General features: G+C 31.9%; 13 protein-coding genes and 1 long non-coding RNA gene across 24 annotated transcripts; 11 read left to right on the forward strand and 3 right to left on the reverse strand.

Annotated features, from left to right (window-relative positions):
* The first annotated feature begins 1,479 nt into the window (after window positions 1-1,479).
* LOC115724525 (DNA-dependent metalloprotease WSS1) lies at window positions 1,480-4,783 on the forward strand. Its single transcript, XM_030653822.2, has 6 exons — window positions 1,480-1,712; window positions 2,341-2,406; window positions 2,528-2,734; window positions 2,846-3,041; window positions 3,574-4,122; window positions 4,326-4,783. Exons 3-6 carry the CDS (start codon window positions 2,580-2,582, stop codon window positions 4,515-4,517), a joined length of 1,092 nt encoding a protein of 363 aa, XP_030509682.2. The 5' UTR covers window positions 1,480-1,712; window positions 2,341-2,406; window positions 2,528-2,579; the 3' UTR covers window positions 4,518-4,783.
* Window positions 4,784-9,550: 4,767 nt separating this feature from the next.
* On the forward strand, window positions 9,551-14,040 carry LOC115725022 (uncharacterized). The gene is made up of 6 exons (XM_030654422.2): window positions 9,551-10,745; window positions 11,360-11,448; window positions 11,537-11,659; window positions 11,944-12,690; window positions 12,786-12,999; window positions 13,088-14,040. Exons 1-6 carry the CDS (start codon window positions 10,445-10,447, stop codon window positions 13,606-13,608), a joined length of 1,995 nt encoding a protein of 664 aa, XP_030510282.2. The 5' UTR covers window positions 9,551-10,444; the 3' UTR covers window positions 13,609-14,040.
* On the reverse strand, window positions 14,000-16,355 carry LOC115725023 (pectinesterase QRT1). The gene is made up of 5 exons (XM_030654423.2): window positions 15,619-16,355; window positions 15,343-15,538; window positions 14,825-15,028; window positions 14,503-14,738; window positions 14,000-14,300 (listed from the first exon to the last, which is right to left on the reverse strand). The coding sequence occupies exons 1-5, from the start codon at window positions 15,927-15,929 to the stop codon at window positions 14,153-14,155; spliced, it is 1,095 nt and encodes a 364-aa protein (XP_030510283.2). The 5' UTR covers window positions 15,930-16,355; the 3' UTR covers window positions 14,000-14,152.
* A 2,702-nt stretch (window positions 16,356-19,057) lies between these two features.
* On the forward strand, window positions 19,058-21,239 carry LOC115695667 (small ribosomal subunit protein uS10c). Of its 2 annotated transcripts, none has more exons than XM_030622725.2 (4): window positions 19,058-19,397; window positions 19,864-19,923; window positions 20,470-20,805; window positions 20,916-21,239. In XM_030622725.2, the coding sequence occupies exons 1-3, from the start codon at window positions 19,167-19,169 to the stop codon at window positions 20,779-20,781; spliced, it is 603 nt and encodes a 200-aa protein (XP_030478585.2). In that variant the 5' UTR covers window positions 19,058-19,166; the 3' UTR covers window positions 20,782-20,805; window positions 20,916-21,239. The 2 variants fall into 2 exon arrangements, with proteins under 2 accessions (XP_030478585.2, XP_030478586.2); XM_030622726.2 differs by having other exon boundaries at window positions 19,066-19,397; window positions 20,922-21,239.
* A 2,645-nt stretch (window positions 21,240-23,884) lies between these two features.
* Window positions 23,885-28,013, forward strand: LOC133038686 (uncharacterized). The gene is made up of 3 exons (XM_061116829.1): window positions 23,885-24,512; window positions 24,618-24,687; window positions 25,579-28,013. The coding sequence occupies exon 3, from the start codon at window positions 26,802-26,804 to the stop codon at window positions 27,687-27,689; it is 888 nt and encodes a 295-aa protein (XP_060972812.1). The 5' UTR covers window positions 23,885-24,512; window positions 24,618-24,687; window positions 25,579-26,801; the 3' UTR covers window positions 27,690-28,013.
* Window positions 28,014-29,894: 1,881 nt separating this feature from the next.
* LOC133038687 (uncharacterized) lies at window positions 29,895-31,989 on the forward strand. Its single transcript, XR_009688178.1, has 3 exons — window positions 29,895-30,515; window positions 30,619-30,688; window positions 31,581-31,989. It is a non-coding gene; the product is annotated as an uncharacterized LOC133038687 (long non-coding RNA).
* A 16,959-nt stretch (window positions 31,990-48,948) lies between these two features.
* Window positions 48,949-50,648, forward strand: LOC115725485 (serine acetyltransferase 1, chloroplastic). Its single transcript, XM_030655024.2, has one exon. It carries the CDS (start codon window positions 49,094-49,096, stop codon window positions 50,303-50,305), a length of 1,212 nt encoding a protein of 403 aa, XP_030510884.2. The 5' UTR covers window positions 48,949-49,093; the 3' UTR covers window positions 50,306-50,648.
* A 12,351-nt stretch (window positions 50,649-62,999) lies between these two features.
* LOC115725432 (uncharacterized) lies at window positions 63,000-68,148 on the forward strand. Of its 6 annotated transcripts, none has more exons than XM_030654945.2 (13): window positions 63,091-63,332; window positions 63,830-63,882; window positions 63,990-64,093; window positions 64,379-64,516; window positions 64,823-65,011; window positions 65,181-65,258; window positions 65,639-66,111; window positions 66,196-66,306; window positions 66,390-66,877; window positions 66,993-67,161; window positions 67,331-67,570; window positions 67,651-67,785; window positions 67,875-68,148. In XM_030654945.2, the coding sequence occupies exons 3-13, from the start codon at window positions 64,000-64,002 to the stop codon at window positions 67,995-67,997; spliced, it is 2,238 nt and encodes a 745-aa protein (XP_030510805.2). In that variant the 5' UTR covers window positions 63,091-63,332; window positions 63,830-63,882; window positions 63,990-63,999; the 3' UTR covers window positions 67,998-68,148. The 6 variants fall into 6 exon arrangements, with proteins under 6 accessions (XP_030510806.2, XP_030510805.2, XP_060972813.1 ...); XM_030654944.2 differs by having other exon boundaries at window positions 63,122-63,332; window positions 64,808-65,011; XM_030654946.2 differs by lacking the exon at window positions 64,823-65,011 and having other exon boundaries at window positions 63,000-63,332.
* A 5,011-nt stretch (window positions 68,149-73,159) lies between these two features.
* Window positions 73,160-75,430, forward strand: LOC115724508 (cytochrome P450 71D11). Its single transcript, XM_030653803.2, has 2 exons — window positions 73,160-74,188; window positions 74,699-75,430. The coding sequence occupies exons 1-2, from the start codon at window positions 73,181-73,183 to the stop codon at window positions 75,308-75,310; spliced, it is 1,620 nt and encodes a 539-aa protein (XP_030509663.2). The 5' UTR covers window positions 73,160-73,180; the 3' UTR covers window positions 75,311-75,430.
* A 181-nt stretch (window positions 75,431-75,611) lies between these two features.
* On the reverse strand, window positions 75,612-79,579 carry LOC115695829 (protein STRICTOSIDINE SYNTHASE-LIKE 7-like). 3 transcript variants are annotated; one of them, XM_061116834.1, is made up of 5 exons: window positions 79,152-79,579; window positions 77,150-77,255; window positions 76,972-77,020; window positions 75,968-76,207; window positions 75,619-75,844 (listed from the first exon to the last, which is right to left on the reverse strand). In XM_061116834.1, the coding sequence occupies exons 1-5, from the start codon at window positions 79,545-79,547 to the stop codon at window positions 75,808-75,810; spliced, it is 828 nt and encodes a 275-aa protein (XP_060972817.1). In that variant the 5' UTR covers window positions 79,548-79,579; the 3' UTR covers window positions 75,619-75,807. The 3 variants fall into 3 exon arrangements, with proteins under 3 accessions (XP_030478777.2, XP_060972817.1, XP_060972816.1); XM_061116833.1 differs by having other exon boundaries at window positions 76,972-77,050; XM_030622917.2 differs by having other exon boundaries at window positions 75,612-75,844; window positions 76,972-77,255.
* An 11,343-nt stretch (window positions 79,580-90,922) lies between these two features.
* Window positions 90,923-93,882, forward strand: LOC115724767 (cytochrome P450 71D10). The gene is made up of 2 exons (XM_030654110.2): window positions 90,923-92,393; window positions 93,123-93,882. Exons 1-2 carry the CDS (start codon window positions 91,425-91,427, stop codon window positions 93,753-93,755), a joined length of 1,602 nt encoding a protein of 533 aa, XP_030509970.2. The 5' UTR covers window positions 90,923-91,424; the 3' UTR covers window positions 93,756-93,882.
* An 11,479-nt stretch (window positions 93,883-105,361) lies between these two features.
* On the forward strand, window positions 105,362-107,745 carry LOC115718723 (cytochrome P450 71D11). The gene is made up of 2 exons (XM_030647545.2): window positions 105,362-106,381; window positions 107,106-107,745. Exons 1-2 carry the CDS (start codon window positions 105,479-105,481, stop codon window positions 107,724-107,726), a joined length of 1,524 nt encoding a protein of 507 aa, XP_030503405.2. The 5' UTR covers window positions 105,362-105,478; the 3' UTR covers window positions 107,727-107,745.
* Window positions 107,746-120,803: 13,058 nt separating this feature from the next.
* On the reverse strand, window positions 120,804-129,879 carry LOC115719749 (beta-amyrin synthase-like). 3 transcript variants are annotated; one of them, XM_061116835.1, is made up of 16 exons: window positions 129,592-129,877; window positions 129,316-129,501; window positions 129,130-129,219; window positions 128,679-128,876; window positions 126,906-126,990; window positions 126,638-126,804; window positions 126,324-126,515; window positions 125,824-125,937; window positions 125,561-125,680; window positions 124,093-124,215; window positions 123,856-123,954; window positions 123,632-123,688; window positions 122,942-123,132; window positions 122,129-122,306; window positions 121,772-122,050; window positions 120,804-121,546 (listed from the first exon to the last, which is right to left on the reverse strand). In XM_061116835.1, exons 1-15 carry the CDS (start codon window positions 129,799-129,801, stop codon window positions 121,778-121,780), a joined length of 2,283 nt encoding a protein of 760 aa, XP_060972818.1. In that variant the 5' UTR covers window positions 129,802-129,877; the 3' UTR covers window positions 120,804-121,546; window positions 121,772-121,777. The 3 variants fall into 3 exon arrangements, 2 of the variants coding, with proteins under 2 accessions (XP_060972818.1, XP_030504787.2); XM_030648927.2 differs by lacking the exon at window positions 120,804-121,546 and having other exon boundaries at window positions 121,554-122,050; XR_009688179.1 differs by lacking the exons at window positions 120,804-121,546; window positions 122,942-123,132 and having other exon boundaries at window positions 121,912-122,050; window positions 129,592-129,879.
* A 10,196-nt stretch (window positions 129,880-140,075) lies between these two features.
* Window positions 140,076-142,425, forward strand: LOC115725752 (cytochrome P450 71D11-like). Its single transcript, XM_030655355.2, has 2 exons — window positions 140,076-141,129; window positions 141,658-142,425. The coding sequence occupies exons 1-2, from the start codon at window positions 140,194-140,196 to the stop codon at window positions 142,264-142,266; spliced, it is 1,545 nt and encodes a 514-aa protein (XP_030511215.2). The 5' UTR covers window positions 140,076-140,193; the 3' UTR covers window positions 142,267-142,425.
* The last annotated feature ends 1,754 nt before the right edge of the window (window positions 142,426-144,179 follow it).

The following is a 144,179-nucleotide window of genomic DNA, read 5'->3' on the forward strand; positions in this document are numbered from 1 at the left end:
TGTTCCACGAACCCCTCATTTATAATTTAGAAGTCCATACATACTCTGGAAGAGTTATAGAAAATATATGGTCAAAGATTGTATATTGGGATATTTTAAAAGTGATAACAATAATCTTATGAGATTTATTATCACCAAAAGAATTATGGATCATAAGTGCATGAGGGGGAGACATATTCATGTTGCACTCTTTTTTCTTTAGTTCAGGTTTTGTCTCACTGGGTTTTCCTGGCAAGGTTTTTAACGATGCAACTTGCAAATAGTTATGAATATATATATAATAATTTTCTCTTTGGATGTGAACATTAACATCTGTTGATTAATGCAGACACATAAGCCAAGGGACACCAGTAACATTCTCTACTAATTGGAAAATAGTGTGAACTTGGATAATAAATGCTCAGCATCTACACTCACTGGACATACTCAAATGGTAAAGTCTTCACTCTTTTCGAATCCTTAAAACCATAATTTTCTATTCTTGTATTAGTACTTGTGAATATAATATAATGACTTTGGTTCCTTATTAATACATCATCCTTAATGGGATCATCATTTGTTGGCTTTGGCTTTCTTATAATTTCTTAACATTTGGAAGGTTTTTCTTTTATTATTGTGGTAGAGTTTTCAGAGATGTTGATGGATGTTTCAAATGATGAGATGCTGATATTACATAATAACCGACGCCATAGGGGTCCTTGGCGTCGGTTGCTTTTAACCCTTTAGCGTCACCTGGAACAGCGTCGGTTGTTTTTAACCCTTTAGCGTCACCTGGAACAGCGTCGGTAGCGAAATTTGCCAGTACCGACGCTGAAAGCCCTTAAAAACCGCCTCTAGAGTCCAATTTTGTAGTTGTGAGGGATGCATTAATGCCTTTTCTACCTGTTCCAGCATCTAGAATAATTTTTTAGTCCAATTCTTTTTTTCATATTCATGTAAGTTATAGTTATTTAAGATATTTAATAAAATTTTAAGAAAATCAGAATAATTTAAAATATAGAAAGTAATGTTTCAACTATCTATTTAAGTATAAATAAAATAATTATGTGTGCAACACACTATTTGAACCTTATTTTCAACTTATTAATTTTTTTTTTTTGAATTTCTTAAAATTTTGAGAAAAAATTAACTAAAAAATCATTGGTAATAAAAGGGGTTGCTTAGAATTTTTCAAAAAGTAAATATAAATAGAAAATTTTATAATGTACCTACTTAAAAAAGATACATCGATACATATCTATCCGTTTTAGTATCTGAAATAATTTTTTACTAGAATTTGTTCTCATGGTTATATAAATTGTAGTTATTTAAGACATTCTATAAAATTTTAAGAAATTTAAAAAACTTTAACATACCGAGAATTATATTTAAATAGTATGTTACACACGTGACTATTTTATTATCCTATATTATAAATTATTTTAAATTTCTCCAAATTTTATAAAATATCCTAAACACAGCTATAAATAGCTTTCTAAGGACAAACAAATAAATGGTGATTCCCTTTTGAAAGCACCCAATATAAATAATGAATATTTAGAATGAAATTTGAAAACCAAGCAGCGTCCCTCTTTCCTCTTCTTCCTCGGCCAATTCATCGGCCCCTAGTATACGACGACGACGAGGGTTTCATCATCTTCTCTACATCACAACCGGAATCCTCACTCCCCGGCGACGCTCACCGTCTCCGCCTTCTTCTCCGCCACCGTCTGGTATGCAGTAACCCTTCCCCTTTCATATACATTCAAGTTAAATCGCATATTATAATACTAATATAAATATATATATATGTGTGTGTGTTTTGTCTTTTGATTTTTGTTGGTGATTTTTCAAACTAGTTTGAAGCATATTTTGTTAATTAATTAATTAAATTGCAGGAGTGATGATAGTACTAATACCAGTTTGGGTTGCATTGCATTGTAGAATCTATGTTAAATTTGACACCTTTATATATATTTTTAAACTTGCTTGGGAAGTGTTTGATGAAATGTCTCTCTCTCTTTTCATTTAGTTTTGTTTTGCATTTATAGAGTTTGTTGACTAAAGAAAGAAATAACCCAATTAAATAACTAAGGAGACTTAGAAACAAAATTGCTGTTTTGGTCTGCTTTTGATAAGCAAAGGATTGCTTTGTAGCCATGGACCTTTGTTTCTTGTATGCTACCTACTTGGCCTTCAAATCTCTTGATAGGAATTTTTCATAGTTTTGATGTATGCTCTTGTTGTATTGTATGTATATCTATTAAATGTGTATATATAGAAATGGGGATATTTGGGTGGAATCATCAACTATTTTATTTTGTTTATGTGAGTATGATATCATTATAATTTGAATTTCAGATTAACACCACAACGCCATTCATTAGCGGCTGAAACTCTTTCTATTCTCTAATTTCGGATCTTAAGGTACCTAACTCTGTTTGTTTGCTATGAGATTATTGCTGTTCATTTAGAAACTCTTTTTCTAGCTTTTTGTGTAAATTTGTGTTAAAATCTGAAACTCTCTTTTTGATTTATGATTTTGTAGATAATTCTCCAAACTATTGTTATCTCATAATTTTCTTTCGGTACTCGGAGCAATGAATGTGGGTGACCTTCACAAGGTTTGGGAAATCAAAGCCTTGAAAAAGCCAGGGGAGGAAGAAGCCAGGAAGATTCTTGAGAATGTGGCCAAACAGGTCCAACCCATTATGCGTAACCACAAATGGCGTGTCAAACTTCTTACTGAGTTTTGGTATAGTTTTATATATTAATCTGATTTGTAGGTTTGCAGAAAGTCCCATTCTTTTAATAACAAATTGCTTTCCTTGGTTTTTTATATATGGTATGAAATTATGAATGGCAGCCCCAAAAATCCGTCTCTTCTCGGATTGAATGTAGGAGGAGGTATTCAAGTAAAGTTGAGGCTTCGAAGGCCAAATAGAGACTGGGATTTCTTCCCCTTTGATCAAATTCTTGATACCATGCTTCATGAGCTTTGCCACAATGCTCATGGCCCTCATAATGCTAGCTTCTACAAGCTTTGGGATGAACTTAGAAAGGTATTTATTTGTAGACATATGTATTTAAAGCTTTCGTTATCTTTAGTGCGACTTTTAAATTTCTTGTCCTGTGTACCCTCCTTTTTTTTGGAAAAAAAAATTGTTTTATATATATATATAATGTATATGCACATCTAATGTTAGAATTTTTCTTTACAAGTGTATGCAATGTGTTTGAGATATTGCCCTTCTTTTTGGCTAGAAAGATATTGTCTTTTAAGGTTGATTAGCATGGCTCTCGAAACCCTGGATTATCGTTATGAACTTCTGGTGTTATCATTTTGTGTGTGTTCTCCATTCTGGATTATCAATATAATTTTTGCAGTGTAGGGAAAGGGGGATCTTTCTGTGCTAGTCTAACCGATATGTTTGTCTTTCAAGCATGGTTATGATTAGATTACCTTAAGCCCTGTTTACCAGTTTTCCAGTGGGGAATTCAGTAAACCAAGTTTAGGTGGGGGATTTCATATGCCCAATAATTGTATGTGTTTCATTTTCTTTTATGTTATTGATGAATTTGACGATTTTACAGGAATGCGAGGACCTCATGTCCAAGGGAATATCTGGCACAGGTCAAGGGTTTGATCTTCCTGGGAGGCGGTTAGGTGGGTTTACCCGCCAACCACCTCTTTCTTCACTTCGTTCAAGTGCACTTTCTGCTGCAGAAAAGAGAAACCGAATGAATTCTCTTCTACCATCTGGACCAAAGCGTCTTGGTGGAGATAGCACAATTATGGTTGCACTTAGTCCAATACAAGCTGCTGCTATGGCTGCAGAAAGGAGATTTCAAGACGAAATATGGTGTGGATCTGCGTCTTGTGATGCTTCCGAGTCTGGAGAAGGTAGCTCTGATAATCCAGCAGGAATCTCAAAGGTTGATAGCACTAATAGTGCTTATGCCTCAGACTCAATCTCTCGAAAAAGGAGTCGCGAATCCAATAACTTTCCCTCAGCTCAACCTCCTAATTTTATAGATTTATCTGATGCTTCACCATCCGAATCCATACGTGATCTCAATTCAGACAATAACAGACAAGAAACTACTATGTGGGGGTGTGAAACATGCACTTTGCTGAATCCAGTAAGTTTTTACTTATCTATTATGTAATCTCTTAGTTGGAATATGTTTCATAGTTTCACTTTATGCTTTGGTCCACAATTATCTGGTCCCATGTATTATTCCATACCTTTTTTCTTACTTATTATTCTCCATTGTTGCCACCTAATACAGCTCTAATAACATTCTCTTTGGATGTGAACATTAACATCTGTTGATTAATGCAGCCATTGGCTCCAATATGCGAGATATGCGGGACACCGAAGCCAAGGGACACGAGTAACAAACACAAACTCTGGTCCTGTAAATTCTGTACTTTGGAAAATAGTGTGAAATTGGATAAATGCTCAGCATGTAGTCAGTGGAGATACTCAAATGGTCCACCTGTGGCAACCCTACCGCCTAACCTCGGCACCTAAAATGGTAAAGTCCCCACTCTTTTCGGTTCCTTAAAACTGTAATTTTCCAAGTTGGCAAAGAATCTTCTTTTTACTATCTGGGAGTTGCATTCTCCTGTATCATTCTTATACTACTTGTGAATATAATGTAAATAAATATTGATTGATGAAACTCACAGCCAAGTAAAGAAAATTTGTATGGATTCTTCCACATCATCTTCTCTGCAATTTTCAACTGTTAACTGAAATATCAGATATGCTTTTTTTGGTTTTGGGTTAAGATATAATTAACAGACCCCAATGAATCTCTTTTCTCTGCTATGATTCTTTTGTTTAATCACCTGAGAGAGGTAACTCAAATAGTTTTGAGTCCTTCTTGGGTACTCATATGGTAATTTTGTTTATACATGAAAATTAAGTTGTAATGTTAATGTTATTTATATTGTTTTTGAGCTTTAAAAAATTGAATTTGTAATTGGTTGGTAATGTCAAAGTAAATTGTCAAATAGCAAAAAAAATTGGAATAGTTTATTCTAACTAAACCCCCTTTAATCTTTGTTATGGTTTCTCTTTCTTATCTTATCTTATAATTATTGATTAAATTTTGGGTTATTGATGGATAATAAAATGAGTTTGCTTCCATAGTACACCCAATTTAATTTTGTGTCTGTTGATGGCATAGCAACAATCACTAAATGGGGTCATCATCACAAATACCCACCACATTTATAATTATTTATATAATATGATTTGTCCCATATATATACAAATTCATTTTGATAATAATAATAATAATCAAAACCTCTAAACATAAGATATAAAAGGATTTATCATATTAATTATTTTATTTGGCCATAGCAAAGCTTGCAAGCAATTGTATCAAATCAACCAAGTATATAATAGCTCACGTGCGGATATATTAGTCTATGAAATACTCTATATACAATGTTTGTATGATAAATAAGTCAAATGGCTATGCAATTATTATTATCATTAATTTTTTAAAAATATATTATAATACTATTTATTTAGGGGAGTGGATTTTGTTCTGCCAAAAAAAAGATCTCGTTCACTTTATAAAAATTAAATCATTATTACTAAAAAGTTATTTAAAATTTTTGTTCCTTAAGGTCGAATTATGATTTATGTATTATTGTACTCCTGAACTTGTTAGTCCATTAAAAATAATTTATGAACTATTCATAATATTGTTAATTAATTATTTTGTCAAGTTTTATCATACATGACAAATAAAATGATGACATGATTGCTTAGCTAGTTACCACGTTAATGTCATGTCAACGGTGATTAATTTAAAACATATATTTAATTTAGTTTTATGTAATTTTTTTAATTATTAATTTATTTTTAGTTTAATGATTTTTTAAAAAAGCTTAATTTTTTATTTTTTTTAAATGTTAAATTATACACATGGTGCTGATGTGATAATTGACTATATGGTCATGTCATAATTTAATTTATCACGTGTGACAAAACTTGACAAAATAACCAATTTACAACATGGACTATTTTTAAAAGCTAAAAAGTTCAAGAGATATAAGAATGCAAATGTCATAGTTCAAGGCAAAAATTCTAAAATAGTTAAAAAAAAAAAAAAAAAAAAAAAGACAAAAAAAGACAAAAATCCTAAATAACATTTTCTTTTTAATATATTATCATACTATTTACTTAGGATAATGAATTTTGTTTTGCCAAAGAAAAGATCCCGTTCACTTTGTAATAATTGAATCATTAGTTAAACTTATTGAATTATTGTTGATTATTGGAATGATAAGTATATTGAATTAAACCTAAAATACATTAAGCTTTAAAGTAGTGTTATCAAGTATTAAGTGTCTAATATTATTACGAAGTGATACCTTATAATAATACCTTAATAAGTAATTTTTTTATAATAATTATTAAACTAAAATATATATAACCCGATATTAATAATATGACACGTGGTAGTGGTGTTAGGTATAATCAGTGTTATTTTCTAAATTTTAATCTAAAAATACAAAAATAATAATAACAATAAATAACAAAATGTATCCCCTTATAATATTCTCTACTAACTTGGTCCCCAATAAGCATGGAAATCACTCTCTAGTGTATTAGCAATAGTGCACCAAAGTTATAGGACCTAAAAAACAAGAATAAATTTGTCATCTAAAGTCAATGTTTTGATATTAGTTTTCTTCTTCTTATTTTAGTAGCCAAAATACTAAATATTTGAGTATTTTATAAGTATAAATATGTGTCACTATCATTACTCAAATACTACTAATAATAATAAAATCTTATAGCTAAGCATTTGCAATTAAAAATATACTGAAATGAATAGTGAAAATTGAGTCACAAATTCACAATAATTATTAAAGAAAAAAAATTAAAGTGGGTGTGGACAACTTGATCATAAAGTCATTTTTTTTTATTAATAATTAAAAAAAATAAGTATATCAAATGACTTATTTATTTAAAGTAAGAAAGACTAAGAAGAGAAGATTAAATTACACTAATTGATATTTTGATATTTGAGCAATGAGCATTGACTTTAATGGTGAAGAAGAGAATCTTTAACAATAAAGATTACACTTTTGTTGACTGTTTGGTAAAATGCTTTGATTTTCTTTACTGGTTTTTTTTTTTTTTTTTTGGGTAAAATGCTTTGATTTTTTCTTTACTAGTTATTATATGACTCATCTCATAAATTTTGGTAAAAAAAGAAAAATGAATGAAGAGCATTTTACCTATCTTTTTCAATTATTTTCTGAAGTTGTTCTATTTTCAATTCATCTAATCCACATACACAAAAAGAAATATTCCATTGGGCCAAAAAAAATCACACAAAAAAAAAAGAACAAAAAAAGTGTGGGCCCTTTACTTCATTTTCTATCTAGATTAGAAATTGTTGTAAATTATCATGTTGCTATTTTTTGTAGAGCTTTGTTATTGAGCGTTAGTGGTGCTTAGCACCTTTTATAGGTGGTGTCTCACGATTAGTTATCGATATTGCTTAAAAGTTATTTTCTTAAATTATATTGGACCCGATACTTAATTACACCAATAGCGGTATTACACCGAGGAGGGTGCTAGGCACCTATGGTACCTTTTAGCAATTCTCTCTTTTTTTATATAAGAAATGCTAAAAGATATTATTGGTGTCTAACACTCTCTTCGGTGTCATTAATATAATTAAGTATCAGATCCCATATAACTTGAGAAAATAACTTTTAAGAAATATCACTAATAACCAATCGTAGAGCGTCACCTATAAAAAGTTCTGGACACTACTGGTACCCAATAACAATATTTTTTTATATTATTATTTTAAAATATGATCCCCTTTATTGCCAATTGGCTTGGTTGCAATTGTTTATTAAAATAAAAAATACAAGCAAACAATAAAAAACAACAAGTTTATGAAAATATTTTTTTTTTCTTTCTTTCATTATAAGCAATTTATAAATATGCAATATTTGATTTTTTTTACTCTCCAATGGACATTGTACATTGATTATAACAAAGTTTGTAGTAAAATATATATTTTATTTTATTTTTTTATTTAAAATTAAGATGATTTGCATTAATTTTAAAGAGATATTATACTAGTTCAACGCATCCTAACAAATTATCTCAATAAAATATTTGATTCATTTATCATGACATAATTTGATGTTTTATTTTACATTTTTTTTTAGATTTATTTTAATTTATTAATACTTAAATTACTGCCTTTCAAAAAAAAACAAATAGTATTAGTTTAGATAAAACTTTTTTTTATTAGATTTTTTCCCCACTGAATTAAGATAAAAAAATCAACAACAAATGCAATTTATTGTTTTTTTCTCTCACTTTTATTGAGATAAAAATGTTATTACAATTTATTATATTTTTGTTATGTTGAAAACTTGGGTTTTTTTTTTTTTAATTTCTTTTAATCATCAAGTTTTTGTTTTTTTTTTCTTTCCAAAGGTACAATTTTATTTTAAAAAATAGTGATCTTTTCCTTAAAAAAGAAATCAATTGTGTATGACACAAAGCTATAGATTTGTTTTCCTAAGATATTACAATAGATTTTTTTTTTTAATTAAACAAAAAATAATTTAGTATTCATGTTTTTTTCTCACTAAAATCCAAATTGGAAAACTCCAAACATAAAGTTAATATTCATGTAGATGGAAAATAAATAATCCAAATTAATGAATTCAAAAAGACACACTATATTCACAACTTAAATAATTTATATTTGCATATCAATATTAAAAAAAAGATCAACTAAAAATAATTTGTAAAACTCATTAATAATTTTTCTTATTATTTTTTTTTTACATTCTTTAGTACAAGTTACAATGTTGTTTAATCTTACTTTCATCTTTTTTAACTCTAATAATATTTCATATGAATATTTTTGATCTCAATATCTAAAATGCATTATTTGAATATATTTTATTTAGGGAAATTTTTAAAAATATTTTTTTATATTTTATTTACAATTTTATAATCTAAAATTTTTATTTACAAAAATATACTTTTAAAGTTTTAAAATTATAAAAATACACATTACTCAGCAAAAAGTAAGAATACAACTAAAAACAATCAAAAAATAATCTCACGACAGCTATAAATCAACTATAAATAAACTATAAAACAACCAGAAAAATACTCATAATAGCTATAATACAACAATAAAACAACATAAAAAACGATTTATTATTTTTATTGAAAAGATTTTTTTGTAAATAAAAATTTTCAAAAGAGTAAAAATAAAAATTTGTCAGTGTTGAAGTATTTTTGTATCTATTTTATAAACTTTTTTTTATTTATATCTACATTTTTTCTATAATTTAATATAATCAAATATATTTATATTGTTTTGAATTACATTATCACATATTAAACTTTCCCTTCAAAAAAATATAAAGTAAAAGTGGTAAATTTCAAAACAAGAAAAAAAAAGATGGACCCAAGCCCATTTCATATGTTTGACAAAAGATTAAATTAATAATAATTAATTAAAAGAAATGATAGTGATTAGTGATTAATAATAATATTAAGAAGAAAAAAAAAAGTTTTAACCTTTATTGTTGTTTGTTCAACTATTCTTCTGTTCATCCCTTTCCCACCACACCACCATTGTCAGCTCCAAAGCTCTGCAACTCATTCTAATCTCACTTTCCATGTTCCATGGCCATTTCAAGTTTTCATCTTTCACCTTCTCTAACCTCAAATTCTCCATCTTTTTTATCTCTCTTTCTTTACTCTCCTTTGTACCCACCAAAGTAAATACAATGCATTCTCCTCTCTTCTTCTCTTCCAACCCTCTGAAGCTTTCTTTCTCTCTAATCTGTTGAAAACTGAGATGCCCATTTGGTTCTTTTGGCTGATACTGTAGAAAACAACCGGCCAAGACCATTTCTTTTTTGGTTCTTTTGGGACAATCAAGGAAAGTTTTTATTTTTAGTTCTCTTGGCTTGATGGGTTTCTGATCTGTCTTCTCTCCTTCAAAGCACAGCTCTTTATAGGCTCTTTTGATTCTTTGTTGGGTTTTGAAGTTCATCTGCTGAGAGAGTTAATTGGTTCTGAAGCTGTGCTTTGATTAAATGGTAAAAGTCTTTTGATTTTTTTTTCTAAAAACAATTTCATAGTTGGGATTTTGTTCTTGGGTTGGTGGGCATCTTTAGCTATAAAGCTTGGGCTTTCTGATCTGCCCTTATATGCCCAAACCATAAAACTTTTTTTTATGATTCTTTAGCTATAAAGTTTGAAAAAATATTAGGGGGATGATGTTCCATTATAGAAAGATTGTTGCTTTTTTGTTCTGAATTTTACCTTGGTTTTTTCTCTTTTGGACCCTTTGCCATCTTTATTGGGGGCAAGACTTAGCTATGTAATTAGAATATCAAGTTGGGGTTTTGTTATTTTTTTGTTAAATCCTTGTCAAAATGTCTGGAAATGGTCCATGTTTTGTGGAATGGAAAGAACAATTTGTTTCACAAGAGAGGGGAAATAGAGTTGTTCATTATTTCTTAAAAGATTCTAATGGAGAATCCACTCTAGCTGTTGTGGGCACTGAAAGGAGTGTTAGACACATGTTTTATGTGATTGCTGAGGAGTTTTTGGAAGTTTATGGTAAGGAAAGTAGTTCCATTCATGCTGGTTTTAAATGGAGATCAAGAAGAGAGGTTGTTGATTGGCTCACTTCTATGCTCTCCAAACAACATAATCTTCATGGAGATAGATCTGGTATGTTCTCTTAAACCCCTTATGGTTTTTGATTTAGACTATTTCCTTTCTAGATTCAGATTCAACATTGTCTTTTTCTTTGTTTACTCTTAATGGGATATGACATGGTTGGTGTAGTTGAATAGTAGATGAAATTAGTAATGTATACAACTAACTACATCTAACCCTATTGATTTCACACATGAATATTCATATATATAGGAAAATTTTTAGGTGGGCATTTCTTACTTTTGGTATATAGAGAAATTGTAAACTTTTTTTTTATATGACGGTATACATTATAGTTATATAGTAGGTATTCTGTCTGTTTTCGGGAAATTTTGAGGAAGTGAAGGTGCCGAAAATATGATTCAAATAGTTAGGGTGCAACTCACTATTTTGAATTTTATTTTTGATACCATAAATTATTTAGAATTTCTCGAAAACGTATAAGATGCCTACTATAACTATAGTGTATATTGTCATGTAACAAAAATTAGAATATAGTTTCTCTAGGTTCCAAAAACAGAAAAAACTCTTACAGTAGGAGCAAAAGTGATACCCCCACCTTAAAAGCTTCCTATACATATGTGTGTGTATCCTGTGACTGATATTTGATTCTTGTTTTAATTCAGAATCACCTACACATGATTCAACACAAGCATTACAGTTTCCTGAATACCCAATTGATGGAATTAATCATAACCATGCATCAGATGGAAAGGTAGGTTTTATTTTAATTTGGATAAGGATTATGCCTCTCCTAGCTATGTCCCAATGATTATTTTTGACACTTGATAAATGTATTTTAGGGCCGTTTTGCAAAGAATTTCAAGGGACACGGTTCGGATATTGTTTGGTCAGGAAGTCCATGGGCGTGTGGTAAGCAGCTCAAGCATTATCCGGCATTCTGCAGGAACGGGATTACAGTATCGGTATGAATCTAATCGAACTATTAAAGCCAAACATAGTACTGAGTAACATACATCTCCTTATCTGTTAGCTAATGTCAAAACTATTTTAATTCTGTATAGAAAATCTATTAGAAAGACGAAAGACAAGTTGGTTTTCTACATACCTTGTTATGGCATCGTTTCGAAAAAATTGCATTTTAGTTACAATAAAAGAGATGTTGAATCAAATGCACTTATTTTATCATATTAATTGTGTAAAAGAAACATGTTTGTTAAGTATATTTCCGAATTTCCTTTGTGTGCAGATTCATTCTTTTGTGTTTGTTATGGCGAAGGGGGCGAATCACTACATTGCTTATCTAGAAGATATGTATGAAGACAAGAGGGGTCAAAAAAAGGTCAAAGTGAGGTGGTTTCACCGAAATCAGGAAGTCAAGGGAGTGATTCCAATACGAAATCCTCACCCGAAAGAAGTTTTTATAACCCCATACGCACAAGTCATTAGTGCCGAGTGTGTAGATGGTCTTGCTACAGTCCTAACTCGTGAACATTATGAAAAATGTGAAGCTGCAATTCCTCAAGCTTTTTTGGTCAAAGTACATATGTGCTATAGACAGTTCAAAAGTAACAGAACAAAGTCTTTTGATTTGAGTAAATTGCGAGGTTATTTTGATCAACCGATTCTCTCTTGTCTCGGTCCTGATTTCTTCCTTCAGTCCGAGTCATTGGAAGAAACGGATGACATAAGCAATGGAGAAAATGTAAAGGTTGGAACTAAGAAGAGGACTAGAAGCAGCACCGATCATTCGAGAGCCAAAAAGTCATCTAAAAATCGCGGTACAATAAGAGACGGCCTATTTTCACTCAAGCATTTAAGATCTCAGCCTTGGTTGACTCAACTGTTTAAGGTTGATGATAAGATAGAATTGTTATGCCAAGATAGTGGCATCCGAGGATGTTGGTTCAGGTGTACCGTCCTGCAAATATCGAAAAAACAGATCAAAGTCCAATACGATGATTTGCAAGACGAGGATGGATCTGGCAATCTTGAGGTATTGCTTACTTTTATTTTTTAAGCTGCTCATCATTTTAAAGAAAAGGGGTCCTCTTATCATTAAGCCATAACATAATTTTACCGAAATTGCAGGAATGGATCCCTTCTTTTAAACTGGCAATGCCTGATAAACTTGGCATGAGGCATTCAGGCCGCCCCACAATTCGGCCAACCCCTATTAAAGAACAGACCGAGCTTTCCCTCGAGATAGGAGCTGCAATCGATGCATGGTGGAGCGATGGTTGGTGGGAAGGAGTTATAACTGGATTAGGTAGTTGTGGTGATTATGTCCAAATTTTCTTCCCTGGTAAGATATTCCGACGATGAACTATGTTAGCATTATAATTTATTTTCTTTCTTTCTTATAATTTGTGTGGTGTTGTTATTGATGTTAGGTGAAAGCTTGGTCTTGAATTTACACAAAAAGGACCTAAGAACATCCCGAGATTGGTTGGGAGATAAATGGATTAACATTGAGACGAAGCCCGACATAGTTTCAGCCATATCCATTGTTTCTAGCTCAGGGTCAAGGCCATCCACATCGTCAACAATTTATAAAGACATCAATTCGGGTGGCTTAGCTTCTACTTTTGAAGACCCTTCTAGCACGAAATGCATCATTCCCGAAGAGGAAAATCAAAATCTCAACTTGACTACATCTACTAGTTCTGATGACCCTCCTAAAGATATGGACTGTGTCGATTGTGAGATTGAGAAGTCACCGTCGCTGAGAGACAATGATGGTGTTGAAGTTGACAACGGTTGTGATAATGCAGACAGTTCCAAAGGCGAAGATGGGAATGGCAATGGTAATGACAATTCCAACAATGATGACGGGAAAGTAGACACAAAGGAGCATGAAACTTCCGAGCAAAAGAGCAGTAAAGAAGTAGAAACAATGGAAGTAGCGGGATAATAAGATGTCTAACACGAGTTGGTACGCCTTTAGTGTTTTCTACGATTAATTTTTTAATTTTATGTCAATTGTTAAGAGTGGTTTGATTAATTTTTACCTTATTAGTTAGTGTCTCTGTAAATAGTTACAAAGTCTTGGGAGGGGAAAACTCATTCCATTCATTCGAATTGGTTGGGGCAGGGCGAGGCGGGCGGTCTTTTGTAGGTGTACAGTGACGGAATTAGGATTTTGATTTTGATGACCCCTTTTCTGATTTTTACTAATTGGCATTAGAACTTAGATACCCTTCAAAATTAGGAGAGCTCCATAAATTGAGTCAGAAAAAATAGTCTGTTTAATGACTCACATTGTGCTTGTTTTGTATCTTTGTGTAAAAAAAACAACAAAAAGATTGAAATCTATAATATGATATCAGATCATTTGTGTTCTCTATTTTGCTTCTTTGAATTTGAAACTCAAAAACCTTACAAGTGTTTGTATATATCTCTATATTTGTCAGTTTTCTCTACAAAAAAAAAGGGGTGAGTTGAAGAGAAAGTAAAGACTACAATCGTAGCCATTGTTGTCCATCTATATAGTTTGTACTTATGTAAGGCTTTATCTGTTCATCATTAAAGGATTTCATCCATGGAACTCGACCTTTTCGATCTGCTCCCGCTCCTCTGCAGTGATATTCCCCAAACTCAGCAGTCCTACACACAAAATAACTGTTAATCTCTACAACAGATATAGAGTTATTAGCGGCGAAACCCCTTTTATGTTTTAATTTTATACACTTAATTTTCTTATAGCGTCAGTTAGATATTACCGTTAAATACTTAAGAAAGTTTTGCCAGAGGGGTTTCGCGCCAATTATCCTATGATATAGATACAAATAACAATGTTTATATATACTTTTGCCTTGATGGGATATCCCAGTCACTCCATCCAGGAGAAGTTATGATCTTGTCAAAATAACAAAATGCATAGATAATCCTTGAATAGTCTCCCCAAGCTCTTCCCAAGTAAATATTTCCAGTTCCTCTAACCATGCAGTTCACAAAAGAGAAGCCTGTGTTTTCTCGAGGCGAGTTTCGGTGATGTGCTGCAACTGCTCCGGCATAATTTGCTGTTGATTGTAGAACACAATCCTATTTTCGCAAAACACTTTGATTAATGATCAGAAACCGAAATTGCCCAGATGGGATTTTTTTTAAGATGATGAATTTGTTGGTACCTTGTAGAGTGATCTTGCTGTTCCAAAGACGAAATCAACACTGCCCTGAATGTAGGATTTGTAGAAATAATGTGTTCCGGTATCATCCAAAAGAGTATCTTGAGTACCCAAGATTCTAACTTTATAAAACACAGCTTTATCACCACTGATTCTTAATGCAACTGCTTGCATACCATATCCAGCAGGATCAGCAATAACTGTATTCTGTCGAAACAAAACAAAAAACGACATGTCGTTTAACCCAAACCGAAATCCCCCAATAATACCAAACGAAAGATTGAAAACATGTTTGTTCGATTAAATAATGAATAAAACCGCTCTTAGAAAGATGAAACAAAAGCAAACTCTCGTAGTTGGAACCGAGCTAAGGCTCCAACAGTAATGTTCATGTTGTGTCGAATTCGTAAAATCTTGTCTACTAAACAGCTTCTATTACAACAAAAACCGAAAAGAAGGAAAATTTATAAGATGGGTAAAAGAAGTTGTGATATTCGACTCGATTCATAGTAATGTGTTACCTCGAAAGTAATGGCAGTAGCACAAAAGTAATCAGATTCAATAGAAACTGAAGCTGAACTATAAGTCCCTAATTGAAACCCATTATTATCTCTATCAGAAGCTTTATCATTCCAACTAATTACAGTCTCAGATGTTTGAGATTGATTCCCAATCAATGATATATATGGCTTTGTATTTGGTATCAAAACTTTTTCTCTGCAAAAAAACCCAAATCAAAAATCAGATTTTCACACTCTAAAAACAATGGAGAAAATTAAAGAATTAAAAAGCCAAACCTGTAAATCCCAGGAAGAATGAAGATCTTAACTCTCTGAGAATTGTAATCAGGAACTAAATCAATAGCTCCTTGAACAGTTAAAGAATCACCATTCCCATTCTTATCAACGACAATAACTCTGCTTCTCCTCCCTTTATTATCATCATCATTGTTATTATCATTTCCCATTTTCTGAAAATCAACCTTGAAATCATCCCAACCAATGAAGCTGATCTTATTACTAGTACTAGTAACTTGTTGTAGAGAAAACCCCACTTCAAAACGACACAAAATAGTTACTAAAACGACACCAAATAATAAGAACTCCATTATGATCTCTGTTTTTCTCTCTGTTCTGTTTGTGTAAACGGAAAAGTCAAAATGAAACTGTATAATAAGAGAGTAATTAATAATGATTAAACATCATATACACATATACATACATATATATATATATGATGATAATAAATGAAGAAGAAGAAGAAGAAGAGGAGCGTGTGTGTTTATGTTAAGATCATCAAAAGAGCTGTGAGAGTAGTTATTGTGACAAGAGACGTTATATACTTATATATATATATATGTATATGTATATGTGTATATATATATGTGTATGTATATGAAAAGAATATAAAGAGACTTGGTTTAGTCATGAAGCTTTAACCTTTTGTTGAGTTAATATTTGAAAACTGCTCTGTTATATAAACGTGTTCTTTCAATTCTGTTCATATTTTTTTAACTTTTAGTTCATCGTGATTATCATGGTTAGTTCTATACAAAAAAAACTGTAATTATATATATATATATATGTGTATGTATATATGTATGACATGTATATGTAATGTTAAGAGTGAAAATGGTGGGTGGGCGGGAGAAGTTAAAAGAAATTTGTTGTATTATATTATTATGTTTATGTGTATATATATAGTTGTATGATATTATTATTTTATATGATTTGTTTTTCAGTTATTTTTTTTTTTGGGTTTGTGTAAGAATTTTAATAAAATATTATATGGTTAAAATGGTGGGCAGAAGTAGGAGAGAAGTTAAAACAACTTATGGATGTTAATACAACTTTCAAAGCTACCAAATAAAAGTGGTTAATTATATATATATATATCTATATATTATATTGTATTATGTTTGTACAATAATAATATGGTTATTTTATCTACATAGGAGAAATGAAATAAACCATAGTAGTAAAATATGAAATAGTTGAAATTTGTGATTTTTGATGCAAATAATAAATGAAAGAGCTATAATAATACATAGGGTGTTTCTACAATGCATTCTTTTTACTTATTTTCATAGCCGTGTACATTATAATTATTTAAGACATCTTGTGAAATTTTAATAAATTCAGAATATTTTACAGTATACAAAGTAATGTTCATATAGTTTATTTCACACGCATGTAACAGACAGACAGTTTGAACCTTATTTTTCAATGTGCTAAATTTTTTTAATTTTTTCAAAATTTTACATAATGTGTCAACTGTAATGTACACAATCATAAAAAAAATTAGTCTAAAAAAGTTTTCTAAATGCCAAAATAAATAAGAGTGTATCAGTAAATCATTTTTAGGGATCCATTTTAAAATTTTCCCAATACATATTTAGGTAGAGTAGTGTATACATACTTTACAATTGAGAATTTTTAATGACTAAAACTTGAAAGAAAAAGACAGCAATTAACAAAATTAAAATGCTCTAATCTTTAATTATTACAAACATAGGAAGAGGTTCCATATTAATATATTAAATATAAATATTTTTATTTAATTACGAAATAAAAGTTTAAAAATGAGAAAAAAATTACAGTTAAAATTGGTGGAGGGAATTAAAAAAAAAATCAATTTTTTTTTTTAAATAAGATCATGGGAGAAGTGGTTTGTTAAAAAAGAAAAAGGTGAAATTCAGTTTCTTTGCATGAGTTAATTTAATCCAATAATATTTGTTTTTTTCTTTTCAAAATATATACATATCTATCTATATATGATAATTTATATTCCAAAATTTCACTTTCATGACCTATAGTTATGAATTAAAGAAACATAGTTTAGGGTAGTGTAGTGTCTTTTGAAGCAAACTCATTTGTTTGACATGACATCAATTTCTTAATTAAGCCATTTTTTTTTAAAAAAAAATAAAATTATAGCCATCAAATTAAGACAAAGTGATGATATTAGGTATTATATTCCAATTAGCTTTGTTACTATATAAGGGGTTAGGATTCTATTGTGAGGAACTAAGCACAACCATAACAAACAACCACTAAAGTCCACTAAATTACCTTTGAAAATGAAAGTATATAAATATTTAGAAAGACATGAATGAAGAAAATTATAATAAAAAAAAAAGTTGGGGTATGAATGTAAAAATTTACATAAAATGGACTAAATTGTAAATACATATAACAAGTGAGGTCAACTGCCTCCATTTAGTGTATGTTTACATGTTTGTATAGAGTAATTAAAGTATTAATATTAAATACAAAATAATTATAAAAAATATATTAAATACAAAATTAGCCCTATTTTAATTCATTTCAAGCTTGTTGGTGTTACTATAGTAGTGAGAATTTAGAGTTCTAAAGAAAAATATACCCTAATATGATCAAGTGGGGATTATGTAATTGTTGATATTCACTTAATAATTACTCCAACCTTTTGTTTTGTTTGCTTTCCACAAATAGTAGAGATATACTATATTAATTTTCTCACATTTTTTTTTAATATAATTGGTTATAAATGATGTATAACAAAGTTTTGTTTGGGCCTAAAAATGAACCCTTTCATAGGTAACTTTTTTAATTTTACCAAAAAAAAAACACTTTGTTCCATAATCCATTATGAAAGTAATAAAAACTTGGGATTATTTATTTATAACATTGTAACAACATGAAAGTAACGTTATTTTTCCTCTAAAAAATCACAAATTCGTAAAAAGAAAAAATAAATCCATAAAAATCTTTGTCTAAATTTTCCTTAAAAACTTGGGTTAATTTCACAAATGTACAAAAACAACAAAAATACGGTTTTACGGAATTTTAAATATTTTTGCGATTTTTTTGATTTTATTTACATAAAATACGGTTTTGTTATGTTGAAATTTTGTTCATTTGTTGTTAATTTTTTGTTATATATGTTATTTTTTGTTGCTTTTTTGTTGTTATTTTGATGTTGTTTTTATGTTACTTTTATGTTGTTTTCTTGTTGATTTTATGTTGTTTTCGTGTTATTTTTTGGAAAACCGTATATATGTAAAGAAACATTCTTTGAACGTAAAAATGTAAATATTTTACAAAAAAAAAAATGGTGCCTTATGTAATTATTCTTAAAAACTTCTATATTTCTCTACTTGGCCCATTAAAAATAGGCCCAATGGGCCTATCTTCTCAAACAATGGTCCAGCCCAATACAAATTTTTATTTTTGTAGAAAAATAAAATAAATAAATAAATAAAAATATATGGATAATTCTACAGAGCTCATCATAGCAGAGGAAGAAGAGAAGAGAATAGTCTCTCTTCGATTTCAGAGCTAAAAAGCTTGAAACCAAGATTTCAATGGCGGTTTCTTCAGTATCTGCAACCTTAATCCCTTCTCTTTCTCTCTCTACTTCCTCTTCTTCTTCATTTAAACCAAAGTTTTCTCCTTTTTCTTTACACTTTGCTAACTCCTCCGCTAAGCTCAGAACTGTAAAACCTTCACAGTCCTCAACTAGGGTTTATGCTGCTCCTGAAGTGTTGGAACCCCCTCCAGAAACATTAGATGAGTCTGGTGCCGAGACCCTTGAGGTTTGTATATTGTGTTTCTTTCCTATTTTGTTTTATGGTTTTTTCAGTGAATTGGGTTGTGTTCTGTTTGGATAGTGAGAAAATGTAGGAAAGTTTGTTCTTTTGTTGAATGTTGGCTGATTAGGGTTTATGGGTTTTTAGTAATTTGGTTCAATTTTGGTTTTGGTACTTGTCCATGCAAATTGTACATGTTTCTAATATTAATGTGAAAATGAGTATATTTTAGGCTAAAATGATTCTGTCATAGATATATGGGTTGATTTTATTTATCTATTCTGAAAAATTGAGTATACTTTTTGAATTATAAACTGAAGCTAAAACAGATATATGAGTTGAATTGGTTTATGAAAAAGAGCAAGCTTGGGTGCATTTCTTGAGTTATAATCTCTGAAGCTAAGTATTGTGAAGTTGTGATTGTTTGGATATGTTGATTTCTGATTATTTATTGGTGGTTTTTTTTTTTCAGGTTGGAGGTTCTGAGATTCCTAGTACTTCCTCAATCAGCATTGGTGCTGATGCTGACAAGGTATTTTTCTTTCTTTGTTTACTGTTAATTGAAAGAGAATAACCACAGAAGTTGATATGAAATATGTTCCTAACTTGAAATGAATTACTAGGAGTCTTCTCAACTCTTGATTTGTTAGCTATGTCATTATTGATTCATTTGATAAGAGTTTTCTACCATGTATTATATTATACACATTCGATGTAGTGTAGCTTTCGAACCGAGATACTTAAAAAACTGTGTGTTAGACTTATAGATTTAAGTATTACAATTGATTTGTGTGTTTGAATCAAACAAGATGATGGTAGCGTCGATATAGTTTTGTTGCCAATGTGGCTACATTAGCATCAATGATTGTCTATCTAAGAAAATTTGGAATGGCTGAACAAGCCAATAAGGAACAAAAGCAAGGTGGTTATTTAGATTAAATGTGTCTTTTCTAATGAGCTTGTCAAGAAATGAAGAGGGAAGGGGTTCATTCTGCTCATTTTATAAACATTAAAACATCATGTATGCATGTTTTTGAAACTAAAATATGGATTTTAATCGAAAGTGTCTGTTTCACAGGTTGCGCCGAAGCAAAAAATCAGGATTAAACTCAGGTCATATTGGGTGCCATTGATAGAGGACTCTTGTAAGCAGATAATGGATGCTGCAAGAAATTCAAATGCGAAAACCGTTGGACCAGTGCCCTTACCAACCAAAAAGCGGATTTACTGTGTTCTAAAATCCCCTCACGTTCACAAGGATGCAAGATTCCATTTCGAAATTCGTACTCACCAGCGCCTCATTGATATTCTTTACCCAACTGCACAAACAATAGATTCTTTGATGCAACTTGATCTCCCTGCCGGGGTTGATGTGGAGGTCAAGCTATGATAAAGTGGAGCTGACACCGCTTAGGTAAAATATTATCGCAAGTACTGTTTCTCATTTTGTTCTAATTTCGGTTACATGATGTTCTTGTCATATCCATATATACTTACAGCAACTTTATGAATTGATCTTTGAAGTGTTAGGTGTTGGAAGTCTTCTCTTTCGACTGAGAACGGTTTATTTTGTTGAGGGGTGACCGTGGCTAGAACAAAAGTTTGTACAAACCAGTTCCCATCTTCTCTTTCAGAAATCTCTCTGCTTTTTTTGATGTCTTGTTAGGCAACATTTTATGTGAACACAACACTGCCTGCCAATATGAGGAAATTTCATATAGTGTGTCCACAGTAGTATTTTATATATATGTATGCTTTGTATTTTCTGTTGATTTTTCTTTTTGATGGATATGACAACATATCATAACCAGTTCTCTTATATTAAAATCTAGACCTTATTCAGTTCAATTGATTTTTGTTTTTGTTTTTGTTTCATATTCATTTTGTTTTGGGGCCAAGAAAACAAATAAGCATTATGATTATAGCTCTCTAGCTTCTTTATCCTCAAAAAGCAAATTAGTACCCTTTTCCTTTTCTAATAACGAGTAATTTGCGGCTAATCCTTCTTATGTGTTTAGTATCCTAAATTAATCTTCTAATGACAAATAATAGGCTCGTTTAGTAGGTTGTAGGGTTATATTGTGTTAAATAATACATAACACTATGTTTAGATAAAATAATGTGTTGTATTAATTATTTTTTAACACAATGTAAGTTGTATTATTTAATTCATAATAAATGGTTCGTATTAACTTGTATTATAATATTTACAAAAGATCCGAGATCAACCTCAATCTCCGATCTAGATCTAGGGACTCAGGGCCCGAACTCGGGACTCGGCTCGTAGTTAGTGTTGGGGTCAAGTTTATTGAGAATATATTATAATTTTACACAAAGTCAATACCAAACATAGTATTATATTAAATAATACTAATACAATCTAACGCAATACAAGATATCAAATGAGCTTAATATGTTTTATATTACATACCACTTTGATCCCATATTCTTTCTTTTCTCTACAACTTAACTGGATTCAATCTTTCTAATTGTACATGAAATTAACTTCTTCAGTTTCCTTTCAAACTCTTATCTTTGTTCAAAACAATTCTGGTAGAGGTGAAAAAAGGAAGGCAAAATTAAGAGAGAAAATAGGAAAGAAAAGGTGAAAATTTTGATTGTTTGGTAAAGTAGAGAAATAGAAAGAGAGGAAAATATGATGGAAAACAAAGAGTGGGACCCATCTAAGTTTCATGCCTTCTAAATAATTAACATTTTTGTTTTCTAAATTTACAATGTACTTTTAAAAATATACCATGTTAAAAGTTTTCATAAAAAGGGAATATAAAACGGAATTTAATTGAAGAGGTGTGATTATGTAATTGTTATTATGTTTTTGAGAAAAAGATAATTAACATGTTGCAAGTGTGAAGAAAGAAAAAAGGGAATGCTCCTACTCAACTCTCTACGGATTAATCTTAACTAAAATAAGAAAAAGATTAGTTTTTTATTTGAACATTTTAACTATTTTAACTATAATTTAACAAAAAAATATTCTTGATCAACTGAGAAAACGAATTATCTATTTGAGTTCATTAACAAATAATTAATATTATAACAAGTACTAAGATAACTGACAACAGTTTTTCTACTTTATTTTTTAAAACACGTCACAAAAATTTTACTTTTTCTATTTTATAATACACTTTTACATTACTTCATATATCACCTTCTTTAAAATACACCACTAAAGCCTCACTTTTTTAAAATTTTATTATATTTTTTTCATTTTAAATATATAATATTAATATATACACATATTCTCGTACAAAGTAATTATTAAATTCCAAAACAATTAATAAAATAAATTTAGAGTAATGAATAGTATTTTATAAATTATAAATAGTAAATTTTAAATTAACTTTAAAATGAAAAAAAAATTTAGAACATTTGTTGTAACATATTTTTAGTACGATTTTTTAAATTTTATAAAATTTCTCTATTTTAAAAAAATTGTTGTGAGTGCACTAACGATTAATTGGCATTTTAGCAATAAAAGTTATAGTCTCAAAACCCTTTATTGTATTGTTAACAAATTTACATGTTTATTTTAGTATATATATTAAGATCTAACAACATTTCCATCTTGATTAATCGTATTTTATTATCTCTTTAATTTGAACTCAAAAATTATGTCTTGTGCTAACTCGTCCAAAGAAAGAATATGTATGAGCTTCACACTCAACAAAGAATTGTCTTACTTGCGACCGAGATGAGGAGAGGATCTTGATGGTAGTTTCCGACGTGTCATCGGAGATTATTTGATGCGTTTTCAGTGTGCTTTGTTTTCACTCACATATTTTTTGTGAAAACTATTTAAGAAGCCATTCATCCCATCAATTCATTTAAGTACTCTTTATTAATTGTGTAGTCTTATATCTACACATTCTCAGAAATATGTAAGATTGTACAACTTATCCAATATTTTTTTTTACGAATTACGAGACTCTTGACTGTTAGATTCTCCCTCTCCTTCTCTCTCAAGCTTAGAAACTCCCATAACTACCTTTGACCATGTAATAACCAAAAATATTCAGGCATTATTTTGGTATGATAGTCTAAATATCTCGATGTGGAAGTAATGATTGCATAAAATACATTATTATTGTTTACATATGTCTTTTATTAAAGTGGTAACAATTTTAATTTATTGGGCCTTATATTTTTCTTCTTATAAATCTAATAAGTTATGTTAGTATTACTATGTTATTATTGGGCTATAATTGATTAGTTAAATAAAGTTGTAATTAAATAAGTATAAGTTTAGCATTAAAAAGAATCTTATTATTTTGAGTTTATTGAAGTCAACGTGCAACAATAGGAAAAAATAAAAAAATAAAAAAAAAATAGGACTTAATTAATTTAGATATAGTTAGTGAAGTTAGGAGAATACTTGGTATAATTCTTATATTAATAATATTTTATTAGATTGGAGAGAGAGTAGTTTCATGCGTGCTATTTTTTTTTTTTTGGTAATGCATGAACTACATATATATATATATATATGAGACCTATTCCCACTAGCTATGTGTAAATGAGATGAGAAGGGAATTTATAAAAAATTTATTTGTTTTACTCTACACGTGGATACTAGGTGGAGGACATGATTGGAAAAGTTTAAAGATTTAGCCATAGAATTGTGTGAGGACTTAGGTTCGGCTCAACTAAAACCCATTTTCATGGAATAGTATCAACTCTTTTGACCGAGTAATAAGGTGGGATTGAGGGGTTTAGTTATTTATTTAAATACTTGTTATGTGAAGCACGGTTAGTGCTGGAGTTAGTGGGTAAGAGACCTAGGCCTATAAATAGAGAGCTTTTGCTCACTTATTCATTTCACTCAAATAGTCAAATAGCTATCCGGTATATTCTTCTTCCATTTTCCTCTACACTGAAGTGATTTTATTCTATCTTTTACAGTCAAACACTTGTTTCTCCAAGAGCCAAATAGTCCTACACACCATCATAATTACTAGAAGCTTTAAACATCAACAACCTCTCTTAAACATCACCATCATTCTTCCATACATTTATATATTTCCTTCATCATATCGGCATCACCATTACCACTATTTTCACATTCAAATTTTAGTGCTCTGCTAGTTTTCTTTGGAAATTAAGGTATCATCTTATAATTTTACATTTGTAGATTCAAGGTTTAAAATTTCATATATATATATATATATACCATTATGATAAATCCTAATTAATAAGTATGAAATTTAGGTTTTTCGTAAGACAATTATTTCTCAAGAATCACTCTCTTTGCAATCAAGGCTAGGACTCCACATTCGAGGTAAGGAAATTAAGTAGAAAAACTTAAGTTTTCTGTATGTAATAACATTCATAGGAAGAGTGGGAATAGTAAAAGAGAAGTTAACTAAGGTCTTCTGCCTGACTCTTTATTGTTTGTTATTTAATGTACTGTATAATGTATATTTAAATAATATGTTTATAAGATTCATGTTATTTATGTATGTTTACAGTATTAGAGCATGGCCATTGCTAAAGGTATATATTTAAATAATATGTTTATAAGATTCATGTTATTTAAGTATGTATGTAAATAGTGTGTTTATAAGATTCACATTATTTAAACTAGTTATGTTGTTTGGATAATGGACGGTACAATGGATTCGCATTATTTAAACAATGATATGATTATGATAGAGTTATGATATGATTATGATATAGTTATGATATGATTATTATGTAGTTATGATATGGTTATGATATGATTATGACTTAATTATGATAGGATTTATGATATGCTATTTAAATAATGTATAGTAGTTAAACATTATTTAAATTAGATTTATTGTAGATTATGTGACATGGTTTGACTGAGAAGATAATGGTTAAATGCTTGACTGTTGGGTCTATATGGTAGATAGGGGGCCATCTAGTAGTGGGTACGATTTTACTGAACCCATTCTCCGCCATTTAGTCTAATAGTTCGAGTTTATTTGCCAAAGTCGAACTCCGGCATAACCATTATTATGTGATTTAGCTTAGAAACTAGTGAATAGTTAATAGTGATAAGATTAAGCTTATATGTAATGCTATGTGTCTAAATATGTGCATCTGAGTTTTAGTTATATGTTTTTCTTTTATTTTATTTGACTACGTGACAAGCATTTCCTTACTGAGTTTAGTAGCTCACCCTTATCAAACTTACCATGTGCAGATTAAGGTTCTAAAACTTAGAGAGCTGGTGGCAAGTGAGACCTTGGAGGCTTGTGTGTGTGTACTCGCTGAGGACCATATAACTGAGGGTGGTCTAGGGCACGCTCCATTTATTTTATTTAGTGTTATTAAATTAATGTCGCAGTTATTTTTATTTATTAATTATTATGTCTTTTAAGTCCAAACTGAGCTCAAATATGAAATATTTTATGTTTATAAGTAAAAGCGACATTATAGTTTTTCCGCATTTTAACGCTTGTAACTAAATTAGTAATTTATGAAAAAGTTCGGGCGTTACAGTTTGGTATCAGAGCCACAGTTATATTGGTCCCGAACGTTCTCACGAGTTACACATATCGGCTAAAAAGGTTCCACTGGCTACCAAGTAAGTATCATTGTTGCATGATTGTATTTTATGTGCATTTTAGTAATTCCAGAAGTTCTTTTTATTTTATTTTCAGAGCCCTAGAACCAACTAAGCACCAACATCATGAGACCAGAGCAAGTAGAGCACATTGTTGGGCATATTAAGGCCTTAAAGAGAGTTCCTAAGACCCCACCCATGCTGGAAGAAAACAAGGTCTTTCATAGAATTAACAAAATACATGAGGGTATGGATAAGATAATAGATCGTTGGAATTGTTTATTGAAGTCACATGAGAAGTACATAGCCTTGATGCACGCTCTCAACATGCCACAAGTCCAACATAGTCTAAGAGCAAATTGGGAACATCTAGGGTATGTCGGGGTAGATGAGGCCGAAAGATATGACCTACTCATGATCAACTTAGTGGATCAATATCAAATTACCGACACCATTTATCACCCTGATGGCTCTAAAGAAGAAATATATCATCGACCCAATAATGCTGTTAGGTCTGAATTCCTTCAAAAGTTACCAATTTCATCAAACTTGGTGTACCTAGAACTCGACTATGTAGATTTGACAGAAGATATGTTAGAGGAAGGGTCAGACATAGAAGAGTAGAAAAGTCAAGTTGCTTTTTATTCTATGTGTTTATTTTTTTTATGTAATAAGGAGTGTTAGTATGGCTCCACTTTAGTTAGGAGTTTTAGTGTAACTCCTTTAGCTTGTTATCTTTTGGAATTTATAAATAAATAAAGAGGTTTTATTTTATTTATAAAGATTTATATAAATATATATCTACTTATATTAAGTCTTACTGAATAGTTAAAGAAATTTTTTTTTCAGATATAGGAGATATGTCTCTTAGAATTAAGGCGTCAAACGATACAGTACTTGCAGAAATAAAAAATATTTTGTCACTTAAGATCGAAAATATCCGCCACGAAGAGGATAAGATTCTTAGAGCTCTACGAGAGGTCATCGCAATTAATGAAGAAATTAAAAGAGTAGTAGAGGTGAGGGGAGCCTTAATCAAATCACGAGAAAAGTTTCTAGTGCTAAGGGCTGCTTTGTCACATGTCCCCGAACTTCTTTACTATATCGATGAAGTCTGGCACCGTGTCTCAAATCTTGGCGACGCAATTAGATACGCAGCATTCATATGTGAGCTGACGCTTGACTTCCACAACTTCATTTTCGAAAAGACTTATATTGTGGAAACAAACGACATGGAAGAAGAACGCGTCAAGAACATACGATATAAGCTAAGTGACGACAGTGTGGAGGACATAACAGAATCTGTGAACGTAACAACTGAACGAGATTTGGAAGAATCAGAAATGCCAGACTATTTTGAAGTGACAGCAGAAATGTTGGAACTTGAACTAAAAAGCCCACCTCAAATAGAAGCAGAGAAAATAGTAGAAATAATAGAGATTCCCTCAGATGAAGAATCCAAAGATGAGGAAATGCCAGAAGGTCCCAATGAGCCAGATTATTCCCCAATACCGAAGAGCAAGGACTTAGATCTACCCGCAACAACCAACATCCATGAACCAGAAGATGACATACCTGACTATCATTTTGAAGTAGAAATTGATGAGTCAGACTCTGAATCCGAGGATGTGCCAGCACCAATTTCAACAGATGTGGAAATGGAAACAAACTTCGAGGAACACCCAGAAGAGGACCTACAAGAAGACCCTGAAGGATCTGAAGCCGAGTCATGCGTGGAGGACGAATAATAGTCTCTTTCAATTTGTCAAATTTTATCCAAAGAAGATATTTTTGTTCCTATAATCTAGTGATATGTAACTAGAGATTTAGTACTCTTTTAAGTAAATAAAAATTTATTTTCCTTCAATCAAATTCTTCTTTTATGACCAAAATAACTCCCTACAAAATTAACAAGGAAGACGGTTTGCCTCTACTTAGGAATCTACTTTTTAATAAAGCAATGTTAATTCTTAAATCGGGAAGAAATACTCAAACTAGACACCAAGAGCAAGAAGTACCAATGAGTGTGACATCTGAAGTAGTACTCAAACACCGGGGGACTAGAAATTTGGTCTTAAAATTATTCAATGCCGGGGGATGGTGTGAGTGCTCAAAAAAAAAAAAAATAATAGGTGGAGGAATTCGTTGTTGATGATGTTTTCCGTACTCCAACATGTGGAAGGATGTTAAGGATACTTAAATACGACCCCAAACTGAGTTTAGAAGACTCGACTAAGCGGAGGATTAGAAGATCAAAGCTATTGGTTCAAAGAGCGGCTTTCAAAAAAAAAATGCTTATTTTTTTTATACAGAACTTGTGGTTGATCCTACAAGCGTGATAGTATTCAAGAGCTGTCGGCGCACAAAGACCGAAGAGAGACTGAAAGCTTCCTTGACCTAATATGTAGTAGCCTACACATTGACGAACCTCAAGGACAGTATGAAACAAAGGATATGGATAGAATTTGTAACCAGAAAAGTATCTATGTTAGTGTTGCTACTCGAAGGCAAGGAGAAAACGTACTGCAATGGAAACTTAAGGTCGAGAGAATGATGCAAGCACCACCTACACCACACTAGATGCATCCACGATTAGTTGTAAAATAGTACAATGATTAGGTAAAGGATGGATGAGTATTCAGAAAGTGGCAATTGGATTTGTTATTTGACGTCCTACATGCCAGCACGTAAGAGCGAAGCATTAAAAACTAATGAAAACGATACGATCCTTGTATTCCTAAAGAAGGTGACCTCGATCTGAGTTTTAGTATATTTTCAAGTGTTAGGTCAGATACGAACCTTTAGTGAACTGGAGGAAGTCATGTAAACTAGCAGAAGTATCATCCAGGAAGTAGCCAAAGTGACGTACTCGTGTATAAGAGTCATCATTCCGTGGGTGTAAGGACCTAATAGAGGCTTGAAGCAAGGATGTTACAAATGGTATACTTCCTGGTAAGTTAGAGTAAATGCTTGTAAGGTACCACCTATAAGTGGGTAAAAAGTTTCAAGAATGGTAGACAAGGTACGACAGAGTATGCATGACGCTCTAACGGATGGAGAAAAATGAGGATGTAACAATGATAAGAGGTGACCTTATGTTCTTAAAGTTCAATTTAAATAGAAATATTATGCAGGGTACGTAAAGCCTGAGATATTTAGGTCCACCTGCTATAGCAGATATGTGTAACAGAATTTCACATTTTAATGTGGCGAAGGTAGGTATCCTATCCCACACACATGTTTAAGTACGAGAATTTCAAACTACAATAGGACAAGAGTTATATAACACGCTGGTATGCGTGATAAAAAGGGGAACTAAAGTATAAGAGTAAACCCCTATATATGGTCCTGTAGAGTGAAAATTCTAGTAGAGCAACGTGAGAGTTGGGAAAGAACATGAAGAAATGATACCCCAACTACATGTAGATAAGTAAATTTCGAGGACGAAATTCCTGTAAGGAGGGTAGATTGTAATAACCAAAAATATTCAGGCATTATTTTGGTATGATAGTCTAAATATCTCGATGTGGAAGTAATGATTGCATAAAATACATTATTATTGTTTACATATGTCTTTTATTAAAGTGGTAACAATTTTAATTTATTGGGCCTTATATTTTTCTTCTTATAAATCTAATAAGTTATGTTAGTATTACTATGTTATTATTGGGCTATAATTGATTAGTTAAATAAAGTTGTAATTAAATAAGTATAAGTTTAGCATTAAAAAGAATCTTATTATTTTGAGTTTATTGAAGTCAACGTGCAACAATAGGAAAAAATAAAAAAATAAAAAAAAAATAGGACTTAATTAATTTAGATATAGTTAGTGAAGTTAGGAGAATACTTGGTATAATTCTTATATTAATAATATTTTATTAGATTGGAGAGAGAGTAGTTTCATGCGTGCTATTTTTTTTTTTTTTGGTAATGCATGAACTACATATATATATATATATGAGACCTATTCCCACTAGCTATGTGTAAATGAGATGAGAAGGGAATTTATAAAAAATTTATTTGTTTTACTCTACACGTGGATACTAGGTGGAGGACATGATTGGAAAAGTTTAAAGATTTAGCCATAGAATTGTGTGAGGACTTAGGTTCGGCTCAACTAAAACCCATTTTCATGGAATAGTATCAACTCTTTTGACCGAGTAATAAGGTGGGATTGAGGGGTTTAGTTATTTATTTAAATACTTGTTATGTGAAGCACGGTTAGTGCTGGAGTTAGTGGGTAAGAGACCTAGGCCTATAAATAGAGAGCTTTTGCTCACTTATTCATTTCACTCAAATAGTCAAATAGCTATCCGGTATATTCTTCTTCCATTTTCCTCTACACTGAAGTGATTTTATTCTATCTTTTACAGTCAAACACTTGTTTCTCCAAGAGCCAAATAGTCCTACACACCATCATAATTACTAGAAGCTTTAAACATCAACAACCTCTCTTAAACATCACCATCATTCTTCCATACATTTATATATTTCCTTCATCATATCGGCATCACCATTACCACTATTTTCACATTCAAATTTTAGTGCTCTGCTAGTTTTCTTTGGAAATTAAGGTATCATCTTATAATTTTACATTTGTAGATTCAAGGTTTAAAATTTCATATATATATATATATACCATTATGATAAATCCTAATTAATAAGTATGAAATTTAGGTTTTTCGTAAGACAATTATTTCTCAAGAATCACTCTCTTTGCAATCAAGGCTAGGACTCCACATTCGAGGTAAGGAAATTAAGTAGAAAAACTTAAGTTTTCTGTATGTAATAACATTCATAGGAAGAGTGGGAATAGTAAAAGAGAAGTTAACTAAGGTCTTCTGCCTGACTCTTTATTGTTTGTTATTTAATGTACTGTATAATGTATATTTAAATAATATGTTTATAAGATTCATGTTATTTATGTATGTTTACAGTATTAGAGCATGGCCATTGCTAAAGGTATATATTTAAATAATATGTTTATAAGATTCATGTTATTTAAGTATGTATGTAAATAGTGTGTTTATAAGATTCACATTATTTAAACTAGTTATGTTGTTTGGATAATGGACGGTACAATGGATTCGCATTATTTAAACAATGATATGATTATGATAGAGTTATGATATGATTATGATATAGTTATGATATGATTATTATGTAGTTATGATATGGTTATGATATGATTATGACTTAATTATGATAGGATTTATGATATGCTATTTAAATAATGTATAGTAGTTAAACATTATTTAAATTAGATTTATTGTAGATTATGTGACATGGTTTGACTGAGAAGATAATGGTTAAATGCTTGACTGTTGGGTCTATATGGTAGATAGGGGGCCATCTAGTAGTGGGTACGATTTTACTGAACCCAGCCCTCCGCCATTTAGTCTAATAGTTCGAGTTTATTTGCCAAAGTCGAACTCCGGCATAACCATTATTATGTGATTTAGCTTAGAAACTAGTGAATAGTTAATAGTGATAAGATTAAGCTTATATGTAATGCTATGTGTCTAAATATGTGCATCTGAGTTTTAGTTATATGTTTTTCTTTTATTTTATTTGACTACGTGACAAGCATTTCCTTACTGAGTTTAGTAGCTCACCCTTATCAAACTTACCATGTGCAGATTAAGGTTCTAAAACTTAGAGAGCTGGTGGCAAGTGAGACCTTGGAGGCTTGTGTGTGTGTACTCGCTGAGGACCATATAACTGAGGGTGGTCTAGGGCACGCTCCATTTATTTTATTTAGTGTTATTAAATTAATGTCGCAGTTATTTTTATTTATTAATTATTATGTCTTTTAAGTCCAAACTGAGCTCAAATATGAAATATTTTATGTTTATAAGTAAAAGCGACATTATAGTTTTTCCGCATTTTAACGCTTGTAACTAAATTAGTAATTTATGAAAAAGTTCGGGCGTTACAGACCAAACCCTATTTTGGTCATTGTAGACTGTTTTTCTTCATTTTTTTTTCCTTCAAAACTTGGCCCTTACGCTCCCACTTTAGCTGCATGTGATGCATATTAATTGGAGTATGTACTTTCACAATTATGGTATTTGGTGAATGGAAATCCTCACTCAATAATAGAGGAAATATAATATATATATAGATATATATCTTGTAATCATTCTATGGTACTTGAGAGTGGAGATTCTTTTGCTACTACCATGGGGAGTGTAACTAACCTAATCACTATCCCAATTTCTATTATTTGAGTTTATATATATTTTAATAAAAAAGACATAAGATGGAGATATGAACAAATTTGGTATTTGCTTCTAGAAAAAATTGATTTATATATAATATATTAATATATATACCTTAATATATTAGAATATGGGGAATCTAGAAAAGTACTCCTCATCCTCTTAATCAAGTTATCACTTTTTGAAAGTGTTTTTTATTATATATTTTCAACATCAATATAATATGGAAAAATTCTACACTGCACTATTTAAAGTTTTATCATATATTTTTTATTTATTTTAGTATTTAGAAGAATTTTATTAAAGTATGTTTATATATTTTTAATGAATACATTATAATTATATTATAGTTATTTAAAATATTAGGCTAAATTTTGAAAAATGAAAAAAAAAAATCAATACATCGAAAATAAGGTTTAAACAGTTTATTTTAACGTGCAATAAACTATTTGAACCCTACTTTTTCCATGTTAAATTTTTTCAAATCTTTCAAAATTTTACAGCGTAAATAACTATAACGTGAAAGATTATAAAAATAAATAAGGGGAATTACCTCATATACTATTTTTTTAACTTTTTTTTTTTTTTTAAATTTACGGTTTGGGTTTCTAAAGTGGTTGCAGCGCTAGTTGCAATAAGGGTTTTTATACGATTTTTTATTGCAATTTAGATTGTAGCGCTAGTTGCAATAGGAGTTTCTATGTAGAATTTCGTAAAAATGCAAAAAAAATTATTTTGAAGTGTAAAAATAAAAAAACCCTAAAAATAATGAACAAGAAATTATTTCAAATGTAAAAATAAATAAAGATACATAGATAAATCTATTTTAAAATGTGCATTGTAAAAAAATTCAATAATATAATTCTATATTGGTTTTGATATATATGATAATTTATGGTTGATATTTTTATGTCATGGCATCTTATCTTTTGACTGTAGTGGAATGTTTTGAATTTCTTGATTAGATGACAAATCACAACACATGCTCATGCTGCCCCCACCAAAGATTATTTCATGCTTTTTTTTTTTTGGATAAATTTTCAATGGACTCAATTGAAATGGGAACATTTTCAATTCTAAGGTTATTTTAAGTAATTCAATTCTAAGGCTATTTTAAGTAATTCAATTCTAAGGTCATTATTGCTTTATTTTTTAAAGGTCATTATTATGAACTCTAAATTACATGGTTTTTAGACACAATAATTATGTATAATCCATTAGTTGAAGAACCATATTTGGGAATCTCTTAAAACATGGTTTTTAGACACTAATGATGTAAAGAGTGTATTTATAATCTCAATAATTTATCTTTATATATTTTTTAATGGTTGCTATGATCTCATCTAGTAGTGTTTAGTGTTTTTTTTTTTTCTTCAAAACCTTGATTATCAATTCACATAATAATAAACAAATTAAAGTTGATTCACTATCAAAGCTAATTACTTCACCTTAGAAAGTGTGGTAGTACTAGAAAAGGAATGAGAGGAATGATTAGTATTGATTACTTGGGTATATATATAATGGCCCCAATAGAAGAAAGTTTTTTTTTTTTTAAATAAAATATGGATACTTTATTGGATATCATTTTGAATTACATTCAAAAGTGTAGCAGGGGCAGTATACTCCTTGTACGTACAATCAGCAAAAAAACAGAAGTTCTAGCTAGGTAGTGAGCTATACGATTTGCATATCGTTTGATAAAGCATAAATCGACATCACTTTAAGTTTGAAAGCAAAGTTTGACATTCAGTAACACAAAAACCAAAAACTGAGTTAAAAGAAATAGAGCTTATTAGAAGAAAGTTAATTAATAATTCTAGTTAATATATCGGTAAATTTTATTTTTAAACCTTATATTATGTAAAAATTATTAATTGGACTTTCTATTTTGTTAAATAATGTGTTTTTCAACATAGTACAAATAAGATCTCAAACTGATTTTTTTGTCAAAATAAAACATAATAATAACCCAATCTAGATGTATTATAACAAAACTTATTATATTTTTTATATATGTTCGTGCTAAGAATTATTGTCCAATTGATTATACTAAAAAAAAAATTGTCGAAAATTGAACTCAAAGTTCGATTTTTACTATTTTAGGAAATACAAATTTATTTTGTCATTTTTTTGGTAAATAAGTCAATTTTATTTCATCACTATAACAAATTTACATTAGACCCCATATTCAGTTAACCAAAGAACTAAAACTCACAAAATCTCACTATGTCCTTTGACTTAGATTCTCAAATCATATTTTGTTCTTTTCTCTTATTTTTAATATGTTTAGACCATAAATTCTGGTAATTACAATATGTTTAACAACTTAAATAAAATTTATTTATCATTTAATAAAATAAATAAATCAATTGATAATTTTTATAAAATACGGGATTTAACATAGTATTTTTCTTACGTATAATATAATAATGTGATATTGCTATACATATGAAGATATATAATTTAATATTGGATGATATATATGGGTCCCCAGTTTCTAAGAGCACTCCCAATAGATGAGTTAAAATAGCTTAATCTTTAAATTATAAAGAAAAAATTACAAAATTGAGCTTCCAATAAGTGAGGTAAACCTTAGAAATTTTACATATTTTTTAGCTCAATAAATAGTGCTTAGCTAAATGTAGAGATAACTATACATTGAGCTAAACATATTTAATATTATTTTTATTAACTTTTGTATATATGTGTAATATTATATGAATTATTAATATAAAATGAATAAAGTATTATATTAAAAATATTATAATTAAATGATATAGAAAAAATAGAGAAATTGATGTATGATATAATGTAAAAGTTTGAGGTAAAATCGATAAAATGAAGTTTTGGTGGTGTATTTTAAAAAATAGAGTAGAGAAACTGTTTCTTGTGTCATACCAAGTTAGATTCTGGTTTTCAATTAGAGTTTCAATATAAACAAACTTTATCACATCTAAAATGATATTTTCATTTTATTTTTGTCCTAATCGAAGATTCACAATATTTTTTGAGGCTATAATTGTACTTGAGGATTGAAATGATATTTATGCTTATGACACATCACTTGCAAAAATAATGGTCCAATTTTTCAAAGGAAATTATTAATATTGTTTTGTTCTCCTTATAGCTGACAAACAAGTTAGGTTAGCATTTTGGCTAGTTTTTTCTTCAAAATAAATAAATAAATAAATAGGTACTTATAATTTAGCTATTACATTGGGGAAAAAAAAAAGAAGACAGATGATAATGAAATAATTGAAAGAAAATTATCATGTCATGGGAATTAAAATCACTATTGTAACAAAAAAAATAAATCTTCACTATTTCTATAAAAAAAAAATTACTTTTAGTCACAATAAAATTTATAATTAAAAGTAAAAAATATTATGACTAAATATAAATTATCATTCATATGTTATCATTAAAAGTTCATGATTAAGAGTATTAATTACAAAAATTACAATTTATTTTAACCACAACACAATATTAATAACAAGTAATATTACTTTTTAGTAACAAATTATTTTTGTTGCGACTGAAAGTAGTTGCAAAAAGTTTATAGTGTAACTAAAAAGTTATTATTAAAAATAGTATTTTTAGTAGTGTTGATAATTTTATTTTTTTCTTTACATAAAAAAAACTAGATTTGATTTCATGCATGGAGGGTGAACTTGAGAGATTGACATATTCCTAAAACACAATATTTCTATAGGTGAACTCCAATAGTTTCCCTCAAAAAAAAAACTCCAATAGTAAATACTAAATCTAGTGTTGAACTAACACTAAAAATATAAAATTTTAACAATATTTTTTTTCTATTCCAACCACAAATTTAAAAATCACACAAAAATGTATAATTTTTATTATTTTATATATAATATAAATAATATATATTAAGAAAAATTAATTATTAAAAACTAAAAAAAAAATCAAAAATCAATTTTAGTGTGGTACTCTAAAGTGTCTCACTAATAATAGTATAATACTATAGACAAGTCCATATATATGATAATTTTTAGTGTTCCATTGGATTGATTTAAATTTTTAGTGTCTAGTTGAAAATTACCTTAAAATTAAAGGGCCTCAATGTTGGGTTTTATGCCCTAAATAAAACTCATTTCAATATAATCAAATTCACTTATTAATATAGATCAGAAATAACATTTAATGTTGCATGGTTCACATGATTTATTTTATGATTATATGTACATAATGTATAAATTCATCTGAAACCCTTTTCACATACTTGATCCTGTTTATTGTGTAGTCAACACATTGGAAAGTAAACATGACTATGTGAATAAAGTTTCCTAGATTTATCAGACACAGGGTTTTACTGATATGATAATCTACAACAGAGTTTACTTGCATTTGGAGAAATGCTATGTTCTTTCCAGCATTGGTTAAAGTAAAGCTCAGGTTGGATGCATGGAGTATGCATCGGAAGGGACCGATATTGAACTTTGACTTAGATTTATTAAACTTACTGTAATATCTATTCAAGTCAATATCGCCTAGTTGATCCTAGATCAAATGATTTTAATCCTGTTATGATTAGGCTCGATCTCGAGAGGCTATTCGTGTTCTTTGATTTGTTAGTTAAGCCTACTTTTGGGTCAGGGTGATACGTACATTTTGGGAACACGGTAGTGCAATTGAGTGGGAGCGCTAACATAAACATGGAATCTATAGTTTCTATCTGGCGAATAGTAAGTAAAGGATGATCTCCTTCGAGCTTGACCAAACGAAAATAAATGGTGGAGATCTCATTTCACATAAGCTGAAATATTATTTATACGGGGTTAAGTATTTTAAGGATTAAATACATTGTAGGGTGTAACGGTAATCTAATCCCTTTATAGTGTAGATCATTCATATAGAGGATCATTGATCAAATTAGGATTATAACAATGGATAACTAATGGTGTGTCTATATGGTGGAACATATAGAGCATTCTATATACTGAGAGTGCAATTCTAAGTTCTATGCGTGGATTCAACGAAGAATTAATAAGTCAGTGAATTTAGGTTATAAATTCTTGATCTGCTTATTGGAAGCTCGATTATATAGACCCATGGTCCCCCCACTAGTTGAGATAATATTGCTTGTAAGACTCATATAATTGGTTTTGACTAATCAATTATAATTCTCAAATTAGACTATGTCTATTTGTGAATTTTTCACTAAGTAAGAGCGAAATTGTAAAGAAAGAGTTTTAGGGGCATATTTGGTAATTATGATACTTTGTATGGTTCAATTAATAAATATGATAAATGACAATATTATTTAATAATTATTTATAGTTATTAAATAGTTAGAATTGGCATTTAAATGGTTGAATTTGAAAATTGGCGTTTTTGAGAAAATCAGATGCAGAAAAGATAAAACTGTAAAATTGCAAAAAGTGAGGCCTAAATCCACATTGCATGGCCGGCCACTTTTGTAGGGTTTTCCCTTTGATATTTTCATTATTTTAATGCCAAATAATTCAAACCTAACCCTAGTGGAATGCTATAAATAGATAGTGAAGGCTTCAGGAAATTTACACTTAAATTTTCTACTTTTTCATTCAGAAAAAACTGAGCCTCTCTCTCTCCCTATCTTTGGCCGACCACTCCCTCTCTCTCTTCTTCCTAAAGATTTCGAAATTTTTAGTGTTAGAGTAGTGCCCACACACAGCAAGTGATACCTCAATCGTAGTGAGGAAGATCGTGAAGAAAGACTTTCAGCAAGAAGGAGTTTCAGCACTAAAGAATCAGAGAAAGAGATCCAGATTCAGATATTGATAATGCTCTGCTACAGAAAGGAATCAAGGGCTAGATATCTGAACGGAAGGAGTCATATTATTCCGCTGCACCCAATGTAAGGTTTACTAAACTTTATATGTGTTTATTTCATCGTTTTAGAAAGTTCATATTTAGGGTGTTAATAAACATACTTGTGAGTAGATCTAAGATCCTGGTAAAATAATTTCCAACACTCAAATATATATATCATGCCTAAGAGATAATTTTGTAGACATTATGTCTTGTATCCAACTATATATAAAACAATAGTTGCTCAAAAACATAATTATATGAAGCAATATATATCATTGCATATAAGTTTATTTTATTATTTTTGAGCGATTCTTATTAAAGCTATAGCAAAAGTGGATATCTTTATAGAATATGCTATATTATAAAATTTTGAAAAGAAAAAAAAAACAAAAAGGTCGAGCAATGTGATCCATTGGTTTTGTATGTAACATCACACAAGTGGATGTTTTATTAACATAAAATAATATATCTATGTATGTATATATAAGTGGAAAAGCTTAATATAATTCTATAAAATAATGTCTCTTGGACAAGCTATAAGGTTATGTTATTCCTAGTATAAAAGTAAATGAATTATGTTCACTTCACTCATCAACTTGAATATATATATTATATATAATTGTGTTTTTGTAAGACTAAGATACAATTGATTGAAGATAATAATAATAAAGAGCATAAAAAAAAGTGTCAATTTCTTCTACTATATATATGCCATTAATTATCTTTTGGTTTGTTTGTGTCACCTTATTATTAGCTATTTTGTTTAGAATTAATAATGCAAGGTTTCAAGTTGATAAGTGGTGGAATATACACATAAATTTATTGCTTATCCATGTATAAGAGAAATTTTTTTCTAAAAAATTACATAATAAATTAATAATTTTAAAAAAATTACAAAAATACGTTAACCCAAAAAAAATTTATATTTATGTTTTGAATTTTTTTATTTACAAAAATACTTTTTTCAATAAAAATAATAATTTTTTTTTGTTATTTAATATTTTATTTGTAGTTGTCACGAGATTATACTTTTGATTGTTTTATAGTTGATTCATGGTTGTCGTGAAGTTGATTTCTCGTTATTTTGTTATTCTTTGCTCACGGCTATCAAGTGCTACATGAAAACCCACCTAAGATAGAATGGAGTAACATTGTACGGAGCCGCTTCAACATTCCCAAACATAGTTTTTTTTTTTTTTTTTTGGTTATTTATGCTTAGAAGAATCAAAACCAGAAATAGATTGAAGAAATTTAGTATCATTAATAAGTGTACACTTGTTTTTTGAGTAGGTAAAGCTTTGGCTACAATGGGAGACTACTTCTATCTCCTTACCCAGAATCAGCAAATAGATAATTAGGAAGGCTAAGATAAGCAAATTCAAGAAAAATGTCATCTCGACTACTTTGGCTGCATTGATGTTCTACATTTCGGCCAACCGAAACAACAAATTTTGGAATGGCTTGATGGAAAATAATTATAGAATAGTGTACAAAATAAAAGTTGTAATCAAAAATAGAATTTATTGTATTTGGCCTAAAATGTAACTAGCAGTGAACAAGTCATTTTCTTCTAATTTAAAATTTATTTTTTACAATCATTTGCCCCTGAACTTTGACATGTACTAAATCATGTCTCATGAACTTTTAAAGCCGCTAAAAATTCTCCTTAAATTATTAAGATTGTTAGATTTAAAAACTTTTGTCCAATTTTAGTAAAGAAAGTCTAACATGAATTAAAGTTCAAGAGACATATGATTTGGTACATATCAAAATTTAAGGGGAATGATTTGGTAGATATCAAAGTCTGGGAAGCATAATTTAGTACATGGACAATCACCGAATTAGTAAAATTGAATAAAAATTTGACAAAAGTCTTTAAATCCAACAACCTCAATAGTTCAGGGAAAATTTTTAACAGTTAGAAAAGTTCAAAAAGCAGAATTTGATAGATGTCAAAATTCAATGACAAAAATACTAATTAGCTTGATTTCTTTTTACTTACATATTTATTGTAATTAAGATTTTTTATAGTAAAAAAAACCTATAAAAAATTACTCTTTTAATTATTCCAAAATAGCTAGGTAGATATTGTAGTGGTTGAAGGGGCAACAAGAGCCCTTGAAGGAGTTTTGAATTGAGAAATAGCTAATAGTCTTTAAAAAGTAAGTGAAATTGACAAATGGGTCCTATTAGTTTGACTTCATGTGAGTTCCACATCAAAATATTTATTACTACTTACTACACAACCTCACACCATCAACTTATGATATGGGTCACTCTTATCCACCTTTTGGGAGGATATTGGCTTTTATATAATTTTTTATTTATTATTTTATTATTTTTGATTATATATTATTTATTTTGCTTGAATATGGGATGGAAGGAAAGTGGGAATGGAATTCTTTTAACTTCCCATTTTGGATGGATATGAATGATTTTATTTTGTGGTAATATTGAGCAAGTGACACCTTAATTTAAGTAATTGTATTGGAGAATAATAAAGTTGGAATTGATTATTTTTTGGAATAATTACATAAGGTACTATTTTTTGTAAAATATTTACATTTTTACGTTCAAAGAATATTTTTTTTATATTTTTACGGTTTTCCAAAAAATAACACGAAAACAACATAAAATCAACAAGAAAACAACATAAAAGTAACATGAAAATCACATCAAAATAACAACAAAAAATAACATACAGATAACAAAAAATTAACAACAAATGAACAAAATTTCAACATAAAAAGATCGTATTTTATGTAAATAAAATCAGAAAAATCGTAAAAATATTTAAAATTCCGTGAAACCGTATTTTTATTGTTTTTGTGCATTTGTGAAATTATCCCTTATTTTTTTTATTATTTGATTTAGTGTGGTGAACATAGTATATATGTATATATTTATATGGAATATTTTTCCTATAGTTAGTAAGAATATCTCTAATCCGACATTAAAAACATAAATTTAGTGTTTTCTCACTAAAATTAATCTACCCAGACACTAAAAGTTATGATTTATATGAGATTATTTATATTATTTCACTATTATTATTAGGACACTATAAACTACACCAAAATTATTATTTTTTTATTTTTTAATAATTAAATAATAGTTAAATGATTAATTTTTATCAATATATATGTATTATTTATATATGATAACAATAAAGAATATATATTTAAGTGTTGTGATTGGAGCAGGGAAAAAAATAATGCTAAAATTATACTTTTACTATTGGTTCAACACTAAATTTAACTTTTATTATTGGAGTTAGCTTAAGAAAAATAATTATAAATATTAATTTTAAAATATTAAATTATTAAATTTTAATCCAATGATGAATGATAATAAAATGTGATTTGGTATTTATTAAAAATTATTCTAGGATTTGATAATAATTTATAATCATTAAAAAATAATTAGCTGCATTAAATAGTTCATGTAATATGTCTTAGCCATTTGAAGTATAATAGTGATAATTTTTAGTACATGTTACATTTGAATAAAATATTTACCTTAAAATTCCTTGAAGTTGATTGCTTGATTTGTTTGTTTTTGACTGAATTATTTGTTTATGCTCAATTATTTAGCCATGGCTGCTCTTAGCATTGGTAGTTAGAGTTCTTGTCATCATACTATTTGTTTTCAAACAAATAATTAGTATTTAGTAAATAAACTATATCACCTATAGTTAATTATAAATCAAAAGTTATAGCATAAATAAGATTTTTCTTAAATGGTAACTATAATAGGTTAGAGAAAAAACGCCATAAGGTAAAAGTGAAGAGATTCTTTCAATTCAAAAAAAAATTATTGTGTATACTAAGAGCATGCTAAACTAATCTCATAAACATTAAAGTATTTATGAACAATCCTATGAATGCGTAATAAAGAATATAGATTGAACATATACAAATAAATGATCAAATATTTGTAGACATTGATTCTTTAAGATTCAATCCCATATAAACTTTAGATCTTCAAAAGAAAAAGGAAATAGGTTAGTATGGGTAATCAGGCTTTCAAGCTCTCTTTCATCAAGGTCTCTGCCATAATTAATTGTCAGAATATCTTGACAAAAACTAAATCGAGAAATCAAATATTTAAAAAATCGTAATCTGACCATATATAGAATATTAACAAATTAATTGTATCCAGATTCAATGAATACTGCTTTGTTGGAAATTATTTTACCAGGATCTTAGATCTACTCACAAGTATGTTGATTAACACCCTAAATATGAACTTCTAAAACGATTATGAAATAAACACATATAAAGTATGAGAAACCTTACATTGGGTGCAGCAGAATAATATGACTGCTTCCGTTCAGATCTCTAACCCTTGTATCATTTCTGTCGCAGAGTATTATCAAGATCTGAACCTGGATCTCTTTCTCTCCTTCTTTAGTGCTGAAACTCCTTCTTGTTGAAAGTCTTTCTTCACGATCTTCCTCACTATGATTGAGGTATCACTTGCTGTGTGTGGGCACTACTCTAATCACTAAGTGGTTCGAAATTTCAAGGAAGAAGAGAGAGAGAGAGAAGTGGCGGCTAGGGTTTAGAAAGTGAAGGCTCAGGTTTTTCTCTGAATGAAAAGTGTAATTTTCCTGAAGCCTTCACTATCTATTTATAGCATTCCACTAGGGTTAGGTTTGAATTATGTGGCATTAAAATAATGAAAAATATCAGATGAAAAAACCTATAAAAGTGGTCGGCCATGGCTATATGGATTTGGGCCTCACTTTTTGTAATTTTGCAATTTTATCATTTCTGCATCTCATTTTCTCAAAAACGCCAATTTTCAAATTCAACCATTTAAATGCCAATTCTAACTATTTAATAACTATAAATAATTATTAAATAATATTGTCATTTATCATATTTATTAATTGAACCATACAAAGTATCATAATTAACAAATATGCCCCTAAAACTCTTTCTTTACAATTTCGCCCTTACTTAGTGAAAAATTCACAAATACACATAGTCTAATTTGAGAAATATAATTGATTAATCAAAACCAATTATATGAGTCTTACAAGCAATATTATCTCAACTAGTGGGGGGACCATGGGTCTATATAACCGAGCTTCCAATAAGCAGATCAAGAATTTATAACCTAAATTCACTGACTTATTAATTCTTCGTTGAATCCACGCATAGAACTTAGAATTGCACTCTCAGTATATAGAATGCTCTATATGTTCCACCATATAGACACATCATTAATTATCCATTGTTATAATCCTAATTTGATCAATGATCCTCTATATGAATGATCTACACTATAAAGGGATTAGACTACCGTTACACCCTACAATGTATGTTATCCTTAAAACACTTAACCCCGTATAAATGATATTTCAGCTTATGTGAAATGAGTACTCCACCATTTATTTTCGTTTGGTCAAGCTCGAAGGAGATCATCCTTTACTTACTATTTGCCAGATAGAAACTATAGATTCCATGTTTATGTTAGCGCTCCCACTCAATTGCACTACCGTGTTCCCAAAATGTACGTATCACCCTGACCTAAAAGTAGGCTTAACTAAAAAATCAAAGAACACGAATAGCCTCTTGAGATTGAGCCTAATCGTAATAGGATTAAGATCATTTGATCTAGGATCAACTAGGCGATATTGACTTGAATAGATATTACGGTAAGTTTAATAAATCTAAGTCAAAGTTCAATATCGGTCCATTCTGATGCATACTCCATGCACCCAACCTGAGCATTACTTTAACCAATGTTCTGGAAAGAACATAGCATTTCTCCAAATGCAAGTAAACTCTGTTGTAGATTATCATATCAGTAAAACCCTGTGTCTGATAAATCTAGGAAACTTTATTCATATAGTAATGTTTACTTTCCAAAGTGTTGACAACACAATAAACAAGATCAAGTATGTGAAAAGGATTTTAGATTAATTTATAAATCAAATAGACAAGCAATTGATAACATGAACCAAAACATACACAAATGAATGAAAAATACTTCTCTTTCTTTATTGATGTTGAATAAAATGGATTACATTGAAATAGAGTTTTATTTAGGGCATAAAACCCAACATGATTAGCCAATCGAATGACTAAACAAAATTATTTGTTAGATATTCTACCTTCACATTTGGGTCGAACTTGCTCATTGTCCAATGCTTGAAGTCAATATGCTTAGCCAGTCATGTGCCTCCTGGTTGAATTTCTTAATTCGCTCTATTATTATCTTGAAATCGGTTGTCTCTGCTATTACCCAAAAGAAACCTTAAAGGTGTGATGTGCCATATTTTCTTACCATGTTATTTTCAAATGAAAACAACAAAAATGATGCCTTGCACCCAAAATGCTTGTCACAGCTTCAATTAAACTCTACAAATATTTAAAATAAATTGTTTGATTAAGCATCCACTAAAAGCATTTATCATACAACAAAATAATACATAAAATAATTTAAAAGAATTAATTAATCTTTTGTATGTTACTCATAATACACTATGGTTGGCCTCTATTAAGTATCCTCAATTTTGTTTCTCATCAAATCCAAAAACTATTTCTAGCTAAAGTTATTCTCAGCTTCCACAATTGCAAAAGCAATTGGATAAAAGTTAAGATTTACATCAAGCTCCACTGCAGTTAGTAGGATACCCTTGTATGGCCCTTTTAGATGACAACCATCTAACCCAAAAAATGGTCTATATGCTACTAAGAAACCAGTTTTTACACATCCAAAAGATACCAAGTATCAAACGCAGGAAACAAACTTCTTTTTTGAACTTTTCTCTACATATCAAGAGTGATATGAGCCAAATTGACAACGAACTCCACCCGATTTTTTCTACCCTTCCACAAGAGTTGATTTTGTGCGAATCAAATTGCCCAAACCAACATCACTGCCTAAACACGTTGTTCCTCACCCAGTCGTGAGAACAAATGAAAAAACTAGTCTCCAAACGACCTTGAATCAACTGGAATCATAGCCAAACCCGCTACCCACAAACAATTTTGTACAAAATCACAGGCAAATAAAGAATGTAAAATTGATTCACCTGCCCCATGACAAATTGGACAAAACAAAGAGACATCCACATGTTTAGTCTTCAACTAAACTCTCATAGGAAGACACCCACTAACCGCCCTCCAGACACAATTTTTTGCCTTTGGAGAAAGCTTTAATTGCCAAAACTTCTTCTAAAATGCCACAACCTCCTTGCCCACACTACCCTCATGGTTTTCCTGTAATAATTCAAACACACTCATAACTATATACTCGCCAAAAGATGCAAACCCCTAATACCAATAATCTTTAGTAACTGAATTAGAAAGGAGAATACCAAGGATATTGACCACCACTTCCTCATCAAACAAATCTTTGACAACATCAACATCCCTAGCTTTCTCACCCACCACAAAAAGACTACTAATCTTTTCATTAGCCAAATCAGGATCCAAACTATCTTGACTCAGAATTGACCTACTCAGAAGCCACGGAACATCACATAAAAGAGTCTCTTCTCCATTACCGATTCCCTTCTGCGCTCCTTACGAATCAAATCTTTTACTGCAACAAGACTTCTCCAAATATAACTTGAATTATTACCAAGTACTGCTCAAAGAAAGTTCTCATTTTTAAAGTACCGAGCTTTGTACACTCTAGAAACTAACGAATAAGGCTTGGTCAGGAATTTCCAAGCTTGTTTACCTAACATAGTCAAATTAAAATCATGAAGAGAACAGAATTCCAATCCCCCAACATCCTTACTAATACTATGCGCCATCCTCTCTCAACTCATCTACGAAATTCCTTGACGGGGATTCGTAAACGACTTCCACCAAAAATTAGCCATTAGTTGTTCCAAATCATGACACATTCCTGCATGCAAATGGAAAACACTCATAGCAAAAATTAGAAGACTTTGAGCCACCAAGACCTCCTTACCAGCACGTGACAAGAGTTTACCATCCCAACTTTGTATACGATTCCTCATCTTCTCTTTCAGAAAACCCAATACAATAAATTTATTTCGACCGATTGTACTTGGGAGACCTAAGTACATACTATTCTCACCAGCTTCATTTATATTCAAAATAGCACAAATAATCTCCCGAATAGCTCCACTCACATACCTATTAAAGAAAGTAATAGATTTTACCAAATTAATTTTTTGTGCTGACATCCTCTCATAACTATGTAGAATCTCTATCACTCTTTGAGCCCTTCTTGTGTTAGCTTAAACAAAAAGATAGCTATCATCAACAAATAATACATGAAAAAATTTACGAAGTACTCTTAGCCACACGACACTCTTTCATTAATTGATTCCGCTCGTACTGACAAAGTAATGTCGAAAAGCTTTCAGCACAAATAAAAAAACTAGACTGACAAGACTAGACTAGAAACGAGGTGACGCAATTAGTGACCTTGCAAATATGAAAAAACATTGATGTTGTATTATTAAAATTAGTTATCAATTAAGGTCAAATTATTAAGGTTTTATCAATACGACAAGAAATCCCAAAAGTGGGTATAGCTCTTAATTTTGATTAATATTTCTAAAATGAAAATCCAACTTTCAAACTTTCCAATAATTAAATGTATTTATTATTTGTTATGTAACCCATTACGTAACAACTATATAATATTATCCTTACAAAAAAAAAAAACTATATATATGTAGTATAATTATTAATTAATACTTTATATATATATATTTATTGTCTCTTTATTTTTTATTATTACATGCATCTTCGGTTTTTCTCATAGTTTAATGGTTTAAATATTTTAGCAAGATTCTTCAATAATTTGTAATTAGGTGTATTGTTCTGATTCTAATTTTATGTTTAAATTTATTATTGACGAGATTATTTTTTTTTAGTTGAAGTTGATAGTGGTTTTTAATGTGTTATTTCGTGTGTTATGAATAGCAGGGCCGGCCCAAGCATTTTGGGGGCCTCGTGCAAAATTTTAAAATTGGGCCTTTTTTAGGAAAAAAAAAAAAAAAACCGTGTACATTAAAACTACAATTTTATTACTAGTTTTTTTTTTTAAGATTTATTCATAAATTTTTAATTATAAATTTTTTATTTATGTGTATATAATAGAAAAAAAAAAGAAAAAAATAAGCCTTTTCTTAAAAAAAAAAATAAATAAAAAATAAAAAATTAGGCCTTAAAAAGATGGGGGCCTTGTGCAATGGCCCAAGCTGCCCAATGCTTGGGCCGGCCCTGATGAATAGTATAACTCATGCACTAGTTAAGTCGGTTTCTCGTTCGATAGGAATCCATACATGTTTAAATTGATGTTTCTCTTAAATTTTTAATTGCTCTTGTAACAGTTAATTTGATTTAATATATTTTATATTTTTTTTCAAAAAATAAATAAATATTTTAGAAAGATAAAAGTGAAAATAAAACTGTATTTTTATTATGCTCTTTCAAAAAATAAAAAAGAAAAAAAAACCGTGCATTTTTATTAACTCAAATATTAGAAGTTAATTCTCAAAATTATATATTACTTTTTTTAGAAAACAAAAGTAATTTTTTAGAGGAAAAATTCATGGTGATTTTTTAGGGAAAACTCAAAGGTGATTCATGATCCTTATCTTGAATAGTTCATTCCTAATAGTCACATCATATTAAGATGACTTTATACAAAGTCAAAAATATAAAATAATAAATAAACTTTGATTAATTTCAGAATTTTTAAACTCTTATATATGTGTCATGTGATATGGTTATTATCTTTTACATTTTACTATTTCCTAAAAATAAATAAAAGAAAAACCTTATAAGTTGGAATTGGAATAAATAATTAAATAAGAAAACAATGCTCTTTACTTTTTCTAAATTCTTGTAAAATTAAAAAAAAATTATAGTGAAAAAAAAGACTATTAACTTTAAGTAATTATTAATACAACTTTTTTGTGTGAAATTCATTTTTCCTTTTTCACTTAAGGCTTAATCTATACCTAATGATACATTAAACAATTAGTATTGGTAATACTAAAATATATAAAAAGATCTTCTTTATCATTATGAAGGAAGAAGAAGATTCTTTATTTTATTTATTTAATTAGTTTTTTTTAGGGAATTTATTTAATTAGTTTATTACATTATCTTTATCATGAAGAAAAGGATATAATAAAAAAGAATATTCTATGAGGTTTGTTATTGAAGATCAGTGATGTCTAGTATTACTAGACATGTCGTCTTGTGATTGACTAACGATACTCTCTAAAAATTATACATTAAAATACTTTAATATAATAACTTTTAGGCACAAGTAGTGCCCAACACCTTCTATAGGTAGTGCTACACGATTAGTTAGCGATAATTCCTAAAAATTATTTTCTTAAGTTATATAAGATGTGATACTTAATTACACCAATAATAATTTGACACCGAGAAGAGTGCTAGACATCAGTGGTACCTTTTAGCAATTCTTTTAAACTACATAAAACTTGATATTTAGTTTGACCAATAGTGATATTGACATGTAGGAAGGTATTGAGCACCACTACTGGTGCCTTTTAACATTTCTCATTTCTATTCTACCATTTTAACTCATTTTTTTTAGAAAGAATACAATTTTAGACTCTGTATTTTATAAAAATTAATGATTGGACCATCTATTTTGTTAAATAACAAAAAAAAATATTATATTTTCTAAAATGGTACAAATAGGATCCTAAACTCAATTTTCGATAATTTTTTTTAATACAACCAACCTGAAAATAATTTTTAGTACGAATAAATATAAAAAATATAAACAATTTTGTTATAACACCTCTATATTAAATTAATATTAAATTTTATTTTAACAAAAAATTAAAATTCCAATTTATTATTTTATAAAATAGGGAGTCAAATCACCAAATTTTGTAAAATATTTATCCTTTTAAAAATAAAGTAATTGATAATGATAATAATAAAAACTAATATATAAGTGGGCTAAAGATCAAATTTTTATGTCATTTCCATTTTCCACATCTTCTTCTCTAAAACTTTCATCTAAGAATCAAGATTCAAAAGGTACTCTTCTCTCTCTCCACACAAAATCTATATATATAAATATATTTATAGTATCATCTGTCATTCTCTGAGCTATTGTCCATGAAAGTTCTAGTGGTGAGAGCTCAACCATTATTACTATTTAAAAAGAGGACCTTTTTTCTCTCAACCCCAAATAACCACAAAAAAGATTTCCTCACTTTCTCGACGATTTTCCCACTTGCCAAACACCCCAATTCCAACCCCATGGCCGCTTGCATCGACATGGCTCCAACAGGCTCATCAACCCAACCAAACCCACGTTCCCACCAATCCAAAGAACCCAACAACAACAACAACAACAGCTCAAACCACTTAAAGTTCGTATCTTTTTGCCGGAGAAGCTTTTCCTCCGACAACACAGTTTCCTGCGCCGCCACGACGATTTGTCCGACCCGTACGGTCGCCACCACCTCCGAATCTCGTAAGGTAATCGATTATGGCGAAGACCCAGATGAGGATAAGATCGATCTGTGGCTGAAAATGCAAGGTGAGGCTCGTACGGACATTGAAGAAGAACCCATTTTAACAAGCTTTTATTTAAGTTCTATTTTGTCTCAGAATTCATTTGAGAGTGCTCTTGCTAATCATCTCTCGTTGAAATTAAGCAATCCAAGTCTTCCTAGCAATACCCTTTTCGATATTTTCATTGGGGTTCTAACAGAAGATGAAGAAATCATCAAAGCTGTTAAAGATGATCTTAGAGCTGTTAAAGAAAGAGACCCAGCTTGTATAAGTTATGTTCATTGTTTTTTAAATTTCAAAGGCTTTTTAGCTTGTCAAGCTCATAGGGTTGCTCATAAATTATGGTCACAAAGAAGAAAGGTGTTAGCTTTATTGATTCAGAACAGAGTTTCTGAGGTTTTTGCTGTTGATATTCATCCAGGTGCTAAAATTGGACATGGGATTTTACTTGATCATGCTACTGGTGTTGTTGTTGGTGAAACTGCTGTGATTGGTAACAATGTTTCAATTTTGCATAATGTGACTTTAGGTGGGACAGGTAAGGCTTGTGGTGATAGACATCCTAAGATTGGTGATGGGGTTTTGATTGGTGCTGGGACTTGTATACTTGGTAATATTAGAATTGGTGAAGGTGCTAAGATTGGTGCTGGTTCTGTTGTGATTAAAGATGTTCCTGCAAGAACTACTGCAGTTGGTAATCCAGCTAGATTGGTTGGTGGGAAACAAAATCCAATTAAGCTTGATAAGATTCCTAGCTTAACTATGGATCATACTTCTCATATTTCTGAGTGGTCTGATTATGTTATCTGAAGTGAAATGAAATGACTACTATAATATGATATGATAATGGGGTGTTTCTTGTTGGTGGTTTAAGTGAGAATTGATTCTCCTATTGGCAAACAAGAAGAATAGATAGATAGATAGATAGATATATTAATTGTTAGATTAAGGTGAAAATGTTGAGCAGCAGCTGTGATTTTTTTCTTTATTTTTCTTTGTTCTTCTTGTCTTTGTATGGAACACTAATAAGAGAATAGAAGTTCTCTTATTGAAGGTGACAAAATATGTTGTAGCAGCTGGCTGGTATGGTAGTACTCTTGTTGTGTAAGACAATTTTCTGCTATGCTAATATAGTCTTGTTCCTTTTATACAATATTATATTTATTTATTATTTTCTTCTTACAATTTCAAGGCTTTGGTAGTTAATAGCTATGTAGTTTAGAAAGATAAATATAAAACTCAATAGTTCTATTATTTTTTAAAGATAAATGTTGCCACTGAGTGTGTGGTGTAGCTGGTTGGATGATTTTACCTTAAGGTTCTTATTTGGTTGCCTTTTAGAGTTTAAATCCCCATGGTAGCACTTATCATGGGCTTTAAAAGTTGCGCTCTTTTGGGAGTAACGGGTGATTGTGCGCCCTATTAGGCCATGGTATTCCTGCGTGGGAGGATCTTGGCTGGCAACCATCTTAGGAACAATGTGTAAATTTCAATTGACTACTCGGTCGTATTTGGGGCAGTGTATAAGCCCCAGTTGACTACTCGGTAGTCTTTGGGATGCTATTAAGTCGAAGGAGAAGAATGTTAAAAGACACTCGCAGTGTCTAGCACCTTTTAAAATATAATATCGCTATTAGTATAATTAAATACCATGTCTTATATAATTTGTTGTAATAATTTTTATAGAGTATCGTTTAGCAATGTTTTTTTTTTTAATAATATGCTTATTGGATAAAACTTTAATTAGACTTATTCTGCATTAGTATATTTTAAATTAAAATCAAATGTCTTCAGCATAAATTATGCCATTGTTTAAGACAGTAAAAGTCAAAAGAATGTGACAGAGTTTGTATTACTGTATTAGAAAACAAAGGAAAGAGATAATAAAGAATATTCATTTCATTTTCACCAAAATGTAACCTTTGAAGGTCACCAAATAATATATGATCATAGCTCTTGGTCTAATTCAAAAGATAAAGAAAGCAAATAAGAACACACATATATACATACTTCCAATGCATTTAGTATCACATATTCTCATGTCAACTTCTACACAAGGAATAATCAAAGTTAAGGTGTTTGAGGGTTCCACGTAGTACCAATGTGATTTTTGCAGAAATTGAGTTTAATAGGGAAAAAAAAACACCATATCCTAGGATGGTATAAGCATTACTTAAGAACAAAGATTAAGGTTCAAAGTACTCTTAGAAAACTAAGGATACTCTATCTTTCTTTCTCTTTAGTATTTTGAATTTATAGTGTTGGCCAACTTCAAAATAACCACTAGGAGGATCATTAAAATTGTTGATCATCATTACTACTGAAATTTAGGTTGTGTTGTTGTCTCCACAAGGGTTAGTGTTGGTACAAGGTCGGTCCTGAGATTGGACATGCCTTAAGAAAAATAAAATTATTAAACTACTATGCAATATTTTCGAAAAATACTAACCTATTAATAATTTAACACACATTCACAAATTTATAATTAAAAAAAAAAGAACATGGACAATAGTGACTTGTTGGTTCTATAACACATTGTTTCGATTTTTCCAAAGACAATAAACTTGAAGAATGCCAACCCAGCCATACCTTGATTGCATCAAGACATCGTTTGTTATAAAAAAAAATTGAAAAAAATAGAAGCTGGATATCCTCAATATACAACTCTCAAACTAGACATGTCAATTCTTGGTAAATTTTGTATCTAAAAATTCTTTCTATGATATGTAGTCGATCTAAGTCATCTAATCCTAAAATAAATCAGTATTTTGGAACATTGAATTAACCTCAAACATAATCATACCACTTCATTTTCTTTGTCCAAGAGGACAAAATAGAGTAGCCAAAACTGATTGAATATTTGCATTGTTCAGTCAAAAACTGCTTCATTTTCTTCCACTTTCACTACTTGTCTCAAATACCAAATGTCTTGAATGGATGATTCATAGTCTTACCATCGCTGTCATTTCAAATAAATACTAGTGGAATTACCCCACTTACTTTTTTTTAATTTTTTTTCAAATTTACGGTTTGGGTTTCTAAAATAGTTGCAGCATTAGTTGCAATAGGGGTTTCTATACGATTTTTTGTTGCAATTTAAATTGCAGAGCTAGTTGCAATAGAGGTTTCTGTGTAGAATTCCGTAAAATGCAAAAAAAAAAACTATTTTTAAGTGTAAAAATGAAAAAACTCCTAAATACTACCCATCTTACCCACAGATAATTCTGATTACATTCCTAAACCCCAAGCAGCCTACATCTTTGTGCTTACTAAGCTTGTCCCAAGACATCCAATGGATTCCACCATTGGTTTGTTTAGAAGATTTCCACCAAAATTTGGCCATAAGTTGCTCAATATCCCTACTAATTTCCAACGGTAATAGAAAAACGCTCATAGCGTAACTTGGGAGAGTTTGTGCCACAGTTTTGATCAAGACTTCCTTTCCCGCTCGAGAGAGAAATTTTCCTTCCCATCCTTGAAGTCTTTTACGAACTCGATCTTTCAAATAACCCAAGACAACCGTTTTATTCCTCCCTATGGTGCTAGGAAGACCCAAATAGGTGCTATTCTCCGTAGCCTGTCTCATCTGAAGAACAAGATTCAGCTGCATACGAGTAGCTTCTGAAGTGTTAGAGCTGTAAAAGATCGAAGATTTACTGAGATTCACTTTCTGACTAGAAGCACTTTCAAATTTGGCTAGCAGCTCACGCACCCTTACTGCTTCCTAAGCCGTGGCTTTGCAATAAAGGTAACTGTCGTCCGCAAAAAGCATATGCGTGATTCTCGGGGCTCCGTTCCCAACTTTACAACCATGGACCCATCCATGATTCTTATATTTTCTAATCAAAGCAGATAAACCTTCAGCACAAAGAATGAATAAGTAAGGCGATAGAGGACAACCTTGTCTTATACCTCTTGAAGGAATAATCAGACCCATTTCGCGACCACCATGAACGATGTTGTACTTAGCCGAAGTGACACAACCCATGATTAGATGAACCCAGCTTCTATCGAACCCCAACTTCAATAATATTGATTCAAGAAAGCCCCATTCGATACGGTCGTGAGCTTTACTCATGTCCAGTTTCAATGCCATGTATCCTTCCTTGCCTTGTTTTTTCCTTTTAAGATAATGCAACACTTCAAATGAGACAAGAATATTATCCGAGATCAGACGGCCCGGAATGAAAGCACTCTGGGTAGCCAACACAACCTTATCCATCCAAGGTTTCATACGATTACCATAACCTTGGCGATGATTTTGTACAGGACATTACATAATGCAATCGACCTGAGGTCTGTAACATGTTCTGGATTCTTCTTCTTGGGGATTAAAACAACATTTGCACTACTTAAATCCCCCTCAAGACCACCAGTTTGAAAATAAGTTTGGACCACACGAACAACATCCAATCTTACAATGTTCCAACATTTCTAATAAAACCCCGAGGTCATACCATCAGGCCCCGGGCTCTTCGAAGGATGCATCTGAAAAAGAGCCTTGCGAACCTCTTCCTCCGAAACCGGCGAGGTAAGATCTCGATTAACCAAATCCGAAATAGTACAATTGATTTCGTCAACAACTTCCACACAAGAAGTACCAGAACTAGTGAACAAACTAGAGTAATAATCTTCTATGAGGTGAGTCAAGCCATTATCCCAATGAACCCAACTTCCACTATCGTTCTTAAGCTACTCTATGTTGTTATTCCCCCTTCTAGTAGTTGATGCCATGTGGAAATATTTACTATTCCTATCCCCCTCCTTGAGCCAAAATTGTTTGGCTCTCTGCTTCCAAAAGGTCTCACGTTGATCAAAAATTTGGGAAAGTTTTAGCTTCACTTCCCCAAAACGATGCACTGAAATGGGATCTCTTCTATTCCTTAGATCGACAAGTTCTTGTTTACAACGCTTAGTTCTTGAAGTTTCCAGTGATGTCCTTCCCCCAGTCTGATAGTCGCTCAGCACATAACTGGAGTTTCTTATCAATGGGCGCACCTGCCAAAGTATCCCAACTGTCTCGAACTAATTCATAGCAGAAGGGCTCTTTGAGCCACGCATTTTCGAAGCAGAATTTACGAAATAGAATGTGAGAAGAAACAATTTCAGGTTCAAGAAATATGGGAGAGTGATCAGATGGAGAGGTCTCAAGATTACTTAGCTTAACAAGAAGTGAGAAGAAACAATCTAAGGGACTTTAACTTGGCGCTTCTTGGTAAGCAAGGATGGCGGCTTCTAACAAGAAGTGATTCATTAGTCGCCAAGGTTCTTAAAGCTCGGCACTACCCGAATGGTTCATTCCTTAATGTTTCGTTGGGTAACAATCCTAGCTTTGTGTGGAGAAGCATTTGGGAGGCTCAACAATTAGTGGTGAAAGGTATCAAATGGTGTGTGGGAGATGGTAAGAACATCAATGTGCTAGGGGAGCCGTGGCTGCCAGATTCAAACAACCCCTACATAACATCAGTTCATCCTGGTCTTGTAAATACGAAAGTAAGTAACTTAATGGTTTCAGATTCAAGTGTTTGGGATTTGGAGTTGATCAATGACATGTTTGATGAAAGGGACTCTCGACTCATTCAGCAAATTCCACTCCACGTGACTGATTGTGAGGACCATCTGATCTGGAATGAAGATAATTCAAGCCTGTACACCGTCAAATCGGCTTATAATTTATTGCAGCAAGCCAATGGTCGATGGAGCGAGGATGAGGTTTCGGAGTTCTGGAAAAATATGTGGAAATTGAGGCTGCCTCCTAAGATTAAAACTCATTTATGGAGGGCCGGTTCCAACAATTTACCAACAATGGACCGGCTTCGAATTAAAAGAGTCGAGGTGAGTGCTTTGTGTCCTTTCTGTCATCATGAGAATGAAACGGTTCTACACAGTTTGGTAACTTGTGATGCGATCAAAACAGTGTGGCACAGAGTCGGAATTGGAACTCAGGTAGGGGAGGGGACTGGTTTTTTGGACTGGTGCATGGAGACTTTTCGGCACCAGAACAGTGAAAAGAAGGCTGAGATTGCAGCCATTTGCTAGGCTATTTGGGGTGCCAGGAATGGTGTTGTTTGGAACAACAAAACTGTTAATATCTCTAATATTATTGCGTCTGCTTCAGCTTACCTTAACCAATGGATTTATGCTCAAAACTCTTTAATAGAGTCACCAACCTACGGTACTATGCCTGGGGATGGAGCAGAGCATTGGACAATACCTACTCCTAATAGTGTTAAGGTCAATGTAGACGCTGCAATATTTGAAGATACTCACAATTTTGGGTTCGGTATGGTGGCTAGGGACTGCTGCGGTGTTCTTATTCATGGGAAAACTGTCAGCCGCCAAGGTCAAGTGGATCCGTCCCTTGCTGAAGCTATGGGAGTAAGAGAAGCTCTCAGCTGGATAAAATATTGTCTTTGGCAAAATGTCACCTTGGAAACCGATAGCCTCGTGGTGGTGCAAGATTTACGCAGCTCAACGGATATGATTTCCCTTTTTGGCTTAGTCATTAAGGATTGTAAGAATTTGCTTGCTACTATGTGTAATGTTTCTGCTTATTTTGTTAAACGATCAGCGAACTCAGTTGCTCATGCTTTTGCTAGAACTTCTAGTTCTTACCCTGATTGTACTTTCAGTTTGGGGGATGTCCCAACTGTTTTGCTACCTATGTTGGTAGCTGAAGTTCAAGTTTAAATAAAGATGAATTTCATTCAAAAAAAAATTCTGATTACATAGCTTTTTTAAAAATAAAATTCTAATTTAAAAATTAAAGATCTATTATAAAAGATTAAGAAAAAAAATACTACGTTAATTTTATTTAAATAAACGTAGCTTATTTTTTTTCTCATACAAATTTTCTTTTGATTATTATTAAGGTAAATGTATTTTCTAATCAATAAAGTTTTTTTAATAATAATAAAAAAGAAATCACTTCATATGTTGATTTTTAATTTTTTTTTTCAAATTTACAGTTTGGATTGCTCTGGTAGTTTCTCTTAGTTTCTGTATGGTTGCTATACGAATTTTGGTTGCGATTTAGGTTATTCCGTTAGTTATTATCAGGGTTTTTGTGTAAAATTTCGTAAAAAAAAAACTACTTTAAAGTGTAAAAATAATAATAAAAAAAACCCTAAAAAAATATAATAGTAAATAAAGTTGTAAAAGAATCTTTAATAATAAAAGGGAATTTAGGTTTTTTTTTAATTATTTTTTTATTTATTTTTTTTTTAAAAATAAGCGTATTCATATATTAATCAAACAAGCAATTAGACCTCGCGGTCATTACAAAATAGATTCTCCGGTAAAGAGGAGATCGGGATAGAGCCGTATAATTGGTGGGTAAAAGCCCACTTAACCACATTATGAGAAATATTGTTACAAGTCCTACTAATATTAGAAAAATTACAACTAATAAAATAAAGAGATGACTTCATACAAAAAGAGACATAGTTTTCAAGAGCCCAATGGAACACCTTTCCTTTGAGCGCATTGATAGCAATTCTCGAGTCACTCTCCACAATAACATACTTATACCCTAAATCCATGGCCAAAGAAACAGCCAAGCAGCAAGCCACAACTTCTCCACATAAAGCATCCGAGAAATCCAACCGAGCCGTGTGAATTTGAACCACCTTGCCTAGATGATTCCTTGCTACAACAGCTATTGTTACGTACAGTCTATGATGACACGTTACAAGCTAAGAGATGCCCACAAGTTGGCCAAGTGGTGGTGCATGTTGTGGTGCATGCAGGTGGCATGCTGATGCTTAGTTTGTATACAATGGCATTTACGTAAATATCTTCAATATTGTCCGGATCGGGACGGGTCTTGGTATTTGCCATTTATTTGGGTCTACAAATAGAATGGTGCAATTGGTTTGGCGAAACTACGTGATTTGGTATATGGTGCTTCCCATATGTCTACAGAGCAAAAATCATCTATGTTCCTGGTAGAAGGCTAAAAGCTCAGAATGCTCTTTAAGGGGGTACTCTGGTGTCAGCTCTCCACCACCCCTTGCACCTTAGTGCTAAGTGAGCTACTACTAGCCAGTGGGGACTAGTAGGGCGGGCATATGAGGACCATGAGGGGACTCATATGTCTCCATGAGTTGGAGTACTCATGGACATTATCGGGGCGACCCGGTAGTGCGTCGAAGAAAGCTGCCAGAGGTTCACTGTACGTTTCCCTTGGCTTGCCGGTATGCCGCTTGTATGGGACGTGGCCTAGATCCTCCAAGAGACGTTGTGGTGCGCCTAGACCACGAGTCTCAACACGAGATGACACGGGTAGTCATTCGTGGGCTAGTTTGCACACACGCATGGGACGGATGCACCATGTTGGAAAGGGACAGAGGTCTAATGTATGCAACTAGTTTGGTGGCTTGTCTTGAGGGCCTGCCAATATGCGTGGAGGCATGGCGCCTTGAGGATTGGTCCATGGACGTATGGGAGTCTTTGGGCGACGAGGGAGACTATTCGGACAATATCGAATGGGGCATGATAGAGGCGTTGGCAAGTTAGCTTGGTGTTGGCATCTTGCCACACATGCTACCTTGGTCTCGAGTGACAAGGTGAGCGTCGGTGTTGGAATTTGTCTTACCATGGTGGGAACCTATGGACAGTGCGAGTATCTTGGCGAGAGAGCCTCGATGCATGAATGCACTCATGGGTGCTTGCGAGCATGACTCGGCGAGAGTTGTTCGAGAGACGGAAGTGTGCACGAGGCACACGATCGCGCGAAAAATGAGCCCATTGTTACTCGGATGGTTGGAAGGCTGACCTTGGCTTAGAGAAGTCAAGGTGCCGCACGGGTGTTCCGCTGCCTGAAAAGGTGAGCTCGTGACAGCTATGCACATACTCTCTAAGCCCACTCTAACATCACAATTTAGTTTTATCTAATCCTGAGGAGGAGGAGTCCAAATTTCCTTCAAGATCGGTGTAGGACTAGGCAAAAGAGAAGCATGTAACTCTGCAAAAGAAGTACAAATATGGTCAATACATTTCAGCACATCCGGAGGAGAGTTATTGTAATGTCCGCCTTAGTAATTTGGATTAGAAAAGGCAATTAGCACTAATTTCTGTCATTTTATAATAATTTGTGAATTTATTTAATTGTGAATCCCAATATTTAGAAATAAATATTAGAGTTATAATTTCTCAATTTCTGGAGATTTTATTAAACTCTAGGGGTATTATTTAGCTTATGTGTGAAATATGTTATTTTTATAATTTTTGCTCGGCAACAACGGAAAATGCGATGGATGGCTAGATTGATTACATGGGTAAGTTTAAAACCCTATTTCTTAGTGGGAAATATTTTTGAGCAAATAAAGTATTGGGATTGAACGGGGTTATGGGATTTGACCATTTTACCCCTAGCTTTAGAAAAACCTTATTTTTAGGGTTAAGGGCATTTTAGACATTTGGTTAATTGGTGGAATAGGTGGCTGCCATGAGTAGGTGACACCTAGAAAGCTGATTTCTCAGCAAGGGAAATTGATTTTTCCTACCTTTTACTTCATTTAGTGAAATTAAGAAAAAAAAGACCAAAAATTGAAGAACAACTCTTTCCATCCTCTCTCTCTCTCTTCGAAGCTGCCAAAACCAGGGGGGTTTGTTGTGGATTTTTGGTGTTTGCAGCAAGGGATTCAAGAAGAAATCAAGCCAAGGTAAGCTCTAGCAACTCCTTGCCCTAGTTCTTGAATTTAAGTTAGGTTGAGAATGTGAAATTGAGTTTCAGGGGCTGTTAGGTTTGCTTATGTTTAGGGTTCAATTTTTATGCTCAATTTTAGTTGATTAGAGGTCCTGGTAGTTGATTTTGATGCTTGGTGATAGTTTTAAGCAAGCTTGAGTTTTGAAACTCAAGCTTTGAGCTTTAATGGCAACTTGAGTATTGATGGTTTGTTCTGTGAAATTCTGGTTGAAAATTATTGTTTATGCATTGTATAGGTACCCTGGAAGTTTTAGGAAAGTTTGGGATTGAATTGAGTTAAGGGGGTTGGTTTTTGTGTTCCCAGTACAGAACCGGTCGACCAGTTCTGGGGGACCTGTACCAACCGGTCGACCGGTTGGTGTTCCAGAAATGGACTTCTGGTTGGGACCGGTCTGCCGGTTGGGGGAAATTTTAGAACTCTAGTTTTTTCCAATTTTGAGATATTTAGGGTATTGCCATGGTGTTTATCGATAGGGAAACTTTTAGTTTCAAGTTGGAGTCCCCAGAAAGTGATTTAGCGAGTCACTCATCTGTGTTGCAAATAATGTGATTAGGGCATCCATCTAGCGCGAGCATTTCCGTTCAGGTCGGCCAGCACACTTGAATTCAGAAAACAGGTAAGAACTGTATATAACGTGTTATATGATGCATGTTGTATGTATGATTGTATATGTTTTGGGTGATATCACAGCGACACAAAAATTGTGTCGGTTTGACAGTACATGCATCGTACTGGTTAAGAGTGATATTCACCCCAGAGAGTATTAATTGGCGCTATCATAGCGGCACTATAATTGTGTCGGTTCGACAGTACGGGTACAGTACTGGTTAAGAGTGATATCATGGGCAATTGTACTCTTGGGTGCTATTGATGCTATCATAGCGGTACGAACATAGTGCCGATCCCGCAGTGCGATCATAGTGCTGATAGTGGGTGATATCATGGTCAATAGCACAGCTAGTTAGAACGTTCTTACTCATCTGTTAAGCCTTGTAAATAGGTGTATGGGCGCCTAGTTACAAGTCAAAAGTTATATGATATGTTATATGCTTTTCTTACTGAGTCTGTTGACTCACAGTTCTACTTTCATGTGCAGGTAAAGGAAATGTGATAATTGAACTGGAGTGAACCTGAGCTCGGATGGGATTGTACATGTCAAAGCAGCGCAACCTGGAGTGTTCGGTCTCGGGACATCTGGGAATTGTATTTTGATAGTCGCTGTGCGACCTGAAAAATGTGTATTTTGAAATATTACTTTTAAAAAGTTTGAAAACGGGATCCCAGCACTTGTAAATATTTTAATATATTATAAAGTTTATTAATTAATATAAAAGTTTTAATTTGGCACGTTTTTCAAGAAAACTCTTCGATTAGCGAAGATTGCACTGTAATTAAAAAAGCACTGTAGCATGCTTTAGCATTAGGGCGTTACAGTTATTGTGTACCATGTCATTACGCGTCCTCCAGATGGTGTCAACAACAATTGATGCATAAAGAAAAACATCCTCAACTCGGATCCCCCTATTTCTAAGATCCCATATGAATTTAACCCAGTCCCAAACACGAATACCCGTATCACAGACAGGATAAATGCCCCAAGGGGAAGATTGCCAAAAGTGTAACGCCACCTCACAAGAAAGAAATAAATGTTCAATAGATTCCTCCCTCGACCCACAAAAAGGTCAGCTTGTATTCTCAATCTGAAATCTTCTTCCAAGTTCTGCTCTAACTGGGAGCGCATTAGAAAGGATGCACCACCAAAGAATCTTATGACACTCCAAATTTTTGCTGTTCCAAAGCTTATTCCAAAGCGACGGAGCAACCTCACAGTGTGAGGCTCTTTCTAAAGCCTGGGTTAGGTAAGCCGATTTGGACGAGAACTGTCCATTACTTTCCAAGGTCCAAATCCATCTATCCTTCCCTTCACCCGAGAGCTTGCCACCTTTTAAGATTTTTGACTCCGAATTATGATCTATCCATTGTTGTGCCCATTGAACTTTTCAACCCGTCAAAAATAGTCTTTGAACTATTCAATACTGTAAATTGGTTAAATATTCAAGTTTTGTTACTCATGACAAATAAAATGATAACATGACTGCTTATCCAATTGTCATGTCAATGCCACGTGTATAATTAATTTAAAAAAACAATTTTTTTTTTTTAAATATAATTGTAAGTAATTTTTTTAATCATTAATTAATTTTTAGTTTAATAATTTTTTAAAAATACTTTATTTTTATTTTTTTAATATTAAATTATACATGTGATATTAATGTGACAATTAATTATTTGCACTGAGTCTGAATCAATTGTTGTTCATTCAAAAACTATTTCATTTTTTTTTTTCATTAGTTTCACCACTTGTTTCAGATACAACCTAAATGGATGATTCCTATTTAATAAACACAACTTTTTTAAGAATAAAATTCTATTTTAAAAATTAAAAAATGAGAATTTTTTTTTTTCTATATTTCCGTTGCTATAGTTTTAAGTTGCTATGTAAATTTTAGTGTTGCTCTATTGGTTTCATATGGGTGACTATTCAATGGTTATATTTTTATTGTAACCATATGGTTACATTTTTCTTTAACCTGTAATAGCAGGTTACTAATAGTTAGATTTTCCTTTTTTAGATTTAATTAATTGTAATTAACTATTTTCTTAAAATAATTAATTAAATAGACATTCCTTTTTTAGAATTATTTAATTATAATTAACTATTTTCTTAAAATAATTAATTAAATATTTAACAAGACCTCTTTTAGTAATTAATATTTATATTTAAATCCTTACTTGAATTATTTTAATAATTAAGCCATTTAATTATAATATTTACAAAAAAAATTATTTTTTTTTACAAAAATTAAACTTCTTTTGACACAAATTAAAATTCTCTTCTTATAATAAATTTTCAAATAATTGATTATTTTTAAATGATATTTAATTATTTTGTTACAATTATATGAACTAAGTATGAGGCCTCAAGCTAATCAATCGATAACAAGTGCAACTATTTTTTTTCTAAAAAATCCTTCAACTTATTTCATTTTTTACTTTTTAAATATTTAAATAAAAAAAATTAAATAATTATGTGTAATAATTTAAAATTAAGATTACAAGAATAATAAAATTTAAATTATGAAATTATATGTGTATAATTTTAAATTATAAAAAACTTTGCTATAAAATTTTAAATAATTTAAGTATAAAAAAATAAATTGCTAAATGATCCTTATATAGTAATAAATTGCAAAAAATTAATTAATAATTATAATTAATTTAATTTTAAAATATAATTAATCTTAATTAAAGTTTTATAAGGAAATAAATGATTAGGTTACTTTCAGGTTACAAGTTATTTTTTTATTTATTTTTATTTAATTTTCAAATTAATTACAACCATTAAATAATAATCTAATGACTTAAAAAATGTAACAATGATGGTTACAATAAAAATGTAACCATTGAAACCTCTTCCATATATATATATATAAATAGATTTAAAAGGTAAAAATGAAAAACCCCAATTAAAAATCTAGTTTAAAAGATTTAAGAAGAAAAAACTAAAATAACATAAATATTTGTTTTTAGAAAATTACCTATATACTATTTTTTTTTTAAATTTACGGTTTGGGTTTCTAGGGTGCTTTATCCGGTTGTTTCCTTGATTGTAAAAAAAATTTCTATGTAAAATTCTGTAAAAATAAAAAAAAAAGAAAAAAACTCTTTGGTAAAAATGATTTTTTTTTTTTTAATAAACGTAACTTATTTTTTTCTCGTGAAAGTTTTTCTCTTGATTAAGGTAAATGTATTTCCTAATCAATCAAGGTTTTTCTTATTAAAAAAGTATAAAAGATTCTTTGATAATAAAAGGAAATTTAGGTTAAAAAAAATATCGTTTAAAAATCTTAAAATCTAATCTGATTAGAAATATAACAAATTTTATTATTAAATAAGACAACAAATTTCGAAACTTTCCAAAAGCCACAATTCTTCTTCTTCTTCTTCCTCTGCTCCGATTTCTCCTTCTTTGATTTCTTCTGCGAATTGGGGCTGAATCCTTTCGCTGCTCATGCCAGAGCTGGACGAACTGGTTCAACGAGCTTCTGTGTTAGAGAGGAGTAGAGGTATTACTAACACATCTCAAATTGATTTTGTTTATTTGAAGAATCTGAGTTTGGTTTTGTTGAATTTGATTTCGTAATTTTTGGTTGTGCTATTGAAATGTTAGAATTTTTCTATGATTTGAAAGTATAGATCTTTAATATAGGATTGTATGAATTTGGTATTTGCTTGCCCTAAATATCTGAGTTCAATAGGTTTGAACATGAACAATCAATACTTTTTTTTATGTATGAATTTTATTAATATGGAAAATTAGATTTTTTTTTTTCAATTTTTGAATTAAAATTTTGTTTAATATTATATGCTTGGCACTGATGTGGCACGTCCACGTCAGCACTCACTGTGCCAAATCAGCTTTCTGTTTGCCACATTGAATGAAAATTAACATAAAGTGCAAAACTTTAGTGCATAGTTAGAGTGAATTGCTAGAATTGAAAGTGGTAACAATTTTAGGGGGAAAAAAGATTCTATTTTTATTTTATAGGGTGTTTTTGTGCAGGTTGAATTATTTGAGTTCATACATAAGGATCACTATAAGAAGGCTTTTTCTTGGTATGTATGATGAAGTTCATTGCTATTTCTTTTCTTTTTGTAAAATGTGTTTTGTTTTGTACAAATTGAGGTGATTAATTTGAGTTTTATGCATATTTATAATTCAGCTTTGAAATCATGCCTCGGAAAATTAATACCGGAGTTGATTATTACGACGACTATGAAGATTATGATTATGATGAATATGACTATGATGGAGAAGAAGAGAATGGTTAGTTGCTTCCTTCATTTTGTTCTCATTTGTTTATCTACCATTTTCCTTTGTTGTCATGCTTTGCTCCAATGTTCTTTCATTTCGAGCTTGTTTAGGCTAAATTGATTTAAAGGAAAAGAGATTATTTATTCATACTACCAATTAACTTACTCAAAAGACATAATAAAAGATTGCCAAGTTTCAGCCATTAGTTAAGTGTATTGGATGCCTACAATTTTCTATTCATTTTTAGGGTCACTGGGACATATTTTTAACCAAAATTAATTGTGCTTTGTTTATTAGTTGAAGTTGTGCAGTATACGCCAGAAAGTAGAAGGCCCGAGACATGGAGTTGCTCAATATGCACGTATGATAATGAAGAGAGGATGAACGCATGTGATATATGTGGGGTTCTTCGCAACCCTTTGCCCAAAAAAGCAGGTATATATATATATCATACTCATTGAATTATTTGTAAACTTAGTCTTGTTGAAAGTGTGCATTATGTAATTTTGTCAGCATATAAGACACTATTCTCCACCACGGTGATATTTCAAAGAACACTAGCTACCATCTCTTTCATGCTCTAGGATTTAAGCAAGAATTTGTTTAATTTCAATACTCTTAGTCTTAGGTGATCGAAAGATAACTCATCTTCTAAATCCACATTCCGTGTCAGTTATCTAATGTCATAGGTTTCGATTTTAAATTCATTGTCCTTTCATAGAGTAGATCTCTTTCATGCAGTTGAAGGCATATGCAAACATGCTGAAGCATCCCTAATGGCCAAGTCTCTTTTTGCATCACTGCCGCATCAGAAAGATGGTTTTGAGACTGACAATGGCAATAACGTCCACAAGCTTGGGAAATTCCAAGGGCATATACATGAATTCCATAAGAAATTTTGTACTAGTAACTATCACAAGATTAATATAGGTCTGCACCTGTTCTGAAAGAGGATATTAATTTGTAGGATAAGAAATTAGTCCCTTTTTGTAGTTGGCATCTTTTGTGTCTGAGAAGTTACTTTCTTTTACTAATGTTTTGCGAGAACTGTTTATTTCATATAATGGGATTTCTAAATGAACTTTTACTCTTGATACAGCTCCTTTCAAGTTTGAAAGTCCATCTCCTGATGATTTGGTTTCAATTGGATTGCGTTCATCCAAAATGGGTTTGAAAGGTATCCATCCTTTTCCAAAAAATAAATTTCATTTTTCGTATGATTTGCTGCAAGTTCATTTTTACATTGAACAGACATGTCAAGTTTTTATGGAGCATAATATTACAAGTTATTCTTTAGTTATGCTTTATTACTCTGTAAGTTACATTTGATTATTTCATCAGGTAATACATATAATTTGTAGCCTGTGTGAGAGAAAGTAATCTTTTCCTTGTTCATTGTTAGTGTTAGTAATGAGAATATGAAAAAGTAATTTTGACTCGGACCGTAGATTATTTTTCTTGCAAAAATGTCGACGTTCACCAACAGATTCTGTCTTTGCAACTCTTCCTGCTTAGTGTTTTAAATTTAAATTTTTTTCTTATTTTTTTATGTTCCAGCCAATGTTGATAATTTAAAGACATCAGAACTTTCTTCAGCTGTCATTAAGGATACAACATCTCGTAATGAACAACAATCAAGTGTTCGAACAACAGAGACAGTTAAAATAAGAGGAAGTGCTAACATTTCGGATGTCTCATCTGATTCTCTTGCAAGAGATCACCTCAGATCTGTGGGGGAGGCGAGTTACAAAACAAGTGATACTGCTTATGCAGAATCGGTTAATAGTTCATCTTATTCAGAACCAAAAGGCAGACAGAGTAACATGGATGAGAACATTAATTCTTCAGAGAATAAGGGCAAGCCAGAAAGTCTTGCCAGTAAAGTTAATAACATGGCTTTGGAGGTTAAGACTGGAAAGTCAAACAATGTTAAATCTAAAAAGACTCAGTCACAGATACAATATAAACCTGAAAAGTGGATGCTTCCTGATCAAGCTAAAGACACCCTGATTCAGTTGAATCTTGCTATTGTGAGTCATCTATTGTGAACTTGTTTTTTTGGATTGTTTATGTGATCTAGCTGTATGATTAATTTTTTTGACATGTTCTTGTAGGTTGGTCATGTTGATTCTGGGAAATCAACTCTCTCTGGAAGATTGCTGCACCTTTCAGGTCGGATTTCTCAAAAACTAATGCACAAATATGAAAAAGAGGCCAAACAGCAGGTAAACTGAGTATAATTATTATGCATTTCAGCTATTCGAACCTTGTTCTTTCATGATTTAATTTGTGTTTTTCATTCAATCAGGGAAAAGGGTCCTTTGCTTATGCTTGGGCATTGGATGAAAGTGCTGAAGAAAGGGAGAGGGGAATCACTATGACGGTGGCTGTGGCATATTTCGATTCGAAGAAGTATCACGTTGTTGTGCTTGACTCTCCCGGGCACAAAGATTTTGTTCCCAACATGATCTCTGGAGCAACACAAGCTGATGCGGCGATTCTCGTAATAGATGCCTCCCTTGGGGCATTTGAAGCAGGCATGGACACCATGAAGGGGCAAACACGAGAGCATGCGCAACTCATCAGAAGCTTCGGTGTGGAGCAAATTATCGTTGCTGTGAACAAGATGGATATCATAGGATACTCAAATGATCGGTTTGAGTTCATTAAGCAACAACTTGGGACATTTCTCCGCGTTTGTGGTTTTAAAGATTCTTCTGTATTTTGGATTCCATTGAGCGTTATGGAAAATCAAAATCTGGTTGCAGCTCCGTCTGATGCACGCCTCTCTTCCTGGTGAGTATTTAGTTAAAATATTTGATTGCATAAACCATCCGAGTAGAGGTTAATATTCTTATGGTCATGTAAGAGCTTTTTGAGAATTTTGTTTTTGCTCGTGTTTGATATGCAGGTATCGAGGACCTAACTTGCTGGATGCAATTGATGCTTTCCAACCTCCCTTAAGAGATTTCTCAAAACCTCTGCTCATGCCTATATGCGATGTCATCAAGTCGGCTTCACTTGGGCAGGTTTCTGCCTGTGGTAAATTGGAAGCTGGAGCTCTTCGTCCCGGCTTTAAGGTAAAAGTCAATAAAATCAAATATACATCACATGACCTTTAACCTTTGACATCATCTGGTCTCTGTTCTTATCTCAGTTTAAGATTATGCTTGTGTTAACCAAATTGTTAGATGTTTCATATGCAAGAATCTTGTTGTGTACATGCATTTACTTCTCTTGAATATGCAGGTTCTGGTTATGCCTTCTGGAGAGATAGGAACCGTGCGATCCTTAGAGCGTGACTCTCAGGCTTGCACCATTGCAAGAGCTGGAGATAATGTTTCAGTTACCCTTCAAGGCATCGACGGGAGCAATGTGATGGCTGGTGGGGTGCTATGTCACCCCGATTTTCCCATTTTTGTCGCTAAACATTTAGAAGTGAAGATTCTCGTCTTGGATGTGACAACTCCAATATTAGTTGGTTCTCAGGTGTGTATTGTTCTCATCATCATCACTTTTCATTTTTCTTTTTCTTAAATTGGAGACTTATTTGTAACTGGAATGAGCAGTTGGAGTTTCACATACACCACGTAAAGGAAGTGGCGAGAGTCGTAAAGATAGTATCATTGCTCGATCCAAAGACGGGCAAGGTAGCAAAGAAGGCTCCTCGTTGTCTTACTGCCAAACAGAGCGCTGTTGTTGAGGTAAGTTCAAATCCAAATCCTCTAAACAATAAAAAACCGATAATTGTCTTGTCTCTAACATTCTTTTTTCGATCTTGGTTCGAATTCAGGTTGTTTTGCACGGATCAGTTTGCGTTGACGAGTTCTCGAGTTGTAGAGCTCTTGGAAGGGTGTTTCTGAGAGCATTAGGACGAACTGTAGCGGTCGGCATTGTAACAAGAATTGTTGAGTAGAGTACCATTTTTGATGTATTTTTACTTCAATTTAGTATTTACACAAATCATGTACCTTAATTATTATATAATTCTAATTCACAGTTTTTTTTTTGCAAAAAATGTATGGGCTATACTTATTAGTATACTAATCTTGGTTTTATTTTCTTTCCAATTATGCAATAATAAGACAATTAACATTATATAATTACACCAATATGGCATTATATAATCACAAAATTATACTTATTTTTTAAGTTAGTGTATTTTAAGGTGGTTGATCCATGTTATCAAGAAAAAATTGTTGAAAGCAATGTGTAGACAATGTGAGCATAAATATTGTATTTTTGTAAAGAAACTACTTCAAATTCTTAAAGATATTGCAATTGAAAAAACTGTATATTCATATATTTGTAATTTTTTTAATTAATTGATAAGGGAAATTTAAATTTCCATACTTACAAAATCCCATTATTTTTTTCCTAAATACATACTTACTAAAATTGCTAATATATGCCAATTTTACTAATTTTCCAAAACTAACCCTCCCATTTGAATTCAACTTTCAGCCGACTCTCTCTCTCAACTCACCAACACCCCACGCCACCCATCAACCCCAAACGGTGACCCACGAAACGTTCACTCACGCTCAACCCCAACCCCAAACTGTCACCGATGCTCAACCCACGAAACCCGAAGAAAACCCCAACAACCCCAGCCCCCCAACCCCTCTCTCTTCGTCTCTCTAAAGCGGAAAAAAAAAAAAAAAAACTTCGGTGGTCCGATGGTCGGACCATGGGGTCCGACCAATCGGACCCATGGTCCGACCATCGGACCCAACCCCTCTCTCTTCGTCTCTCTCAAGCCGGAAAAAAAAAAAAAAACTCCAGTGGTCCGATGGTCGGACCATGGGGTCCGACCATCGGACCCAACCCCTCTCTCTTCGTCTCTCTCAAGCGGAAAAAAAAAAAAAAAACCTCCAGTAATGGTGTGTAGTGACTCAGAGAAGCGGAGACTTTTCCTTCAAGCCCGGCCCATTCAATTTGAAGACATAATTGACTTTGACTTTGGTTTTTCAACTGTATATAATAATTTTTTTTTCCTTCGAAAATGGAGTAAATACTGTGTTTTTTTTTTTTTTCCAGTTTTAGAGAGACGAAGAGAGAGGGGTTGGGGGGCTGGGGTTAGTTTTGGAAAATTAATAAAATTGGCATATATTAGCAATTTTAGTAAGTATGTATTTAGGAAATAAATAATGGGGTTTTATAAGTATGGAAATTCAAATTTCCCATTGATAATCAGATCAATTGACAATATTTTTGTCATTAATTTAATAATGGAAAATTGCAATAGTGGTAATACAAATAAGTTTATAAATTCCGATATGGACCACATAAATAAATTAACTTATCTTTTCAGCATTGTTTAGAGATTGTATTTACGGACAAGAAAACTAAAGGGCATTGGTGACCTGAGTTATTATATATCGATATTGGTATAATTTAATATCAGACTCATTATTTATTAATGTAATAATTATCATAAAAAATTATCATCTATTTGAAAGACGTCTCTATAAGCATTAAAAGTATCTAATAAGCTAATTAATTGACATGGTGAACAAAATCTAAAAAAAATAAAATAAAATTATTTCCATGGTTTTCCAAGTTATTGAGAAATACTAATAATAATCAAATAATTGTAATAATTAATTGGACAATTGTGATGGGTAGTTGGAAAAGTAGCTAGATTTCCAATAAATAAATAAATAAAATAAAAAATCTTAGAAGTATAAATATGATGATAGTGATGATAGCGTGTTAAACTTAAAATATATATACAATAATTAAGTAGTATTTGTATTTTTTATTTTATTAAAATTAATAAATATATTAATTATGATTAAAAAAAACTCTGAGACGATTATGTATTGGTGGTTTTGACCCTGTTTCTCTTGTTTTGGATTTTGATGATTGATCTTCGAATCTTTGGATTGCTTGCATTCATGGATATTGGTGATCAGGCAGTCGATGACATTGTCACAATGACCAACAATTTGGTGGTGGAAACGGAGGATGAGCGGGAAACCTCATTCATCTTATGCTCAACGAGACTACTTTGGTTGGTCATTTTCCAGCAATAAGAAACCATTCCCAAAAGACCCAAGGCTGCTTGTCACGGATCATGTTAGCATCTCGGCGAGAATCAAACAAAATTTCGACAACAATACGATCCTTACCGGAATCCAGGACTTTAAATTTCACTCTCCAATCCATAAGAGTTTTTCACATTCTTTCAAATGTAGTCTTAAAAAAAAGTCCTAATAACAGACTTTTGTGAGATCACACAGCCAACCAAAGTAATTCACCATTAGAGCAAACATTTTCCCAAGAAGTAAGATAAAGTTTACTTCTATTCCCATTAGCATCCCCAAAGAAAATCTACAACATTTGTCAATCGCAACAACAATTTTATGAGGGAGTATAAAGATACTTATCCGGAAATTTCTAATGCCCAACAAAACCGAGTGGATAAGTTGCGCCCTTCCTGCGAAAGGCAGGTTCCTACTAGCCCAATTATGAAGCCTTCACTGAATTTTATCTAAGATCGCCCCACAATCAGCTGCTCTCCATTTAGTAGGCCTTAAATGCACGCCTAGATACTTAAGAGGAAAAGAACCCTCTTCCATATCACTATGCTCAGAATCTGGTTTTTAACCTTAGCCACAACCCCACCAAAATAGATATGGAATTTAAGATTTATCAATTACAAGGCCTGTAGAGTTACAAAAGCTATTGATTGTCGATTGGACAATTTGTTAAAATTAGTATTACCTTTGCAAAAAATCACTAGGTCATTCGCAAAGCATAAGTTGATAAGCTTCAGATTTTTGCATAACGGATGGAAGCCAAAGCCTTTGGAATGAGAAGCTTGGATCAACAAACAGGTCAAGTATTCCATGATCAGAACAAAAAGGAGACGAGATCTAAGATTCCCTTGACGGAGACCTTTCTCCCTTTTGAGACGACCATTGAGCATAAGAGAGTAGGAGGTCCCCTTCAACCAGACCAAAATCCAGTCGATGAAGCGGGACAGGAAGCAAAGACCCCTAAGGAGCTCAAAAACAAATTGGCAATCCACCGTATCATAAGCCTTACTAAGATCAATCTTCATAATATTTCTCGCTGAAATATTTTTCCTTGTGTGACCCTTTAACAAATCTTAAAAGATCAATATGTTGTGAGCCAGTAATCGATTTTTAACAAAATATTGTGACTAATATTTATAAATCATCATTTTTATGTTGTGACTAAAAAGTTCGCAGCTAAAAGTATTAATCACAAAAATCAAAATTTTTTATAACTAAATACATTTTTAGTCACAATAAGTATTGTGACTAATACTTATAAATTAGTGACAATTTGTATCTAAATATTATATTTTAGTCATAAGTAACTTTTTGCTGTTACTAAAAGTCATATTTAGTCACAACAAGTTTATATTGTGACTAAAAAATTGTCACTAAAAGTAACATTTTTTTGTAATATAAACAATATTATTTGACATCTTAAGATGTCTAATTGTGACCGTCTGTAGTCCTGTGATCCGTAGGGGAAATACCGGGTAAGCTGTACAATCCAACACTACATGGGGGAGGTCAAGTGGGATGATTCTGATACTGTGTAGGTATGGGACTACAGAAGAGAGCTTAAATGGATTGATTGGTACTACCTATATCAACAAGGTGCATCTTGTTTTTCAGTAGCCCATCACGAAACAACTCCACAGTTAAGTGTGTTTGACCTGGAGCAATTTTAGGATAGGTGACCTCCTAGGAAGTTTTCCTAAAAAGCGTGCGAGTGAGGACAAAGCATGCTGGAAACACTCGTGTTGGTTTGTAGGGTCAGTCATCAGACCATGAAGCAGCCAGAGTGACGTACTCGTGTATAAGAGCCATTATTCCGTGGGTGTAAGGGCCCAATGGAGGCTTGAAGCGGGGACGTTACAAATGGTATCAGAGCCTTGACTCAGCCAGAAGTGTGGTCGACGAGGACGTCGGACCCCGTAATGGGGGGTGATTGTGACAGTCAGTAGTCTCGTGATCCGTAAGGGGAAATACTGGGTAAGCTGTACAATCCCACACCGCCTGGGGGAGGTCAAGTGGGATGATTATTCTGAGACTGTGTAGGTATGGAACTACACAATTGAAGAGAGCTTAAATGGATTGATTGGTACTACCTATATCAACAAGGTGCATCTTGTTTTTCGATAACCCATCACGAAAGAACTCCACAGTTAAGCGTGCTTGACCTGGAGTAATTTTAGGATGGGTGACCTCCTGGGAAGTTTTCCCAAAAAGTGTGCGAGTAAGGACAAAGCATGCTGGAAACACTCGTGTTGGTTTGTAGGGTCAGTCATCAGACCATGAAGCAGCCAGACTGACGTACTCGTGTATAAGAGCCATTATTTTGTGGGTGTAATGGCCCAATGGAGGCTTGAAGCGGGGACGTTACACTAATAAACTGATTTTGTGTGATAATATAATTAGTTAATGTTTTTCTATATAATTTATTATATTTGAAATTGTTCCACTCAATAATTACAACTTTGTCCTTATATATATGTAATTAATAGGATAGGGTCCAATAAGTAAATCGTTTGTCATCGGATATCAATTAGACAAAGAGTCACTATGCGTACCTAACTCTCAAAATTATTATACATTATTTCAATTATGTATTATTAAGTGTAACCATTAATTATTTTAATTTAGCGTGTGATTATATAAAAATGATATTATATAGCATGCACAAAAATAATGTGTAATAATTTTTTATTGGGAAATAGAGAAAATAGTGTGTACAAAATATTTAGTTTTTAGTCACAATAAAATTTGTAATTATAAATAAAAAAATTATAACTAAATATAAATCATCATTCCGATGTTATTGCTAAAAAATTTATACGTTGAAAGTATTAGTTACAAAAATTACAATTTATTATCATTAAACTAGTGACAAGTTGTATTCAAATAATACTGATAACAAATAATTTTTTGTTATAACTAGTGATATTTAATCACCAAAAATTTATACTGACGAAAAAATAATCATTAAAATAACATTTTTGAGAGTGCACTAATATGATGCCTATATATATGTAACTCCCAAAATTACTCCAAAGTACTCATCACATATTTCAACATGGAGCTTCAACTACTACCCTCTTATTATTTCCCAATAGCCCTATTGATCATCTCTTTTGCTTTTTTGTTTAAGTTAGTGAAAAGAGCTCCTCATCATGATCATACCAAAAACTCAGCTTCAAAACTACCACCAGGACCATGGAGATTACCTTTAGTGGGAAACATCCACCAACTAATAATCTTATTATTAGGTTCGAACTCATTACCTCATCATACACTCAGAGACTTAGCCAAAAAACATGGACAACTCATGTACCTCGAAATCGGACAAGTTCCAACAATAGTAGTTTCATCAGCAGAGTATGCTGAAGAGGTCATGAGAACCCATGATGTTGTTTTCGCATCAAGGCCTCAAATGCTTGTTGGGAAAATCATGTCATATGATTTTAGTGGCATTGCATTTTCTCCATATGGTGAGTATTGGAAACAAATTAGAAAGATTTGCATGCAAGTGCTTTTGAATCCCAAAATTGTTCGAACATTTCAACCCATTAGAGAAGAAGAGTTGTTTAATCTTGTAGAAGAAATAGCTTCATCATCATCATCATCATCAAATGATATTGGATTTGATGGTCCTATCATTAATCTTACCGAAAAGTTTAAAGCTTTGACTTATAACATCATATCTAGGGCTGCCTTTGGCAAGAAAAGCGGTGATCATGAAGAGTTCGTATTGATTTCGAAGGAAGCTCTCAAAGACTTTGGAGCCTTTGAAGTTGGTGAGTTTTTTCCTTTTCTTAGTTTTCTTGATAAATGGATTAAGGGAGCTAAATATGAAAGGCTCCAATTAAAGGCTTCAAAGATATTGGAAAATATTATGGAGGAACATATTAAAGAGAATAATGAAAAGTCGTTGTCATCGATGTCATCGACGTCATCTTCATCATTGTCAATAGTTAAAAGTGGAAAGGAAGAGGACTTGGTTGATGTTCTTTTGAAGTTTCATAACAACGGAGATCTTGGCGAATTCAACTTAACCAAAAATAATATTAAAGCAGTAATCATGGTAAGTACGTAATAATAATATGTATATTTAAAATATGCACCAAAATATTACAAATAGTGATAACAGCATACCCAATATATTTGTTCTACAAGAGCTTAATTATTATAAAAAATATTTAGGCTATATACTTTTTTTTTTAAAAAAAATTATAACAAATCTTAGTAATTTTTTTGCTAAATAAATTTATAATCAATCTTACTAAATTTATTTAATTTTGTAGCGCTGAATTGTTATATATAAAAAAATTACAAAATCTTTTTACTATTTCGGTTTATAATTAAAGTATCATATTAGAAAAATATTTAATTATTTAAACCATATATTTTTTCAATCTTTGTCAGTTCTTGATGTGTGGCATGCATTAATTTTTCCAACAAATATTCTCAATTAGGTGTAATATTGGTGCACATATCATTACTCAAATAATAAATATTGTTTCCTATAAGGCATGCTATGAAAGTTAATTAAATAATTAAGTGACACAATATTTTTTTATACATATAATTTCAGGACATATTTATAGGTGGGAGTGAAACATCATCTGTTACTCTAGATTGGGCTATGGCCGAAATGATGAGAAATCCAAGAGTAATGAAAAAGGCTCAAGACGAGGTGAGAAAAGTTGTTAAAAAAAATGGGTCGATAATGAATGAAGGATTACTCAATGAGATGAAATACTTAAAATCAGTTGTTAAAGAAACTTTAAGATTACATCCTCCTGGTGCTTTAGTTCCTAGAGAATGTAGAGAAAATTGTGAGATTAATGGTTATCAAATACCTAAGAAAACAAGATTGATTGTAAATCTTTGGGCAATTGGAAGAGATCCAAAGTATTGGATTGAGCCTGAGAATTTTATGCCCGAAAGGTTTATCGAAAGCTCTATTGAGTTTAAGGGCGGAAATTTTGAGTACATCCCATTTGGCGCTGGAAGGAGAATATGTCCAGGAATATCATTTGGTCTCATCAATGTTGAGCTTCCTTTAGCATATTTGCTATATCATTTTAATTGGAATCTTCCTAATAAAATGAATCATGAAAATTTGGATATGACAGAGTTTGTTGGTGCATCTGTTAGTAGAAGAGATGATTTGTACTTGATTCCTAGCATTAATTCTTTTTAATTAACTACTCACATGCATCAATATATAAATATATATGTAATAGATAGTTTGTTATATATCTATTTGTAATGTACAATCCTTCATTTTCTATAATAATATTAGATTATGTTTATTTAGTTATATTTTATCTTATTTTGTGAAGTTTAGAATTTACTTGGTATGTTAAATTTGTTTATAGTATAAATCTTATCAAGAGGAAGTTACTTGAGGTACTCACTTTAAGTTAGTCATTTTAATTTTTATTTTCTTTTTAATATTTCATCTTTTATATTTACTTAATCTTTTTCTAATACTCTTTTTTCAACCCGAAATAGTAGGATTTAATTTTCAATCTTTAACGCTAATGTGAGAAGATATTGAAAAATCTCCTTATTATAAAAATGAGTATAATTTAGATGAATATAGTTTGCCGGTAATTTTAGTTAACTAACACAAAAATCAGGTAATCTTCAAGTTATCCCTCTTATCGATTCCAGTCGATTAAATATAATGTGTCTTTAGTGAGAATTAATCTCAATATTGGGAAGCTTCTTCCTGCAAACAACACAAGGATTAATTTTGATTAAACAATAATTAATTACATGATCAATTAGAAGAAAATTAATGTCAATTATAAATATTTTTAGATGATTAATTATTATGTATATATATATGTACCGTGGAGAATGGACTCGAGTAAGGGCTTTCTCCATTGTAATGAAATAATCTTCAGACATGTACTCATAATCATCATCATCATCATCATCATCATCATCATCAACTGTTGTGGTTTCCATTAATGTTGTCTGATCAACAACACTCGCTTTATTTATGTAATACTTCTTACGCCTTTTCTCCATTAGTGTCTCAACACTTCCTTTTTTCTCTCCTTTTATGTAATATTTCATACACCTTTTCCTGTATCATCCAACAATAACAATATATCAACACTTTAACCACGGTCGGCCTCAAGTTTAGCGGGTTATAAAAAAAATACTGTATTTTTCAAAATTAGTAAAAAAAAATATGTAATTTTAAAAGAGAAATTTTTTTTGAACTCCTGTGTTAGGTGTACTTTAAGCACAGGCCTAGCCTACTTATATTCAGGGCCTGATCTGACTTAAATATGCATGCATGTTTTGTACGTAGTAGATGATGAGCATTGCTATTAATTAGGTACTATTGGTGTGCGCCCAATACTACAGTGTAACGTAGCACTTTGAGAATAGTTAAACGATAAATAGAGGCATTAAGTATTTAAAATTTTGAGTTTGTAGGTAAATCTAATAATTTTTTAACAGCATATAAGTACCCAGTGTTTGTAAAACTGTAATTTTCTTTTATTTTGGTAAGTACAAACTCCCGTCTTATATGTTTTAGTTGTTACAAATAAGAATATTTATAGAATTCATTGAGCTCAAGAACCAACTCAGTAATGATACTAACTGGTTATTACTAAACCACTCACTCGGTAACTAACAGACAAAAACAATTTAACAGAAATCTAACTAACTCAATTGTAACATGATTCAATTTAATATATCGATGAAATTTCGTACATTTTAGTTTAATAACTAATAATATAGAAAATTGCTAACTCTAGTACTTAATGTACGTAAAACATTTATACATGCATGTATATGTGTATACATATAGAATATATATTAGTGATAATTACTTACAATGGGGTTTCACAGAAGTGGAGATAAGATTGGTCGGGTGAGAGTCCAACTCCATTGGCATAAAGATTAGTAAGAAGAACTAGGGTTTGGTTAGTGAGTGGATCATAGCTGAGTAATCTTCCATTAGATAATTGAGAAGAAGAAGAAGAAGAAGAAGAGTCTGTGAAGTAAATGATACCATCATCAGCCACATCTAAGCCTGCTGTTAACTTAAACTTGACACCCTCAGCTTCATCTGTTAATATCTTCATCTCACCTTTGTCTTTTGTTATGCTTAGTAGCCCCTAATTATAATAACCACGTGTTATATTATAATGTATATACTTGTCAGAAACAGATAAAAAAAACCCTAACTTCACTTTTTAATTTCTTTAAAAAATAATGTCAGTATTTGTAAGGTTGGCCAATAAATAAATTTTAATGAACAATAAAAAAATTATAACTAAAAAAATTGAAAAAAAAATATTTCAGAGACCATAATAATACCCAAATTTGTACACTTCATCTTGAGGGACATATTAAATATTAAATAAATATTTTATGTTTGGGTATATAGGGATAAGGTTATTATTAGTTAGATATTTGGTGTGTATTCTAGGGTTGGATATCCTCCCCTTATGTAAACCTCTTTTCTGTACACATTTATTATATTCAATATAATAAAATCATATTTTACTAATATGGTATTTTGGTCTCCCAAAGACCATTCATTTTACAACTTTTAAATGACACAAGTTATATTGGTGCCAAACCCGTCTCCACCCCGATGAAACTAAACACACAACTCAGCAAGGACATAGGGGAGGGCTGGCCCAAGCGGTTTGGGAGTCTTGGACAAAAAAATTAAATTTCGGCATTTTATTAAAAAAAAATTAGGGGAATTACCCCATATGCTGTTTTTTTATAACTTTTTTTTTTTTTTTTTTTTTTTTTTTTCAAATTTACGGTTTGGATTTCTAAAGTAGTTGCAGCGCTAGTTAAATAGGGGTTTCTATACGATTTTTTTGTTGCGATTTAAGTTGCAGTGCTAGTTGCAATAGGGATTTCTATATAGAATTCTGTAAAAATGAAAAAAAAAATATTTTAAAGTGTAAAAATAAAAAAGCCCCAAAAAATTATCAATTAATACTTCATAAATTCATTTTTTTTTTTTTTAAAAAATACTTCATAAAAGGCAGAGACTTTTAGCTAAATTCTGTTATAGCCTATTATCTTATTTAACTTGGCTTAAGATTTTAGTTAATAAATGTTATAGTTATAGGAAACATTCTATTATTTAATTTTGGAAAATTTTACGGTGTGAAAAAAAAAATAGAGTTCATCTAATATATATATATATTTTTTTTTAATTTAAGCGTTTATATATATTACATCATACATAACTTGATGAGATTCGAACCCAGAACCTTCAACACACGCACCCCCCTTAAGACCACTTAAGTTAACCTCAAGTGGTTCATCCAATATTCAATTTAAGGCAATTCTGTTATTTTATATGCATGCAGTTGATTATTTTATAATAATTTCTCTAAATATTGGGAATAAAAAATGCCACTCTTTGATAAAAGTAAAAAGTAATATAGTTGCTCCCAAAATATATATTTACTATATCAATATTGGTAAACCAATGGTTATAATTTAGATTAGGATTTAAAAGAAAAATAAAAATAATAATAATATAAAATAAAAAGAAGAACAAAATTTTATAGATATATGGTTGAATAGTTTAATTTATTAAAATCTCATATAGAATATATATTAATTAATTTTTTGGCAATGAAATATTAATATATACTCACCTAAAAAATATATATGTTAATAATATCAACTAGATGAATTTTATAATAATAACGTGCATGTGATGGATTATAAATAAACTAAATTTAATTATCAATATTTTACTATAATAAATTATTATATATAAATATCCACCATGATGGGTTGACAGCACCTAGCCACCATGTGGAGTTTTATACAATTTTTTTTATTAATTATTGTGAACAATTAATTAATAAGATATATCAATTGATAATTATCATCATTAATTTAAATTATAAACGAGTGTGATATATGGAACCTATAAATAAATAAATAAAAAATTCGATATTAAATTATACTAATAATAATACAACACATTTATTAAATAATCTTTTATGATGTCAAAATTAAGAGAGGCTAACCTTTTGAGAATCGGTAACAAAAACAAGATTGTCGTTGTTATAGTCAAGAACGATACCGAGCGGCGTACCGCCCGTGTTGACCCAATTCTCGCTCACTCGCGAGGCGTCGCTAAGGCGAACTCGTTTTACCCAACCACCAGTGGTGCATGTGTAAATAATCACACCACCATTGGTAGAGTTTTCATAAGCCAAATCTACCAAACCCCATTGATCATCAATATTATCATTAATGATCACATCATTATTATGATTAATATTATTAATTAGTACTAATCTCACTTTGTAAACAACAAACCCTAACACCACAGGAAACACTACAAAAGCAATCAGAAAAACTACAAAAGCTTTTCTTTTATTTCTTCTTCTTTGCTCATAACCAACTATTTCTTCCTCCATTTTATGATCGATCACTTCCCTAAAATCAAAAACAAAAGAAGAATATATATATATTTATATATGTATATGTATATATATATATATATTTATATAAGTGTGAACATGCTTCTCTTTGACTTCGAGCTGGAACCCATTTTTGACCATGCATATATGGATATTATTATTTAATGTTACACTAGTTTAATTAATAAGAAGTAAACGATCGACGACATTTGTGATGCTACCATACAAAGATATGATTCTATACATATATATATATATACTAGGTAAGAGTTACGTGCCGAGGCACGTAAATATTAGTTTTAGGTGAAGTTTAAGTTTTTTTTTTTTTTTATTTTTTCTTATTTAGATTGTGTATGAAGGTATGATCATACGAATGATTTATTTTATTAAAGTAATATTTGTGCTATTATAATTGATTATTCAAATAAATTTGGGTATATATATATCATAACTCAAAGTAGAGAGGGAATCAGACTTGAGAGATGCTCTACTGTGGATTTCTCCTTCTTTAAAGAGACTATCTATAATAGAAAAGGCATAACATTTTAAACCATGGTTTTGTGTAGTGATACTGTCTTTTATTAGTTTTCTTTGCTAATGTATACATTTGGACTGATGAATTGGCATGTCTACTTTGAGTTTAGTTTTTGAGATGTTGTACTTCTTAGCTGTATAATGTTATATTTTAATGAGTATATATTATAAAAATCAATGGTTACTCAGTGGTATTCTTTACTTAAAAAAATTGTAATATAACTGTTTATTATTATTACTACTACTATTATTATTATTATTATTTCAATTTACACAAATTAACTTTTTTTTTAAAAAAAAAAAAGAAACAATCAATATAAAATTAATCAGGAGACAGAAAATAAAAACATTGAACAAGACCCATATGAGATTCCTACTAATCAAAGAAGAAAGATGGTCACCTATGAGAAAGATTGAACTTTCCCATTTTGTAAGGCGTCATAAGAAGATTTGTTTGAATTGGAGCAGAAGATTAATCTTACACCGCATCTACGTAGTTTTGAAACACTAACTGCATCCTTCTTGACAGGGCGACCCTCGTGCATCCATGTTGATCCACCTATCTGTTATTAAAGAGTGAAAGAAGTAAAATCATCAGAAAGCCAAATGGGGGAGAGTAATACCATTTGATGGATGAGGATAACAGTCTATATCATCCTTAACTGCCATAAAAATTCCATCCTAGATACATAATGGATTGCCTGCACAACAAAAATCAAAAGGTGTCTCTTAACTTATTATGAATTTAGCCAACCAAATCTTTGGCAAGACATTGAAAAAAGAAAAATAAAATTGAGCCATGACAAAAGTTTTTACTAATTGCTTTAGGCATAGGTTACTATAATTGGATTTTGTTTCCCTTTTAAGATTTTTCTATACACCTCTGTTGGTAAAAATACTTGGCCTCAATCAAATCAAATATGACTCAAAATGTTCTTCGGGAGATGCAACTGAAGCGAGAGACGAAATTTTTCAAGCAAAAATAATATGATCCAAAATACCTTCCTCAAATCTTTTTGTCAATGTTGCGGCTTGCTTCACGACTTCCTCTACATCAAATGAAATCAACATAGGAATTGCGGGTTTCTTCTTTGCTAAACTCCTCAAGAACCGAGATTACATGCCTGTAACCTAAAAGCATGTGATATTAGAATTCAGTAGCAATATAAATAATGATACATTCTTTTAGCGAAGTAACACCAACTCACTGTAGATGGTGTTCTAATCCTTGAGCGATAAGCATGAGCATAGTCACGTATCTTCCAATAGCGGAAAGTTTGATTTGTATCACCATTCCAATATTTAGCAGGATCATACTGTGGAAGGCATTCCAAGGTTAACGAAACTCTCTCTTCAGGTTCCCCATCTTCATAAAAAATGACAACACCCGATTCTGATTCTAAAGTCATCATCATAATTGTGTCATATTTATGGATAATAATTTGTTAGTTTCTCAACCACAGGAATAAGCATCCATTTACACATTCTATGTTTGATCTTTACCAAACACTTTCACTATTTGAAATTATGTCATACAATTTTTTTAGATAGAACACATTCAAATGACAAACCAACATTCGACATATGCAACATGAACATAAATAATGATGAGACATACATTTAACTCGAAAGTGACACATGATACATTTAAGTAAAAAGGTAGTGTCATGTCAGCACAATACAAGCATAACTCACTTTAAACATTTTAAATAGCGATTAAAAAGCACACTTAAGCATTTATTAAATGGATTTACATGTGTCATGGTGAGTCACATGTTTATGTTTGGATTCTTGACATAATAATAATCATCCCAAACAAGCTACTGCAGTAACTAACATTGCAGATGCAGGAGGTGCCATATCAAAACCGCTAATCATTTTGCTACAAGAATTAAATGTTAGGGAACCAAAACCATAACCATATATTTGAATTGTGTATTAAATAAAAATAACAATACAAACTATATCACCTATTCAAATTGTTCATATTCTGACTATCAAGTTTGTATAAAACACTCCATAAACAAGACAATTCAGACAAGGACATTCAACAATCAACAACTAATGTAAGTACGTAATATATATGTATATATATATATATATTATGAAAGGCATTCCAAAGCTACACAGTATCCCATTAGTCCAATCACCAAGCAGAATTTAAATTCTTATCGGGCACAAGCCTAGAGCATTAAGCCACACATTATAAATAATATAAAAGAGATGCAGGAAAAGGAATTTGCTATAAAGTCTTCCCTCGATAAAATTCTAGGTACTGATATCTTCTCCATTCCAAGCCCAAATAAACCATTGGGAGCTGCCTGTATGTTTGTATATCTCTTGAAGAAAAACTTGAAATTGAAATTGATTCAATAAATAATCATATGCAGCTGGTCTCTCCAGCTGTTGGAATTGTAGGTTGAACCAGGTTCAGAAAAAGTGCAATACAAGTAATAATCACTTAACATCAAATAAAAAAAAATAATATTCACTTACATTACCACTGCACAAGAAATATGAATGGTGGACTTCTTCAATGTGTCACTCAAGCCAAGGGTTCTCTGCACATCAAAACCATCCAAGATCTTTGTTTTATAACAGCTGCCTAAAATAAAAAATAGATAAGAGAATAAATAAAAAAAAGTAATATTTGGCAATATTAAAAACATTGACAGATAGAATCATAGAAGTCTTAAAAATGAGAGGGAGATTTACTACTTGTCTGGTTCAGTTGAAATTGGAAATTGGAAATTCAATGAATAGGTGCATAATATCACAGGTTAACACGGTGAACTGGGTTGGGTCTGAAATCCATATTTTGGGCGTGGAGATACTAACCGATTCTCATGTCGAATATACCAATGAAGAAATCTGGAGTCAGATCTACGGCCCTTGGGGCTAGTAGTGGCGGCGTCCGACTGAACTCCTAATTTTCGATTCGAAAGTAGCGATTAAGAACCCAAAACGTTCTTTATGCCTTCAATCGTCGACTCCAACCGAGGGATTAAAATCGAATGACCTCCGATTGGGATTGGGAGAGTGAAATGGAGGAGTCGGTGATTTGGAAGAGTAGTTCAGTATAGCGATTTAAAATGGAGGAGTTTTCTTATAACCTTTTTTCCGATTGACCTCCGATTGGGATTGGGCCTCTGATCAAGCTCTCACCATAAAGTCGACTCCAACCGAGGGAAAAAAGGGAAAAATTCTTATGACCTCCGAACTCACCTTAGAGTCGTAGATTGGGATTGGGAGAGTGAAGTCGATTGGTTTGAAATGGAAGGATCGATTGGTTTTTTAAATTTGTTAATAGCTTAACGGCGTTAGAAAAGATCCGTTTAAAAAATAAAAAGAATAGTCTTTGTCGTTAAAAAAAAAATAGATAGGCACTTTTAATATATAAAGATATATATATTTTAATTTAGTTAATAATTAATAAGGAAAATTAATTGCTAATCATAATAATGTGAATGGCAATGCCTATATTAGTATAGTTTACTATTATAAATTTATAATTGACACCGATCATTGCTGAATTGTAAATTTTTTTAGAGCTGGGTTTTGGTATATAGGACTGAACTAGATTAGACTCATAAATTATCCAACCTATGTTTGTCTAGGATCATTTATCCTATTTATAATGTTGGGATAAATAATTCTATACAGATATAATTGTTATATTACTTAATAATATAGTATGTAGATTAAAATATGGTGATATACATTATTATGTGAATAATATATATTAAGTGTTTGGTAAATAAATTGTGTAACATATAATTTATTTAACCTAAAATTATAACCTACACTTTGTAATATGGCTAGAGTAGTTGCAAGATTAACTATTTTTATAACTTCTTTTGGTTGATCATATTTTGTGTAATAAAAGAGATGTTACACAATTGATGATGGAATTCAAATGTTATGAAATATAGTTGTTACAAACTATATTAATACTCATTTATATGAGAGAAATGAAGTATTGTGTATTTGAATTCTAAGTGATCACCTATACATTATAAAATGAGGTCTTTGATGCTCATTTGAAAGTGAGAAATGAAGTTTTCTATCAAGAAAGCGCATTGTTAGAAAACCCTAGGCCTGATAATTCCCAAAGCTATTTCCATAAGAGTTTCCTTAGTACTTAGAGATAGGGGGGAAATAAGCTTTTGGACAAAGGTTTAATACATTGTTCAAGTCATGGTAATCCCCACTAATCTACACTCAAGGTTGGGAGTGAGTGTATATATATATTATTCTCTTATTATATATATACATATATTACATTACATGTGTTGTATATCTTCTTCTACCTTTCTTATATATAATATACATGATGTATATATATATATATTGTATATTATGTTGTTGTAACATTTATTTAATCTCTTTGTTGGTTCTTGTATTATATTACAATAGAGTTGTAATATCTTGATTTTCTTCCATTGCAATAAAATCTCTAACAATAATTTCGTAAATATATTTTAAATTTAAAATTAATTTAAATGCAATATCTTAAGAAACATGTTAGCTGAGTAATCTTCATTAGTGTCCTAATTACTCTGCCTTTTACTCTGTAATCCTGAGTCTCTTTTGTAACTGTGTATTGTGGTCCCATATCAGTGTGTGTGCGAGTATGAGCCATAGGACAATTCTGTTATTCCCTTGTTGTGGTCCTAGTGTGTAATAGAGTGACATGTGTCCTCTCTCCCTTAATTGTACTCTGCATATTTTCTATAAAAGGATGAACAGTACATCAACAATTCTTGAGCTGAGTTTTACACAAAAGAGTAAAAGGTTGCTTTTTCTATCTTGGTATCAGAGCACTGTACTGCTCACGCAGCCATGTCTACACGCACTTGTCACCATTCGACAACGATGCAACCTTCAGGAAATGTTGTAAATCTAGGGACATAGAATCAGAACCAAACCAGCTCCCCACTAGGTTTTAATGGAGCCCCTTCCTCAGGTCTTCAGTTCAACACTAGTGGTTTCTCGAGTTCACCATTTGGTAATACTCTATCAACCTTTTGCTTTAAAACTTGACAGAAACAACTATGTTTTGTGGAAAACATTGGTTTCCACCATCATTAGAGGCCACAGGTTAGATGGCTTCATCAATGGGGTCAGACATGCTCCTACTTTGTTCCAACAGGAGTTGCTATTAGAGATGGTAAACCTAGTTCTGGGGTTCAAGTAAACCCAGAATATGAACAATGGGTGATCTATGATCAGCTACTCATGGGATGGCTCTATGGCTCCATGGCAAAAGCCATATCCACTGAAGTAATGGGATGTATCACTGTCAGATCCCTGTGGACATATTTGGAAAACCTATATGGAGCTCACTCTCGAGCTAAAATAGATGACCTCAGAACCATGCTGCAAACAACCAGAAAGGGATCTACCACCATGGCTGAATATCTGAGGTAGAAGAGATCTTGGTCAGATTAGTTGCCTCTTGTAGGAGATCCCTACCGTGAGGCACATCTTGTGTCAAATGTCCTCAGTGGTCTTGATGTTGAATACATCACCATTGTTGCTCTCATTAAAGCAAAAAACAACCTCATACCTGTGACATGGCAAGAACTTCAAGAAGCACTGTTAAGCTTTGACAGCAAGCTTGAGAGAGTTGGAGGCATTGGCTCATCCAAGAGTCAAGGATCTGGAAACTTATCATCTCCCTCTACTCTTCTCTCACGGAAACAGAATCAACCTCACAACAACAGCAATGGCCGTGGAAGAGGTTATTCCAACAATCAAGGCTATGGAGGCAGAAGATATTCACCAGGTGGAAGAAACAGTAGTGGTGGCCATGGAGGAAGAGGCAGAAGTGGTGGTAGGAACTCAAAGCCAACCTGCCAAGTTTGTGGAAGATATGGCCATTATGCAGCACACTGTTATAACCGATATGATGAAAATTATATGGGTTCAACACCTAACGCTGGACAAGGAGGATCTGCACAAGACAAGAAGGACCTTGCTGCTTTCATTGCCACTCTAGAAACTGTCGACCATGAGGGGTAGTACGCAGATAGTGGAGCTACTAATCACATCACAACTGATGCAAACAACCTCAGCAACAAATCAAGCTATGGAGGTAATGAAAAACTCATTGTTGGTAATGGTCATCAACTCATCATCTCTAATATTGGCACTGCTTATTTGCACTCTGATAGATGAAAAGAGTTGATCCTAAAAGATATGTTGCATGTTCCACAAATAACAAAAAATTTGATTAGTGTATCAAAATTGACATCTGATAACAAAGTTTACATTGAGTTTCATTCGGACTTGTGTTTTGTGAAGGACATGGAAACAAAGCAGGTGGTGCTGCATGGGAGGCTTAAGGATGGCTTGTATCAGTTTCAAAGTCCACACACAAACTTCAGTAGTAGTCCAAGTGCACTAAGTGTTTTTAATCAAAATTTTCAGTCTATTCTTGAGTCTGTAAATATTGTCTCTCATCCCTCTGTTGCAATTTCTAAAAAGAGTGTCTCTAAGTCATGTCTGTCCAAAAGAGACCTGTGGCATAGGAGGTTAGGCCACTCATCTCCAAAAGTGTTAAATCAAGTGCTACACAATGCACATGTAAACTTTTCAATGAATGAAAAACAACATTTCTGTGAAGCTTGTCACTTTGGAAAATCTCACTCACTCCCTTTTAAACTCTTAAACACTAGACCTAAAGCTCCTCTTGAATTGATACACTCGGATGTCTGGGGCCTTGCACGAGTGATGTCAAACACAAACCTAAAGTACTACATACATTTCATAGATGATCATAACAGATATACATGGTTATATCCTATGAAAAACAAATTAGATGCTTTAGGAGCTTTTATTTAGTTCAAAGCACTAGTTGAAAACCAGTTTGAAACCAAAATTAAACAACTTAGGTTTGACTGGGGAGGAGAGTATCAAGATTTTGCTAATCTTGTGAAAGAGTGTGGCATAGATTTTAATCATCCTTGCCCCCATACTTCTGCTCAAAATGGTTGTGCTGAAAGAAAGCACAAGCACATAGTAGAAATGGGGCTGACCCTTCTTGCACAAGCCAGAATGCCATTAAAATACTGGGTTGATGCTTTTCAAACCTCAGTCTATCTCATTAATAGACTTCCCACACCTGTGCTGAATGGAAGGTCTCCCTGTGAGGTTTTGTACTCGAAGAAACCTGACTACACATTCCTAAAAAGCTTTGGTATAGCATGTTATCCCTATCTAAGGCCGTATCAAAATCACAAGTTCAAATTTCATTCAACTAAATGTGTCAACTTAGGCTATAGTGAGCATCACAAGGGATACAAATGCTTAAGCTTCACTGGCAGATTATACATTTCTAGAAATGTAATCTTCAATGAAGATGAGTTCCCATTTAAAATTGGGTTTCTCAACACTCATCAACAGGAAAAAAATGTCAATCTCACTATTCCTAGTAATTGGTTTACCTTGTCAATGTTTCAGGTTCAAATTGAGAAAATAACACCTGCAGATCCCTTGATAAATGAACCCTCATCTGATACAGGCACTCCAGGAGCTACCCTTGCAGCCTCATCAAACAAGGACCATGAGTCCTCACAAGAAAATCAGGTAGATCTCACTGGACACCTCTTTGTTGATCTGAATATTGATACCACTAATGCTACTGTGTTGGATAGCCAAGAGAATCAAATTGGTCCCCAACAGGCCACTACAGATCAAGATCAATTTGACACTGATAAAAATCAACAGCTTGGCCATCACATGATCACAAGGTCGAAAGCAGGTGTTTTTAAACCCATGACTTACCTGAGTAACACACAGTGGGAAAACAATAGAGGAGAACCAATATCTGTTGTTGAAGCTCTAAAACACAAGGGGTGGACAAGAGCAATGTCAGATGAAAATGTTGCTTTGATCAAGAACAAGACATGAGTTCTTGTCCCACCATCACCAGAGTACAATGTAGTGGGAAACAAGTGGATATTTAAGGACAAATACAATGCAGACAGTTCCTTACAGAGGTTAAAAGCTCTGTTGGTTGCAAAGGGGTTTCACCACAGACCTAGATTGGATTTTGGTGAGACTTTCAGTCTAGTGATCAAAGCCTCCACCATCAGAATCGTTCTCACCATAATTGTCACAAATGGTTGGGATGTAAGACAACTTGACATCAACAATGCTTTTTTAAATGGGAAGCTTAAAGTGGTTGTGTACATGACACAACCACAAGGTTTTGTCGATCCAAAAAGACCCAACTATGTGTGCAAGCTTTTAAAATCTCTCTATGGACTGAAGTAAGCACCAAGAGTCTGGTTTGATAAGCTAAAACAAACACTGGTTGAGTGGAATTTTTAGCACTCTAAGGCAGACACATTCTTCTTCATACTCAGAACTAAGAAGTTCATCATTATGGTTCTTATATATGTGGATGATATCATCATTACATGTAATGATATAGCTGAACTTCAAAAATTTATCACTAAACTAAATTAGATTTTCTCTATGAAGGATCTTGGTGCTCTGAATTATTTTCTGGGTATTGAAGTCTATAGGGACAATATAGGCATGTATCTCACACAAGGAAAATATGTTGCTAAACTACTCAACAAATTTAACATGATGACACAAAGCCTTGTCCAACTCCAATGGTTGCTGGAAAACTTTTGTCTATAACAGATGGAACTGAACTTGAAAATCCCACTCACTATAGAAGCTTAATTGGAGGTTTACAGTATCTAGTACACACCAGATCAGACATAGCTTATGTTGTTAACAAGCTAAGCCAGTTCGTAAAAGGTCCTACAACCACTCATCTCAGTGCTGCTAAGAGAATCCTAAGGTACTTGAAAGGGACACAACACTGTGGTTTACACATTCAACACAGCAACAATCTGAGTCTAACAGGGTACTCAGATGCTAACTGGTCTTGTTGTCCAGATTACAGGAAATCAGTTGGGGGGTACTGTGTCTATTTTAGAGATACATTAGTGTCATGGTCATTCAAGGAACAATCGGTTGTCTCCAGATCAAGTACAGAGTCAGAATATAAAGCTTTAGCTCATGTTGCAGCTAAGAGTATTTGGCTTGAATCTCTACTCAGTGAGATTAGGTTCCCATTGTCCACCACTTCTGTGGTTTGGTGTGATAATATGAGTGCAAATGTACTTGCAAAAAATCATGTTTACCATGCTCGAACAAAACATGTTGAACTGGACCTTCACTTTGTTTGAGACAGAGTTCTGTAGAAAAAAACTCAACATACAGTGTGTACCTTCATCGGATAAAATTGCAGACTGTTTCACGAAAGCTTTATCTCATTCAAGGTTTTAGTTTCTTGTTGACAAGCTTGGTGTGATTTTATCACCCTCACGCTTGAGGGGTGGTGTTAAGAAACATGTTAGTGAGTAATTCTCATTAGTGTCCTAATTACTCTGCCTTTTACTTTGTAGTCTTGAGTCTCTTTTGTAACTGTGTATTGTGGTCCCATATCAGTGTGTGTGCGAGTATGAGCCATAGGACAATTCTGTTATTCCCTTGTTGTGGTCCTAGTGTGTAATAGAGTGACATGTGTCCTCTCTCCTTCAATTGTACTCTGCATATTTTCTATAAAAGGATGAACAATACCTTAGCAAGTCTTGAGCTGAGTTTTACACAAAAGAGCAAAAGGTTACTTTTCAATCTAACCTATGTTTGTCTAGGATCATTTATCCTATTTAACTATGTGGGATAAATAATTCCATACAGATGTAATTTCGTAAATATATTTTAAATTTAAAATTAATTTAAATGCAATAATTTAAAATTTTATTTTTATCAAAAATTTATTTATTAAAATTGGTAAGAATTAGTGTTAAATTTAACCAGTTTCAAAATTAAAATAATTTTAATTAAACAATAGATATCCAATTAATTCTAAAAAAAACAATATGATACTAGAGAATTATTTACTATTAAAAATATGAGACTAGAATTAAATTTTCTTTAAATATTTATTAAAAATATTTATACCCAAATTTTACAAAAATAATATTTGCATTAAATTAAATTATTATTTAATAAAGATAATTTGTTATTATTAAAATATTTTTATTATATGAAACCATGTTCATTATTTTTTAAAAAGCGTGTTTTTCATTATGCCAATAAATTTCTTTAATAACAATAAAAAAAAATAGTTCAAACTAAAAAAAGGATAAAACAAATTTAGCAATTATCAGTTTTCCATAACTAATCTGTATGCCAAGATGCCTCGTGGAAGTGTTGTTAGATGGTGTTATGATGACATTTGGGGATAGATTTTGCATTTCGTTGGCTAGCTTTAAAGAGCTAGAGCCGTTTGTCTACCTTGGACAGACTTTGTCGGTTTAATCATACCAACTCTTCCTTGTGCTTGTTGTGTGGTAGTGGAGAGTGGAGAGCCATTCTCACCTCTTCTTTGATTGTATTTATAGCAGTTTGGTGGTTCATCAAATTTGGCTTTGGACTGGTATTTCTAGTTAGAAAAAAGAGCTCCATGATGTCCTAAAGTGGATTTAGAAGAAAAAAGTTTCTAAAGGTAAAAGAAAGGTTCTTTTGAGTGTCATTACAGCCACAATTTATTTCATTTGGCATGCATGCTAGAAACAAGGTGCTTTGGGAGTAAAAACTTTCTAGTGTTAATGTCACTTTTAATTGTATTGCTAATAGTGTTTGTGCTAGAGTGAACTCTTTAAAAACTAAGAACTTGAGTAAAATAGATAGTGAGTGGGTGAAAGTTTTATCAAAAGCTTTATAAGTTATCTTGTAATTGTTGTTGTTGAGTTTAATAAATTTTTCTGAATTAAAAAAAAAAATAGTAAAAAAAATGTGACTGTAAAGATCTGTAATAACAAATTGGAAACTTGTTATTGCAGAACACAGATTTACAGTAGTAGAAAAGAAATAATATAGTGCAGAATATTAAAACTTAACACAAGAGACTTATATGGTAAACACAAATTATTTGCAGTAGCAGAACATAAATAATATAGTACAGATTTGCAGTAGCCTAGGGAATGATAATTGACACCAACCATGATGTATAATGCCTTTAATGAATTTATATTTGTATAGTACAATATGTTAGCTAGAGTAAATTATTATATGTTGACAAAATTTGCACTATGTATACACATGGTCAGCAAATAATAATTGATTATTATAGAGAGCTTTATATTAATATATATCAATCTCACATAAAAAAGTATGTACTAAAACATGCATCATCCATGAATTGTTCATAACACTACAAAAATAAACTAGTATGTAAAAGCTTTGAATGAATTGTTCATAAGACAAAACACTCTTAATACTTCTTACACCTTTTTTTTTTTCAATATCATGGAGTATCTCTTTCATTATTGTTTCTCAATTTTCTTAACTTTGTTTCTTTTCATCATGATCATCATCCCATCCTATCTCATAATAACCTTATCTTCAAAGAAGTGTTCCAAAACCAAAGTCAAAATTACATCAACACCAAAGTTACCACCAGGGCCAAAGAAGCTACCTCTAATTGGAAATCTACACAACCTTATAGGCTCTTCTCTCCCTCATCGCCGGTTGAGCGATTTGGCTAAGAAATATGGACCGTTGATGCACCTTCAACTCGGTGAAGTTTCTCATATCATTGTCTCCTCACCCGAGATTGCGAAAGAGATGATGAAAACTCATGATGTCAACTTTTCTCAAAGGCCTTTTCTCCTCATTGCAAGTAAGTATTATGGTATAGACATTGCATTTGCACATTATGGTGATTATTGGAGACAAATGAGGAAGATTTGCTCAGAAGAATTGTTAAGCCCTAGACGAGTCCAATCTTTTCGATCAATTCGAGAAGAAGAAGTGTTTGATTTAGTTCAATTTGTACATTCAAAAGTAGTTAGTCATGATCATGATCATCATCAACAACAACCCTTTAATCTTAGTGAAAAAATATTCTCATTGACATATAATATCACTGCAAGAGCTGCTTTTGGTAAGAAGTGTAAAGAACAAAGAGCTTTTATATTAGCTGTGGAAGAAGGCCTAAAGATTGCTTCTGGATTTAGTGTCACTGAGGCATTCCCTTCACAAACATGGCTAAATTGGATTAGTCACATAAAGAAGAATTTTGAGAAGAATATTGAAACAGTTGAGATCACCCTTGACAACATCTTAGATGAACATAATAAAGATAAGGAAGCAATGATTAACAGTCATGATTATTCAAACAATACAAAGTGTTTGTTGGATGTTCTTTTGGAGTTGCAAGGTAGTAGTGAGCTTACAGTTCCATTAGAGATTACAAACATCAAAGCAGTCATCATGGTTAGTATTATTAATTAATTATTATTATTTTTTTTTTATGGCTTATTTGTACTCGTAAAGTGAACTATATAGGTTTTAGTAAGTTGATCTCCAATACATTATTTTTTTTTCATAGAAAGTTGGTCCTTGAATATATGAGTTTTGGAAAATTCATCTCAAAATTTTATTTTCTGACAAATTGGTTCCTAAACTAATTTTAGTTTTTTGGCAACATTGTTAAGTCCCTACTCTTAAATAATCATTATGTTTTGTTAATTTCAAATATTTGATCAATAATTTGCCAAAAAATAAGTTTGGGGACCAATTTGTCAAATTATATATATACACTACAAAAAAAGATACAACCTTTTAGTCACAATAATTTTTTTTGTGACTAAATATGATTTTTAGTCACAACAAAAAATTAATTGTAACTAAAATTTAGTATAAAATACAAATTGTTATTAATTTAATTAAATCACAAAAAGTATTGTGACTAATTAAAACACATTTAATCACAATAAATTGTGATTTTTATGACTGATACATTCAGTCACACGGATCCTTTTAGTGATAGAATGATGATTTATAATTAGTAACAACCTTTTTACTTTTAGTCACAAATTTATTGTGACTAAAAGTAAATTTTTTTTTTTTTGTAATAATAGTTTAGGGACATCAGTACAAATAAGCCTTCTGTAAAAAGAAAAAACGAACTGATGATCGAAAGTGGTATATTTTTATTTTCAGGATATTTTTATTGCAGGAAGTGACACATCTTCCGCAGTTGTAGAGTGGACAATGCTTGAATTACTGAAAAACCCTACCGAAATGGCGAAGGCACAAGCTGAAGTTCGACAAGTAGTGTTCGAAAGAAAATTAGGTAATGTTGATGAAACAACTCTCCATGAGCTAAAATTCTTGAAAATGGTTATCAAAGAAACCATGAGATTACACCCTCCTGGTCCTTTATTAGTCCCAAGAGAATCTAGAGAAAGTTGTGTTATGAATGGCTATCACATACCTGCAAAAACTAAAGTACTTGTCAATGCATGGGCAATAGGAAGAGATCCAAAGTATTGGAGTGAAGCTGAGAAGTTTTACCCTGAAAGATTTATTGATAGTTCAATTGATTTTAAAGGGAGTAACTTTGAATTCATTCCATTTGGTGGTGGTAGAAGAATGTGTCCTGGTGTATCATTTGCTATGGCTGATATTGAGCTTATTTTAGCACAATTATTGTTCCATTTTGATTGGAAACTTCCCAATGGGATAACTCATGAAAATCTTGATATGTCTGAGGTTTTTGGCATGACTGTGAGAAGAAAAGGGGATCTCTATGTAATTCCAATTCCAATCAATAATTTTAGGGTAGCATGTTGATGAATAAAAGTACAATAATGTTGGTGTTTATAACTTTTTTCTTTTTTTATTTGGAAATGTGCTTTGTATGTTGTATAAATAAATTCAAAATAAAATGCTTGTCACTATGTATAGTGACTACTTTGAGTAGTACTAATGAGACACTAATAGAAAGTAGAGTTTTTACATCAATTTTTACTAGCTCTGATATTTCAAATAGATACTTAATATAAAAGCGAAGTAGAAACTTTAAAGATAGAAACAAGGCTTGTTAAAGCCTTGCATGCGTAAACTTAAACCCATGCCGGGTTTCAAGTTATTCTTCTACTCTCATTTTCTCTTCTTTTTTTCACTCCTCACGCTCAAACCTACTCATCCCCCTCTTCTGTGTTGTATTTTCTCTTGAGGTAGTCAGTGTTCATGGGAGCTCGAAAGAGTGGTTTAATGGGGGAGGTTAATTAAGATAGTCAGCGCCCTTCACGGTTTATGATTCAATTTGTAATTATTAGAAGAGTCTTACATTATGTAGGAATTAAATACCATACATAAGATGCATGAGTTATTATTCTCATTGTCAAGTCTCACATTGATAATATGTAGAAACTAAATATACCACTTACAAAATGCATGAGTTATTCCTCTTGTTAAGTTGTACATTAATAATGTATGTGTGGAAATTAAATATTATATATTGATATATATATATATATATAGAGATTAGGAGTAATTGTTTTGTTTTTTTAGGACTTTTTCTTTAGCAATTTTAAGTTAATTTGAAACATATTTAAGAACTAATGTATTATATTAAATTATAAAAAAATATTATATATTGTTTTAATATAATTAGTATAATTAATTTTATTCTTTGTAATGTAATTATTTAATATTTTTTTGAATAAAACATAGAGTTTAGTTACAAGTTATCATATAAAAAACTGCTACTTTTGGTGACAACTTTTTAGTCACAACATAATTTTTTTTTGGACTAAATGTGACTTTTAGTCACAACAAAATGTTACTTGTGACTAAAACATAGTATTTAGATACAAGTTGTCACTAATTTAGTTTTAGTCACAACAAGTACTTGTTGTGACTAAATAATATATTTAGTGACAACAAATTATAATTTTTGTCACGACTAATACCTTTAGCCACGGACCTTTTAGTCACAATACAAGAATTGTGAAAAGGCTAATTAGGATTTTCGCCCCCTGCACTTTGACATGTAGCAAATCATGTCTCATGAACTTTTAAGGTCGTTGAAAATGCCCCCTGAACTATTGAGATTGTTGGATTTAAGGACTTTTGTGTAATTTCATTTAATTTTACTATTACAGTGATTGTTTATGTACTAAACCATACTCCCCAGACTTTGACATCTACCAAATCATACCCCTAGAACTTTGACATGTACTAAATCATGCTCCCTGAACTTTCATCCATATTAGACTTTTTTACTAAAATTAGAAAAAAAGTCCTTAAATCCAACAATCTCAGTTCAGGGGGCATTTTTAACGACCTTAAAAGCTCAGGTGGCATGATTTGGTACATGTCAAAGTCCAGGGGGCAAAAATCCTAATTAGCCTTTTCACAAATATTTTTTTTGAATAAAAATCATATGATTTATTAATTAATAAATTTGTTGAAAACAATAGAACACACTTCAGAGAAACAGTCCTCCTACTGAAGCACACAACCTGTAGACAAATAAGAGTCTCTTGCCAAGTAATGAGCCATCTTATTTGCAGACCGTTTTAGAAAACCCAAATCACCAAAAGTTAAAGCCAAAAGCGAATTTCGAACATCTTGAACAATAAGACCAAATTGTGAAGGCATAAAAATACCGTTTTGAATCGCTTGGACACACACCAAGCTATCTGTTTCCAACAGAACTCTATTCCACAAATGAGTTGCAATCCAACTCAAAACTTCTTTAATGCCTATTATCCAAGCAATTTCGGGTTGAATACAACCAATCTTCTCCTTCTTGAATGTTTCTACCATAGCACCATGATGATTTCGAGCTACACAACCCATGCCAAAGCGCCTCACTTAAACAAAAAAACTAACAAGAACTAACAAGAATCGAACCAAAAAAACGGAAAAGACTAAAGAACCATGCATGTCAAAAGACAAGACTAATAGAAAACTTAATTAGTTCCAACACATAAACACGATCACAACATATTAAATCAAATAAAAAAAGTACTCTTTATAATTCTAACCCCATAAAAACACTAAATAGAATTAAACTAGTAAAAGGGAAATTAATAAATAAAACGAAAACTAACGGAAACAAACAAAAACGTTCCAACACATAAGAGGAGACTCGTACGTTCAAGGTGACGGAAACAAATGGAAACGAGCCAATCTCAGACGGTGGCCATCGTTTAAAATATAAGAAACTTACTTCTCTCTCGTGACTATCCCTACAATATATAAGAAACTTTGAATGAAATACTTATTGTTTCTTTAAAGGTCTTATTAAACTCATATTATGTAAGTATTAGAAATTTATGCAGAGACGTATAGAACTATATATCAACTAAAATTGTTGTGAGATTTCAAAAGAAACAATTTGATGAGAATTTTGAACTTTCAAAGTCGCCTTTTCACAAATATTAAAACAAAAATAGGGTGTAATTTTCTCTATGTAAAATGCTAGTCACGTGTGAACAATTAATGTATATATATCATAATCAGTGCCATATTCATTTACTTGACAGATTCATCCAATAAATGTACATTAATTTTTGGACTGATTACATGTGAGTGTGGTCACTGCAATTATTAATAAAGTTAAGTGCATTGCTATAATTAGGCACTAGTGGTGACATGTCGCGTTGCGATTGATTAACGATACTCCTTAAAAGCTATTATATTAAATTATATGGGACCTGATACTTAGTTGGACCTAGTGATATTGACTCATATTAGGCACCACTAATGCCCTTTAGCATTTCTATAAACTTAAACTCAAATTGCAAAACGTTTATTTTCATGCAAACAATTAATAATATATATATATATATATATATATCTTAATTAAAATTACGTAATCTCCATTTTAAGAAAAATTTCTCAAGTTTCGTCCATATACTCTGTTCTTATTATTTTAAATAGGACACTATTATTGTGTCAAAATAAAAATATGTAGTAATTACTTTTAAGTTTTTTTTAAACATTAAATATTTATAGTTAAAAATATTATTATGTTTATGCCATTTACAAATTTAAAATTTTAAGTATTTATACCGTACGTAATTTATTCTAATTTGAATAGTGTATTCTCTAAAAGCATATAAATATTAAAATAAGTACTTTTACAAGAAAATTCTTGCTTCTGCGGTAGAAATATCAGAGCCGGCCTTATGTATAAGCAGGCTAGGTTCGTGCTTAGGATCTACTTATTTTAGAGATCTAAGTAAATAAAAAAATACATTTAAAAAAATGTAAATATATCTTTTAAATTTTTTTAAAAATACCATTTATCTTTATGGTAAGGCTTTAATTTTTTTTTTTTGCCTATAACTCATTTCAACTCAGAGCCAGTCCAGAAAAATATCGGTGTATCAGTTATGGAGGAATGGGATGATGTCTTGTGGTCTTAATTATAAGGTCCAGAAAATTCCATCTCATGTGATCAACCAAATTAAGATGGAGATTGAGAATAGAATTGCTAATGAACACTCATGATTTACTATGGTTTAAACAAGTATACAAGATATTTTAAATGTACTTACATTGTATATGGTGAGGAAAGAGTGAAACTAATTTCACATTGTTAGAATGTACAGAATTTAATGTTGCAATACAATGATCTAATTCTTAAAAAAGAACAAAAGATTATGTTTAAATAAGTATGCAATAAGTTATTTGAATTCAATTTTTGTATAATTAATTAGTTATAAAAATTACAGTTTGTTGTGATTAAATATATTTTTAGTCACAATATTTATTGTGATTTTAAAATTAAATTAATAACAACTTGTGTCTAAATATTCTATTTTTAATCACAATTTAGTTATATTAAAAAATTGTCACTACAGTTATTTTTTGTGATAAAAATATTTTTTAAAAATATGTGATTATTATTGAAAAAAGAAATTTTTACATGAAAAATCCATTTTGCACAATTTATTACCTAAATACCTCTACACGCCTATGTCTACATTTTTACTTACAAAGTTGGTTTTATTACACAAATACCACTTAGTCATCATTCCATCCATCATCAATCAAATCCTACTCTCTTCCCTCTCTTTTTTCATTTTCTATCAATCAATCCATCATTTCACTCTCTTTTTTTCTTCTTTTCTTTTTATTTTTAATTTTATTTCAGTTTTTAATTTTTTAATTTTAATTTTATTTCAGTTTTTAATTTTAATTTTTTATTTTATTTTCAGTTTTTAATTTTTAATTTTTTTTCCATAACAATTCTTCTTTTCTTTTTATTTTTAATTTTTAATTGTAAAGCTAGTTTCTTATATATTGTTGCTTAGGTCTAGGATTGACTTTTATCAATCAATCCATCATTTCACTCTCTTTTTTTCTTCTTTTCTTTTTATTTTTAATTTTATTTCGAGTTTTTAATTTTTAATTTTTAATTTTATTTCAGTTTTTAATTTTAAATTTTTTTACATAACAATTCTCCTTTTCTTTTTATTTTTAATTTTTAATTGTAAAGCTAGTTTCTTATATATTCTTACGAAGAAACGGACCTTGATAACATATGGAGCGACTGTGTAGAGAATAAAGCCAGAAAGAGTATAGAAATCATTGTGCTTCTTATGTATGTTTGCTCAACAAATAATGCAGAGATTTCATTGTCAACGTTTCTGGGAAAAAAGCTAATGTTGGTGCTGATGTTCGAACCGAGGTTTGTTTTCGATTTCTTTTTGGTTTTCTCCCATATTTGAAATTTTACACCTTCTGTATGTATTTTTTTAATATGTTTTTTATCTAGTTGTTTCCTGTCCATTTTTATATCATCAATGGGTAACAATGAGATTTATCATGGATGTTGATGTTCAAAGAATTTTTCCTGTATTTTAGTTTGTATACAGTTGTTTTGTAGTTTTATTATAGTTTTGCTACTTGCATATGTTATTTCACTATAAAATTAATATGCAACTATTTGCACAAAACTTACTATGTATAACTACTATTTTTTAGTCCCCATCAAATTAAATTCTTGCATAATATATAAACTATCATAAAACGATAATGCAACTATAAGGCAACTATTTGCACTTGCATACAGTTGTTTTGTAGTTTTATTATAGTTTTGCTACTTGCATATGTTATTTCACTATAAAATTAATATGCAACTATTTGCACAAAACTTACTATGTATAACTACTATTTCTTAGTCCCCATCAAATTAAATTCTTGCATAATATATAAACTATCATAAAACGATAATGCAACTATAAGGCAACCAAAACAAAAAATAAATCAAAATGTAACTGTATATAACGTAGATGTATTATTCATGAGGTTTTTTTAAAAATTTTCACATTTTACATTGTTTTGAATTTGGTGGGAGGTCCAGATCTGTTTGTTACAGATCTACATTTCATAAATCTGGATTTCGATATTAGGGGGAGTTGTTTTGATCGAATAAAACAGAAAACAAATGTGTAATTTCAGTTTCTTCACAGTTTTTCTGATTTTTTTTTCGTCATTTTCAGTTTAGATCTGTTAGAGCTAATTGACAGCTCAGCTAGTTAGTTATGCAACTAACTGTACAGCTGTAATTCAGTTATGGATTCTGTTGTAATTAGTTGATTAGCTTCCTTTTACTCTGCTATGCTTGTATATAATGCTGTTACATTGTTCAATAACAGATAGAGAGATTCTTTTCATCTCTTTCCTTGATTCTCTTTCTTCCTCTTTCTTGCTCTGCATTTCATTCTTTCTCTGCATTTCATTCTTTCATCTATGGCTAGGAGATTTAATATGGTATCAGAGCAGTTTCCACCTCTTGTGGCAAACATGGCGACTGTGGGAAATAATTCTGCTGCTGCTGAAAATAATACTACTGCTACAGGAATCAATGGAGCTCAAACTCACAGTAGGAATCGCACGAGTCAAGATCCAGTGTTCTTCAATCACAGCATTTCAATCCGACTTAATGATCACAACTTCTTACTCTGGAAATAACAGATCTTGGCTGCAATAAAGGGAAATCGACTGATGAAATACATTACAGACCCACCGCCACCAGAATTTCTCAATGAAGGAGATGCTGCAGCAATGAGAGTCAATCCGATTTATGCTGATTGGGAGGTTCAAGATCAGCTCTTGGTGTCATGGCTGCTCTCATCAATGACAGAAAGCTTGTTGACAAGAATGGTTGGATGCAACACTTCGCACCAGATCTGGAAAGCATTGGATAAGCACTTCACCTTGAAGGTTTCATCGAAAATTCTTGAGTTTCGAACCAAGCTTCAAAACTTGAAGAAAGGTTCTTTGAGTTTGAATGATTATCTGCTAAAAGTCAAACATACTGTTGATCTTTTAGCTTCAGTTGGAGAAGTGTTGAGTGATCGAGATCATGTGGCTGCAATTTTCAAAGGTTTGCCGAGCGAGTATGATACCTTTGTCATCTCCTCCAATACAAGAATTGAAAATTACACTGTTGGCGAAATAGAAGCTCTTCTTCTCGCTTCTGAATCAAGGATTGAAAAATCGAGCAAGGATGTTGATTTCAGTGCTAATCTCACCACCTCTGAACTTGATCCAGTAGCTGAAGCTAATATTGCTTTTAGAAGATTTAGACAACAACAACAGTATGCAGGCAGAGGAAATCAAAACTTCACCAATGCTAATGGTCAATTTCAGTTCAGCAACAGGAACAATACACGTGTAAACGAGTTTGTTCCCAATCTGAATTATGGAGGCAGAGGTGGCTTCTCCATTAGCAGAGGTGGCAGATCTGGAATGAGCTCAAATAATAGGCCACAATGTCAATTGTGCCTAAGGTTTGGACACACTGTGCAAGACTGTTTTTATCGCTTTGACAAAGCTTTCTCAGGTCCATCTCTCAGCTCATCCAGTTGCAGCACTCAACAGTCTAATCAGCCTCATACACAAGCCAATTTGACAACATCCAACACCAGCAATGACACCAACTGGTATCCCGACTCTGGAGCTACTAATCACTGCACTCCACAGGCTCAAAACTTGGCAAATTGCTTTGACTATAATGGTCAAGATCAGATGTATGTTGGTGATGGTTCAGGTTTGTCTATAAAACACATTGGTCAATCCTTTATTTTTCCTAAATTGTCATCTCAACCTCTTGCATTAAATAACTTGCTGCATGTTCCTGAAATTACAAAGAATCTAATTAGTGTCTCAAAATTTGCTCATGACAATAATGTTTTCTTTGAATTTCATGATGATATGTGTCTTGTTAAGGACAAATTGACTCATTCTACCTTGCTGATGGGGAGGCACAAGAATGGCCTGTATTCTTTTGAGCCATCTCAGTTCACACTTGGGCTATCCAATTCTGAACCAACTCAGTCACACCAGCCATCCTTTTCCAATAACAGCTGCCAATCTGCTTCAAAAAGCACATTTGTTGTCACTTTAAATAATACTAAAGCCTATGTTTCTAGCTGTATTAAGTGCAATGCTGATGTTGAAAATGATTTTACCTTGTGGCATAATAGGTTAGGCCATCCATCTGAAAAAGTTGTACAAAAAGTCTTGCAAACTTGTAATATTTCTCTCAGCAATAAAATTTCTCAGTTTTCAATTTGCTCAGCCTGTTGCCTTGGTAAAATCCACAAATTTCCCTTCCCAAAGGCCTCAAATACTGTTGTATCCGAACCATTACAGCTAGTGGTTTCAGATTTGTGGGGACCCTCACATACTACTTCCTTCAATGGCTATAAGTATTACATTCATTTTGTTGATGTGTATTCTAGGTTCACATGGCTATACTTGCTGAAAAACAAGTCTGATGCCTTTAAGGTTTTCCTAAATTTTAAAGCTGAGGCTGAACTTCAAATAGGAAAACCTCTTAAAACCTTACAAACCGATTGGGGGGGTGAGTTCAGATCCTTTTCCACATACCTTGCTGAAAATGGAATACATCATAGACACCCTTGTCCTACTACACATCAACAAAATGGCCTTGCTGAACGCAAGCATAGGCACATTGTTGAAAATGGCCTTGCCTTGTTGGCTCAAGCATCCTTACCTCTCAAGTTTTGGGATGAAGCATTTAGAACCACAGTCTACATTCATAATAGGTTGCCCACACCTGTGTTGAACAATAAATGTCCTCTTGAAACCTTATTCAACATCAAACCCGATTACTCATCCTTTAAAACCTTTGGTTGCAAATGCTTCCCAAATATAAGGCCATATAACAAACACAAACTTGAGTTTAGATCCTCACCTTGCACGTTTCTTGGTTATAGCCTTAATCATAAGGGTTATAAATGTCTTGATAAAAATGGGAGGCTCTACATCTCAAGGGATGTTGTTTTTGAGGAATTTGTCTTCCCTTATGAAGAGTCATCTGTCCAAACCAGTAGCACTTGTGTTCCATCTGTCCAATCTTCAATTGTGTCTGCCATTATACCAAGTTGTCCTCATCCTAAGACACATTACACCATGACAGATTTGCTGTCAAATAATGCAGCAGGAATTGACCAACATGTTTTATTTGACAATCCTCAATTATCTGATATCTCTCCACCTGTTACATCTGGTTTTGTACCTAACAGTTGGCCCACAAGCCAACAAGCTGTGTTTGATGTAGGTCAATCCTCAAGGCAAAGTGCTGAAACACAAGATGAAACACCAGAACATGAGGCATCTGCTGAAACAGTGCAGCCCACAGCAGTAGCACAGCAACAGCAGTTGACATCTGCTCCTGTTGCTAATTCCATTCCTGTAGCAACAACTGATCTACAGCAGCAACACCAAACTGTCCAAGCTATCTTACCAGATATTGCTAGTTGTGCTCCCCATCCTGAACAACAAAATAAACACAACATGAAGACCAGATCCAAATCTGGAATTCACAAGCCAAAAACCTTTATGGTTACTAAAGTTCCTACCACACTGCAAGAAGCATTGCAAAATATTCAATGGAACAATGCCATGGCTGATGAAGTTCTGGCCCTAACCCGAAATAAGACATATACTCTAGTCAAGTTGCCTGCTGGAAGAAAGGCCATTGGTTGTAAATGGGTCTACAGAATCAAGGAGAATCCAGATGGTACAGTTGAAAAACTCAAAGCTAGGTTGGTTGCCAAAGGTTTCCATCAACAACCTGGGTTTGACTTCACAGAAACATTCAGTCCAGTGGTGAAACCAGTGACAATTAGAGTTGTCTTGACTCTTGCCTTGTCCAAAGGTTGGACTATAAGACAACTTGATGTCAACAATGCTTTTCTCAATGGAGAATTGCAAGAGGAGGTCTACATGATGCAGCCACCTGGTTTTGAAGTTCCTGGCCAAACTGATCTAGTTTGCAAGCTTAATAAGGCTCTTTATGGACTCAAACAAGCTCCTAGAGCTTGGTTTGACAAGCTGCAACACAGCTTAGTATCACTTGGATTTGTATCCTCCAATTCAGATCACTCCCTGTTTACACTACACACTCCTACATTCACCACCTTGGTGCTTGTATATGTTGATGATATCATTGTTACAGGAAGTGACCCGATTGCAATCACTAATCTCATTGCCACTCTCAATTCTCAGTTTGCTCTTAAAGACATGGGTCCTTTGCATTACTTTCTGGGAATTGAGGTCCAACATACTGATCAGGGTCTGCATCTGTGTCAGGCTAAGTACGCTCGGGATCTTCTGGCAAAGGCTCACATGGCTGATGCCAAATCTTCTCCAACACCTATGATCAGTACCATTCGTTTATCAGCTCACCAGGGGGAACCATTGGCAGATGTTCAACACTATCGTTCCATAGTAGGTGCTCTGCAATACCTCACTATCACTCGTCCTGAACTCTCCTTTAGTGTGAATAAAGTCTGCCAATTTATGCAGAAGCCCTTAACCACACATTGGATGGCTGTTAAACGAATTCTCAGGTACATTAGTGGCACTATAAACTTTGGTCTTCACTTGAAAAGACCTAGCTCATATGATTTGGTTGCATTCTGTGATGCTGATTGGGCTTCAGACCCTGATGATAGACGTTCCACCACTGGCTTTGCCATCTTCTTTGGCTCGAACTTGATCACTTGGAAAAGTAAAAAGCAACCAACAGTCTCTCGGTCAAGCACAGAAGCAGAGTATCGAAGTGTGGCCAATGTAACTGCTGAATTAACATGGCTGCACTACCTATTCTCGGAGCTTAAAATTCAGCAACCTCAACCTCCCACAATTTGGTGTGACAATTTGAGTACAGTAATGTTGACTCAAAATCCGGTCCTTCATGCTAGGACCAAACACATTGAACTTGACTTATACTTTGTTCGGGAAAAGGTGCTCAACAAGTTGGTGCAAATCAAACATGTCCCTGCCTTTGATCAGTTAGCTGATGGTCTAACTAAGGCTATTTCGACTGAAAGGTTCTCTGTGTTCAGAAACAAACTCAACATTGAAGATGCTTCAATTCTGAGTTTGAGGGGAGGTGTTAGAGCTAATTGACAGCTCAGCTAGTTAGTTATGCAACTAACTGTACAGCTGTAATTCAGTTATGGATTCTGTTGTAATTAGTTGATTAGCTTCCTTTTACTCTGCTATGCTTGTATATAATGCTGTTACATTGTTCAATAACAGATAGAGAGATTCTTTTCATCTCTTTCCTTGATTCTCTTTCTTCCTCTTTCTTGCTCTGCATTTCATTCTTTCTCTGCATTTCATTCTTTCATCTATGGCTAGGAGATTTAATAAGATCATTGCAGGTATTTTTCTCCAGTTGATTTTGCCAGAATTAATAGTTGTATTTTTCTCGTTTTGGTTTCATTTTGGTTGTTTTGCGGTTTTGAAACGAGCGCGTATTTTCATCTTCATGGTTCGCTCTGTACAGCTGAAGGCTTAGTGCATGTGGTATTTTTGTAAATATTTGTATGTGGACTGTATAAATGTTTAATGGACCGGCCCAAAGTATTTTTGTAATTTTTTTTCCTTTTTTGTATTTTTTTGTTTTTTTCCCTTGAAAAAAACCCATAAAATATTTACTAAAAATATGTGATTGAAAAAAACCATTACCAAACAATATGGGAAATTTACACCCATAAATGGGATATATTTGCACCAATAATGTGGACATACCAAAAAGTTGTGGCCATATAATTAGGGAAATTTACAAAAATACTGTAATTTGGATTAACTTTTACAAAAATACTGTCACACGGAAATTTTTTCAAAAATACTGTGTTTTTACAAAACACCAGTAAAACACAAAGCAGAACAACTCAAAACACAAGTAGAACACTAGTAAAATACCAGTAGAACACTAATGAAAACTTAACACAGTATACTGCAGTATGAAACTTATAAAAAAATACAGTAAAAAAGTAAAAAATACCGCCTGGCAGTATTTTTGTAAAAAAATAGCAAAAGTTAGTATATTATGTAAATTTCCCTATAATTATTCCATGTTATATGTATAATTATTGTTCTATACATAGTTCCATTTGGGAGAAATTTCAATTATTATTTTTTAGTCTAAAAAATTATATCACTTTGAAGATACATAAAGCTTTATAACTCCACATTATTCTTCAAAGGTACCATCACTTAATTTCTACATGGAGCTAAAACTACTTTCTTTCCCAATTCTCTTCTCTTTATTATTAGTTTTTGTGTTCATAAGCATTGTTTCCAAAAGAACTCAAACAAAAAACTCAGCTTCAAAACTACCCCCAAGACCATGGACACTACCATTGGTGGGAAATTTGCACCAACTTTTAGGTTCTTTACCTCATCATTCCCTCACAAACTTAGCCAAAAAATATGGACCATTCATGTACCTCAAAATCGGACAAATTCCAACCATAGTAGTTTCATCACCAGAGTATGCTAAAGAGATCTTGAGAACACATGATATCATCTTTGCGAATCGTCCCCGAACTCTCGCTTCTCAGATTTTGTTTTATGAAGGTAAGAGCATCATATTTGCTCCACATGGTGAGTATTGGAGACAACTTAGAAGGATTTGTATGCAAGAGCTTTTGAGCCCATCAAGAATTCATTCTTTTCAACCCATTAGAGAAGAAGAGATGTTTAACATGATTGATCAATTGATAGCTTCTTCAAAAGTTGGCTCATCTATTAATCTTACTCGAATGGTCAAATCTTTGACCTATGGAATCACAGCTAGGGTAGCCTTTGGCAAGAAAAGTAGTGACCATGAAGAGTTCTTATCACTTGTTGAGGAATTTTTGAAGTCAATTAGTGGCTTTGAATTTTCAGATGTGTTTCCTTCATTGGGTTTTCTTGATTGGAACCCTAGGGCTAAATATGAGAGCCTTAAACTAAGGGCTTCAAGAATAATGGAAAATATCATCAAGGAACACACCCATCATGATGAAGAGAAGGAAAAGTCAAGTGGAGAAGGGGAAGACTTTGTTGATGTTCTTTTGAAGTTTCATAATAACAATGGAGATGTTGGGTTCACCTTAACAAGTGACAATATTAAAGCAATAATCTTTGTAAGTTTTATCAATATCATTTATTATATATAATAGATAAAATTATGATAATTTTTTAGTCACAATATATATTTTTTATCACTAAATATTACTAAGTTACAACATTTTTTTTTTCACTAATTTGATGTTAGTCACAAAAAACTGTAATTTTATAACTAATATTTTTAACTAGAGATTTTAGTATATTAACATAAAAATAATAATATATATTTTTTAACTACAATTTTTCTTTTCATTTTTAATCACAAATTTTATTATAACTAAAGCTATGAATTTTTGTAACGATAGTGTGATATGAATAGATAAATTATGTTCACTACAAAACATCTTACTTTTAGTCACAACAAAATTTGTAACTAATAAAAGTGAAAATATTACGACTAATTATAAATTATTATTCTTATGTTGTGACTAAAAAGTCCGTGACTAAATGAATTAGTGACAATAATCACAATTTGTTGTGACTAAATGTGTTTTTAGTTATAATACTTGCTGCAACTAAAAGTAAATTAGTGACTACTTGTATATTTAAATGCTATGTTAATTTAGTCACACCTAATTAAATATTGTTGCCACTTATAAAATCACATTTAGTTATAAACTTTATGTTGTAACTAAAAGGTTATCACTAAGATAAGGTTTTTTTTTTTTTTTTTTTTTTTTTTTTTTTTTTTAACGATTAAGCATGAAACATATTGATGATACAAAATGGTTTGATTTTCAGGATATCTTTCTAGGTGGGAGTGAAACATCAGCTATAACTGTCGATTGGGCTATGGTTGAAATGATGAGAAATCCAAGAGTGATGAAAAAGGCACAAGATGAGGTGAGAAAAATCTTTGGAAAGAAAGGGTTAGTAAATATTGAAACATCAATAAATGAGATGAAATACTTAAAATCCATTGTTAAAGAAACTCTAAGGTTACATCCTCCAGCTCCTTTATTACTTCCAAGGGAAAATAGAGAAAAAGGTTGCATTATTAATGGTTATGAAATACCAATGAAAACCAAAGTTATAATAAATATTTGGGCGATTGGAAGAGATCAAAAATATTGGATTGAACCTGAGAATTTCATGCCAGAAAGATTTGTCGATTGCTCTGTAGATTTTAAGGGCAACAATTTCGAGTTTCTCCCATTTGGCGGTGGAAGGAGAATATGTCCAGGCATGTCATATGGTGTCATCAATGTTGAGTTTATTCTTGCATTGTTGTTATACTACTTTGATTGGAAATTGCCTAATAAAATGAAATATGAAGATTTGGACATGAAGGAGTTGTTTGGCAGTGTAGTTAGTAGAAAAGATAATTTGTACTTGGTTCCAACCACTTATGTGCCATTATAATATAATCTGTTTAGTTCAATTAATATATATTAAATTTTATTGAAATTTTATTTAAAGGTTAGAAGTTATTATTACTTGTAATATTTGAATAAAGGAAATATTAATAGATAGTACATGTATATTAGTTTATTGGGTGAATTTTATTTTGAATCTCATATTTTAAAATTGTTGATTTGGACTATCTGTTTTATTAAATGACAATTTAAATTTTGCATATTTTTTCTTTTTAAATATTACAAATTAATACCATAAACTCAAAATAGAAAATAATGATAACTTGGTCAGAAGATGTTATAACTAGGTAGATTATATATTTTTTTTTTTGTGTATGCTAAAAAATAGTTTTAGGTTTGGTTATTAGCTTTTTAAAAAAATTGACAATTGAGTTCAAGATAATATTCTACCCTAATTTAAAAAATGTAGTCATATAATAAAACATAGGTCCAGTTAAAATATATTTAAATTATAATAAATTATTACTATAAAAAAAATTTTATTTTTAGTTCCAACAAAATTTATGACTAAAAGTAAAAAAATTATAACTAATTATAAATTATTATTCTTACACTGTAACTAAAATGTTCGTAGTTAAAAGTATTAGTCACAAAAATCACGATTTGTTGTGACTAAATGTGTTTTTAGTCACAATATTTGTTGTGATTAAAACTAAATTAGTTTGTATCTAAATACTATGCATTAGTCACAAGTAATTTTTTGTTGTAACTAAAAGTCACATATAGTCACAAAAAATTATGTTGTGACTAAAAGATTATCATTAAAAATAATTTTTTTTATATAGTGTATAATTTTTGTGATGATTATTTCCATGTTGAACTTTAAATCCCTAGTGGCCAAGTTATTTAAAAACGAAACGTCATTTTTTTTTTTTTTTTCTTAATAACAACAATAATAGAATAAGTTAAGCTACTAGAAAACAAAATTATAAGAAAGTGACAACACCATTACAAAAACAAAGAAACAAAAAAGGTGGGGAATTCTTCCAAAACATAATAATCAATAATCATCACGTGTTCTTTGATGAGTGATTTATTGTGTCTTTTGGTACGTGTGGTGGATATGGCTTCACACAAAGTGCAAACCAAGTTAATATTGGAATACTTTTAGGGTTAGGCAACTTGGCTTACAACACTCGAGTTTGACACGAAAATGATACAAAATTTTACACAAGTTATGTTGGTATTTGTGTTTGTCTTTTATTAATTTTTTTATGTCACAAGTTGTATTTGTATGAGTTATTTAAAATAAATGTAAGAACTTTACATGTAAAAAAGACTTTTTTTGTTAGTTTTGAAGTGACATATAAATTTTTTGCGTCAATTAATGTAACCGATAGAATAATTGTAGATGCAAATACTGTTATTTGTTGCTCCACTTATAGTCGACGCAAAAATTGGTTTTGCCTAATTAATTAATAACTGACACAAATAGTTTTGTGTTAGTTTTCAAGTGAAGCAAAAAACTTTATGTCAAACTGTAATTGACACAAATTTGTTATTTGCGTCAGTTACAGTTTGGCGCATACAAGTACGTAAATATATATATATATATATATTATCTTTTTGTATTGGTTATAAAACGACGCATAATTGTAGGTAAGTAAAATTGCGAATTTCTTTACAATTTTCTGCACTTGTATTTTCAAATTTTAGAATCATTTTGTATAACAATAATTTTATGCACTAACATTAATAATATTTGTAACATAATAACGGTAATATTTTTCATGTAACTTAGAAATTGATATAACTATAAAGACACTAAAACTAATATAACCAAAAAGTAACGATCATAAGAATTGTATTCTACACGATATAATAAAAAATTGATATAATTATAAAGTCTATCAATAAAACTATAAGTAACAACATTAATATAAAATGTGTATATCATAATGTGTATGACGCAAGTTGGTTTTTGCTTTGGTTCAAAAGAATAATTTTTTTCTTAAAAAAAATATAAACCTTCGGACCACCAAAACCCTTTGGACCACCACAACAACCCAACAACAACAACAACAGCAACAATAAATTAGAGAGAGAGAGAGAGAGAGATTGAAGGAGAAAGAGAGGGACTAGAGTAGTAGGAGATGGGCGCATGAGACGGGGATCGAGAAAAAAAATAATGAATCTCACCTTTGAAAACTCCATTTTTGAGAGAGAGAGAGAGAGAGAGAGAGAGAGAGAGAGAGAGAGAGAGAGAGAGAGAGAGAGAGAGAGAGAGAGAGAGAGAGAGAGAGAGAGAGAGAGAGAGAGGGCGAGGGCGGCGAAGATGGTCCCGTGCTCCACGATGGCCGACAATGAGCTCCAATGCCACCTGCAAAAAAAAAAAATCATGAAAGAGAGATTTAGAGTTTGAGAGGTTCGTGCTTTCGAGTTGGATAGAGAAGAAAGGAAGAAGATGAAGGTGATGATGGGCGGAGAGAGGAAATTAGGTTAGAGAGAGAGAGAGAGGAGAGAGGGGGCAGCTGAGAAGGGAATTAGGGTTAGAAGTTGGTTTTATATTTCAGGGTTAGACTTTTTTAAAATGGGTCAAAGCCCATAATTGATTTCTTTTAATAGCTTATTGCGTCGGTTGTGCACCGACGCTAATAATGTGCATATATATATTTATATTTCATCTTTTACTTCGATTTTTGTTTTAACAACCGATAAATAACTGACGCTAATTAATAATTATTTACGTCAGTAGATAACTGAAGCGAAAAAGTGAGGGTTGACTTTTGCATCAGTCAACAAGTTTGACCAGACACGCATTACAAGAAATGTCATTTTTGCCAGCACATTTTTGTGCTGGCAAAAATTGGTATTGCGCTGGTAAAATAGAATTTACCTATGATGTGTTGGCAAAAGGGGGTTGGCAAATCAATGTTGGTATTAGAACTTTTGCCAGCATAAAATAAAAAGCGCTGGCAAAAAAGACTTTTCCCAGAGCGTAAATATGCTGGTAAAAGTTAAATTTTAGCCATTGCAAATGTACGCTGGTAAAATTTTGATCTCTTTGCCAGCGCAGTTTGCGAAATGCGCTGGTAAAAGTTACTTTTACCAACGGAGTAGCGAACTGTGCTGGTAAAAGTGACATTTCTTGTAGTGACGTTACTCGATACAAAAACTCCTTTTTGTAGTTGTATAGATGTTCCAGTATATCAGTTTCATTCCCACACACCAAACACACATCATTATTAGCTATATTAAATTTGTACAACTTATCTTTTTTATTTTTTGCAAACGATCCAACATACACAACTAGAGCATAAACTTGTGTTTTGGTATATGCTCAATCTCTCCCATACCTCTTGCTTCCAATCTACTTTGTTCTTGTAAAGTCTTTTTTTGGCAAGTTAGTTGACAAAATAATTTTTCCATTTATGGTAAGATTGGTGTGCATTCATATTCGATTTCTTACCTTATAAATTCGGATTGTAGTTGCCCTTTTCCTTGTTTGGAAAGTTGCACTTTCAGCTGAACTTTCCTTTGTTGAAAACTTCTCAAAAGAGAAGGAATTCTCTTTTGGAAAGTTGTCTTTTTTAGGGAAACTTTGTTTATTGCCTTTTCCTTATTGATTTCGATTGTATCTTGATACAATCAGAATATCTAATCTGTTTTTGGCAGGAATCAAACATTAAAAGAAGATCGGACCCGATTTTAGTAAGTTTCCCGTTTCTGGGCAGATCCGCTGCGTCAGCATCCGAATCTGATGTAGCAGATCGTGTTTCTTTTGGAAAGTTTTTGTACAGATGCTAATTCGAACTTGTGGTTGCCTCTTTGGTTTCTATGATCTATAAATAGAGCCTAGAGAGCAACCATTCGAATTACCTCTTCCATTATTCATTTTCTACATTTATCTTTTGAGAGAAGAGAGTCTTTCTTTGTTTTGTGAGAGCCTAGTTGTTCTATTTCTGTTCTTACTCTATCCTAGAGGTTGTGAAGAACTACTTGACTGAACAAGAGATTGGTCTTCGGGAGAAGACTTGATAAAGCCTTACTTCGGGAGGAAGTAAGCACTTGGTCTTCGGGAGAAGACTTGTTGAAGCCTTACTTCGGGAGGAAGTAAGCACTTGGTCTTCGGGAGAAGACTTGTTGAAGCCTTACTTCGGGAGGAAGTAAGCACTCACACTTCAAAGACGAAGGGAGTTCGGGCTTGAAGGTGTTTCAAGAAGTCAGATTCATAAAGTGGATTACAAAGGATTGCGGCAATACTTTAGAGGGAGTCTAAACTTGTTTAAGTCAATTGTCTTTGTAATTTTGATACTTTATTAATTGATTTCATTCTCTGGGCGTGGCCCCGTGGACTAGGAGTGTTCGGGAGAACACTGATACCACGTATAAATCTCTTGTGTCAAGTTATTTATTTTTCTGCAAATATTATATATTACGCACATTCGGTATTCTTTGTAGCAGAATTATTTTCTATTTCTTTGCAAACGCGTACAGTTTTTATATTTTCTTATATACAACTGACATTTGCAAAAACACGGTTTTTCATTTGGTATCAGAGCGGGACACTAAACTCTTAGTGTGGTCCTATAACGTTTTTGTTAGAATGTCATTTTTTGCAGAAGGAAGTTCTATTTCTAGACCACCATTGCTTAATGACTCTAACTATCCTTACTGGAAAGTTAGAATGAGAGCCTTCATCAAATCTCAAGATGAGAAGGCGTGGAGAATGGTTCTCTCAGGTTGGTCTCCTCCAGTTGAGACAGATTCTTCAGGTAATACTATTATAAAATCTGAACTGGAATTGTCTATTGAAGATGATAAACTATCTGCCTACAATAGCAAAGCCTTGCATGCTATCTTTAATGGTGTAGGTGAGGGTTACATTAAACTTATATCATCTTGTGTTTCTGCTAAGGAAGCTTGGGAGATTCTTCAAACTCGGTTTGAAGGAACTTCGATGTGAAAAGATCTAGATTTATCATGCTTCAAACTAAATTTGATGAGCTTAGAATGTCCGATAATGAAACTTTAAGCGAATTCTATGAAAAATTATCTACGACATTGCTAATGAATATTTTGCTCTTGGAGAAAAGCTTGATGACTCGTTCTTGTGAGAAAAATTGTTAGAGTTCTTCCGAGAGAGGTTTGATACGAAACTTTTGGCAATGGAGGAAGCTAAAGATTTTAGCACTATGAAAGTGGAAGAATTGATGGGTTCCTTACGTACTTTTGAATTAAATCAACAGATTAAACAAAAGGACAAACCCAAATCCATTGCTGATAAAGGTAAAAGTATTGCTTTGAAAGTTGCTAATAATGAAAATTCTGATAGTGAATGTGATGATGAGATTGCTTTATTAACTAAGAATTTTCAGAAATATATGAAAAAGATGGGAAATAAAAAGAATATTTCGAAAGGTTCAAAAGGTAATGCTTTCATTAAACCATCTGTCTCTAACAAAAAGGGAATTCAGTGCAGGGAATGTGAAGGTTTTGGGCATATTCAATCTGAGTGTGCAAACACTTTGAAAAAGAATAAGAAAAGTTTCAATGTCACTTGGAGTGATGATGAAACCGAAAGTGATGAAGATATTACTGAAAATGTTGCCCTAACCTCTCGTTATGACTAATGTGTTGTGTGATTCACGGGTGAAAGATAGATTGGTATGTCCGAATAATACCACCAAACAAGAGGAATCGGATTCGGATGAGTCCGAAATCCGTGAAGAATCTCTTCTTGAATCATACAAAGTCATGTATGAAAAATGGATTCAGGTTGCTTCTGAAAATAGAGAGTTGAATAAATTGAATAAAAAATTGTCTCATCAGATTGAAATGTGTGAGTTGAAAATAAAAGAATATGAGACAAGTGTTTGTGATAAAGATGAAAAAATCTCTCTATTGAAGAAGGAATTTGAAAACTTTAAGAAAAATGTTCAAATGCTTAATCCTGGATCTTCTATTTTTGAAAAAGCTCAGAATGCAGGTCAGAGAGGTTTTGCAGGCCTTGGTTCTAATGGAATGGAAAGTTCTGGAGTCACGAAGTTTGTAAAATCTTGTGTTCCAACGAATCACCATGAGGCTACAAACTCTGCCGTAACAGTTTCACGGCACTGTGGCGAAGAACGGCTTCGATGCCGCAAAATCTCCAGGATTTTCGAAAAGGGTAAGATCTCAGGTAAAAAGATTTGTTCCCATTTGTCATTTTTGTGGTAGAAAAGGACATATCAGACCTAAATGTTTCACATTGAACAACCTGTTTAAAACAAATTATTTTGATAATTTGAAAAAATCTCAAAAGAAACATAAAGGTTTGAAACAAATATGGGTGAAAAAGAAGTGTCTAATTTGGTTTTTCCGATAAAGCTATTGCATCTCAAATGTGGTATTTTGACGAGTGGTTGCTCTAGACATATGACAGTGACAAGGATTTCTTGACTAACATACGGCCTATGCAATGTGGAGAAGTCACTTTTGGTAATGGCTTATCAGGAAAAGTTGTTGGTATGGGAACTCTAAATTTTGAAGGGTTACCTAGACTGAAAAATGTGATGTTAGTTGAAGGAGCGAGGGCTAATTTACTTAGCATCGGTCAAATACGTGATCAAGGGTTTCTTGTTTCTTTTGATAGTGATCATTGTTATGTTATGAATGATGACAATGAATGTATCTTGCAAGGATTTCGATCCAATGATAACTGTTACACTCTAACCCCTGTGTTTACTTGTCACTCAGCTATCAACAACACCACGTATCCGTGGCATGCCAAGCTTGGGCATATTAATTTTAAAAACCTGAAAAAATTGTCAAATGCAGTATTGTTCGAGGTCTTCCCACGCTTGGTAAGGAAAGTGAAGGTAAGTGTGAACCGTGTCAACTTGGGAAGCAATTAAAAATCACTCACAAGCTCAGTGTACGATATCAATACCTCAAAGGTATTGGAATTGCTTCACATGGATCTTATGGGTCCAATCCAAGTTGAAAGTTTGAATGGTAAACGATATATCTTTGTGTGTGTTGATGATTTCTCTCGTTTTACTTGGGTAGATTTCTTAAGAGAAAAATCTGACACTTTTGATGCCTTTAAAACTCTTTGTCTGAGATTAAGAGTTGAGAAAGGTTGTAATATTGGGAAAATTATTCGAATTCGAAGTGATCATGGTAAGGAGTTTGAAAATTCTGTGTATGATGATTTTTGCAAGTCTACAGGTATAACTCATGAATTTTCAGCTCCCAAAACTCCTCAACAAAATGGAGTTGTTGAGAGGAAGAATCGAACTTTGCAGGAAATGGCAAGAGTGATGTTAAATAGCAAGAAATTGACAAAGCGCTTATGGGCTGAAGCTATTAACATCGCTTGCTACATAATAAACAGAGTGTTTATTCGTCCAGTACCTCAAAAACATCTTATGAAATCTGGAAAGGTAAGCGCCCCAATGTAAGTCATTTTCATGTTTTTGGATGTGTGTATTATGTCTATAGAGATCGTGAGCATATTGGTAAATTTGATGCTAAAAGTGATGTTGGTGTGTTTATTGGATATTCCTTAAACAGTAGAGCTTATCGTGTTTATAACATAAGATCTCAAACTGTTTTGGAATCAGCTAATGTGGTTGTTGATGATTTTAGAGATTTGTCAGAGTTTTCCACAGAAGCCAAGATAGATAGTCTCATGGATACTCCTCCAGAAGTTGTAACAGCAGATCCTGATGCAGCAGAACCCATTGCTGATGCTGCAAAGGACGAATCTGTCTGCTGCAAGCTGGCCCGGAGAACCAACCGTCTATCTTGACTCATCCAAACATCATCACCGACTCTATTCGAAAGAACCAAGCACCGAGTCAAACCGAATCATCCAAAAGATCTCATCCTTGGAAATCCCGAAGAAAGCATGGTAACTCGCGAAGGTATATTAATTTAATCAGCTTTCTTTGCTTTGTTTCTCAATATGAACCGAAAAATGTGAAGGAAGCCATGACCTTTGAGGAATGGCTCAATGCAATGCAAGAGGAACTCAACCAATTTGTTCGCAACAAGGTATGGATTTTGGTCCGAAGACCAAAAGGTATAAATGTTATTGGAACAAAGTGGTTGTTTAAAAATAAAAGTGATGAGTTCGGTACAATTGTGAGAAACAAGGCTCGTTTGGTGGCTCAAGGGTACACACAGGTAGAAGGTATTGATTTTGATGAAACTTTTGCTCCTGTTGCAAGATTAGAATCAATTCGTTTACTTTTGTGTATTGCTTGTATTCTGAATATTAAATTGTTTCAAATGGATGTGAAATCTGCCTTCCTAAATGGTATTTTGAATGAGGAAGTTTATGTTGAGCAACCAAAAGGATTTGAAGATCCTCAATTTCCAGACCATGTATACAAACTTGAAAAAGCTTTGTATGGTCTGAAACAAGCTCCTCGAGCTTGGTATGAAAGGTTGACTCAATTTTTACTTTCTCATGGCTATCACAGAGGAAGTGTGAATAAAACTCTTTTCATCAAACATATAAAATCTGATTTTATCATTGCTCAAATTTATGTTGATGATATAGTTTTTGGTTCTACATCTAACCATGAAGTGCAGGTATTTGTTGATCAAATGAAAAGTGAATTTGAAATGAGCATGGTTGGTGAGCTTAATTTCTTTCTGGGTCTTCAAGTGAGACAAATGGAAGGAGATACATTTGTATCTCAAAGCAAGTATGCTAAGAACCTTGTCAAGAAATTTGGCCTTGAATCGGCTAAGCAGGTAAGTACTCCTATGAGCACCACACTGAAATTAACAAAAGATGAGAATGGAGTAAAGGTAGACACTACACTCTATCGTAGCATGATTGGAAGTCTTTTGTATTTAACTGCTAGTCGTCCTGATATATGTTACAGTGTGGGAGTGTGTGCTAGATATCAAAGTAATCCTATGGAATCTCATGTATCAGCTGTGAAAAGGATTTTTAGATATGTTAATAGCACTCTTGATTATGGAATTTGGTACTCAAAAGATACCAATTCAAATCTTGCTTGTTTTAGTGTTGCAGATTGGGCAGGAAATGCTGATGATCGAAAGAGCACAAGTGGAGGGTGTTTCTTTCTTGGGAATAATCTAGTATCTTGGCATAGCAAGAAACGAAATTCCATCTCCTTATCCACCGCCGAAGCCGAGTACATCGATGTCCGGGCTTGTTGTACTCAACTATTGTGGTTGAAACAAATGTTGATTGATTATGGGTTTGAATTGGGTGTTTTGACTATTTTTTGTGACAATACTAGTGCCATAAATATTTCCAAAAATCCTGTTCAACATTCTAGAACAAAGCACATTGACATAAGACACCACTTTATCAGGGAACTTGTTGAAAATAAATCATTGCAATTAGAATATGTTGATACTGAAAAACAATTAGCTGATATTTTCACAAAGGCCCTAGATGCAAGTCGCTTTGACTCCCTCAGAAAGTCTTTGGGAGTTTGCATTGTTTAATTTTATTTGTTCATAATTCTTGTACAATAGTGTTATGTGATTCATCTCTAGCTCTTAATCTTCTATCATTGTATTTTGACAAATCATGTTTATGCTTTTGGAATATAATTAGTTAGGATCTCTGTCTGATCATACTTTGTGATGTTGTGTTAAAAGGTTCATGTTACTCTTTATTTGTGTCTAGGATTAAATAATGTTCTTATACAGAGTTGAGCAATTTTTGTTTCAGACTTGTCAGGCCCCTTGCTGGAATAGAGCTACCCATTCTGAGGTGTGAAAGCCATCTGATGAGTAAGCTGGAACATTGTAATTAGCAACTATGATGAGGATGCACTACCATAGAAAAGGGCTACCTTCAGTATGGTGTGAAAGCATCCAGTTGCGGGATCAAATTGAAAAAGGCGAAAATGAAAAATCTTGCCAAGGACAATGATCCTATTTTCACTGCACACACTTATGTCTGACAAGTGTGTTCAATTCTGTAAGTCTCCTCTATTAAAATTAAATTGATAATCCTGGTACACAATTTTCAGTAACATGCATATCTTTTTCCTTAACATCAATTAGTATGATTATTTCATGAGATACTAATTAGTTATTTTCCTTAAAAGCATAACATGTATTTTATTTTGTCAATTGTCAATGATATTTGATTTCTTTGCTTGATTCAAATCACATATATTTATTGTACACATTGTATTTTATTTTCGGTTTTAATTAAAAAAAAAATTAAAAAAAAATAAAAAAAAGAGAGGCGTGTGACTTGCTTCATGGGTCAAGAAAATCTTGTGCATAAATGGTAAGTATCAACATTCATTCTTCTTTGATTTATTTTTGATATGTTTCCATTTAAAGATTGATCTTTTATATGTAATGTGTCTTTAATCTTGAAAGATTGACTTATTTTTGGAAATATTGTTGGTAATTCTAGTTTCCTTTTATTTTTTTTTAAAAAAGGGAAAGAAGTTGCAAGGAGTGGGCAGTTTCCTTTTGTAATCGTGGGCTGGTGGTTTCTCAAATATGTTGAAATTGGTTTCCTTTTTGCTAAACTCTCCCATGTTTATTTCAACCAATTTATGTGATTCACTCTCACCACCTACCCGATTCTATTTCGTTGTCTCTCTTGCTTGTTTGCTGTTCATTGTCTCTTTCAGATCAAAATAGTGAGAACAAAGAACCTAGGGCATCCCAAAAAGGAAAATGGTGGAATCTAAACAAGCCCCCTCAAATGCTCTTCTTGCTGCTCCAATCGTCTTGCTGCCATGGAGGAGGTTCAGCAAGAGATGTCCAAGCAGTTGTCCTCATTGATCAAGCTTTATGGGGCATAAGTTTTCTTTCTTTTTGTTTTTGTTGGACATATTTCTATCTTTTCATTTCTTTTTGTCTTTGGCCCTTATAGATAAACAAAAAGGGGGAGTAATTGTATACTCAACTGTCTAGGGGGAGTTGAGGTTTGTGTTTGTGTTCATCTTTGGTCAAAGTTAGCTGTTTATTTTGGTTTAATGTTGTGCTTCTCAGGGGGAGTTTTTATGTTTATTTTGCTAACTTTGTTTTGTAGGTGTTTGTTAATTAATAATATTTTGATTATCTAAAGTGCCAAAGGGGGAGATTGTTAGGTCCTTTTTTGGCAATTTAGTTGTCAAAATATTTCTTAATTAATGTGCATTTTATTGAGCATTCAATTTGTTTTTATCTACTCTAGACCCTTTTTCCAGGGGGAGTTGTGTTTGGTACTTGTGAACTTATTTGGTTTAAAAGTTAGCATGTTTCTTTAGGAATTGTTGGTTTTCGATTGTGTTACTCAGGGGGAGTAGTTATTTGTTATGGCTAACTTTAACTTGCAGGTACTTTGTGTTAAAAATTATTTTGTTCATCTAAAGTGCCAAAGGGGGAGATTGTAAAGTCTTTTTTTGGCAAGTTAGTTGACAAAATAATTTTTCCATTTATGGTAAGATTGGTGTGTATTCATATTCGATTTCTTACCTTATAAATTCGGATTGTAGTTGCCCTTTTCCTTGTTTGGAAAGTTGCACTTTCAGCTGAACTTTCCTTTGTTGAAAACTTCTCAAAAGAGAAGGAATTCTCTTTTGGAAAGTTGTCTTTTTTAGGGAAACTTTGTTTATTGCCTTTTCCTTATTGATTTCGATTGTATCTTGATACAATCGAATATCTAATCTGCTTTTTGGCGGGAATCAAACATTAAAAGAAGATCGGACCCGATTTTAGTAAGTTTCCGTTTCGGCGGATCCGCTGCGTCAGCATCCGAATCTGATGTAGCAGATCGTGTTTCTTTTGGAAAGTTTTTGTACAGATGCTAATTCGAACTTGTGGTTGCCTCTTTGGTTTCTATGATCTATAAATAGAGCCTAGAGAGCAACCATTCGAATTACCTCTTCCATTATTCATTTTCTACATTTATCTTTTGAGAGAAGAGAGTCTTTCTTTGTTTTGTGAGAGCCTAGTTGTTCATCTAGGTTCTAGTTGTTCTATTTCTGTTCTTACTCTATCCTAGAGGTTGTGAAGAACTACTTGACTGAACAAGAGATTGGTCTTCGGGAGAAGACTTGATAAAGCCTTACTTCGGGAGGAAGTAAGCACTTGGTCTTCGGGAGAAGACTTGTTGAAGCCTTACTTCGGGAGGAAGTAAGCACTTGGTCTTCGGGAGAAGACTTGTTGAAGCCTTACTTCGGGAGGAAGTAAGCACTCACACTTCAAAGACGAAGGGAGTTCGGGCTTGAAGGTGTTTCAAGAAGTCAGATTCATAAAGTGGATTACAAAGGATTGCGGCAATACTTTAGAGGGAGTCTAAACTTGTTTAAGTCAATTGTCTTTGTAATTTTGATACTTTATTAATTGATTTCATTCTCTGGGCGTGGCCCCGTGGACTAGGAGTGTTCGGGAGAACACTGATACCACGTATAAATCTCTTGTGTCAAGTTATTTATTTTTCTGCAAATATTATATATTACACTGTTCGGTTTTCTTTGTAGCGAGAATTATTTTTCGTCGCAAACGCGTACAGTTTTTATATTTTCTTATATACAACTGACATTTGCAAAAACACGGTTTTTCAGTTCTAATTAGCCTCAAGTTTGCATAACCCCAACTTATTTGATACGCTTGGACATAAAACTTTGAATATTAATGAAACTCTTAAATTGATCCTTGATTGATACTATTTCACGCCAGTACCAACTACTAGTGGTTGGGACCTTATAAACTCGCCAATTCGTGTCACGTACCTAAGTACACATTATAGATCTGTTAATTTGATCGATAAATTATCTTGTTCAGTTGCAATGATCCATATATACTTTCCAATAATGACTGTGTCCTATGAAATTAAAGTCTCTAAATCCAAGTCCACATGCTGATTTTTGTAAGCAAACTTCGCTCCATTCCTTTTCACCTGGTCCACCAAAACTGAATTGACTAAAGTAGCTCTTCTTGCAAAAGACAGATTGCATGTGCTCCATGTTCTAATTCACTTACTCATTTTATTCTCTAGAACCTCAGAATCGGTTCTAGGTAGCCTTTTTGAACAGATTGGAACCCCCGAATACTTAAATTACATTTCACTCTTAGAATAGCCCATGAGAAATCTAGAACTTGTTGAACTTCCCTGCAACTCCATTCCTGAACAATATACAACAAACTTCGCTTTATTTAGGTGTGTAAATACAATGTTTTATAAAAAACTTTCAAACCTTAAAGCATGCGATAGATGGATATAAAATCATCTTTGCAAAATAATAAGACATCAACCGCAAAGCGTACAAGTGATTAAGTTCAAGTTCTTTACATCTATCATGAAACTTAAAATCCTCTTTAACCCCAATCTTTTTTAATATTCTCGAAAGATATTCCATTCCTAGAACAAACAATATTGCATCAGCAACTTGAGGTCTTCAGGGAACCCTAATCCGAAGGGATGCCTTCCCAAAGGTAATCGGGGAGAGGAAGTCAAAGGAACATATAAGACAATGTATATCATTTCGAAAAATGCTTGCGTGTCACACCTTTAATACAATCCTAAAAAATTTGGAGGTTTATCCCCTCTACCAACTCGCATAAAGGCTCATGGAAAAAAATGTGTAATCTCTCTTAGGATTACACTTCCACTACTCTGACACAACCTTTCCCCATGCACCAAATGAAAGCTCACTCGCTTCCTTTCACTGTGAATAGTAGCATGAATAGTAATGACTACAACTTTCAAGGGTTAGGCCTAATTAACCTACCATGCCCAATACACCTATTATCAAGCCTATATCTTGTATTTTTCCCATCAATGGGCTAATATTTTACACATACGTACAAACCCTAATCAAGATCAGATCTGTCCGACCCGTAATGAATGACAACCTATAAATAGGACCTTACCATCACCTGTAAATGGGTTCACATACTTAGAGTTTATAGAGAATATTCTTGAGAGAAAAGCTGTAAAACACGATTATTACACAGTTGAATACAATTTTCTCGTGGACTAAAGTTCATTAATACCTGACCACGTAAAAATTATTTGTTTATTTTATTATAATCCTTTCTTTAGCTCTAATCTTTCTTTTAATTTAGTTTTCGAAAATCTCAGTAAATAGTCTCCATCATCACCTTGAATTAGCATAGAACTCGTTTACGATATTCTGCAAGAGCCCAGAGCGGGAAAATGTTTCTATACATTGCATAATGTAGCATACAATTCTTCATAAAAACTCCTGTTATTCCTTGCTGAGGGAAATCACCATCATCCAATTGAGAATTGATTATTAATTTTGCTGCCTTGTGAAGAGGTGTTGGATCTCTTTCTGCTTGTCCTCCATAAATTAGACCCATCATAGCCCAAGAAGTTTGTACCAAATTTGATCCATTTTCTTCAAGAGATACATATTCCTACATCATGAAATCAATGAACAAGTTATTCAATTAATTACTTGTAATTATAATATCATCATTAATTTAATTAATTACCTTATTTGGACATGAAAGATAACTTTCACCCCAACCACCATCCTTGTTTTGTGTTCTTAGTAAGAAGTGAAGTGCTTTACGAATGGTTTCACTATTATTGTAAGTCTTCCCAGCAACTGCTAATCCTTTAATTGCAAACCATGTTGCATATGTGAAACAAATTCCCCAATTTCCATACCTAAAATCAAATATCATCATGTTTAAGAAATGTCATTAAATTTTTTTTTTTTTTTTAATTTATGCTCAACTCTGCAGGATACTAAAATGTAGAGAGTTTGAAACAGTATTTTTATTAATTAATTTCTTGGTTTTTTTTTAATAAAAAAGACGTTATATAATACATTATATATATATGGAACACTTCTTAATGGGTATAATCTATTAATCGGTACTAAACAAATTTAACTATAAATATTAATTTTAAAAATATTAAATAATTAAATTTTGGTTCGATAGCGAATAATAAAAGATAAATTTATATTTCTATGTTTAATTTAGCTATTTAATTAAATAAAATATTAAAAAATACATCTTTTCACACTATATCAAAAATATGTTTGTATAAAAAATATTTAAGTCAAACTCATTTTTTTTTTTATCAATTTTTTGCGATTTTTTTTTATTAGCTGATGGAACAACCTCAGCCCAAATAATGTAAAAATAAGAAAATTTTCTATTTAAATAAAAAAAGAATCATAAAAGCTCAATTTTTTCTAATATTACCCATTCATGAGTAATCCCATTAATTAAGAGTGTACCTATATATATATATATAAATATATAGGTAGGAAAATTAAGGGGAATTAATATTACCATGAACCATCAGGAAGCTGTGAGTGCTCAATGAAATGTACAGCCTTTGTTATAAAATTTTGAATTTCATATTTCTTGTGGTTTGGATATAAACTCTTAAACAAAACAAGTGCTTGGATTGCTGAAGAAGTGCATTCCACATATTCATGCTCAATCACAATTCCCTCAGCAAATTCACTTGGATTCAATATCTAATCAAATTTTGAATTGCATTCAAATTAATTACCAAACACAAATATTGAGTTAGACTTTTTCAAAATTATTTAATCAAAATATTTAAAATAATTAGTATTTTTATCTATGAACTTTTTACACTATTAAGTTGTGTCTCTCAATATATACAATTTGTAAATAATACCACTAGAAATATAATGTTTACAATATTAACGTGACTCTTTCATCACATTTTATTCAATTTTTTCATAAAACGAGTGATATGGTGAATTGTAAAAAGTATATGAAGTATATAATTTGCACCCATTCATTAACTATTCTTCACGTCGTCACTTATTTCACGAAAAAATTGTACAGTGTGATGAAGGGATCATTTTAATGTGAATGTTATATTTCGTAGAGTATTACTTACGAGCAGTAATCTTAAAAGATATATAACTTAATAATATAAAAAGTTCAAGAAACAAAAATACTAATTATATATTATTTATCCTATAATAAAAGTCAATTCTATACCTCCATCCACTCTTGTCCTACTGCTCGCTCCCAAACAGTTAAACCACCGTTTTTCCTCTAGCAAGCAAGTAAATTATGTTAATTATATAATTCTAGGGTTTCAAACGGTGTACTACTAAAAATAGATGTATCGATACACCCATTTAATTCAATTTTTTCAATATTTTATGAAAATTATAAGCTAAAGAAAACAAATACATATCATTGTTATGAAAAATTATTACCTGTAAAGAGAGTAAAAGATTAACAGAATCATAAAGACGCTCAAGTTCAATTTTCTCACCAACAATTTTTATTGGTAACAATGAGAGAGAAAGACAACACTGGAAATATACATATAAAGTAGAGTTAGGAATTGAGGCATAGAGATATATATGTCAAAAATAAAAATATTAAATTAATTATGGAAACAGTATTATTAATAAATGATACTTAAATTATGATTTAAATACCAAATTTACCTTTAAATTTTCTGCAGTGGAATCAGATACTTGCCAACCTTGATCTTGATCGGAAAATGTCCAGGATCCTTTAGAAATGTGACGATACATGCTTTTGAAGTTACCAGAAGGATTATCTTTTACCTTTAAAATTTTACGTAAATTATAGTAAATAATACAACTCTGAAGAATGTGGTGTAATATCCGCTAACTCCGAAAGGGTATTTTAGTAAATTTTACGTAAAAATGTGTTGTATGAATTCATGTTTTACGTTAAGAATGTTTGTTTGAGTCCATGCAATATGTTTGTGTGAATCAAAATAATAAATGCTTATGTATGGTGTGTCATGCAAGTGAAATGGACCTATGTGTTACGTATTTTTACGTAAGTTTCTGTATGAGTTTAGAGATTCATACTTGAATGTATTTTGAGTGTATTGTTGTGTTAATGAATGTTTAGGATCTTGTTCTCAACAAGGAAATTCGTTGAGGTGCTCGAGGTAGCAAGTGTGGTCTTAGCAACTGAGGTAAGAAGAGTGGACATCTGTACACAGGGTGTATGTTATGCATACAACTTGGGATGGGTGGCTATTTAATTTGATTGTGTTGTGATTTCCTTATATTTTGTGAGCATCGTTAGCATGAGAATAATATTAGGGTCTTGCTGCTTGTGTGAGCATAACACTTGCAGGTTATAACATTATCATGGGTGAGTACAACTTATGGTAATTAATTACCCTGTTGGATGCCAAGTGTGAGAATAACACAAGGCAGGGTAGGTTACCTCATGTCTGATCAACATGAGAGAATAGTTGATTATCGTACGTGAGTATAATGTGCGGTATGAGACTTGATGTGTGCATGTGAGAACAACATGCGTTGTGGATATATTTATGGAATGTGAATTACTGTTGATTAATATTAAAGAGTAAATTATGTCAAGTAACTAGTTAGGAGGGTTATGTCCTACATAGCTCTTCTTACTGGGCGTTAGCTCACGGGTACTCTGTGTGCAGGTAAGGGTAAGGCTAAGCAGTGAGAATGAAGAGCTCGAGGCGTGGACCACATGTTAGGGGGCTGGCACAGTATTTTGCTTTTAATGTTTTTTAACTGCTAAACATTTTGGAACTATTATTTTGACTTAACTAGTTCTTATTTAAGTTTACAGTACTAAAAGTATTTTGTTTTAAACAATGAGATCTCATGCTTGGATATTTTTCAATAAAGAAGTATTTGATTGTCTTTATCTTATTAAATTGTTTTATACGGACTACCCTATGTGACATCTCGGGAAATCGGGGTGTTACATGTGGTGAATGAGGTTTCATCTCAAAATTAATTAGAAATAATGAAATAGTTCATTCATCTTATACATGACAATTTATTTCCACACATTAGTAATATGAGACCAACTCTAATAGGACTAATAGCAATATTGACACGTAAAAAGATACTAGACACTAATTTTTAATTGTATTTATATATGTACCTGGGAATTTTTAATGAAGTGATGACCTCTTGCAAGTGTTGGTCCAATTTCATCAACAAGATCACTATCAAGCAATGCCTGAATGGCAAAACTAGTGTCCCACGATTGACTACCAAATGTCTGAAAAATCCATGGTAAATAATTAATTAATAGACAATTTATTTGTAGAGTAATATTATTAGCTACATATACCCATGCAAATTACATATACACTTAATTATTACAATGTATATTAAATATTAACCAATTTATAATAAAGTTACCTGCATTTTCATTCCATCCTCAGCAATCCACATAAAATCTGGGATTCTAGCTAGGTGTTTCTTAAAATAGTCCCCATTTGGATCTTCTACCCAACAAGCAAGCATACACAACACCTATATATATATATATGTATATATATTGAAATCCAATGTTAGCATATAATAAACTAAGATAGTGTATGCATTAAAAAAAAACTTAGATAGTGTAACTATTTAGTTAGTTACATTATCATAGTAGTTTATATTTTCAAAATGGTACAAATAAAGTCTCGAACTTAATTTTTTATCAAATTAAAACATAATAATATAACCATGAGCATTTGTTCGTACATATATTAAAAAAAATTAATAAAAATATTTGAGTTCAGAATATTATTTTATATTTTGAAAAACATAGTGTTCGAATTTTTATTTAACAAAACAGATGATTCAATTTGTATCTTTCGCGAAATACAATCTTCAAAATAGTATTTATCCTATATAATATATATGTATATCACCTTTTGTACACATCCGAGTGTGATATATCGACTATTTTCATCCTCGTAATGAATGTGATCCATAGTTTTTTGAAGGGCTCTTTCTCTAATCAATTTGTTTAAGGGCCAACGAGTAACAAGAGGCTCAAGAAATATATGGAGACTATCCCAAATCAAATCTTGTACCCAAGGATGTGAATAGTATACATCCTCCTATATGTATAACAAAATACACCCAAATTAATTATTTAAACATGTACAAAAAAATTCTATAAATATATAGATTTTTGAAACTAGGCTACAATTTTTGTAATGTTTTTTTAAAATTTTATTACCTTGGCACAAAAATGGCGAACTTTTCTCCAATTTATTTCATCATAAGGTTGAGTATGAAGTTCTTCTCTCAATTGCAAAATAAGAGGTGTGATTGGACCCACAAATCTTTTTCCATATAAGTATGACATAGGCATATAAACCATTCGAGAATTACACCACAATTTAGCTGCACTAGTTTAAAAATACAGAATTTTATTGTATAACATTTTAGAATTTTATTGTGAATTATTCTATATTATACATGACATAATAAAATTATATGCAAACCTGGGTGTATGGGAAGAAAGGGAGGAAGAATCCAAAATTCAGGAGGCATTGGATTGCATCCAACCCAATCGAAAAGACCGAGTATCTACAAATAAAATGATGAAGAGAAAAAGTGATGGAAAGCATAGTTTATTGTTAATTATAAAGTAAAATCAATAATCAAGTGTGTATATATATTTTAGAGTAATTTATAGCGTAAATAATTAAGTTTAACTCTTATAGTTGCAGATAAATAGCTAAGCTTAATTTTTTGCGATAATAATACTTGTTGAGAGTAAAAATGTGACGAGACTGCCAACAACTGTGAGTAACCTTTTCACGTTGCGGTTGTGGAGACAATAGACGGTGGTTTGAGCGGGAATTGAGTGAGAAGTTTGGAATTGAGCTTGTGTTAGGGTGTATTCTCTGTAGAGAGTTCTAGATCCCTTCTCAAGTTGCTTACGTACCCTTATATAAGGGATCAAACCTTATTGTAGTTCAGTTGAAGGGTAGAATAGTCATCATGCTCCATGATTCAAATGTGTTAACCTATCGTTGTGGGTTGTACACCCACTTTCTCGCAGATACCGATCCATGACCTAGAATAGTAGGTGGTTGTAACTGTGACAGTCAGTAGTCCCGTGATCCGTAAGGGGAAATACTGGGTAAGCTGTGCAATCCCACATCGCCTGGGAAAGGTCAAGTGGGATGATTCTGAGAGTGTGTAGGTATGGGACTACACAGTTGAAAGAGGGCTTAAATGGATTGATTGGTACTACCTATATAACCAAGGTGCATCTTGTTTTTCGGTAGCCCATCACGAAAGAACTCCACAGTTAAGCGTGCTTGACCTGGAGCAATTTCAGGATAGGTGACCTCCTGGGAAGTTTTCCCAAGAAGCGTGCGAGTGAGGACAAAGCACGCTGGAAACACTCGTGTTAGTATGTAGGGTCAGTCATCAGTCCATGAAGCAGCCAAAGTGACGTACTCGTGTATAAGAGCCATTCATTCCGTGGGTGTAAGGACCTAATGGAGGCTTGAAGCGGGGACATTACAGTAACCATCTTGGAGTAGTGTAGTCCACTGCTCTCGTGTGCATGACTATTATGAGGCTAAATCTTGGTCTTAATGGGTTGTCCAACTTACTTCATGGGCTACCACAGTCATTATATATTTAAAAAAGAATTGATGTATTTAGGCTTACCATCTTTGGATCGTATTGTAGGTCTAAATATGTTTAAAGAATTGTTGTGGGTTGTACAACCCATAATTGGGAATCGGTTGTACAAACCACATATATTGCAATTTTTCTAAGGCCTATTCTAGAATTTGGGCTATTGGGTCCTCTTGTACAGCTCACGACGAAAGGAGTGACTTGTATAGATAACCTAATATTTTTCATCCACGGTTTATGGGATCATTAAGTTGGGCTAAGATCTAATTGTAAATTTTACCCTTACAATGCTTAAGTTATATTTTTAGAACTTCTGTAGGTACCTGACCGTTAAGTGTCAAGTCAATGTGAACGTGTTATTTTCTTATTGGTATATTTAAAAAAAATTTAGATGAAAAATAAAAATTTAATGACCTGGACCAATCAAGACTATCATGTGACCATTGACATACATTTAACAGTTAGATACCTACTGAAGTTCAAAAATTATAACTCATGTTATATTACCATCAAAAATTAAACTTAAGTATTTATCAGCAACAGTGCAACTGCAAGTTAAACTTATGTATTTACATTGCAAATTACTCTATATTTTAATATTAAGAGAATATATATAATACCGAAAGCCAAGTCTTTCCCCAAGAGGGTATATATGTTACACCACCATGGTCAAGAATCCATTGTCTTGCTCTTGCACAAGCATTGTCTTGTCCTCCATCTGGCCCTTCTCCAAGAATTCTCATACAAATGTAGTTAAGAGTTGTGCAAAACATGGTGCTATGGCCCTCTATGTGTAATCCCCATCCACCATCTTTGTTCTGCACACATTAATTAATTGAATACAAAAAAAATTCTTACATATATATTAAGCTTTTGTTAACTCATAGAAATTAGGACCGAACTTGAGCTAAGCCGAGCTAGGCCTCGGCCCACCCAGCTTAGGGATCCAAAAACCAAAAAAATAAAATAAAAATGATATATATTTTTTTTTGAAAATGATCCAATAATTTTGTTGCTATCTAAGGTTTAATTAGTTTCGGAGTTATCCTTATCTCTTTAGTATTTATGTACCTGATGATAGTACATGTAACGAAGCATTTCTTTGCGATGCTCATCGCTAAATATGGTATTAAGATGACCCGTAATATAAAGACACATAACCTACATAAATATGAAAAAGTTTATTATCATATAGTTTATATTATATATTTATAAAATCATAACAAAAAGTATTTATTATAGATATAATAATATTACCAATGGAGGAAGGAAGAATAATATGCCAGTATTCTCAGCTGGCCAATGTCCATCACTAGCTTGCAAAGCAGAAACAAAATGCACAGCTCTCTTCAATGTAATCGTTGCCTTTTCATATGAGATCCTCTCATTATCTTCAATTTTAATACCACCAATTCTTTGTTTGAAGTTTTTCTCTTTCAAAAACTGTATAAATTAATATAATAAAAAGGTTTGACTTATAATATGTAACTATTGAAACTCTTAAGTAAAATAATTAAAAGTAAAATATTAGACCTGCATTCGCCAAAGAAGGTCACTGCTAGGCTTGACTCGAAACCGATGGTTGTAGAAATTAAGACGAGCAGCTTCTACAGCCGCTCGGTCTTCGGGAGTACCAGCGTCTGCATGGTACTCCCATATTTGTCTCCCTACAAAATTATTTGTGCTGTATAAATATTTGTTCTCACTAATTCCATCCTCATTTGCTATCTTCAATCGCCACATTTTTCTAATCAACCTTCTTTCTTTATATTCCACTATAACTATAGTATACCACTATTATATATTTTTAGTCATATGTGAAACCATGAGTATGTGTATATAAATATATATACAATTTATATCAATTTCTGTATACGTGGCATTTCATAACTTTAATACGTGTGTGGTCTTTATTATTATTTTTGCCACGTACATTAATTAGTTATTAATTTGGTGAAGTCTTTAATAGCCGACCTTAATAGTTAGCGTCCGTACGATAATCGATGTAATCAAGACAGAGGTACATTAGAGGGTGGGGTGGCTTTGGTCTCCTACAATTATTTTTTTCTAATTTTTTAAAAATAAAAATTATTACATAGAAAATATAAATGAACATTTTATTTACAAAAATATTTCTATAGGTAAAGTCAACATCTATACTTTTTATGTAATTTTAATTACCAAAATACACTATCATCACTTACACAATCAGATGATGGTTGCAGAGTAGTTGCTGTGTGGTTGCGCGATAGTTGCATTTGACGATAGTTGCAGGATGGTTGGCCGAAGGTTGCATCAGATGAAAGTTTCAATTAGACAAAAGTTTCTGGGTGGTTGGCCGAAGGTTGCATCAGACGAAGGTTTCAATCAGACAAAATAACTGTTAGCAAAATATTTGTGCAGCTATAATGCAACTGTTGTGATACATTAAAAATCAGAACATTGTTTTCACGTACGTAACTCTATCTACATGTCTGTTTATGATTTAATATGAACAAATTCACCATTAGATATTTAGAAAACAACAAAAATACACCAAGATAAATATTTTACTATAGTATTGATGTTATTTTTTTTATTATACTTGAGTTAGATTATTTGGGAACTCCAATTCAACTTTTTGAGATATGCCTTTCATAGATCTAAAAATTGGAGTCTAGACATTAGTTTTATGCAAATTAAAATGGATTTCCAGTTGAATTTTAGTTTCGTAGTAGTTTTTCTACACTTTTTTCTATGAATTCGAAACAACCCTTATTTTGATTGATTCTGGTTGTCTTCTCAGGTGAATTCGCCAGAATTAATGGTGGTTCTCTTTCTGGTTGAATTTTTATTTCGTTTGTCTTGGGTTGCTGCGTAGTTGCACGATGGTTGGATGATAGTTGCCCAGAAAGCATGGATCCTGGGTTAAAGGTGTGTGTAAGTGGTATTGGTGTAATTTTTTTTATTTGGGTTGTACATTTGTTTATTTGGCCAGCTAAAGTATATTTTTGTAATATTGTTATTTTTTTTTTGTCAAAACTAAAAAAAAGTTAAGTTTTTTATATTTTCTTTTAATTTCTTTTCAAATTATGTTTTCCCCCCTTCTAATATATTTATTTTTCCTTTTTTGTGCTATTATTACATATGAAATTTCTTTTTTAGGTGTGGGGATATATAGGTTTTTGGATCGAAGAGCTTGCCACTTTCACAATTAATGAGGAAATTAAATTATTGAAAAGATAGCTGCATGGGTGAGTTCTATGCGCGTGCTTAGCTTGTTTTAGTTTGGGGTCGAGTTTGCATCTCAGACTGTTTCGGTATCAACAAAAAATGTTAATCCTATTTTTTTTTTTGCATTGTTCTATATGTTTTAATTATTTTAGGTATCTTATAAAATTTTTAAAAATTTAGAATAATATATAATATAGAAAGTAAATAGTCTATTTCAGACGCGTATAAAATAAAATAATCACGTACGTATGTAATAGACTGTATGAACCCCATCTTCGGCGTGTTAAATTTAGTAGGATATAACTACAACTAATGAAAAAAAAAAGACTAAAAAATTATTTTAAATGTCAAAACAGATAAGGTACACTATTAAATTTTCTAAATTATTTTAAATGGAAAATATTTACTACATATTATTAATTACCAAAAAATTTAAAATTCTTACTCAAAAATTTCTTTTAACATAAATCATTAATAGTTTGCTAAAACTCCATCGATCTTGGAATAAATTTTGTTTGAAGCATACTGTTCATTGCTCCAAGTGAAGAAGCTCCCATAATATTGAACTATGCTTAACTCTGTCTCCTATTCTTTTCATCTTTGTTTAAAATATCAATAAAATCTCCAAGTACGATCCAAGGATCACCACTTGCAAGATCTTGTAAACTTTTCCATAAATTCTTCCTTCAATCTTCATCATTAAAGCCATAAATAAAGGTAACATAAAAACTATGCTTATTGTCAACAGTTGCAACAAATAAGTGTATATAAGTTGGCTTGAGCAGCTCAAAATATTTACATTAAAATGTAACGGATTCTAAACTACTATGATTCTCCCACCTTTGTGCCACATTAAATTTGATGTAATGCACCACCCGGAGCACATGTCCATATATAAAGCTCCAAAGAAGACCAACAAGACCAACTTTCTAACTAATAATAAATTGCTTACTATATTTTGTTTAGCCATTGATCTCTCGGACGATCCATCTTATGATCTTATCCATTGGAAAGAGGACGCCCCTCCTGTATTGTCCATTTCCTTCTCTTGTAGGAACTCCTCTTAAAATGTGGCTTCAATCTGATTCTCTCCAGTCCGAATAGTAGTTAAAGCTTGAAAAGAATTAACAATGGCAAGGTAGACCTGTGGTTCTTTGGCTTAAACCCTCCACCCTTTAGTAACTGGTTGGAATTCTCCTAGAGCAGGCTTGGTTTGTTCTAGTTTCATGCACCTCTGGTTTTTCGCTTTCATTTTGACCACTCATTCTTGTTTCCTCCCTTCTTTCCTACGACAATCATTAGTAGCATGCCCAACTCCTTTGCAATTGCCACAAATGGTTGGTTTCCACTCATAATTAAGAAACTTCAACAGGTATATTACAACTAAATTTGTTCTCAAAATAAATGGTACCTAGAAATTCTTGATGAATTGAGACTTCAATAAGGACTCTCAAGAATTAAGTTTGTCTCTCTCTCTCTCTCTCTCTCTCTCTCTCTCTCTCTCTCTCTCTCTCTCTCTCTCTCTCTCTCTCTCTCTCTCTCTCTCTCTCTCTCTCTCTCTCTCTATTTTGTAACATCATCAACCATTAGAGACTCTCCCACTTGACCAATAATCTTGAACAAAGATTTTTTAGCCCAGTATTTCAATTCAAGATTGTTTAATTGAACCAAAATTGGGACTGTTCTAATAATCTCCTTTTTGAAATTGATATTTGGATCTGAAGCTAGGGGTGTTCATTGGATCACATCCAATAGATTTGGGCCCATCCGATCCAATCCAATTATTTATTGGATATTGAATTTTTCCATCCGATCCAATCCAATTGAATTGAGTCATCTGATCCGATCCGATCCAATTGATGTATTGGATTGGATCGCTTCCATCCATTGGATTCTTTAACTGGTTTTTTATTAGATTGGATTGGATCCATCCAATAGATCCCATGGATGAATCCAATCCATTTTAGCCACTATTTAGGCTGATTTCATTAAAAAGAAAAAAATTTATGAAAAAATATAATTTAAAACCTAATAATCTAACATAGATAATAAAATATTAAATAAAATAATTAAATATATAAAATTATAAATATTAAATATGATTGGATGGACATTTGATAATATTGGATTGGATCGGTTCGGTTATCATTGGATCAGATGTCTCATCCAACATCCGATCCGATCCAATTATGATTGGATATCCGATTCTATTAGATCGATTAAGATTGGATCGGTTGGTTGGAATTTGATTGGATGACTTTCTGCACACCTCTACCTGAAGCCTTCATGATGACAGGCCTTTTGTTGAAGAAAGTGTACCCTCCCATGAGTATTTCTTCTCTATCCTTAATGCTATCAAAATGAATGCTAAGTCGAAGATCTCGGTGGTCTTGTGAACATACCCACCTTATCCATTTTTTCTTTCCATAGTCGTCTTGTAGAGCTTTCAAGCACAGAGAGGGGTGGATTAGCTCCAAGAACGTAACACACTATAGAAGAATTCCAAAAGAAATTGTCCTCTTCAATATCATCCATAGTTATCTTAACCTTGTTGTCCTTTCCATAATTTCAAAAAGAAGATGCCAAATTTCGAATAATGTTCCCAAATCATAGAACTAGAGGATTAGCTGGCATACCTTTAGATAAAGAATTCGAGCATTCTTGATTAGCTTCCATAAAGAAAGCAAAGTATGATCGAATCTTCTTGCTAGAGGATCGATTTCATCGAGGACTTCGTAAACAGAGGAGCCTGAAGGACATCTCGTAAAGGATCTGACCTCGCAGGTTCCTTGTGAGACAACACAATTTTCTTCATCTGTGAGATCTAGTGGTTCAATACCTATAATTTTCTCCATAGATTTAATTTTTTTCATATCAACTGTTGAATTAGGATCTTTTTTCTTCTTCTTAGTAAAAACTTTCAGCTTTCCTTGGACCTTTGCCCTTATTTTCGCCATGGTACCGGCTCGAGACAGCTGAAAGAGCTAGGAGAGAGAAAACTTCTTTGTGTGTTGGATTTTTCCAGTTTTTATATATTTTATTTTATAACATTTTTTAATAAAATATTTGTTTAATCAATTTTTAGGGACGATGTGTCACCACTATAAAAATATTAAGGGAAATTAATTTATATACTATTTTTTAATTTACGGTTTGGGTTGCTCTGGACGTGGTTGCTCCGGTAGTTTTTATGTGGGTTGTTATATGAATATTGGTTGCAATTTAGGTTACTCCGTAAGTTGCTCTGTAGATTTCCGTAAAAATGCAAGAAAAACTATTTTGAAGTGTAAAAATAACAATAAAAAATCCCAAATATTAAATGTCACCCCTAAATAATTTGAAACTTAAAATCAAAAAAATTGATGATAATTATTAGCAACGACATGAGAAAGTTGCCGCTAATAACGGGTTATTAGGAGCGACATTTTATCACCCCTATTAATGTCGCCCCTAAAACACCATTTTCTTGTACATAGTGTTATATATCATTTTTATTTTATAAATTACCTGTCAAATTTATTAACTGATAGAGTTTATAATTGTGATCAGTCCTCGTCTTCACCTTCTTCTTCAAACTCTGATTTTGATGTTGTAACGTATACGTATTAAGAAAAAAGAAGAAAAAATTCATGTGGATCTTCTTCACCATATCTATATATATATAGAGCATTGCTATTAGGGATCAGTGGTGCCTAGCACCTTTGCGATATGTCGCGTTGCGATTGGTTAGCGATACTCTCTAAAATCTATTATATAAAAATATTATATGGGACCCGATACTTAGTTGCAACAATAGTGATATTGATACATAGGAAAGTGCTAGGCACCACTGCCCTCTAGCATTTCTCATATGTATATATACTCTTACTGATATATCTAAATTCAGTTTGTAAAAGTAGAATTTTCTTTTCTAAGTTTCTGGAGTTAAGGTTGTCACTTTCACAATTAATGATAAAATTAAATATTTATCTACTCTCAGTCTTATAATTTAATTCATTTTGTGGTTGAAAGTTATAATCATTAATTCTCAACTAAACAATTAATAGCAACTGCTCATGGCCCATGCATGGTGTCACCTCCCGAAGCTCACTTTCAAAATTCAATACAAACATGTTTATAAATTTTATAAAATAAGGTAGGGTATATGTAAATAAATGTGTATATATATAGTATGCTACATATTAATTTATTATTGGCAAAAAGGTTATGATATTTGAGGTTGTAGGCTGATTTTAGTCTAAGTTTTGGATCGTGTTTTCGGATAGTTTTTGATCTTTGTTTTTAGTTTTAAGGCTGTTTAATGCTTGATTCTTTTGTTTCAGGTCCCCGAATGTTCAAAGGAAGTATTTACAAAAATAAAAGACAACAGATGAAAAAGTTGAGGTAAAGAACTATACAAAGTTCTTTTCTGCCTAAGCCCAGTATCCTTCGCCGCGACGAGACTTGGAAAATTTTTTTCCAAGTCGAGAATGCTCTTGCTATCGTGACTGGGGAAATTTGTGGTCGTGGCGAAGCCTTCCTGACGACTACATGGGCAGTTTCGTAATTTCACAAATTTAAAGAGAAAACTTGGGTCATTTAAAAGGGAAGCTCGTGATTTTTGATCATTATTCATAATTGGAGCCCTGAAATCAAAGGAGAGGACTTCAAGAGCTGCTTGTGGTGACCCCAATCGATTCCTTCAAACACTTTCCTCTCTTAATTTTTCTATGTTATTTTCTGTTTCAACTTTAATTATGGATTTGATTATGGAGATTATGGACTAAACTCCTATCATGGGGAGATGATGAATGTTGATTGACATTATTTTTTTAGGTTAATGATAATTACCATTTCTTCTTTCTTGATTGTCAATTTATCCATATATGTGTTTAATTACATGTTTAAGATTGATCACCTTTTGCATGCTCTATATCCCAATTCAAAATCTGAAAAGTGAGTTTGGAGAATGCTAAAATTGGATAAACTAGGTTTTGATGTGAAACGAAAGTATTTACCAGTACAGTTTGCTACTCCGATGGTAAAAATAACTTTTACCAGTGCATTTCGCAAACTGCGGTGACAAAAAGGTCAAAGTTTTACCAGCGCACATCAGTGACTAAAATCTAAGGAAAAGTTATTTTTGCCCGCGCTTTTCATTTTGTGCTGGCAAAAGTTCTAATACCAACATTGATTTGCTAACCCTTTTTGGCAACACATCAGAAGTAAATTCTATTTTACCAGCACAAACCAAACTTCTGCTAGTACAAAAATATGCTGGCAAAAGTAATATTATAAGTAAGGTATAATTGAACTTATATATGAAAATACTATTAAATTTGGAAGAAAAGTTAGAAGATAAAAATAATTTAATAAATGGGATACATAGATGACGCATAATACTAAGAATAAAAAGTAAAATATATATCTAGACTCTAATCTTACTAATATTATTATTCTAATACACTCATTTTTGTCACTAAAGTAAACATAAATAAAATAGTAATAAGAGAGAAAATAAAATGATAAAGTGTCTTTTTTCTACTCTAAAATCTGATAAAATTCACAATGCCAAAGAATGCTATTTATAGTAAAACTTTACTCTCCAAAATAGTATTTTCATCATGTATCATTTAGTTGGTTGAGAAAATGACAATAACATGACCATATTGCATGTTGCATCAAGTTGTGGGGTTGAAGACTGGTCAGCTTTGAGGGGAGAGTGGGAAACATGATATCCCATAGTCATGCAGAGATGTCTTCTTCAGCCATACTTATGAGGAGTCTTGATTTGCTACATGGCACTAGATGACCATCAATCTATTTAGTTGAACACAAAGTCATCTGAAGTCCAAAAAGATTAGCATGAGTCATTTATGCCTACATATTTGATGGGCTTGGGCTGCTTAAGAATGGGACTCCCTTTTTCATTAATTAATTTTGATATTTGCTATGCCAATTTCCTAACACTGAAAGATAGGGCATACAATTCAAAGTAACTTAAATATTTCTAACTAAAATAATTTTACCATTAAAACTATAGAAGTATTCAATTAAAATAATGTTATGTCACTACTACAAAAATACCCTTAATTTAGAGACGGTTTTTAAGGTCTTTCAGTGTCGGTTTTAGCAAAATTTGCTATCGACACTGATCGAGGCGACGTTGTAGGATTGAAAAAACTGACGCTAAAGGGTACCCTATGGCGTCAGTTATTGTATATTAACCGATGTCATATGTACCCTATAGCGTCGGTTCATAGTGAATAACCGACGCAAAATGCCCCCATAAACGACGCCATATACCCCTAACAACCGACGCCAAACTATAATAATTATTATTTTTTTTCAATTAATTTAATTTAATTTATTTAAATTGTATTTATTAATTTATATATTATATTATTTAATTTAAATTTAGATTAAATATTTATTTTTTAAATGGTAAATTAAATATTATTTAAATTAATTTTATGATTAGCCAATATACCTAATTTCATTTCATAGAAGCAATTAAATAAATTACAATTACATATTACACAAATATTGTAAAATTAGTCCAATAATTATGTTTTTCGGCAAGACTGGTCTAATGACAATTGGAAGTAGATGTTGCATTAACACACGCAATCACGTGATTTCAGACCCATCAGTTTCAATTCAGTCCCATTTACTATGTTTTTGATGTTAGACGAGTAATCATCAGGTACTTTCATATTTGCAAATGATTTGCAAACTATTTGTTTTTCCTTTTTGGACAAAGTGAAACAAGTAGGAGGCAAATATAATCGTTCACCTTTCTTTTCAGGTGCCAGAGATTGTCGTATACCCATTTCAGTGAGATCTAAACAACTATTTAGACCATCCTTAGTTTTGTCGGGAATATCAAGTAAGGTACCGATAATACTCTTACACACATTTTTTTTCAATATACATGACATCCAAACTATATCGAACAAGTAAACTTTTCAAATATAAAAGACTAAAAACGATTGACTTTCTTTGAAAACAACCATTTTTTTTTTTTTAATTTTTTTGCGTCCTTCCATACTTAAAATCTACAAGTTCTACTTGTTGAGAGAAACAAAAATAGTAGAGAGAAGTAGGGTGTATATGGAAAGCTTGTGTATCTGATCAAGCTAATCTCAATGGTGTGGTTTTGTAAGGAGTTAAACTACATTGTCTTAACCTCATTGTTAATCCACAAGCTTTGATACGATTATTATGCTATACAAGTGCACATATCAAGTAGTACTCACACAGAATAGGTCAAACTCAAAGTACTTCAAACTTATTACTACTGTACTAGACTTATATTTCTATTTGATTGAAAAATAATCTTTGAGAGCAAATAATAAAGATTGAAAGAAATTTTAAAAAAATGATAAATGTTGTTTAAATATATAGATGAGAAATTAAGGATATGAATCCAGTTGTTTCAATTACTAAATTGTTAATGCTATTAACTATTATTTTTTCTCCTATGTGATGACAGATTATGAAAATAACCTAAAATCTTTTCAGATTATAAAGGTCCTAAACTATATATCATCTATTTGCATTTTTGAGATAGAATAACATATAATTTGCATTAAAAAATAATCAAAGGGTCACACAAGTTATGTGAATACTATTCTCGTTTCACATAAAAATCTATGTTTAATTATTTAGAGCATTCTCAATACTTATTTTTTAGATTTTATATTGAGATCATAGATCTTGCATAAGGTGGCCAATCAAATATATGTAATAAGCACAAAAATGAATAAATAACACAGTCAAGAAAGAAATAGAAAATCACATTAACTTTTGGAAGAAAATCATCCAACATTCTTCATATCCCTAAATTGAAAAATTAGTTTATAATTCCAACATTCAAATCGATAATTAAACTAAAAAACAGAGAAAACATAGAAATTAAAGAGAAGAGAAAAAAACTAGATGGTAAACTCGATCGGATCACCATGCTCGCTCCAAGCTTCTTCTTCTTGTATTTTCTAGGGTTCTTTTTTGAATGCCCCCATAAAAATTCGAAACCCCCCTTTTAAAACTAAGTTTTACAATTTAACATCGAGAAAAGACAAAAATCTCCTTAACCCGTGCAGAGTCATCGTCACGACCACAGATACTCTAGTCGCGACGACTGTAAAAAGTCAAAAACATCGGTTCTGCCCAGGCTCCTTAGTCACGATCACAATTCTAATTCTGGTCAACAAAAGTTAGTCGTGACCAAAAATTAGGCTCGTTGCGACCAAAATTCATTTTTCTACTTCGACCTCTTTCAATAAAATGTGTATATCTTTTGCATACAAACTTCCAATGAGCTGATTCAGAATGAGTTAAAAAAAAATCCAAGACATTTATGTTTTCAGTTCTTCCAAAATTTTCTTTATCATGGAGGGAGAGACTTACGTATAATTATATATATGCTTAGTATTATCATCACAGGTGTCCTCTGGCATATTTGTACGTGTTAAAAATTCAGCATGCATGACGTAAGTGTTGGGCCACTTGTGTTTTGGCAGAGTTTATATGTATTTTCCTTCCATTAAATTAAGGTTCGAGGTTATAAAAGTAATAAGAAATATACGTGCAGGGTAAAAGACATTGTAATATTGTATAAATATATATATATATATATATATAGCATGTATTTCTCTGCCATTAATTATAAATCTCTGTCATGATGCAAACGTGCCAACGTTACAAAAACACATAATGATAATATGACACATATGTTTACACATTCATAACTGTCCCCCAAAAACAAAAAACAAAAACTTATAATTAATGTATCAAACTTGGCTAAGGCATCTTCAACACAACATTCCAATATATATATGTAGTATCATGATGAATTCATACATAAATTATTAGTGTATATAGCATATATATATATATGTATAATATTCCCTTAACTCATCATCATCACTTAATTTCTACATGGAGATCATCACCCAACCTTCTTTATTCCAAATCCTCTTCTCCTTAGTTTTTCTGTTTATGATAGTAATAAATATACTATTGAAAAGAGCCCAAACCAACAACTCAACTTCAAAACTACCACCAGGGCCATGGAGATTACCTTTGGTGGGAAACATGCACCAACTAATCTCATTATTAGGCTCAAAATCATTATTACCTCATCATACATTTAGAGACTTAGCCCAAAAACATGGACCACTCATGTACCTCAAAATTGGACAAATTCCAACTCTAATAGTTTCATCACCAGAGTATACTAAAGAGGTCTTGAGAACCCATGATCTTGTTTTTGCATCAAGGCCTCAAACTCTTGCTGCAAAGATCATAGCATATGATTGTACCAACCTTGCATTTGCTCCATATGGTGAGTATTGGAAACAACTAAGAAAGATTTGTATGAAAGAGCTTTTGAGTCCAGCTAGGGTTCAAACATTTCAACCCATTAGAGAAGAGGAGTTGTTTAAGCTTGTACAAGGGATTGCTTCAAATGTTGGGTTACCTATGAATATTACTCAAATGGTCAAAGCTTCAACATATAGCATTACTTCTAGGGCTGCCTTTGGCAAGAAAAGTAGTGATCATGATGAGTTCATATTGATTGTGGAGGAAGCTCTCAAGGTAGCTGGAAGCTTTAGATTTGGAGAGGTCTTTCCTTCTTTGAGTTTTCTTGATTGGATTACTAGGGTTAAGTATGAGAGCTTTAAATTAAGGTCTTCAAGGATAATGGAAGATATTATCAAAGAGCATAGAAAAGAGAATGAAAATATTATGTCAAGAGAGACAAATGGAAAGAAGGAAGACTTGGTTGATGTTCTTCTAAAGTTTCATGATAAGAAGAATGGTGATGATGTTGGGTTCACATTAACAATTGACAATATCAAAGCTGTAATTTGGGTAAGTGCCTCAAATTTAAATTCATTTTCTGTATATCATCATAATCTAATTAAACTTCATGCTATTTTTGTAAAGGTTCTCAATACAATTTTTGATCATTTTTTTTTCTTCATAAAGTTATTAATTGTACCTTTTATTTTGTAAAATAATAAATTTGACTTTATATTTTTTAAAATGGTACAAAAAGTACCCTAGAAATAATTTTTGATATTTTTTTTAATATAACCAACGTGAAGACAATTTTTTGCACGAACAGATACAGAAAATATACTAAATTTTAGCATAACAACTCTAAATTGAGTTATTATGAACTTTTATTTTGAAAAAACATCAGTTCAGGGTACTAATTTGTACCATTTTGAAAAATACAGAGTTCAATTTTTCATTTAACGAAATAGATAGTCTAATCAATAACTTTTACAAAATATAAGGTCAAAAATAATATTTACTCGTAATATATTTATATATATATATATATATAAGTTCATATAAGTTTGTAAATAATGGTGAATTCATTTATCATGTCAGGATATTTTTATAGCTGGAAGTGAGACATCAGCTTTAACTGTAGATTGGGCTATGGTAGAAATGATGAGAAATCAAAGAGTGATGAAAAAGGCTCAAGATGAGGTTAGAGAAGTCTTTGGCAGAAATGGGTCAAGAGATGAATCCTCAATCAATGAGATGAAATACTTGAAATCACTTGTTAAAGAAACTCTAAGGTTACACCCTCCAGCTCCTTTATTACTTCCAAGAGAAAGTAGAGAAAAATGCAAAATCAATGGTTATGAGATACCTAAAAAAACTAGAATGATGATAAATATTTGGGCGATTGGAAGAGATTCTAAATATTGGATTGAACCTGAGAGTTTTATACCAGAAAGATTTGTTGGTAGCTCTATTGATTTCAAGGGTAGCAATTTCGAGTTTATTCCATTTGGTGCTGGAAGAAGAATATGTCCAGGCATGTCATTTGGTATCACCAATGTTGAGCTTTCCCTTGCTTTGTTACTATACCATTTTGATTGGAAACTGCCTAATGGAATGGAACCTAAAGATTTAGATATGACTGAGTTTTCTGCCATTACTTTAAGAAGAAAAGCTGATTTGTATTTGATTCCTACTAATTATGTATGATATTTCACACATAGAAAAATCACACAGGATGAAGATTTGTATTTGATTAATGTAACTTATGAATTTGTAGTCTTTTGTAATAATTTACTGATCACATATATGTGTTAGATTATGTTTAGCTTTCTGTTAGTAATTTTAATTTACATTCTTTGTGTGGCATTTCCTCCCAACTAGGGACAATTTTTTACATACCAATTAAGTAGTATTTTTACAAAATTAATACTAAAATATGGAAATACATCCATATATATATATTTATATATATTTCATTACAAATACTCTTATAGTTGATTAAATATCAAACTTATCAAAATTAATTATTAAGAAAATAAGCCTTATTGAAAGATTATTAAAAAAAAGACCAATTTCAATAGTAATCCTTGCTCTTGAGAGTACTTTTTTTGGTTTCTTGTAATTTTCTATTTTCTAAAAGAGATTATACTTTCTTTATCTTGAGCTAATGAACTTGGGGGGTTTTATTTTTATTTTTTATTTATTTTATATATATATTATAACACAAGAAGTGAAAAGCTATACAATAATTTTTTCAATATTTAATATCTCTATACATAAGTAAATATGTATATTTTTAGATCTATAGCATGTTGTAATGTCCTTTATAAAGTTGCAACCAAGATAATTTGTTCTCGACTTAGGCAGATTTTACCTGAACTGGTAGCACAAAACTATACCGGCTTTATTAAGGTCGGTTCATTGCCTATATTGTCATGGTAGTACAAAACTTGGTGAGGCACTATGGGTGTAAAGGAACTAGACCGAAGTGTATAATCAAGTTAGATCTTCAAAAAACATATAATGAATGGATCTTTATTGAAGAAATGTTTTTAGCTCTGAATTTCCTAGCTAGCTAGCTTTGTTTGCCTTGTCATGGTATGTATCCAAACTCCTTGCTTTATTCTATCATTTAATGGATCTATTCATGATGTCTTTGAAGCAAAAAAGGGTTTGCGCCAAGAAGATCTCATGTCTCTGATTTTTGTGCTTTAGTATGGAATATCTTTCTAAAATTCGATCAAAGGTGGGACACAAAGAGGACTTTAAGTACCATGATCGTTGTTTGGATTTAAAAATAAATCATCTTTTCTATGTAGATGATATTTTATTATTTTTTCATGAGGACTTTAAATCCATTTATTACTTGCTTCAAGGTCTGATATTATTTTCGATGACATCTAGTTTGTAACCAAATGATTCAAAAACAGTCCTTTACTGTTGTGGAATGGAGGATACTGAGATCAAAAGAGTCATGGAAGCTTCGCGGTTTACTCAAAGTGAGATGCCATTTAAATATTTGGGTATCTCTTAGATTATTTTCAACAGCGAAATGTTATGTGTGAGTGGAATAAATGGTGCAAAGAATTCGAGTTTGGGAATCCTAGAATATCTCATTAGCTAGCTAGTAGGGTCACATTGATAAATTTTGTTCTCATTTCAATTCACTCTTATTGGGCACAAGTCATGGTAATTCCAAAGAGAGTGCTCAAAAAGATTAATGTTATTTGTTGGTCTTTTTTATGGTAAGGCATTACTCATTCTTACACCACAGGGTATATGGCTTGGGAGCAGTTGCATAAATCAAAATGTAAAGGGGGTTTGGGGGTTTGGAGATTCGAAATTCATTGCTATGGAACACAACTGTGATATCAAAATATGATTGGGCTATTGCTTTAAAGCAAGACAATATATGGGTGAAATTGATACATAGCGTCTATTTGAAAGATTATAATTGGTATGACTATATTTCTCCCATTAATAGCAGTTGGTATTGGAAGTAGATTGTTCGAGTGAAGGAAAATACAAACTTCTTTCTAACTACCAAATTCTAATGATAGGGAAGTATAGTGTTAACATGAGCTACAAGATGCTTTGTGAGGAGCAAGAGAAGGTGACTT

Source organism: Cannabis sativa, chromosome 6, assembly GCF_029168945.1.
Source record: "Cannabis sativa cultivar Pink pepper isolate KNU-18-1 chromosome 6, ASM2916894v1, whole genome shotgun sequence".
Taxonomy (NCBI): domain Eukaryota; kingdom Viridiplantae; phylum Streptophyta; class Magnoliopsida; order Rosales; family Cannabaceae; genus Cannabis; species Cannabis sativa.

Excerpts from the sequence above, each read along its gene's own strand:
- LOC115724525 (XM_030653822.2), top strand. The coding sequence starts at position 2,580 with ATGAATGTGGGTGACCTTCACAAGGTTTGGGAAATCAAAGCCTTGAAA. Across the intron at positions 2,735-2,845 it reads AAACTTCTTACTGAGTTTTG|CCCCAAAAATCCGTCTCTTC; the intron begins GTATAGTTTTAT and ends TATGAATGGCAG. Across the intron at positions 4,123-4,325 it reads CATGCACTTTGCTGAATCCA|CCATTGGCTCCAATATGCGA; the intron begins GTAAGTTTTTAC and ends TGATTAATGCAG.
- LOC115725022 (XM_030654422.2), top strand. The coding sequence starts at position 10,445 with ATGTCTGGAAATGGTCCATGTTTTGTGGAATGGAAAGAACAATTTGTT. Across the intron at positions 10,746-11,359 it reads TCTTCATGGAGATAGATCTG|AATCACCTACACATGATTCA; the intron begins GTATGTTCTCTT and ends GTTTTAATTCAG. Across the intron at positions 11,660-11,943 it reads GGAACGGGATTACAGTATCG|ATTCATTCTTTTGTGTTTGT; the intron begins GTATGAATCTAA and ends CTTTGTGTGCAG.
- LOC115725023 (XM_030654423.2), bottom strand. The coding sequence starts at position 15,929 with ATGGAGTTCTTATTATTTGGTGTCGTTTTAGTAACTATTTTGTGTCGT. Across the intron at positions 15,029-15,342 it reads CTACTGCCATTACTTTCGAG|AATACAGTTATTGCTGATCC; the intron begins GTAACACATTAC and ends TTGTTTCGACAG. Across the intron at positions 14,301-14,502 it reads GATATCCCATCAAGGCAAAA|GACTGCTGAGTTTGGGGAAT; the intron begins GTATATATAAAC and ends TTTTGTGTGTAG.
- LOC115695667 (XM_030622725.2), top strand. The coding sequence starts at position 19,167 with ATGGCGGTTTCTTCAGTATCTGCAACCTTAATCCCTTCTCTTTCTCTC. Across the intron at positions 19,398-19,863 it reads CTGGTGCCGAGACCCTTGAG|GTTGGAGGTTCTGAGATTCC; the intron begins GTTTGTATATTG and ends TTTTTTTTTCAG. Across the intron at positions 19,924-20,469 it reads TTGGTGCTGATGCTGACAAG|GTTGCGCCGAAGCAAAAAAT; the intron begins GTATTTTTCTTT and ends TCTGTTTCACAG.
- LOC133038686 (XM_061116829.1), top strand. The coding sequence starts at position 26,802 with ATGTCTCTTAGAATTAAGGCGTCAAACGATACAGTACTTGCAGAAATA.
- LOC115725485 (XM_030655024.2), top strand. The coding sequence starts at position 49,094 with ATGAAAGTTCTAGTGGTGAGAGCTCAACCATTATTACTATTTAAAAAG.
- LOC115725432 (XM_061116830.1), top strand. The coding sequence starts at position 64,000 with ATGCCTCGGAAAATTAATACCGGAGTTGATTATTACGACGACTATGAA. Across the intron at positions 64,517-64,807 it reads CCCTTTGCCCAAAAAAGCAG|ATCTCTTTCATGCAGTTGAA; the intron begins GTATATATATAT and ends TTCATAGAGTAG. Across the intron at positions 67,571-67,650 it reads CAATATTAGTTGGTTCTCAG|TTGGAGTTTCACATACACCA; the intron begins GTGTGTATTGTT and ends TGGAATGAGCAG.
- LOC115724508 (XM_030653803.2), top strand. The coding sequence starts at position 73,181 with ATGGAGCTTCAACTACTACCCTCTTATTATTTCCCAATAGCCCTATTG. Across the intron at positions 74,189-74,698 it reads ATATTAAAGCAGTAATCATG|GACATATTTATAGGTGGGAG; the intron begins GTAAGTACGTAA and ends ATATAATTTCAG.
- LOC115695829 (XM_030622917.2), bottom strand. The coding sequence starts at position 79,547 with ATGGAGGAAGAAATAGTTGGTTATGAGCAAAGAAGAAGAAATAAAAGA. Across the intron at positions 77,256-79,151 it reads TTGTTACCGATTCTCAAAAG|GGGCTACTAAGCATAACAAA; the intron begins GTTAGCCTCTCT and ends TATTATAATTAG. Across the intron at positions 75,845-75,967 it reads ACTCGAGTCCATTCTCCACG|GAAGAAGCTTCCCAATATTG; the intron begins GTACATATATAT and ends TGTTGTTTGCAG.
- LOC115724767 (XM_030654110.2), top strand. The coding sequence starts at position 91,425 with ATGGAGTATCTCTTTCATTATTGTTTCTCAATTTTCTTAACTTTGTTT. Across the intron at positions 92,394-93,122 it reads ACATCAAAGCAGTCATCATG|GATATTTTTATTGCAGGAAG; the intron begins GTTAGTATTATT and ends TTTTATTTTCAG.
- LOC115718723 (XM_030647545.2), top strand. The coding sequence starts at position 105,479 with ATGGAGCTAAAACTACTTTCTTTCCCAATTCTCTTCTCTTTATTATTA. Across the intron at positions 106,382-107,105 it reads ATATTAAAGCAATAATCTTT|GATATCTTTCTAGGTGGGAG; the intron begins GTAAGTTTTATC and ends TTTGATTTTCAG.
- LOC115719749 (XM_061116835.1), bottom strand. The coding sequence starts at position 129,801 with ATGTGGCGATTGAAGATAGCAAATGAGGATGGAATTAGTGAGAACAAA. Across the intron at positions 126,991-128,678 it reads GGGGAAAGACTTGGCTTTCG|ATACTCGGTCTTTTCGATTG; the intron begins GTATTATATATA and ends TTTTATTTGTAG. Across the intron at positions 125,938-126,323 it reads CACTCGGATGTGTACAAAAG|GTGTTGTGTATGCTTGCTTG; the intron begins GTGATATACATA and ends ATATATATATAG.
- LOC115725752 (XM_030655355.2), top strand. The coding sequence starts at position 140,194 with ATGGAGATCATCACCCAACCTTCTTTATTCCAAATCCTCTTCTCCTTA. Across the intron at positions 141,130-141,657 it reads ATATCAAAGCTGTAATTTGG|GATATTTTTATAGCTGGAAG; the intron begins GTAAGTGCCTCA and ends TTATCATGTCAG.